General features: G+C 34.1%; 11 protein-coding genes and 1 non-coding gene across 15 annotated transcripts in view; 8 read left to right on the plus strand and 4 right to left on the minus strand.

The window, feature by feature from the left end:
* The first annotated feature begins 4326 nt into the window (after positions 1-4326).
* Positions 4327-14478, plus strand: LOC113510478 (apolipoprotein D-like). The gene is made up of 6 exons (XM_026893933.3): positions 4327-4517; positions 9931-10085; positions 10541-10608; positions 11543-11694; positions 12434-12611; positions 13192-14478. Exons 1-6 carry the CDS (start codon positions 4401-4403, stop codon positions 13326-13328), a joined length of 807 nt encoding a protein of 268 aa, XP_026749734.1. The 5' UTR covers positions 4327-4400; the 3' UTR covers positions 13329-14478.
* A 1031-nt stretch (positions 14479-15509) lies between these two features.
* On the minus strand, positions 15510-30774 carry LOC113520458 (asparagine--tRNA ligase, cytoplasmic). The gene is made up of 10 exons (XM_052895991.1): positions 30607-30774; positions 30184-30534; positions 25553-25773; positions 24354-24472; positions 23511-23684; positions 21376-21504; positions 19817-19961; positions 18772-18876; positions 17972-18182; positions 15510-16868 (listed from the first exon to the last, which is right to left on the minus strand). The coding sequence occupies exons 1-10, from the start codon at positions 30632-30634 to the stop codon at positions 16684-16686; spliced, it is 1668 nt and encodes a 555-aa protein (XP_052751951.1). The 5' UTR covers positions 30635-30774; the 3' UTR covers positions 15510-16683.
* Positions 30775-34160: 3386 nt separating this feature from the next.
* On the plus strand, positions 34161-64459 carry LOC113513894 (fatty acid synthase-like). 2 transcript variants are annotated; one of them, XM_052895933.1, is made up of 40 exons: positions 34161-34283; positions 35170-35326; positions 36128-36320; positions 38122-38242; positions 38556-38759; positions 39017-39133; positions 39650-39828; positions 40098-40240; positions 41092-41295; positions 41650-41836; positions 42240-42402; positions 43347-43516; positions 44211-44362; positions 44468-44651; positions 45080-45228; positions 45798-45982; positions 46616-46735; positions 47601-47710; positions 48946-49136; positions 50086-50267; positions 50978-51232; positions 51506-51623; positions 52093-52344; positions 52670-53101; positions 53360-53509; positions 53992-54110; positions 54335-54485; positions 54943-55114; positions 55550-55662; positions 56505-56669; positions 57315-57484; positions 57854-58003; positions 58856-59056; positions 59875-59980; positions 60273-60423; positions 60915-61065; positions 61841-61985; positions 62949-63125; positions 63396-63498; positions 63744-64459. In XM_052895933.1, the coding sequence occupies exons 2-40, from the start codon at positions 35177-35179 to the stop codon at positions 64313-64315; spliced, it is 6957 nt and encodes a 2318-aa protein (XP_052751893.1). In that variant the 5' UTR covers positions 34161-34283; positions 35170-35176; the 3' UTR covers positions 64316-64459. The 2 variants fall into 2 exon arrangements, with proteins under 2 accessions (XP_052751893.1, XP_052751894.1); XM_052895934.1 differs by lacking the exon at positions 34161-34283 and adding an exon at positions 34396-34469.
* A 389-nt stretch (positions 64460-64848) lies between these two features.
* Positions 64849-69918, minus strand: LOC113519297 (uncharacterized). The gene is made up of 3 exons (XM_026904358.3): positions 69810-69918; positions 65856-65930; positions 64849-65399 (listed from the first exon to the last, which is right to left on the minus strand). Exons 1-3 carry the CDS (start codon positions 69843-69845, stop codon positions 64878-64880), a joined length of 633 nt encoding a protein of 210 aa, XP_026760159.2. The 5' UTR covers positions 69846-69918; the 3' UTR covers positions 64849-64877.
* Positions 69919-76147: 6229 nt separating this feature from the next.
* Positions 76148-78459, minus strand: LOC116412848 (RNA-binding protein 12). The gene is made up of 2 exons (XM_031908419.2): positions 78307-78459; positions 76148-77090 (listed from the first exon to the last, which is right to left on the minus strand). The coding sequence occupies exons 1-2, from the start codon at positions 78364-78366 to the stop codon at positions 76500-76502; spliced, it is 651 nt and encodes a 216-aa protein (XP_031764279.2). The 5' UTR covers positions 78367-78459; the 3' UTR covers positions 76148-76499.
* A 4287-nt stretch (positions 78460-82746) lies between these two features.
* On the plus strand, positions 82747-86228 carry LOC128200936 (uncharacterized). The gene is made up of 4 exons (XM_052895985.1): positions 82747-82927; positions 83703-83752; positions 83855-83889; positions 84982-86228. The coding sequence occupies exons 1-4, from the start codon at positions 82835-82837 to the stop codon at positions 85980-85982; spliced, it is 1179 nt and encodes a 392-aa protein (XP_052751945.1). The 5' UTR covers positions 82747-82834; the 3' UTR covers positions 85983-86228.
* A 3157-nt stretch (positions 86229-89385) lies between these two features.
* LOC113521088 (uncharacterized) lies at positions 89386-99472 on the plus strand. Its single transcript, XM_052896124.1, has 10 exons — positions 89386-89524; positions 90105-90244; positions 91163-91298; positions 92054-92247; positions 93228-93358; positions 94519-94692; positions 95163-95353; positions 96642-96856; positions 97395-97604; positions 98294-99472. Exons 1-10 carry the CDS (start codon positions 89443-89445, stop codon positions 98648-98650), a joined length of 1830 nt encoding a protein of 609 aa, XP_052752084.1. The 5' UTR covers positions 89386-89442; the 3' UTR covers positions 98651-99472.
* Positions 99473-99630: 158 nt separating this feature from the next.
* LOC113513609 (uncharacterized) lies at positions 99631-104031 on the plus strand. The gene is made up of 3 exons (XM_026897602.3): positions 99631-99814; positions 100945-101005; positions 103010-104031. Exons 1-3 carry the CDS (start codon positions 99728-99730, stop codon positions 103960-103962), a joined length of 1101 nt encoding a protein of 366 aa, XP_026753403.2. The 5' UTR covers positions 99631-99727; the 3' UTR covers positions 103963-104031.
* A 950-nt stretch (positions 104032-104981) lies between these two features.
* On the plus strand, positions 104982-107029 carry LOC113513608 (uncharacterized). Its single transcript, XM_026897601.3, has 2 exons — positions 104982-105030; positions 105796-107029. The coding sequence occupies exons 1-2, from the start codon at positions 104992-104994 to the stop codon at positions 106993-106995; spliced, it is 1239 nt and encodes a 412-aa protein (XP_026753402.2). The 5' UTR covers positions 104982-104991; the 3' UTR covers positions 106996-107029.
* Positions 107030-109255: 2226 nt separating this feature from the next.
* Positions 109256-110624, plus strand: LOC128200920 (jerky protein homolog-like). The gene is made up of 4 exons (XM_052895883.1): positions 109256-109361; positions 109670-109968; positions 110022-110224; positions 110372-110624. The coding sequence occupies exons 1-4, from the start codon at positions 109256-109258 to the stop codon at positions 110622-110624; spliced, it is 861 nt and encodes a 286-aa protein (XP_052751843.1).
* Positions 110625-111513: 889 nt separating this feature from the next.
* LOC113521017 (T-box transcription factor TBX1-like) overlaps positions 111514-131645 on the minus strand; it is a 47461-nt gene continuing 27329 nt past the window's right edge. The window contains exons 1-9 of one of the 3 annotated variants that reach the window (XM_052896079.1): positions 129047-129184; positions 128680-128801; positions 127787-127900; positions 126345-126598; positions 125146-125302; positions 123499-123654; positions 120210-120277; positions 113681-113824; positions 111514-113351 (exon numbers count right to left, since the gene is read on the minus strand). In XM_052896079.1, the coding sequence (XP_052752039.1) occupies positions 113294-113351; positions 113681-113824; positions 120210-120277; positions 123499-123654; positions 125146-125302; positions 126345-126598; positions 127787-127900; positions 128680-128712 (984 nt within the window). In that variant the 5' untranslated portion in view covers positions 128713-128801; positions 129047-129184 and the 3' untranslated portion in view covers positions 111514-113293. Of the gene's footprint in view, positions 113352-113680; positions 113825-120209; positions 120278-123498; positions 123655-125145; positions 125303-126344; positions 126599-127786; positions 127901-128679; positions 128802-129046; positions 129185-131645 lie in introns of those variants that run through there. The other 2 variants (XM_052896078.1, XM_052896077.1) reach the window with 2 other exon arrangements.
* Positions 122166-122329, plus strand: LOC113519193 (U1 spliceosomal RNA). The gene has a single exon (XR_003402309.2). It is a non-coding gene; the product is annotated as a U1 spliceosomal RNA (small nuclear RNA).

Below are 131645 nucleotides of genomic sequence, written 5' to 3' on the forward strand. Positions count from 1 at the left end.
GATTGCCCGACTGGTTCTCCGATGAGCCTTCAAAAGTACGAATGTAAAATCTTTATACAGTGTGTCAATATTATTTGCATTTTATTCTGTTATGAATAATGATTACTCATACGACCTATATGAGTATCTTACTTTTACTAATACTCTACTAATTAGTAATTATTTTACTAAACCAGGTACTATCTATCTTGCGGTAGTCCATTTTATTTGTTATTTAATTAAAGTTATTTGTTTAATTCCGCATCAATTAGTATACGAGTGAGTGCCAACACTCGAAGATTGACCAACACTATTACTACCAGAATTCCAAAGTCTTCCATACCATATCATATCAGCCGATTATCGTCTACTGCTGACCATAGGCCTCCCTTATGAGGGGGGAGGGGAATTGCCAGTAGTTGCCACGCTTGGTAGGCGGGTTGGCAACTGTAAATAGGCCTTATAGATGTTTTGAGAGGCTTTTTACGTTGTTGCCCATTCTCAGGAATGTTTTCCTCGAATTTATTAAGTCAGGAATAGCCCTTAGTCACCTGTTATGTCCATTACGACACCACGGGACACCACGAGAAAGGAAGGGATGGCCCTTTCTATGCTGGGACCACATGGCGTTAGATATAATCACGGTGTACCGTATCGTACCGTGATATTATTTGTTTATTCTAGAAATCGGTGCGAATACCAGAGGGAGACTTTGTACAAAAGTCGATTGCTCTGTCCATTCGTGTTTCTACCGTGAAGCAGTTGTGTTTGCATGGATGTGTTTCGGTTTAAAGGGTGGGATATGGCATGAATTTACAGGGTACAGAGGAATAACATCTGAGTCCTCAGGAATGAGTTCTCTGAACATTTTTCTACTTCATTATATATATATATTATACTTTTATTATATATATATATATATATATATATATATATATATATATATTTTTTTTTTTTTTGATTTTGACGATTTTGAGATTGAAGAAGATTATTAGAATGTTTCTTTTATTATTTTTCCCGCACACAATTTTTATTTCTTTTATTTATTAGGTAGGTAATTAACAGAAATTGAACACACTGTATGAACAGTAGACGCGTTCAGAGTTCATCGAGTAAGATAAACTCGGAAACATAGTGTATTTTGTTCACTTACTCATAATGTTTTACTTACATTAGATTCGTTTTAAATTACATGATTCACCACTAATTGTTTTTATAATAAATAATTGGTCATATACTATATTAGATTGATAGATAATTTATTTACATTACTTACTTACAGCACACAAATTACAACATAGATACACAAAAAAAAATTTAAAGTTTCTTTAATTTTCTTAGTCTATAAAAGACATAAATTTTGTTTCATTATCATATCAGCCTTGTCCACTCCTGAAAATAAGGCTCCCCTTTGAGGGTTTTGCCAGTAGTTGCCACGCTTAGCAGGCAAATTGGTAACTGTTAAAATTGGTAACAGTTAGGCTTTAGAGATATTTTAAAAGGGATGCTCTTGCCCGTCTCTCGCCCTCGCCCTACTAGAGTAATAAAATCTGTTTGTTATTTTTCTAAAATAAATTAAATATCATATTCAATAGTAACTGTATCTCGCGGCTCAACCCGCGTGAACCTGGACATAAGGTATCAAATTTTAGTCAAATCTGTTCAGTAGTGTTTACGTAAAAGAGCAACAAACATCCATTAATCCACCGTTACAAGCTTTCGCATTTATAATATAAATAGAATAGCAAGAGTTTGAAATAAAGTATCAAGCATGACTGTAGACAAAAGTGGATTGACTAACGACATTTTTATAATTTGGGTAAATCTTTTCGCTAATTTTGTTACATAAAGTTTCTCATTACTTCAAGAAGCCAATATATACTTGCATATTCGATCGGTATCCATATTTTTTCTATATGGTGATAATGGAATGGTAACCCCACCCGCACTATTAGTATACACTGGCGGGGCACCAGTGAGGGATGATAGGTGAGGATGAAAAGACAGGTTAGTTAGCCCATCGTGATGAATTCAATAAGAATTGTTTACGATGTTTCCAGGGGGAACCACGTGGAGGTCTACCTAATAGGGCATATTTCTACCAATGGAACTGGTAGTCCGCATTACAGTCCCTCCCCCCCCCCCCTCCCTCGGTATCCATAATACCCATACCTAATGTATTGTACATTACTTGTTTCTGTATTTGTTAGAAACACGATTCGCAGCATTTTTATATGAAGTGTCTGGGATGCGTGTGCACGACGCACACATTTAGTTTCTTTTTTAATTTTATTAAAAAGATGTTTTGTTTGTAATTTGAAGTCTGTGTCAGTTTAGTGTTTGTTTCGTTCGCTTTTTTACGCCGTTGCTTTGTATATTTTTTATATTATTTTTATATTATATTATCTTTCTAAAAACACCGTGTTTATTTATTTTATACAACTTAGAATGGCAAACAAGCTGACGGCCCACCTGATGGAAAGTGGTAACCGTCGCCTATAGACATGAGCAGTACCGTGGACATAACAGAGTATACTGTTTCGCCCATGATACCCCCCATGCGTTGCCATACCGTGTTTTCATACCAGTATACAGTTCTTTCGTCCACAATGCGGTAGAAATAAAATACCTAAACACTGATTGAAAGTATCTTCCTCTTTTGTTAGAAAAATGTATGAAATATGAGTGATGTCAGCGGGTCACGGGAATCGCCCATAGATCGGAAATACATGATTACAACATTGATTATCCACAATAGCCCTTTATGGTGTACAGACAAAAAATATTTCTATAGGTATGGTTAGTTATGCCGCCGTCAGTTTTATCTGTGACATTTGGGATTACTTTCGTTGTTTATTTTTAAATTAAGTACAGAGGACAGAAATGTATTTAAATATTTACTCAAAAAAAGAAAAATCGGAGAAATTATTATTTTAATTGATTACTTAAAAGATGATAGTTGACAAATAATTTTTATATAAAAATTATTGTAAGTTTTGTTTTAAATATTTGCACGCTTGATTTAAGTAGATTTTGTAAGGTACTTTTAATTATAAGATGTAATGTATGCTCTATATATATATATATATATATATATATATATATATATATATATATATATATATATATATATATATATATATATATATATATATATATATATATATATATATATACTACTTAGAATGGCAAACAAGCTGACGACCCACCTGATGGAAAGTGGTAACCGTCGCCTATAGACATGAGCAGTACCATGGACATAACAGAGTATACTGTTTCGCCCATGATACCCCCCATTGCCATGCCCATTCCCAGTAAATTTACGCCATATCCCATCCTTCAAACCGAAACACAGCCATGCAAACACAACTGCTTCACGGTTGAAACATGAATGGGACAGAGGTACCCAAGCAATCGACTTTTCTACAAAGTCTCCCTCTGGTATATTATATAGCAGGACATGGAGATACAATTTAACTGATGTAATACCTTAATTTGACATGATCCACATGATCCACAATAAAGACATTTGTATTTGTAATGTTTTATGCTCAAAATCATAGCAAATATTATTATAAACAAGTATTATATAAGTAGGTATATGTAACTATTTTATATTTATATCTATCAATCAATATTCCTTTTGGTAGTCAATGGTTAAGTATTCACAGACATTGTACAATCTGCACCTATGTTCCATAGTGAACTATGTCTGAAATAGTGGTGATAAGTTTGACCAAAAATCAAAATATAGTTCTGTCTTATGGTACGTATAAAATGTTATTTATTCAATTAAGTACTAGTTCTTTTCCGTTATTACTTTCCAGTGATATATTTTTATTAATTTGTATAAAAAATAGTATAGTTTATTGGATGATAATGGAATGGTAACTCCGCGTTATCGGTAGGAATACGCTGGCGGGCCACCAGAAAGAGAGGATAGATGAGGGTGAAAGTAGGTTAAAGTTGTCCCATTATAACGAATTCCATAAGAATTAACCAAGATAGTTTCCAAGGGGAAACGCGTGGAGGTCGGCCTGATAGGGTATATTGCTAGCAATAGAGCTATTAGATCTCCATTACTAACAATCCCTTTCCTCCCAATAAAAAGAATTTATTTCCTTTCCTATTTCAAATACGTTTTACTTATAATGTATATAAATGTCAACATATTATATTGGGATATATGTTTTGTCATTTCTTCGTAGAATCGCTAATAAATAAAATATAAAAAGTCAAATTTCTATAATGAATAAAACAGTTTTTCGTAAACATTTCTAAGAAAACACACATTCGCGGTTTTGATACACCCTAGCAGCGGTTTATATGAATGGTTGGTAATGGTCGCCGAGAAGTGAATTGAACTGACCAGTCTGCAAGTTGACGTCGGAGAGGAAACACGTCTCGTTCTAATTTTAAAAATGTTTACTTTATCTGTGTTTGTTTTGCTGGCGATATGTGGGAGAGCTCTCTCGCATACATACCATTTAGGAGCATGTCCTGTCGTCGAGCCTATGCCAGGATTTGAAATGAATAAGGTACATTTTTTTTTAATTTGTTTACGTATTTTAAAATTACAATGAATGCGTATCAGTATTAACTTAAATGACCTATAGATAATCTTTCTGGACGGTTTTCACGCTTACAATATAAACAATAATTTATTGTTTTGATGAGCAGGAAATGTTGATAACTAAATTACTGTTAATGAGTAGGAAATTTTAAAAGTAAACTACACTTTGTTATCGATTAAATTTAACTGTATAATAATGTCTGTTTAAACTTTGTATTTTTAAATAGTAGAGCCTTAAAATTTTAAGTCAACTTTGAAGTAACTTCACTCGTTTGGAACTGTCCTATCTCACAGACAGATAGGACACAGAAAAACTGTTTAAACATCATAATATTTAATGTTAAAAAAGCATATTTAAACGTTTAGGATATGTTCGAAAGTAAACACACAGACAAAGGTATTAAAACTATAAGTAACACACTATTTTGTTCTAACCGCATTGAAATCGACTGTTGCATATAAGAGCTGCAATGTCACAGATAAAATAGGACTGAAACCATTTTTATTCACTAAAACTTTATAATTTTTGTTTTTTAAAGTTTTCAAATTACTTCAAAAAGAAAGAGGGCCTCGATTCGATTGTATTTTTTTTATATTTGTTTCCTCATAACTCAGTCAGTTGTAAACTGATTTGGAACATTATTTTATATCTGAAAGATATGCTTATTGGTTGGTCTAAAGAGATTTTATCAAAGTTGAATTAATAATTTAGTTTTTAAATCAAAATAATTAGTTTTGACACATTTTTTTTTTGGGAAACATAACCTTTAATTATATTATTCTACCCTCTAAATCGGAATCCAAGTTCATTTATCGTATATTGGTAGGTACCCTGTCATTTTAATATGGATAAAGTAGGCGAGTTACCATTCGATCCCATACCATAAAAACAGTATAAGCTCTGCTTATTTTGGACTAGACGGTGTTGTTACATCCAGGATGGGTTTTTTTAATAGATGCTAATGGTAACCCCGTCCGCGCTAACGGTATACGCTGGAGTGTCACCAAGCAAGGATGCTAGGTGAGAATGAAAAGGCAGCCCATCGTGATGAATACACGTGGAATTCAACATGATGGTTTCCAGGGGGACTACGTAGAGATTGACCTGATAGTATACATTGCTAGCAAAGAGACTGGTAGTCCGCATTACTAATAATCCCTTCCCCTCTTGCGGGGTGGATTAGAGTTATTTATTTTAGTCTATAGTTTAGTTTATAACTCATCTGGAATTAAGCACGATGGTTTCTAGGTGAACTGCGAGGCAGTAGCGTAACTATACTATTTGGGGCCTGTAGCAAATTCTTTTGATGAGACCCTATCAGTAAAAAAAAAATACTATTCAAGTAAAATAAAATACTCAAGTACAATGTAAAAAAAAGTATATATGTATATTTCTGAGCTCGCGTCCTCTTGAGCCGGGGCCCTTTTAGGTCGAGGGCCCGTGGCGTTTTGCCAGCCCTGCCACCCTATTGTTACGCCACTGCTGCGAGGTCTACGTGACAGAGTACACTGCTTGCATTGGGGCTGTTAGTCCCAATGGGCTAACTGGCCTGCCTTTTCATCCTCACCAATCATCTCTCACTGGTGCCTCGCTAGTGTTTACCAATAGCGCAGGCGGGGTAACCATTCCATTATCATCCATCAAAAAAATAAAAGTTCCCATTACTAATAATCACTTTTTTCCTTGTAAACATGTAAAATTTTATCTTGATTAGACATTATGCTCGATTTAAAGTTATGCTTTCTTTTAATCTTTTTCTGCAAACAAAAGTTTTAATAATCATTCGTAGATTTTGAAATAAAATAAATTAAGTATATAAAGATAATTATCTATATGAAGTCATAGGTCATATCCAGTCTTATCATATGTTTATCATTTAATAAGACTATAAATAACGATTATGTACGAAGAATTGTTTCTGCGAAGTAAATATGTATTACATATAAGGGGGCAGGGTATAGTATAGATAGAGCTAGGTACATAGTCAACCTTCAAGAAAAGAGCATATTCCTTTTTAAAAGGTTGGCAGCGCTCTTGCAATTCCTTCAGAATTGCGGGTATTTACTATTAACAAGCGGCAATAGTCACATACCACCAAATACGCACACTCGTTGCCCCTTTGTACAATATAAAAAAAAAAAGTTTATAAAAAAAATGAAACCAAATATCACGTATAGGCATTTCATCACATTTAAAATGGATGAAGTTATGAAAATTGTTATATTAAATAAGATGGTAGTTGTTTGCTGTTTTGCGCGGATGTGTATACAAATATTCATTGTTAGATTTATTTTAAATTATTTCGAAGATACATTTTCAGTGCGTTTTTATCTACCATTATTCTTTTATTCTATTCTAATAAAAGCTTTTTGCCCGCTATTTCATACTTGTGGATTTAAAAAGTAGGGAAATCAATTAAATTTACTATTTCTAGATGGCGTTAGTAACAGGTTATGGAATATGGAAGTCGACTAGTTAACACTAGGCTCACATCACAGGCGAAACACATGTCGCAAAACGTGCGTGAACTGAATAGTGGTCGGAGATTAATAACTAATATGGAAGGTCGTAGAACTTCTGGTAATAATAAAAGTAGTCAATCTTCGAGTGTTGGTATATATACATAAAGTAGCGGAACTAAACAAAATAATTCTAATCGACTAACCAGTAAAATAACAAAAAAACTAGTCCTTTCCTCGACAGGTCGATATTACCGCTGCTCTCCCTGGAAATTATCGTAGTTAATTACTACTGAATTCACCACGATGGTCTTAGGGGGGAAAGGGATTATTAGTAATGGAGACTGAGAATCCCATTGCTAGCAATATACCCAACCAGGTCTACCTCCTCGCGGTTCCCCCTGGAAACTATCATGGTTAATTCCTGATGAATTCATCATGATGGGCTAACTGGCCTGTTTTCATTCTCATCGATCACCCTTCACTGGTGCTCCGCCAGCGTATCCCGTTAGCGCAGGCGGGGTTACCATATCATTTTCACTCATCAAAAAAAAACCTGACTTCATTCTCATTATTTCAATCTCCACTGGCATTGTATATTGTGAACATTGGCGGGTGCACCAGTTCATTATCATCTATTAAAACAAAAAGTATTATATTATATTATCTGTAGGAATGTAAAATTTAAATTTAAGAAAGTCAAAGATATTTAACTCTTTCGAAGTTACGAGTACTGAATGTATATACCAACAGATCGCATTATACTGTAATTAAAAACTCTATTGTTTTTTTTAATGGGTGAAAGTAAAATGGTATCCTCGCCTGTGCTATCGATATACGCTGGCGGGGCACCAGTGATAGGTGACAGGTGAGGATAAAGGCAAGTCAGTTAACCCATCGTGAATAATTCAACAAGAATTAACCACGATGGTTTCCAGGAGGAACCACGTGGAGGTCGATCTGATAGGGTATATTGCTAACAATGAGGCGGTTAGAATCCGTTACTAACAATCCCTTTTCCCCCAAGACCTCTATTCGTCCACCGTTAGGTGATCTTATATCTAGTTTGAACAAACAAAGGATTCATAAAGGCGCTAATGAGAGGAAATTGACCCCGGTCAGACATGACAATGACGCATCACACGACACCACATCGACACTCACAGAACCGGTTTTAATATGATCACTTTCTAAATACAAAGAACAGAAAGGAGGTGATAAAATTTCTTAGCCATTAGATAACAAAACGACTGTCTTAATGACTCTGTTATCAGTTCAACGGACACATCTAGACGCATAACGTCCCGGATTGTCATGTAATCGTTCGGGACATGATAAGACTATCACTGGAATGCTATAAGTACTGGTGCATTTTAACTCGAGGCTTTTCAAAGAATACATGTTTTTAAACAACACTAATCACCTGCCTCTCAAGCTGGGATACTTTATGTTATGAGGAACCAGATAACGGGATTTCTTTTTAATACGATAATGGAATAGTAACTCCGCCTGCGCTATCGGTATACACTGACGGGACACTAGTGAAAATGAAAAGGCAGGTCAGTTGTCCCATCGCGCCGAATTCAACAATAAATTAGTCAGGATGGTGGAACCGTGGTTATGCTTATATATATATATATATATGCTTATATATATATATATATATATATATATATATATATATATATATATATATATATATATATATATATATATATATATATATAATATATATATATCCCTTCTCCCCGATTTGAGGACCCAACCCAGCGCACTAAACCTAACCCAAATAGGGAGGGGGGGGGGGGGAAGGATTTGTTATTAATGCGGAATACTAGTCCCATTGTTAGTAATATACTCTGTCAGGTCACTTTCCACGTGGATCTCATCGTGCTGAATTCCAGGTGTAATCGTCACGTTGGATTAACTGACCTGCCTTTTCATTCTCACCTATCATCCCTCACTAGTGCCCCATCAGTGTATTCCGTTAGCGCAGGCGGGTTACTATAACATTATCATCCGCTATAGACGCGTCATTCGTAAAACTTAAAATCTATTAGAATTATTGTAGTGATTGTTACTTTTTTTTTTAAATAGAAAATTAGTACAATAGAAAAAGACAAAACACTTCAGTAGATGAAGTAGGTTTATAAAAATATTGACGTTTTAAACCGACTTAAAAAGGAGGTTCTCAGTTTAGTTGTATTTTTTTATGTTTGTTACACTTCAGAACTCCGCCAGTTATAAACCGATTTGTAAAATTCTATTTCATCTGTAACGATATACTTTGGTTTCTAAAGAAATTTTATCGAAATCAATTCAGTAGGTAATTTAGATTTTAAGTTAAAATTAAGTAGTTTAAAAATTAAATACAAAGATCTTTATTGTAAACCTAAGAGTTTGCTATTATTGTAATAAGTTTTTTTTTGTGGGACACAATCTTATTAAGAATATAAAATACATCGATTAATAGAAAGTAGATACATAAATTCTTCATTATAGTTGCTTATTCACAGTGTCTGAAATAGTTAACAATAATGTCATTATTATTCGAATTATATCTGGTGTCTTTTTGTTCAAATAAATGGTTCGGATCAATCTTGTGTGTGTGAGAGTACAGCAACAAGTGTTTGTGTACTCTCACACACATATATATATTATATATAAGAAATAAATTCATAAGTTCGCATTAAAATATCCTCTATTATTATATTATCTTTTTTGTTAGTCGATCATTCACGGGCAGGGCACCAGTGAAGGGTGATAGGTGAGAATGAAAACATGTCAGTTAGCCCATCGTGATAAATTAAACAGTTATTATCCACGATGCTTTCCAGGAGGTTGACCTGATAGGATACATTGCTAGCAATTGGGCTGTTAAACAGCATTCCTAATAATCCTTTCCCCTCCTTTTTCAGATGTTAGGAGTATGGTACGTCATCCAGAAAACATCGACAGCGTCCAATTGTATCACATACAACTTCACGAAGACCGACGAGCCGGGGAAATATGAACTAGAGCAAATATCGCAGCATTTTATTCTGGGCCTCACGCCTTTGAAACATGACTACAGGTAAGTGTAAATTAAGAAGAAAAAAAAAGAAGATGTACTAAAAGACTATATTTTTTTTTTATACTATGGTGGCAAACAAGTTTACATCCCGTCTGATAGTCTATGGACGCCTGTAATACCAGGGATGTCGCAAGCCCTTTGCCGATCTTTAAGACACCTTAAAACCCTCTTCGAAAATTATATCGTTATATATCTTTAAAGCTTCTAATAATATAGATTTTACCTATGCCAGCCTTTAATATGTTTTTTAAATTACCCATATTATATTGTAAGGGGAAAACTGAATAGCAAACAAACTATTCCAAGTTTTTATGATAAAACCTGTTATGTGAAATTCAAACATGAGCATGTAGTGTTCATTCTCATAAAACAATGTAAGATAAGACCAACTAAACAATATAAATGTATAAATTGCATTACATACATTCGACATTTCTATTTAATTTTGTTTGTAGGTACACGGGAATATTGACAGTTCCGGACCCTTCGATTCCCGGCAGAATGAAAGTGCGGTTCCCTCTTAGTGAGTATTTTTTATTTTTGTTGAAAAAGCAATCCACACATTTTTTAATAATGACAACTTTCTTAGTCTATGTTTGATGTGTATAGAGTGATGTTCTCTGGTCAGTGTCTGGTAATTGTAAGAAAATAATAATAATAATTCTTTATTTGGAACAAAAACATTAGTTACAATATTATTGAAAAACGATGATATCCGCAGAAGCATAAAACTGTGTCGCGAATATCAACAATCAAAAAAAGAAATATGTCGCCTCCAATACATTTTATAACTTAAAAATATTAATAAATATATAAATAGGAATACGAGTCGTGTGTTTAAATACAACAATAATTACTCTGCTAAATTACTTCAACATAATAATAAAAAAAAAAAAAAACAGATAATGAACTATATTTTTCTAGCGATTATTAAACTTATTTCTTGGAGTTTTATCCTCCTTTGAGATTGTACATAGACATAGTACCTAGGTATCACGTACTATGGGAATTATAGAAAATTGTCCACGCGACTATCTTACGCAGTTATATTAAGATTTGAAGTGTCATCATCATCATCATATCAGCCGTCATCTATCCATTGCTGAACATAGACCTTTCTCTCATACTCGTAGATTGCTGATGATTCCTTACAATACATTTGAGGAGTGTGTTATTAAAATTATTTGATACATTGACTCGAGCTAATAATAATTTAATTTGCTATGATTTTGGGTATAAAACATTATTATATTATAAAGACGTATACTTGTTTGATACCTTCGTGGTATAAAAAAATAAATAAAAAAAAGATGAGAAACGCGCGAATTCCCAATTCAAATATTATCAACAGTTACCACTTTCAACTTGCTTTCAATTGTTTTTTTAAATAAAAAGGATATGAAATAAGTTTAAAAGTCGTCATTAAAAAACTCACAAATTTTTTGTGAAACCATCAGGTGTGGCTGGCTCAGCGAGTTATACAGTGATGGCTACCGATTACACAACATACGCGGCCATATTCACGTGTCAGAAGCTTGCGTTTGCGCATAGACGGTCTGCCACCATACTGTCCAGGTCTAAGGAACTTGACAGGATGTATGTTGATAAAGTAAGTAGAAGGTATATTTATCTAACTTTACATTGCGGAAAAGGGGAAAGGATTATTAGTAATACGGACTGTCAGTCCCATTGCTAGCAATATACTCTGTCAGGTCGACCTTCACATGGTCCTCCCTGGAAACTATTGAGCTGAAGCCTAGGTGTATTCATCTGGATGGGCTAACTGACCTGCCTTTTCATTCTCACTTATCATCCCTCACTGGTGTCCCGCCAGCGTATACCGTTTGACGGGGTTACCAATACATTATTATCCATTAAAATATAATATTCTATAACGATAAGAAATTGTGTTCAACAAAAAAGTGACTTCAATTGTGTATTTTGATATTTTGTTAAAAGTTATTTTAATTTTAAAATTAAATAATTTTTAATATTCAAAAAATTAAAAATAACCAAAAATATTCAAAAAATTACATAATAAAAAAATATTAAAATCGGTTCAATAACCGAGTTTAATATTTTTTTATGGGACCTATTTATAAGTAAATCTTTTTAGTTAAAAAATAATTGATAACTGACTAAGAGGTAACAAACATAAAAGTAAATATAACCGTATTGATAACTTACTTTTTGAAGTCGTTGAAAATAAATAATTGTTTACAATTACTCCATCATCAGAGATTCATAGGGATCCTGAATCAGGGATTCATGACATAAATTCATGTATCATGACCATTCCTAAATACCTATTATTACCTATTTTTTTAAACATACTATTTCTTTGGCAGATGCGTTCAAAGTTGTCTTCCTTCGGGGTGGACCCATATGATCTGTCCATCATTTCCCAGAGCGAATGTCCAAAACACGTCAACGGAACAACTGAGGGTGTAAATATTAACATAGATCCAGAGACGTTCTCGTCACACAACATTGGGGAGGCGGTGAGGAAAACCGGTGGAGCCATTGGTAAATATTTTGTTTTTCTTTCCCAAGCCACTTCGAACACATTTAAGATCCTCGTTCCACCTAACGGAAGGGTCTCTTTCCCACATTATTACATGATAGATTTCAATATTGATAAAATTAGAAAATCTTTAAATTAAAGATAATTATTAAAATTTGTTATTTGCAAAAGATATTCAGAGATATAAAAAAATGAAGTCCAATTGAAGATCTTAATTAAATTCTGTTGTTAAAACGCGTTAAATACGTGTGTTTGCATTTGCGAAAATTTTTACACCAAGGAAACATTGCTATAATGTTTATTTTAGGCGTTTTGGTACATTACCGTTCGTCTAGATGAATACACCGTATTTAAGACAATATTGATAAAAAATGTTAATGTACTAAAATTATAACTAAGCAGAGTTGGTACTTTAGGTGCTGAAAGACATATCTATACACATTCCGGTTCGAATCGAACCCTCTACCACTGGAAGTAAGTGTGTTAAACTGCTACGTCATGAAAGTTGTCAAATTGTACCATACTACACACTCCAAGATAATGTTTAATTTATATTTGTATATGTAATTTAAAAAATTACAGCTGACGGCGTAGAATACGTGGTAGAAGCTGGCAAAAAGGTATACCACAAGGTAGCTAATAGCAAAGAAGACCTTACAGAAGCGCCCTCTGGTGAAATAAGCCGGAATTTAGAAACGGACGCAGAATGGCTGCCTTAAATTAATAGATATACATTAATGTAAAAACTCATAGACAATCTACCTATCTAGGTATATTTAATAATAATCATACAGCTTTTTAAATATATTCTTCATGGCAGTACTAACGACTTGCCAATAGATATTAAAAAAAAAAAAAATATAGACCTAAGAACAAGGAATTTCAATTCCGAAATTTTTGTTATAGACTGAATCTAAATTAATAGAGATAATGAACAGCTTTCAATTCCTGTTTCAGTAATGACAAAGTCTGTAATTCCTGTCAAGTTTCAAAAATAATCAAATTATTTTCAATTTTATTGTTAAAGTAAATAAAGTACATATTATATTTTATAAGAATAATAAGTACTGGATTGATTTTTTTGACAAAAATACAAGTAGTTCAAAGATTATTTTTTACAATAACATTTTCAATATTTCTGAAAAAAAGTTTTTGAAATCGAATCGAAATATTAATTATAGAACCTAAGCATAGAACATTATGCAAATAAATCTAAATATCTATTTTGCTACTACTTACTTCTATATTTCAATATTTTGCCCTTAAAATTTCCACTCTTTTTACTGTCAAATATAATAGAAATCCTCGGAACGGTGAGGTCGCTCCGTGAGGCCTGTGAAGAACCCAGGAAGCTTCTGCGCTTCTGGGTGGAGCTAGGTTGGCTGTACTATCCACGACTCACACGCACAACGGCCCAAATGAGAGGCTAAGCGCGGAAAACAGAGTCTTTCTCACATTCACATACTGTCAAATATCAAAATTAGGTCAATGAAAATCTTATTGCAAAATTAACAATATAATTTGCTATTATATTTTCAACAATAACTCAGAAATATAGAAATTTTTGAAAAATTCAGACGTTGCTATGCTTTGGTGCAAACCCTCGTAATAAAGCTTGTCAATGAACAGGTCTATTAGAAAGTTCCCTTTTTTTACTACAATACCTTAGCTTACTATATAGTTTAATTGCCATTAAAGATTAAATTAAGCCAAATATTAATACTCAGGAAACTCAAATGTTTTTTTTTTTCATTATATCAAAAGGCTCTCAAGTATTTTCAAAGTTACTCTTAGATTAGAAAATTATAATAAGCAATGCAAGACAATATTGTAAATAAGTTAATAGAAATAAATATATTCTACCAGTTACTGTTGTTTTTCTTTCAACCGACTTCAAAGAAGGAGGTTCTCAATTCGATTATATTTTTTGTTTGTTACCTCCTAACTCCGTCAATTGTAAATCGATTTGGAAGATTCTTTTTACAACTGAAAGTTTACAGATTGATCCTACAGAAATTTTATCAAAATCTGTTTAGTAGTTTAGTTTTTAAATCAAAATAATATTAGGTATCATATGTTGTTATTAAATCACTGTTTTTTATTACCTATTCATTCTTCATTTGGTATTTATTTATACCTGTATACAAATTTTTTTTATATCCATCCAGCCCCTTAGATCAGATTTTAATCACCACAGCTACATATATAATAAATACAGCTAATTATATAATAAATATGAAGTTTGTAAGGATAGATAAACGTCTGTTACTTTTCCACGCAAAAACTAATGGACGATTTAAATGAAATTTGATACTTGGGTAGGTGCTAAGTTAGCACATTGTTAGAAATATGTCGACGCGGTTCTCCCTGGTAACCATCGTGGTTAAGTCTTGTGGAATTCGTCATGACGGGCTCACTACATTCTCACCTATATGTAATCTCTCACTGGTACCATACCAGCGTATACCGATAGTGCAGGTTTCATTCTCGTCCATTAACAAATTGTAGATAGTGTATATTATGCATTCGTTTTTATGCGGACATAACCGCGAGATACAGCTATTTTTACATATTTCTGAATGAAAATTTAAAAAAGGACATTTTGGCTAGTGCCAATTTCTGCGTATCTTTCGGTCGCGTAATTTCGGTGATCGAAAATAGTAATCACATAATAAGATTTAAACTTCGGAATTTCAATATAAAAAACTGAGACCTTTAAAAGCAAAATGTTTATGTACAAATTGTTCATATCATCGTATCATTCACAAATATTATAAATTGTTTTTGAAGTTTGTAATAAAGATAAAGTGTAAAGCTATTGCAAAATCGATGGAAAAAAAAGTCAAAAAGAAATTAAGATACTGATAACTTGACCAAACCACGAATAAAAATACAACCAATTGATTTTTGTCTCGTTTATTTCAAACCAGCAAGCTTTAAAATAATTTAATAAAAATAATTTTTGTACAACAAAAATACAGTTAGCGTACACTTTTTGTCACAAAATAATTTGTATTATGTTAAACTATTTAAGATGCCCTCATTGGATTTGGAGATTTAGCATTATATTATACATTATTATACATAAAATATTTGTAACAGAATAATGGAGTAAATCTGGCGACATAATTGATGGTGAGATACTGACCTTTCTAATAATCTAATGGAACCCTAAAACAGGCGTAATTTTTGCAAAAATTTGCAAATCAAATTTCAAATCTGCATTTTCGAGATTCCTCGAATATAATTATTTTACAATTGCACAAGCAACAGATTGTTACAAGGTGAAATGTGGAATTCTTTTAAATGGTAGAAGAGTTATGACTTTAATAGTATTTATTGTTTGTGCCGTGTACATGTAATGATGCTTCCACTGTAAATGTTGGAGTTTACACACACATTTATATATCGATGCGAAAAAAATAAAATTTCTATGTGATATTTTACTTCAGCTTCCTTAATCATTCTATGATAGTTGAGTAAATGATTCAGTTTCAAAGTGTCAAACACAAAAGGTAATTTTGGTGCCGTGACCAGGATTGTAGTGTATAAAAAGCGATGCGTCTGTCGCCGAATTTACATAACGATTCTGATTTATACATTAAATAATTATTGATACAATATAAAATATGCATTTGTATAAATCGTATCTTGTAGTCGGAATCGATCTTTACAATATGTGAAAACTTGGTCTTTTCACCCCTGTGAATTCGCCTTCAGTTTAAATACCGTACATTTGGAGCACCAGGAATGGTATTTATTGAAAGCCATTCATACAAGCAACTAAAATTTTACTACATTACTAAAATCAATTTATAAAAAAAAAAACAGGATTAGTTCCAGCAAATTATTTTGTATAACACATTTCAGTTTTAAATTCGTTTAATGCTGATACTAGAAGTAACGCAAGACTCAATAGCATATTTCATTTTGCTACAAAAAATACCTTAGTCCGAATTTATTAAATATTTTAAAATAACAGTTTTTCTTCGCAACGAATATAATAATGACCCCTGTATACTGTTTGTGTGTGGCCAGCATACAGGTAGACTCGTGGAGTTGTGGGAAGAGTACTCAAGGTGTGCAGCGATCAAGGAACCGGGGGTAGAGACAGACGTCACGGATGTGCGGCCGCGCCAGTAACCAGCACAGGAAGCGTTCGAGGCCGAGGCCGTACCCGCCGTGTGGTACGGAGCCGAACTTTCGCTGATCCGTGTACCAGTAGTACGGGGAGGAGTCGATGCCCTCGCGTTTGTAGCCTGCCGAAATTATATAAATGTAAATATATTGTGACTTTAAAGTTATAGAAAATACAAAAATAAAAACTAAAAACAAATAAAAATACTCTACGTCTGGCTTCTTTTTTGTTTATTTGGTATTTCAGAAAATCCATTTTTATTAATCCATTTTCGAATTCATTCAACCGTTTACGCATGAATGAATAAGAAAAAAACCAAACGCCTTTATTTATTGTAAGAATTGTCACTAAACAAAAATAGAAAAGATTCACCTAAATCCGAGCATTATTAGTCCATATAACATACTTAATAGACGGACAAACTTCTAATTTTCATACAAAATACCAAACAATGTGAGCATTGTTATGCAAAATGTAAATGAAGTAATGCAAACTCCAAGGCACCTGCTGACATTTGGTCAACGAGGTGCCTAAGTATTTGCATTATTTAGTATTTAACAAAATTAATTACACATTCACATAATTTATTTGATTTCTGATGACCTTTGTAGTAATGCACTATTAATTCATATGGGCCTTGGACACATCGAAACTTATTAATATTATAACTGCAAAAGTTTGTAAGGAAAGATGGATGGCTGTTTCTTTTTTATGCAATTTAGAATGGCAAACAAGCTGACGGCCCACCTGATAATCGTCGCCTATAAACATGAACAGTACCATGGACATAACAGAGTATACTGTTTCGCCCATGATACCCCTATGCGTTACCATTCCTGTGAACTAAGGTGTTATTACTACTCCCATCCCTCCATCCCTCCATCACTCTGTAAACCACCATAATTAATTCCAGGCGAATTAGCTATGGATTAGTCACGATTAATTTTTATTTCTTGAAAAAAAAAATGACGAAGCTACGGATAATTTTATTTAAGTAATTTATTTACATGCTTTTGTACTTTAAAAAAGCTAGTCTAATTACATTATAAATGTGAAAGTTTGTACATAAGATAATGTTCGTTACTTCATCACTCTTAAATGGCCAAATGGAATTGGTTAATTCAAACCATGTGGTAAACGGGTAACTCATATTCTTATTTATTGATGTACATGTACATAAGCAAAATAATGGGTTAAAGCTAGTAAAAAATAAAGCGAACTCACCCTCCATAAGTTCCTCGTAGTCCCATATCCTCATGGAGCCGCCGACGATCTCTCCTACGCCCGGCATCAGTACATCCACAGATTCTGTGAGGCGACGGTCGTCCGCACACCGCGACATGTAGAAAGATTTGATCTCCAATGGAAATTTGCATAGTAGGATCGGTTCACCTATAGCGTCAGTCATTTTGCGCTCCGGCATCTCTGGTATGTCCTGAAATATTGGTGTTGGTACGTTTACAATTAAATATTACATCATAGACTAGTGGGGAAAGAGATTGTTAGTAATTAAGTCTAACTGTCTCATTTTGCTAGCAATATACGAGTACCCGGACCCTATCATGTCGACCTCCACGCGGTTTCTCCTAGAAATTCAAATTCGAAATTTATTGTGACTTGAAAATAAAAGTGTGAATTTTGTAACTATTCAAATTACTATTTATTATTAGTTCACGGCCAGGGTAGTTTAGTTTTTGTTAACTATGTTTCGAGTGGGGGGAAAGGGATTGTTAGTAATGGAGACTAAGAATCCCATTGCTAGCAATATACCCAACCAGGTCGACCTCCTCGCGGTTCCCCCTGAAAACTATCATGATTAATTCCAGATGAATTCATCACGATGGGCTAACTGGCCTGTTTTCATCCTCATTTATCACCATTCACTGGTGCCTCGTCAGCGTATCCCGTTAGCGCAGGCGAGGTTACCATTCCATTTTCATTCAACAAAAAAAAAAAAATCTATGTTTCGAGTCGGAGGAAACAGCATAGCTATGGCCACCTGCCGTATATATAATAATGTTCACCTCTCCGAATTCGTAGAACGAGCCGTCTTCTTTAGTGATGTTGTTGGCCCGCAAGTACTCTATCGCCTCGCTGTACGCCATGCGTCTGAATGGCCTCTTCGGCCTCTGAAATACCATCACAAATCAATAATCGAGTAATCTAATAATAAAACTGCATGTCTCTTACATGCATTTGAGCAGAGTCGTGTTGTTATTAAAGTTTTTATTTAATATTACGAAGGTGGGCAAACAAACATTATAGTCCGTCTGATGGTAAACGTGTATATATATAAATTGGCACGCCATTTAGAAGCGGTTTATTTCATTGGTTTTTCTACTTCTGAAATCCGCGCGTACGAAGCAGCAGGCAAAGAGCTAGTAGTAAATAATCAGACAATTCATTTGACAATAAAATTAATATCAAACTATTAAACCTATTTTGATAAAATTTCCAGGAGACCAATCTGCAAGTATATTGTTTCAGGTAAAAAAAAAGAATTCTCTTGAAGAATTGATTTACAACTGACGGAGTTATGTAACTAACAAACATTAAAAAGAAATACAATCGAATTGAGGACCTCCCTTTTTTGAAGTCAGTTAAAAACAGAATGACTATCAAATGTTACACGACACTTTTGGCAATTCTTGTCTTTGCATTTGTCAATTTTTTGTCTCTAAAAAATTTTTGTGGAGTGGAATTTAAATATTAAATTAGTAAGCATTATAGAAAACATGTACATTTAACTCAAACTCGTAGCTTTTTTTACGTTATTTCACATAGGAATACAAATTAGGAAAAAAAGAAAACATTTATTAATCATTTTATATAGCATGTACTTATGTGAATACCTAATGGGACTTCCGCTTAACATGTGATTACAGCCTCTTAAATGAATAGTTTTTAAGACTCTAGATTTATAATTTATACTATCAAGTATACACTTTCAGTGAGCAATATAAGAGGACTTACGCAATAAACCCTGACAAGCAAAATACACTATACTTTTCTATTCATTCTACGAAATAAAAAAAAATACTAAAAAATCTTTCCATATTTAAAACTGACCTTGAAATCGGGGTTCAGTTCGTGCACAAGGTGTGCGGCGTCTGATTCTAACACTCGGTCTACCACGTCCACCACCAAGTCCTCTAGACGGTCGAGTAACTCGTCGAACGTGATGAATGGGCATTCAGCTTCAACGTGGCTGTATCTGTAATGTTAAATTATACATGATTTCATTAGACACTGGGACAGATTGGGGGCGCCATTACTCTTAAATTTAAAAATTTCTCTAAATTACTGTTTTATAGGTAATTACATTATATTCTAAAATTACAATTAATTTGATTTATATAGTCGTTATAATGAAAATTTCATATATTTTAAATTAATACCATTTAAAGGCTACATAAACATAACCATCTAATTAACAAAGCCAACTTTAACCAATATTTATTTATTTATTAATACATAGGTAACAATGGATGGTAAGTAAAACAATATAAGTCCTCTATGATCAACCCCATCTATCGAGGTATACAAATTTACAATTATATAAGAAAAAAAAATATATAAAAAGAAAAATCAGCAATGTCACATTTATAGTAAAAAAAATATAATTATGGAAATTGAATAGTATGTTCTGTTTACTAGGTATTCATAGAGTTTAGTTTTATATTTTTTTTTATGTCATCTATGTCTGTGAGGGATTTAGGTAATTTATTATATATTCTAGGTGCCATCCCTAAGACACTTTTAATGAATAATGTCGTTCTATGTTGTTTTGAAATGATTTTGTGGTGCTTTCTATTATTTTTTAATTTATTATATTTATTTAAATTATTTTTAAAAAATAAAGCCTGCTCAAATGGAATGAGCTCCCTGCCGAGGTTTTCCCAAGAGACTACATAGCATGGGGTTCTTCAAAAGGGGGGTAAAGAGGTTTCTTCAGGGTCGGCAACGCGCGCGTAATACGTCTGGTATTGTAGGCGTTCATAGGCTACGCTTCCCATCAGGTGGGCCGTATGCTTGTTTGCTACCTCAGTGGTATAAAAAAAAATTATATAATGCACGTAATAACAATTATATAACTCAGTATTTTAAAATTCATATATAATTTCAGAATAATTTTGCATCCTATTAATGTTATAAATACGAAAATTTGAAAAGAGATGGATGTTTGTACTTATATTGGATAGGTTCTATCCGAATTTAGCACATACGATTACTTTATGTACTTATTAATTATACGGGCAAAATCACGGGAAACAGCTAGTTTTGTAATATTAATAAGGATATTTTTTTTTATATACAACTTAGAATGGCAAACAAGCTGACGGCCCACCTGATGGAAAGTGGTAACCGTCGCCTATAGACATGAGCAGTACCATGGACATAACAGAGTATACTGTTTCGCCCATGATACCCACCATGCGTTGCCATTCCTGAGGACTCAGGTGTTATTCCTCTGTACCCAATAAATTCACGCCATATCCCACCCTTCAAATCGAAACACAGCCATGCAAACACAACTGCTTCACGGTTTAAACACGAATGGGATAAAGGTACCCAAGCAATCGACTTTTGTACAAAGTCTCCCTGTGGTAAATACATAAAGTACATACTCGGCCAGATGTCGCCTGGTGCGCGATTGCTCGGCGCGGTAGGACTGCGCGATGCAGTACACGTCGCCCAGCGTCGGCAGGCACGTCTCCAGGTACAGCTGCGAGCTCTGCGTCAGGTATGCTGGCTCGCTGCGACACAAATTAATCTTTTTTTTTTACAATACTTATAATTACAAACAAACTGATGGCCCGTCTAATGAAAAATAGAAGTTATTATATATACAAACAATAAGTTACTTGACTAAGTTTTGAAAATCGTCTCAGACTATTTAGTGGTGTTTACAAATCTCTCTAAAAGCGGTTATTTTTAATTCACATAATTTCTTCAAAAAATAGTAAATAAAAAAAAATACAATTTAAATAGGCCGCCATACCATAACGCAACCTTTGAGCAATATGGCGTTAATGACGTCATATGGAAGTAAACAATCATCGAGTGTCACACACAAGTTTGATAAGTTTATTTTTGTTAAGTTTTACTGTTTACCAAGGAAGAAAATATACAAATGGTGTGTTATGCAGGCGTGCACATATACTACTATAATAATACGCAAAAAGTGGTTGCAAATTGCTTATTGAAAAATCTTAACTATAGTGAATGATTAAAGTGTTTTCTTTTGTAAAGATGATTTAATACATAAATATATTTCTATTTATGTAAATTTACAAATATTCCATTTTAAAGTTAATAATTCGATTTTATAAAGATCTTAATTATCAATTTAGAAGTCAATGTTGTCATTCAAATGCCCTGTATGATTTTACAGTCGAATATAAAATTAGTAATTACCAATTATTTGAATAATGAAATAATTCGGATTCGCGCACAGCTAGCAAGAACGTATAGTAATATCAATAACAGACATGTTATTTATTTCCATCTTACGTCATCATAGCATAGCATCAGCAGATATAACCTACTAAAGAACATTTTGTCATAAGCTCTTAATCTATTTATTGTCCAGATATTGTCATTGTTAATAATTATTAAGTATTATAATAGTACATGTTGTGTTTACCTGTAAAAGACTTATTTATTAATTATTCTATATTATTTTTATCTATTTTTTTATTATTCGACTATAAAATCATTTAGGGCATTTGAATGTAAGCACAGTGGCATCAGACAGAAACATCAATGAAACTAACGTACTCATGTAGACATCTTTTATGTAGCGTTCCTTTGGTTAAAAAGTCTTATGCAAAATGTAACTTGCCTAGATAAAGATTTTGCGGTTACTGGCTCTTTACTTGTTTCTCCAAAAAATATATTGAATTATTTGTAATCAAATCCACAAATAGAAGTCAAAAACTTCAAAAAAAAAATTAGAAATACCGCCATGGGGGCTTAAGATGTTTCAAAGAAATTGTTATTGCATGGCTATTAAAAATATACAATAAATTATCAGATAATATTAAAACACACAGTTTAAAACAAAACTATTTGACTATCTAATTAATAATTGTTTCTATTCTGTAAAAGACTTTTTAAATAATTGTAATTTATGAATTAAGCTTAACATTGTAAAAAATTAAACATGACTTATATATAATAAATGTAATTTTTTTTTATACAACTTAGAATGGCAAACAAGCTGACGGCCCACCTGATGGAAAGTGGTAACCGTCGCCTATAGACATGAGTAGTACCATGGACATAACACAGTATACTGTTTCGCCCATGATACCCCCCATGCGTTGCCATTCCTGAGGACTCAGGTGTTATTCCTCCGTACCCAGAAAATTCACGTCATATCCCACCCTTCAAACCGAAACACAGCCATGCAAACACAACTGCTTCACGGTAGAAACACAAATGGGACAGAGGTACCCAAGCAATCGACTTTTGTACAAAGTCTCCCTCTGGTAATTTAAAGTAATCAATTTTATTAATATTATATATTAATATTATGACTGTATTATTTTAGTAATTGTAGAAAAATATTTAAACATTTATGTAACGGTAAATATTGCTGAACAATTGTAATTAATTTTAAGATCTGCTACTGGCAAATATCAATATGCAGTAAATAAAAATTCATTCGTTCATTCAATCTAATTTATGTCTCGCCTTGTCATTGTATAGACAACTCTAACGTGAACACACTTCAAACACACAAAGTTGCGATCCATACCCGAAGAAGCTGAACTTGAAGAGGGTGCTGCCGCCCTCGCACTGGGTCTGCACGAGCGTGGGCGGCGTGACCTCGGTGTAGCGGCGGGAGGCGAAGTGCTCGCGGAAGGCCCGCGTCACGGCCGCGCGAGCCCGCAGCACTTTCGACGTATTCTCGCCACGGATCATTATGTGCCTACAACATATTTTTTCTTTAATCACTAAATTATTACATGAAACAGATGTTCTAAGTGTACGCAAGGCATGCAAATTTCTATAAACAATTAAAATAAAAAAAAAAAAAAAAATAAAATGAAAACTGTATCCAGTTTGGTATAGTAATTTTTGAGTGATTCGTATATTTATTTATTATTCACTTGAAACATGAAATACATGGTGTTAAAAAGAGCATAAGTACATGTTGATATTGAAATAAACATACAAACAGATAGAAAAAAATTCTAAAAAAAAAATTGTTTGACATCTATTGGTTTTCTTAAGACATGAGGGATATCAATTTTCATTGAATATGTCCCATGTCATCATCACATTTTTTAATTACAGTTTCTATTATATTAGTGAGATATATAAGATATTGGGATATCCCAATATCTTTTTCTTACTTAAAAGACTTACACAAAAAATATATATAGACACAGATATTTTTATGAAATTCCTTATGTATGTACATATTATATAAATCTTGAATAAACATTATTTTATAAAATGTTTTATTACAATACTAAATTTTATGCAAATACGTCTAGTTGTTTATGCAAAACACAGAGATTAAATGACACTTAATTTTTCATAAATCAAAAATATTGGCATGACGTTATAGCTCACGTTATAAAATAAAAAATACCTGTTGTCCAACTGTACATCGGGCAAAGCTTCCTCGTTCAGTATGGCATCAGCGCCACCTGGCGGCGCGAGACCGACCAACTCCCAATAGTCTGCAGTCAACTCATGACCACCTGGTGCCTGTATACACACATCAACAAGAAGATGTAGGATAGATAATATTAAATATACAGGCATAATGCACAAATATTAGACTGGTAAACTTGCTGCTACCTTCATTTATTGAGATTTATTAAAAAAAAAAACAATTACACAAAAATAACTAAATTTTATGTACTCAAATTCAAATAATGCAAATTATTGGAGCCAATACTGAAATGCCATTTTTATAACCTATCTTTAAAATTTCTATTTCTAATCGCAACGAAATCTTAATTCTAAGGATCAATATGAACTAGATTTCTAATCGATTTATTTATTTATATATTAAGAATTAGGTTTAGAAAAATGGCGTCTTAGAATCGGCTTCATTTACAATAGAGTTTATATAGTTTAATATCTATGGTAAACGTAAAAGAATTAGATTCCACTGACACCTTTCCCTTTTATTATTATTTAATTTCAATATATTATAGCTTTAAGTAAATCTGTTGTATGGAAACTTAAATATATCCTTTCTTTTTTTAATTTTATGTGCTATTTATATAATAATCTGTTTAGCACTACTACTGCCCACTCACTACTTCCTATGCCACTGTGTTAGATTGACTAGAAGAAATCTCTTTTAGAGATAAGTTTGCCTTTGTTAACATTGTTATTAACTTATTGTTGTTACTGTATGTTTTAGTGCAATAAAGAATATATATATACAGCAAAAAAATAATTAATTTCATGAAAAGATTGTCTACTGGTCTCCATTAGTAATACATCATCATCATTAAATTAGCCCTTAACTGCCCACTGCTGAACATAGTCCTCCATAATGGGGGATTTGCCAGTAGTTGCCACGCTTGGCGGGCGGGTTGGCAACCGCAGTTAGGCTTTTGGTGATGTTTTAAGAGGGGTATTGCTACCCCTTTCTCAACCATTAAGTTCCCTCAGTTACCTTTTACAACACCCGAAGGAAAGCCCATTCTTTTTTAATTTACTGTTATTATTATCATTTATTTTTGTAAATTTAAAAATTATAATGTAAATATTGACTTATCATTTTATGACAAAAAATGTTAGATTGGTTTATAAAGAAATATGAATACTCACCGTCTTCCCTTCAGGCACAGCCTCCAATTTCCCATATAAGATAACCGACGATTCCGTAGACAGCACTAGTGCGTTGTAAGTCTGGCATAGTAACCCGTGGAGTACGCACTGCAGGTAACCAGTACCATCGCGCAGCGTCAAGAAAGCGAGCGCTTTGCCTTGCCTTCTGAGACGATGTACCCAGCCACGGACGCAAATACGCTGACCTCGGTAGTCGCCAGCTGAAAATATTATATTTTTCTTTTATAAATAAAAAAAAAGGCCCTATCTGATGGAAAGGGGTAACTGCAATCGATAAGAAAGGCACTATGGATATCTCAGAATGTACTATAACATTTACAGTACCTTTTTTTTATACAACTTAGAATGGCAAACAAGCTGACGGCCCACCTGATGGAAAGTGGTAACCGTCGCCTATAGACATGAGCAGTACCATGGACATAACAGAGTGTACTGTTTCGCCCATGATACCCTTCATGCGTTGCCATTCCTGAGGACTCAGGTGTTATTCCTCTGTACCCAGTAAATTCACGCCATATCCCATCCTTCAAACCGAAACACAGTCATGCAAACACAACTGCTTCAAGGTAGAAACACGAAGGGGATAGAGGTACCCAAGCAATCGACTTTTGTACAGTCTCCCTCTGGTATAAACGAAATAATAAATTCCACAATAAAAACAGGCCTCAATTGTCTCAATTCTGTCTGTCTCAAATGACAAAAACAGTAATTTTGATTTAAAACTAAACTGCTGAATCGATTTTAATAAAATTTCTATGGACTAACGTGTAAGTATATCTTTTCGGATAAAAAAAAAGATTTCCTAAATCGGTTCACAACAAATACAGTGGACGCTCTATATAAGCAACCTCTCTATAAGCAATATTCTTTATATTTTATTTATTCTACTCAGCTTAGTTATTAAATGAAATAAGTAATAGTACATTACTGCAGCGGCCAGCAACTGAGGCATTGATGGACGAACGTGCAAATGTGGGCCGAGGCACACATACGTGAGTCCATCAATGACTAGTTGTGGCCAAGGCTTGTATAGTACTTTTCTAAAGTATTTTTATACTTCTTTTCCCCTATAAGCAATTTTCCGCAATATGAATTTTTTTTATTAAAATTGGTTCAAATGAGTTGCTTACATAGTGTTCACTGTATAAAAAAATTAAAAACCTCCTTTTTGAAGTTGGATGAAAAATATAGTAAATTTTCAAATTTTTAGATGCCTGGATGGATATTTCTTACTCTTTCATGTAAAAACTACTAAAGTTTGTAACTAAACTACAAAAGTGTAAGTTTACACGTAGGATATTTTATGTACAGATCCACGCCGACGAAGCCGTGAAATTTAGCTAGTATAGAATGCATTAGATTAAATCTTCAACTAGTTACCCCAAAATTTTTAAAGTATGTAAGTACAATAAAAATTTATAAAAGTAATTTTCTCTTTACTATAATCCTAGCTTTTTGCCTGCTACTTCAAATACGTAAATCAAACATCACTTCTATATATGGAATATTAAACTAAAACACACTGCTATTTATATTAGATCTTTAGGAAAACAACTGTAAAAACTGCATCCGTTTTTATGCAGTAGTTTTTTTGTGATACCAGAAAAAAAAACATAAACAAAATTCATAAAAAAAAATATTGTTTTAGCTTCTACTGTTCTTAACCCTTAAATACCTGAAGTTTCAAATTTGATACCGGGGTTATAAATCGCATTGGGCGCCTACAATCGATTTTATTGTAATATTTGGCTGTTTACATGTTAACAAATTTTTTTTTCAATATAAATATATGGTTTTTTTTTTTTTACTATTTTTCCCCATTAGTAAACACAGTAAAGGGTACACTTATATATTTTTTAATTTGATTTAAAAAATCAGGCTTTTAAGGGTTAAGGTCTTCCATATATTTTTTTCCTAAATATCTCCTATGTAAAAACACTCTCTATTTAAAATTTAATTACATTAGTTATATTACATTCCTTATGTCAGTCTAGAGGGAGATATATGTACAGCAGTGGACAGATAATGACTGAAATGATTAATTATGAATGAGTTAATTATGAATAATTTCCTTCCTAATAGACCAATGTCCAGACATTGGATGTTAATGGATTGTTAAAACGTAATGGCGGTGAATAATAATGTAACGTTCTCATTACGTATTTTCCAAGTAGAAGGCACTTATTGAAAACAAAAGCAACTTTAATATGGTTTCTCCATTATTTCCTTTTATTTACTCAGATGTTATTGGTCAAATATTTAATATACAATTACGTATATGTTATGTATACACAAAGGTATCACACAGTTGTAATAAAAATTATAATTTATTTTTCCTCTATTCAATAATGCACTGCCTACTCATTTCTCGGTTTGACCAATGGTTCACTGGTAGAGAACACCATTCGCTATTAAATCCGTTACATGTACATAGAATTTTACTGTGCATTAGATTGATATTGATCGCCTATAAATATGGAAACTACCAAATACATTGTGACACTCATGATAAACTTTTTACTATTTATTTATTTAGTAAATTTTTCAGGGCATGTGTACAAGACAGACATAATGCTAAAAGCATTCTTTCTCAGCCATCTTTAGGACAGTGTTAAAATACTTAAATGTGGTAGTAATTGATGTACATACTTATATATATTAAAATTGCCATTCTCAAAGACTAAGGTGTTATTATAATAATAATTTTTATTTCGGACTTTTTTGGTCCATTAAATATTTATTAGTAACAATATTCTTAAAACTAATGTTAGTAAATTTACATACACAATACACACACACACACACACACACACACATATAATATTTTTTTTTACAACACAGGGGGGGCAAACGAGCATGCGGCTCACCTGATGGTAAGTGACTACCGCAATAATATGCAGATAATCACTGCTGCACAATTCCATTGGAAATTGCGCAGCAGCGACTAACGTACACACAGTCCAGCCTGCTTACTATCATACTTGCTTTTATAAAACCAATTTAATAAATCTTGATATTGATATGTTACTGAGGTATCTATATCTAATTCAAATATTTAACAATAACACTGCTGATGCATTTAAAGAAAATAATATACAATACAATAGACAAGAATGTTCATATTTACAATCTTATCTTCTAAAGTTCTAAGTAAATATTTGATGCAATAATTTCATAATTTATTTCAATATCAAATATATCATTGATATTAAATATAACACTTTATGTTTATGTAGATAGTGGTAGTCAGTATTTTATAGAAATAAAATTATCTATAATATCAACTTTACTATAATCATATCACACATATATTGCTGCACACAACCATTTTATATATTTTGTTTTATAGTAATAGGTGGCCAAGTCCTTAGTAGCAAAACTATTATTCATATATATATATATATATATATATATATATATATATATATATATATATATATATATATATATATATATATATATATATATATATATATATATATATATATATATATATATATATATATATATATATATATATATATATATATACATATATATATATACATATATATATACATATATATATATATATATATACATATATATATATATATATATATATATATATATATATAGAGTATAACATGTTGGGGGGAAAGGGATTGTTAGTAATGGAGACTTAGAATCCCATTGCTAGCAATATACCCAACCAGTTCGACCTCCACGCGGTTCTCCCTAGAAACTATCATGGTTAATTCCTGATGAATTCATCATGATGGGCTAACTGGCCTGTTTTCATTGTCATCTATCACCCTTCACTGGTGCTCTGCCAGTGTATCCCATTAGCACAGGCGGGGTTACTATACCATTTTCACCCATAAAAAAAACCTATACACTTTCCAAATTAATAATTTTAACATGAAAAAGTAATAAATACTCTTCCATACACTCACAAAACTCAATTTCAATTTAAATATTGTCTGCCTGTCCACTGCTAAACATAAGTCATAAGTGTGAGGTTTTGTCATATAGTTGGCATACAAGCATGCTAACTATATGACAAAGGGACCAGAGGGAGACTTTGTACAAAACTCGAAGTACTTGGGTATGTCTGTCCCATTTGTGTTACAACTGTGAAGCAGTTGTGATTGTATGGCTGTGTTACGGTTTGAAGGGTGGGATATGGCGTGAATTTACTGGGTACAGAGGAATAACACCTTAGTCCTCAGGAATGGCAATGGTATCATGGGCATAACAGTATACTCTGTTATATCCATGGTACTGCTCATGTCTATAGGTGACGGTTATCACTTTCCATCAGGTAGACCATCAGCTTGTTTGCCATTCTAATTTGTATAAAAAAAAATGCTTTGGCAGGTGGATTAGCAACTGCAGTAAGGCTTTGGATATGTTTTATGGTGTTTCACATCACATGGAAATGAAGGTGAAAGATGAAGAATGTTGCTGGGACTACACAGCATATGGCTTAAACCTATGTTATAACACAATTTCCATGCAGTAATAAGATGATGCAATATATAAGCATATTGGTAACTTTTTTCATTATTTAAATATGGATTGTCCGTAACAAAAGTACAGAGAAATAAATGAGCTAAGGAACAACTTACCCTCTGCTATTTTCACAGTCTTTGCTTTAGGTAGATTTGGATCTACTTGGATCACTATTTTCTTAGCTTCCTCAAGGTTCTGCAGTCTTTTTTCATTGCTCTCCTCCTCTGCTTTGGCTTTATCAGCCGCTTTGTGGGTTTCCCTCACCCATATTTTCTGTATCTTTTTCAGCTGCGATTTTGCCGCGGGTTCATATACTTTGCCTTCTTCTTTGGCGTCTACAAAGATTTTAGGGAATGGCTCCTTGCCTGCGTGACGCATAGCCTGAAGGATAGTCTTGAACGGTTTCTCTGATGTTCCATTGCCAGTACTGTCGTTTCCGTTCTTCTCGGACGTGTAAATCTCATCCTCTGTAAAAAAAACAGATTAATTGCATACGTGTAAACAGGGTTATAATGTAAAAATTAAATAGTTTAACTTACGTATTGTCAATTTTTCAATATCTGCCATCGTAAAGGCAAAGTGCTTTCAGTTTATGACAATTTTAAAGAAATTTATAAGATTTTTCTCTTTTTATCTGCATTTACCGCAATATGAACAATATGCACATGTACACTTGGAATATGATGACAGACGGTGCGAAGATTTGGCGAGATGACAGATCTGAACTGACTCACCTCATGACATTGACAATTTAATTAACCTATGTAGAGCTAAGTAGAGCCCATGAAGTTATTTCATGGTACAGCCTAAGAACAAGAATACACCTTGTATGGTTGATAAAATTTCGAAATCTTTGAGCTGATTAGCCCAAACAGATACAAACATTCTTGTTCTTAGGGGCTGATATCACTTCAGTGTTGCAAGTAGCAAAATATTTCTGCAGAAAATTTGATAATTCAATATATAATATCATCATATCATTATCAGCTTTTAACTATCCACTGCTGAACATAAGCCTCCCCTTTGGGGGGTTTTGTCAGTAGTTGCCACGCTTAGCTGGCGGATTTTGCATTGTATTTAAATATGGGGCAGCATATCAACTTCAATACGATTTACAGCATTCATGCAAATCGGCAAGAATGTACAGATTTACATTATACAGGGTGGAAGGGACAGGTTGGTCAAAACAAAAATAGCTGATTCAGATGAATGGTCTGAGTCAGATGGTAGATTTTTCCCACAGAAATGCACTACTACCATATACATTAAGCATTCGTATATAGACGTCGCGGAATGCATTTGAAATTTACGATTCACACAAAGCGCGATACCTGCAACCTATAATATGCGCTCAATGGCGTTTCTTCGTAGGTAATTTTCATACGCTTGTGGCGTTGACCGCTGATTCCGTGCGTTGCGGTAGGATTTCCATACGTATATTATATTGCTATTTTTGGTATTTCATAGTATTTCACTATAAAGTAGTATTATTTATTTATATTATGACATATTATTATAGATTACATGACTGTAAATAAAAAATCAGGAAAATATTTGAATTTTTTGGAAAAAATTTCCACTGGTTTGTTTCAAATATAAGTCTGAATTCCCTGTTTCAGTTTTTGCCAACCTGTCCCTTACATCCTGTATAACACTTCCATACAAATATAATTATATTTGTCGTCACGTCGGTCCCGGCATAGACTATACTACCCCATCCTTTCCCGTGGGTGTAGTAAGAGACAATTAACTATTGCCAATCCACCTGCCAAGCGTGGCAACTACTGGCAAAACCCCCTAAAGGGGAGGCTTATGTTGAGCAGTGGACAGTTAAAAGCTGATATGATGATGATGATTATTATTATTATATTATGTAATAGTACACTTGTTTACGAGTTTTGTGTTACCTATAAATAATTTTTCTTTTTCTTTATGTCGTTTCTTTTTTTTTCAATATTTTCCTAGAATCTCGGAATTGAATACACTCCAATAAATTTGGATAAGATATTATAACAGTAATTATGAACGTGTTCTTATTCCGATGGGTTGTTTAAAAAAGTAAATGACTAATTAAAAGTCAATTAATTATGTCCTTAGTATTATAAACAATTGATAGACTAATAGCGCAATATTAAGTAATAATGACAATAAATGGTAGGTACGTAAGTTTTTAATTTTTTAGCAGTACAAGATATTACACACATACAGTCATTATATTAATTTTTTTTTGTTGGTTGAAAATGGATTGGTAACCCCGCCTGTGCTAACGGGATACGCTGGCGGAGTACCAGTGAAGGGTGATCGATGAGAATGAAAACAGGCCAGTTAGCCTATCCTGATGAATTCATCATGAAGAATTAACCATGACAGTTTCCAGGGGGAACCGCGTGGAGGTTGACCTGATTAGGTATATTGTTAGCAATGGTATTTTTAGTCTCCATTACTAACAATCCCTTTCCGCCACAGACATATGTAGTTAATATATTAAATTATTTCAATATAAAACTTAGGTTTCCACATAAACAGTAATCGTAATAATATATATATATATATATATATATATATATATATATATATATATATATATGTAATGCTTGTAATATATATGTATGTATATTTTATTATTTATTTATTTGACAAAAAACACAAGATACAATGGGCCCCACACTAGACGAACCTGTATCGTATAATCTTTGTCGGGCGTATCGGCACCCGACAAAGATTAACAAATCACAATGTGTTAATATAAAAAGGAATATAAAATTGAAATAGTGAAAAAATTAATAGTGAATTAGTTTATGTAATTGTATGCCCGATGTGTGGGTGGGCCGTGTATATTTCTTATTATATAAGACTTTTTTTTATGCAACTTAGAATGGCAAACAAGCTGACGGCCCACCTGATGTAAAGTGGTAACCGTCGCCTATAGACATGAGCAGTACCATGGACATAACAGAGTATAATCTATGCTATTCTATTCTGTTCTGTTCTATTCTATATATTTTTTTTTAATTAATAATAAAACTTAATACGCATAATACGTAGACAGACGAAGAAATGGAAATTATTAAAAATCTTTTTTTAACAATCTTTCAGTTCCTTTGTTTGCCTATGTTATTAATATTACAATTTGTTTATGTAATTTTGGCAGGAAAGATAATGCAATTAAAAAAAAAATAGAAGTAACGCTAGTGAATAGTGCAATTAAGTGAAGTGAACAAATCCTAGATTCCTTTTTTGTGTTATTTTTTTTTAATGAAATTTAAATGTAATCGTAACTCCGCCTGCGTTATTGGTATATGCTGGTGGGATACCAGTAAGAAAAAATTTGGTGTGGATGAAAGCATGTCATCATGACAAATTCATCAAGAATTAACTATGACGATTCTAGGGGGAACCGTGTGGAGGTCGATATGACGATGTGATATATTGTTAGTAATGGGCCGCTAGTCCCCATTACTGACTATCTTTATCCCGTTCTATTGTTGTTAGTTGTAATGAGACCGTAGGTGATAACCAGGTATCTACTTATCCTTACACCATAGTTTTTATAGGGTAGGCAGAGAGAGAGTTAAGTGTCAATGCTCTCTATCTTTACGTATTCATTAATTTATATCAGTCGTTAACTGTCCACGGGTGAATATAGGCCTCCCCCATAAGAGGGGTTTTCGCCAGTAATTGCCATGGTTGGCTGTCAGGTTGGCAAACACAGTTAGTTTTATGGTGATGTTTAAAAAAAGACGTTGCTGCCTACCCCCGTTGCACCCCTAGACAATTAAATTCCCTTAGTCGCCTCTTATGACACCCACGAGAAAAAAAAAATGGCTCATTCTATGCCGGGATTACGCGGTAATCTTTAAATATATTGCTTTCTACTTTTCTCTTCTACATTCAAACCGGTTCCAGGAGTTACAGGAAACTCTTGACTGCTCCCTCAAATAACAAACATAATACGTCATGACCTTGTTCAGAGTCGATATTTTTTTATATTAAATACGTAATTTATGCTAGTGTATTCCTACATTACCTATTTGAAATTTAAAAATGGCTTGAAATTGACATTGTATTTATGTACATACGTATATAGCTTGAGGGATATTCCGTGGAACCGCTATTTCTGTGGTAGTGGCGGACCGGACTGTTGTTCTTCGAATATTACATTTTTTTTTTAAACAATTCTTATATAATATCTTTACTCTATTTTCTTACTTCGAAGGTAAATATACTACTTTAGTTGATCGACTTTTGTTTATTCTATGTTTTGTTTATAATTATTAAAAGAAAAAACTAAATTTATTTGTGTATTACATAAGTTTTCTACGGACCGAAGATCAATCTTCGAATATCAATTTTTTTATACGATTCCTAAATAATATAAATATTCTATTCTCTTATTTCGAAGGTAAATATAATACTTCAATTTATCGGCTTTTGTTTATTCTATCTTTTGTTTAAAATTAATTTAAAAAATTACTAAATTTATTTGCAGTTTGCATAAGTTTTCTATTCTGAAAAGCTGATAATAAGTACTTACGTATAAGTAAATATTTATATAGGTATTGGTAAATATCTGGGTTTCTACTAATTTATTTTCTTCAATATGTGTTAAATGTAATTGAAGTAAAGAAATATATTTGTGGCGTAAATTTTACCTGTTAAATGCTTCTGTTGATTACTCATCAAGGAGAATTATCCTGCAGAAAAACAGCTATTTTAATAGTGACTAAACGAATATGGAACCAATACTGCAGTACCTTATCGATTTAAAAAAAAAATATTAAAATTGTGATAACATATAAAATTACGAATTCATAACCCGAGTTCTGTCTTCGAAATATGAACTTTAGCGAGAGTCTTACAGTAGTATCTACTTTATGGTATTTTTTATGTTAATTCATTGCCACAAATTATTCTCAATATTTTAATATTTTACTTTACATAGTTCTTTCTGGAAACCATCGTAGTTAATACTTGTGGCATTCGTCACGATGGGTTAAATGAGTTGCCTCGCCAACGTAAACCGATAGCGTTAACAGGGTTACTATTTCATCATTATCCATTAAAAAAGAAAAACAGCAGCATCTATTAATTTTTTTTTTCAGAACGAAGATGGTGCCTACACCTCAGGAACCCTCGCTGATTCAATCGGAGAAAGTGGCTCCGTTATCAGATGGCGATCGAATCGTTATTTCTGGCATGTCCGGAGCTTATCCCTCCGCGCATAACATCAAGGAGTTCTCCGATATACTCTACAATAAGGTATGAGTATCATTTGTTTTATACAGCTTAGAATGGCAAACAAGCTGATGGAAAGTGGTAACCGTCGCCTATAGACATGAGCAGTACCATGGACATAACAGTGTATACTCCCTCTGGTAAAATGTGAATATTTTTTTCGCAACTGGAAACGAGCCCACACCTTATCGGATGGAAAGAGGAATTTACTAGAAGAAGACTTTGCTTGGACGCTTCTGTCCTTGCAGGGCTGCGCTTGCGTGGCTGTAACTATTTTCATTTGAAAGGCGAAATGTAGCAATGAAATTATAGAGTACGGAGATGTAAGACCATTGTCTACGGAAATGGCAACTCATGAAGGGAGTTTACAATGGGCAGCATAGTTCTACTATTCTATTCTGTCATTCATATCTGTGCAATGGCTTTTTTTATGAGAGAAAATGGAATAGTAACCCTGCCTGCGCTAACGGGATACGCTGGCGGAGCACCAGTGAAGGGTGATAGATGAGAATGAAAACAGGCCAGTTAGCCCATCATGATGAATTCATCAGGAATTAACCATGATAGTTTTCAGGGGGAACCGCGAGGAGGTCGACCTGGTTGGGTATATTGCTAGCAATGGGATTCTCAGTCTTCATCAGTAACAATCCCTTTCCCCTCTTTGTGCGATGATTACCACTTAATAAGTGGACTATCAGCTTGTTTGCCATTCTAAGTTGCATAACAAAATATATTCATAGATATTGTAGCATTGTGACGTCCATAAGACCGGTAGTATAGTAATTCACATTTTTTTTAAATAATATTTTAAATTCTTCCCATCAGATAAATCCGATATCCAATAAAAATATGCGATGGGCATACAATCACCCAGAAGTCGCTCATCATACCGGCAAGATTCCTCATCTGGAACGTTTCGATGCCCAGTTCTTCAAAGTACATTTTCGGCTTGCGTGCAACATGGATGTGATGAGTAGAAACATGCTGGAACAAGCGTATCAGGCCATTTTTGATGCTGGTAAGTTAATAGCAATTGTATGGAGCTCGTAACGTGGGTTAGCAACGAGGGAGCCAGTGTTTATGATTTTTTTTTTAATTTCTGTCGGTACATGCTGGTGGGACATCAGTTGGATGATGGGGGAAGATAAAAGTAGGTCAAGTTAGACTATCATGACAAATTTCATCAAGAATTAAGCACGATGGTTTCCAGGGAACCACGTAGAGGCCGACCTGATAGGGTATACTGATAACAGTGAAAAATTCGGCTCCGTTACTGAAATGCTAACAATCCCTTTCCTCCCAGTGTTTATAGTAATACTTTTATACTATTGATTTAGCTGGTAAGCTACTAATGTGGGAGAAAAGGCGAGAATGATGTCAAATTTGTTAGCTCATCATGACCAATTCACCAGGATTTAACCACGACGATCTCTAGGAGTGTAGCGTAAAGTCGATTTGTTTTATAATATAACCTACTCGTATATTAATTTACCATTTATTTTCGATTAGTCCCATATACATTCCTTAAATACCATATCCAAATCGGTTTAGTAATTTAGTTCTAAATCAAAGTAATTGATTTAGCCACGACGAAAGTGGATTTTTCGTGGAACTCAATCGTATAATGATAGACGATCGCAAGACGAATGAAGCAATTGTGTCGGTTTGAAGGATGGGATATAGCAGAGAAATTGCAGGGTACAGAGGAATAACACATGAGTCCTCAGAAATGCCAACGCATGGGGGGTATCATGGGCGAAACAGTATACTCTGTTATGTCCATGGTACTGGTCATGTCTGTAGGTCGCCTACCACTTTCCATCAGGTGGACCGTCAACTTGTTTGCTACTCTAAGTTGCTTAAAAAAGACGTGTAGAATTACTTATTAAATTACTAATAAATATGTACTAATTAATGTACAAAGGTTATCGTAATTTCTGATTGTTTATGCATGTATACTAATCTGCACATAATTACGTAAAACACTACCCATTTTTAATTCGTTTTTAATTACCATTGTCCTTATGATAATGAATTTTTTTACAATATAAGTAAACCCCACTGGGCATCCTGTTTAATATTTTATAAATGCAAAAGTTTATAACAATGGATGGATGTTTGTTACATTTCATGCAAAAACTACTGGAAGGATTTGAATGAAATTTCATACACAAAGTAGGTTATATTCTAACTTAGTACAGAGGAAGCTTAATTTACTAATTCACGCGAGTGAAACCGCGGTATACAACTAGTCCTATTAATTCTATAAATATAAAAGTTTGTGAGGATGAATGGATGGATTTTTCTTACTCTTTCACGGAGAAAATTTGAATGGATTTGAGTTAACCTTTGTAGACTGGTACGGCATACCTAACTTAGCACGCAGGACACTTTATCTACCTACTGATTTACGCGAGCTAAACTGCGAGATACAGCTAGTCTTTAATAAAATATACTACTCGTACTTTACAAGCTCTTTTAAATCGTTATTTTTAACGTTTCTACTGCAGGATTTAAAATGTTGTACCCTATTAAAAAGTTACGGTATGATCCCGGTAAAGAATAGACTACCCCTTCCTTTCCCGTGGGTGTCGTAAGAGGCGACTAAGAGAGAGCGAAGGATGGACAGCATCGTCCCTCTTAAAAACATGTCTAAAGTCTAACTGCGGTTCACAATCCGCCTGCCAGCGTGACAACTACTGGAAAAAACCCCTAAGAGGGATGCTTATGTTTATGTAGCTGCGGACAGTTGAATGAATGAATTAATTTGAAATTGTATAAATAAACAACAATTTGCAGCGATTAGATATTTTTTATAGGTGTGAGCCCCAAACATCTCTCTGGAAGAAAGGTTGCAGTGTACGTTGGCTCCTGTTTTTCGGAAACTGAAAAATCTTCCTTTTACGTTGCCAAAGCAAGATCTGGATTTGGTATCGCTGGGTATGAACGTATTTTAAATTTATTTTTACTGAATTTAATATCGTCCTTATTCTCTATACTCGAGCCAAGAATCAATACTTTTTTTAATGTGGGTAAATGCGTCATGCAAACCCACACGCTCCGGGGGAAGCATATAGGTACTGCCGGATTCCTACTGGCTAAAACTACCACGGTCTCCCTCGTCGGGCCATGTACTGGAGGTCCCTGGCTCATGCCGGTCATAGCCCTTTATCAATGCTTTCTAACCAACGTAGCTTGGTATTTTTCGGCTTTTATATATTTTTTTATAACAGATTGTTGCGTTTTCATTCAGATGCAACAAGAGTATGTTTGCAAACCGCATCTCGTACTGGCTTAACGCCAAGGGCCCTTCGTTAGCAGTGGACGACGCTTGCTGCAGCTCTACGGCAGCTTTAGAACAAGCATTCCTCGCTATGACTAGAGGAGATTGCGAGGCGGCTATTGTGGGAGGTGCTCATTTGTGTCTTCATCCTCAGTCTTCCATCCATTACGGAAGGTAATAAATTATATTAATCGTTAATAATATAAGTAAAAAATACAATCCGGCTCGAAGGACTATTTTGTCATTTCATGTACAACAGGTTGTAATAATAAAACTTAGTAATAATGGGGACACACTTTTCTCTGTTTAGTTAAATTTTTTATTCGCATTGCATTTAGATAGTATTTCGAGTGAATTAGGTAGCAATTTTGGAAAATATTATGTATGGGCAATAAGTTATATTAATAAAAAATTTTCATGGTCTTTTTCAGAATAATGACTTTATCAATGGACGGCAAAACAAGATCTTTTGATAAACACGCGTGTGGCTGTTCAAAATCAGAGGCCGTTAATGTTTTATTCCTTCAAAGAGCAAAGGATGCGTTGAGGTAATATTTTTTTTATATATATAATTTAGAATGGCAAACAAGGTGAGGGCTCACCTGATGGAAAGTGGTAACGTCGCCTATAGACATGAACAGTATCATGAACATAACAGCGTATACTTTTTCGCCGAGAATACACCCTATGCGTTGCCATTACTGAAGACTAAGGTGTACCTTATAATTTCACTGTCATATATCCCTCAAACTGAAACTCAAGAATTTATCTACAAAGCCTCCTCCCTCAGTCTGGTAAAGTACGTTCTTAAGATTAAAGATTGAACAGAGGAATAACGCTTGAGTCCTCAGGAATGGGACTCAGAACGGGGTATCCCCCGCATGCGTTGCCATGATAATGGGCGAAACAGTATACTCTGTTATATCTATGGTACTGCTCATGCCTATAAGCGACGGTTACCACTTTCCATCAGGTGGGCCGACAGCTTGTTTGCCATTCTAAGTTGCATAAAAAAATGTGGTCATTATAGTTCACTTGTAACACCAATATCCTGTATATTTCAGGGTTTATGGAGAACTATTATATGTTAAAAATGAATACCTCGGTTTACTCGAGGGTGTATCGGGCCCGAAGTATGGTTTCTTCCGTGATACAACTCTCGCCTCTAACTTTATGAAGACTGTCTGTAAGGAAGCAAATATACGGCCCACTGATATCGAATATGTGGAAGCTCATGGATCAGGTATGAATTTGATTTTTAAATAGTTATAAGTACCTAATAGGAATATTGATAATACTTATTCAGTAAATAAGTTTGTTTTTCAAAAACTTGTTGTTGTCTTTGCTTCGAACCGCAGAGTCTTCGGAATTTTGAGGATACTGTGCTTCTGCTAAAGATATTCTCATTTTGGATTCTATTTTTTAAAGCCTAACTCTCTCAACAGTATCTGAAGCTACTTGAAGTTACTATTGATATACCAATAAATAAATGTATAACCATTAATTTTGTAGCTGTCCTGGAAGCCGATAAGGCTGAGCTGGATGCTATAGACGAGGCTTACTGCAAGGGCAGGAAGGACCCGTTGTTAGTTGGCAGTGTTATGTCCAACATAGGATACTGTGAGGCTGCTACCGGGATATCAGCAATCACAAAGGTGAGTATTATATTATTTTTATACAGAATAATGTCGCATGGTCCCTGACATAGAATGGGATATCCCTTTCTTTCCAGTGGGTATCGTAAGAGGCGACTAAGAGAACTTAATTGTCGAGAGATGGGCAGCAGAGTCCCTCTTAAAACGTCAATAAAGTCTAAAATCTAACGTGATTGCCAAACTGCTAAGCGTGGTAATTGCTGGCAAAACTCCGAATAAGAAGGAGGCCTATATTTAGCAGTGGACAGTTAACTCACTAGCTCACTTGATGGAATATGGTATTTTCTTGAAGGCTTCAATATTATATCGGTTCCGCAAAACTGTTGTTGGGAGTTGATTGCATGTTGGCTGCATAGCGTGGTTTTCCGAAGAAGTCTGGGAAATTTAAAATGTTGCCAATGACAGTGAATATTTTTGCTAAGGAACTTGTATCGAAGAACGATCAGAAATTATATATAATTTGCATTGCTCCCATACTAACACATGGACATTTTTCTGTTAATTTCCAATTGTAGAATAGTCCCATTTAACATAATTCGAAAATCTAAAAATACTGTATGACACAAAACAACTAGCACATCAAAAGTAATCAAAGTTTTCTGAACTGGTAAATTCTCATCTATCATTTACAGCTAAGGAATCCTTCTAGCGTTTACGCCATATAATTTTATTTTATACAACTAAGATAACCTGATGGAAAGTGGTAACCGTCGCCTATAGATATGAGCAGTACTATGAACATAACAGAGTGTAGTTTAGTGTTTAGTATAGTGACAAAAATGGAGTTATATTTCCATTTTCATTAGTTAAAAAATCTACTTTAATATTTTATTATTTATTTGTATTTATAGGTTTTATTAGGATACCATACAGGAAAGTTGGCAGCCAATCTCCACTACGAGACCCCGCGGGATGATGTAGACGCGATCAGGGAAGGACGCATACGTATCGTGTCTGAACATCAACCTTTTAACAGAGGCTACGTCGCCGTCAACGGCATCTCAGTCACTGGAGTGAATGCGCATCTCATACTTCATGGACGATACAAGCCCAAGGTAACTAAATGACAATTATTTGAAAAATGATAAAATTAAAGGGATTGAACGATGTATTTAAATTACTTTAATGCCTTTTTTGTTATGCCTTTTAGGCGACTTGGACTGTGTGACTTGATTTTTTTACACTGTACGGGATATAAAACAGCCTTTACCTGTCTATATCCCATATTTATCAAATTTCACAGTAATTGGTTAAGGCATTAAGAGGTAACAAATAAACAAACTCATTTTCACATTTATTAGTAAAATTTTATGAGTGTACAAACATGAGCAGACCAGTCGCCACAAATAGTCGAGTATGATGGATGAGCCGCCCATCTTGTAAAATTATATGAAATATTAATATTTAAGGATTTGAACCGGTACAAGTCTAACATACCGCACTTGGTGACGATATCAGCGCGCCAGGATACCGGCGTGCGTCTCATCATGGATGAGTTGAAGTCGCGGCCCGTCGACCCTGAGCAACTGGCTCTCTTGCACAACATACATCGGACCAAGATCTCGGGACATTTGGGAAGAGGATACATCATTCTTGGTAACATTTCACAGAACCATTATACAAATACATTTGAAGGAGCCATTAGTGGATATCAGTCAAAATAAGAGAATAAGAGAATGATATTAACCTTTGAAACAATTTGACTATTTTATGAAAAGTGCCATTTAAAAGAATCCTATTTATATTACTCCTTAATTACTTTCATTTTAAGGACTTATGCTCCCGTACCCAGTAATGTTATTGTCATATCCAATCCTTCAGACCGAAATATAGCTATGTAAGTATAGACATTTGGTGGTAGAAATACAATGGTACCTATGCAGATGGTGTTTGGGCTTTTATTTTTTCTTTATTTTAATAGTTACTCTCAACTATAACCCAAACCTCAGTAGAGGACCGATAATGGCTAATATGATGGTGACGATATTGATTATTATAGACACAAATGAAGAGAACAAGACAGTCACACGGGTGGAAAAGGCGGAGTACTTCGACGATGCGAACCGACCACTCTGGTTCGTGTACAGCGGGATGGGCTCCCAGTGGGCCGGCATGGGCACGCAACTCATGCGCATACCGATATTCGCAGCGGCCATAGAACGGTGAGTTGGTACTATTCTAATAATTATGACAACCAAGTGCCAAAGGCATCGTTCTGTACTCTTACTGCATAAAACATAATTTAGATCGGGAAGATATGTAAATAAAACGCCATGTTGGAATTTTATCATCTCATTTTTTTTATTTGTCATTATAATTTTAATAAGCAATGCAAAAAGGTTTTATGTCGTGAACACTTACGTCTCTCGTTTCATCCACTTTGTTTATACAAATTGCATCTGCATCATGAGTTAAGGGATTTATCCCTTAAACGGCACAAGACCCATGTGATCAATACAGTCTAGGCTTCATCCAGTTCCTGATTTTGTCTAATTAGCCCAAACCAATGCAGCACGAAATTTTCTTATTTTACGCTGCTGCTTTTTCAAACCAACTTAGTGTACTGTATTGCGAATTACACACAAATGCGATTTACAGTGTTTGCTTGCAATTGATAGGATTTACTCTCTTGTTGATTTAATATTAATTTTGTCACGACAGAAGCAACTGGATTTTAAATTATGGTAAAAAATTATCATCTTACACTAACGTAATCAAATCTTGCTCTTACTGGTGACTTTGTCCGCGTGACTGGAATGTTTTTTGACTGGGATAAAATGTCTTTCTCCATTTATACTAAATTTCATAGTTATTGGTTAAGCCGTTAAATTGAATGCGGTTTTTGTTCCTGAATTCCTGTTGTGTTCCTGAAGGTCTAACTTAAAATCTGGTGTTTGTTTTATCTTGATACGATATCTAGAACTTGTCTATTTTATTTAAAATTTCTACTTCTGAAATGCACATATACGATATGCGCAAAAAAAGTAACATAAAGATAAAATTAGACACATTTCTGTCTACTGGTTATCTATTTAGGCTTTGTTTAGTTTAAGATTAGATTTTTTTATATGTATAATATAAATTAATTTAATGTCTTCCTTTACAGTTGCCACCGAGCGTTAAAACCGAAGGGTGTGAATATCGTGGATATAATTACGTCCACCGACAAGAGCACTTTCGACAATATCCTCAACTCGTTCGTGGGGATTGCCGCCATACAGATCGGTCTCACTGATATCCTACGGGAGCTCGGTTTTGTTCCTGACAATATTATTGGTAATTGTTTATTACTCTTACAAAGAGATCACACCGAGGTGGGGCAACGTAGGAATTTGTAAATTTTCAATAACAATTGAACAATTGAAAGTTCTCTGGTAGCGAAGTTTGCTTCAATAGAGTTCAATTGAAATGTAAATTAACAAATAATTAGTCCGACCATAAGGCAGTTTGCTGACGTCCATAGTACAATTAAACAATCGGTTAATTAATTGAATGTTTCGATTTGTAACTAATTTTATTTAATTTGGGGGAGAGGGAAGGATTGTTAATAATGGTGATACTAGTTGCCATAGTAGACGTAACAACATAATCTATCAGATCAACATGGAGTCAACATCCTTGGAAACCATCGTGATTAATACGTATTTCACTATGATGCGCTATTTGATCTAATTTCGTCCTCATCATTCCATCCTCCACTGGTGCCTCGCCGTTATATGTATTCCTGTTAACATAAGCCGATACATCACTTTATCTTTATCCATTAAAAAATCATTTAGAGAGCATTTCTGCAATAATTTCAATCAAACTTGATTATTATTTTCATTACGTTTTATTGAAACAAACTATGAAATGTTTATAATAATGGTGGGTCCTATACAGAAATATATAGCCACTTGCGGAGTAGATAAAAAGTTCTTGTAGCAAAATGAAAAAAAAATAAAATGTTACAATATATATATCTCCATAGGTCACAGTGTAGGAGAGTTGGGATGCGCGTACGCTGACGGTTGCTTCACTGCCGAGGAAATGATTTTGTCGGCATACAGCCGTGGTCTTGTCTCTGTACAGACTCCATTTATCCGAGGTTCCATGGCGGCTGTTGGCATTGGCTATGAACAGGTAAGTCGCTTCTAATAATAATCTTAATGTTACATTAATTAAAAGAGAAAAAGAAAGAGAGAGAGAGAGAGTAAAGGAAAGATGCTAATTACTTTTTTCTTTTAGGTCAAAGACATTTGTCCCCCAGAAATTCAAGTCGCGTGCCATAACGGCCCTGACTCGTGCACAATCTCAGGCCCCGCTGAGATCATGAAACAGTTCGTCGACCAGTTGACGGCGAAAAGCATCTTCGCCAAGGAGGTCCCGTGCTCTAACATCGCGTACCATTCGCGATACATCGCTGAAGCTGGTAAGTTTAGTCTAAAATATACAGATTTTTTACGATTATGAACGGAATTAGATGATGAACTGTTAACATAGGCTGAACATAGGCTTCCCCATTGGGGGTCAATCGCAGTTAGGCTTTTGGTGATGTTTAAAAAGGGATATTACTACCCATTTCTCGACCATTAGATTCTCTTAGTCACCTCTTATGACACCCTCGGGAAAGGAAGAGGTGGCCCATTCTATGCCCATTCTACACAGCAATTTCAAAAAGCGAAAAAGAAATTAACATGAGACTTTTATTGACTCCTTGATACTTACTGACATTTTCCCGGATCCTTTCATTTTGCTATTTCACCCCCAGACCACAGATTGTTTGATTATTTAATTTAGATTTTGCCGTTGTGTACACAGCTTCACAAGTTATGAATTCACATTTTTGTTCATTATCAGGACCCGGACTACTGAAGTATTTATCTGAAGTCATCACGTCGCCGAAACCCCGCAGCGAGCGTTGGGTGTCCACATCAGTGCCGCAGGACAAGTGGGGTGAACCTGCCGCGAAATATTCTTCAGCTGAATACCACACTAACAATTTGTTGGTACGTAATTATCTGCCTATATGTGCATGAACTAAATAACGGTTGGAGATTGATAACTAATATGGAAGATTTTCCATATTGATTATTTGGCAACCGCAGATAGACTTTTAGAGATGTTTTAAGAGGGTCGCTGCTGCCTATTCCTCTACCATTAGGTTCCCTTAGTCGCCTCTTACGACACCCACAGGAAAGGAAGGGATGGTCTATTTTATGCCAGGATCACACGGCAATTAGAAATGCGTTAGATATTAGATTGTTTCAAAAGTATCTAGTAACTAATTCTTGACATCAGCGTAAAATTGCTGTCATACTTATCATGTCATTTCTAACTACTGTTCAGAGCTACATTATTACAATGCATCAAGTCTACCTACCGACCTACCTATTCTATATCGGGACCACACGGCCATAGTGTTTATAATACTAACAATACTGATAACTGATAACTAAATTGTGTACCTACATATTTGTTTCTATAAAGTATATTATTACTATTATTTAAGCGTTCATAATAATGAAGAAAAGAAACATTTATCTATAGACTTATTTGAAATACATATATGTTTCAGAATCCAGTACTGTTTGAAGAGACAGCTCGCCTGATACCGTCGAACGCTGTGCTAGTGGAGGTCGCTCCACATGGACTGCTGCAGGCGATCCTCAAGCGTTCTCTGTCACCGTCGTGTATCAATATACCGCTCACCAAACGCGGACATGCTGATAACGCTCTCTTCTTACTTGAGGCGATTGGCAAGTTAGTATTTTTCGTATCAGTGTTGCCATATTGGATATTTGTTTTTTATTACAATTTTAGGTAAACATTTTTCTGTTTGTGAAATTTTGGAGAAATTTAATTCTTGGAACAATTTGAGTAATTTTTTAGGACAGTTTTGGTATTTGTAAAGTGTATAAATGTATAAAAATACAATAAAACATATGAAAGAAGATGGCAAAACAGGGAATGGGTTAATAGAAAGTGAGGGTAAGATGAACTAATAGTAGCAAGGGAAGGATAGTTTTTTTTCGTCATTCTCTTTGTAATACATGGTAAAACGAAGTGAAAAAATATATAAGTTTGTAATTGGATAAAAAAACTTGGAAATCATATCAGTTTGTAGGAAAAATATTTGATGTTGGGGTAAGAATAAAAAATCGCATCTAAAAAACTTGCATCGTAGGCTTAGTAAAATGTACTCACATAGTAAGAAACTAACAATGTAACCACAAAAAAACGAGACAAAAAAAAAATTACACTAGTGTACGTATAACGTAAATATGTGCACGTGACAATTTTTGAATTGACAAACTCCAAAAGAGATCTGGAATAAAGATAGAGTGAGAGGAGTTTAATAGACTCTATGTAATTACCAAATATTTGATATTCCAGACTCTTCATGGCAGGTTACTGTCCCAACGTGTCAGTTTTATATCCGAAGATTGAATTCCCCGTCTCCACTGAAACTCCATATCTGTCACATTTAGTGGAATGGGCTCACAATGAGACGTGGTAAGTATCATATTTCGAAATACTTGATCCTTTTGCTTTATTTATTATAAACGTGAAAAGATTGTCTATATTACTTCAGCCGTTAACTGTCCGACGCTATATATATAAGCCTTCGCCATAAGTTTCGCCAGTAGTTGCCATGCTTGGCAGGTGGTTTGGCAACTGGGATTAGGCTTTTAGAGATGTTTTAAGAGGGACACTGCAGCCTATGCCTCTACCATTTAGTTCCCTTAGTCGCTTATTACGATACTGCAATGAAATGGTGGCCTATTCTATGCCGGGACCATACGGCGAGCAATCTCTCTATATTTGTAACTAGCGGCACGTCCCGGCTTTACATGGGTAGACATTTTTACAACATTTTAAAAAGTGGTTATTGTGACATAACGATAATAGTTGGGCATATAGTATCGCGAAGTTTTTTATAGTTATTGATATTTTCTTCAATATTGTAGAACATACTTTTGTTCTATCACAAATAGTTTCCGCAGCGCACGGGACGAAAGATATTTTATAGCTTGTTTTACACCTCGACTTACGTTACTAAAGTTTTAGTAAGGATCCCTAATCATATCTAGCAATAAATATAGCTTATGTTATTCAGGGTGAATGTAGCTTTCTAATGGTGAAAGAATTTTTGAAATCGGCAAAATAGTTTTTGAGGATATTAATTACAAAACATACACACAAAAATACAAATCTTTCCTCTTTATAATATTAGTGTAGATAAATCAATGGATTAAATTTTGCTATACCCAGAGTTTATTTATTTGCTCTTTATAAGAATATTGTAACAATTATATATTATATATAAATGCATTAAAATAAATAAATAAAAATTAATTAGAGTTTTATGTTTACATAGGAGAATACCATACTTCATAACGGCAGACAAGAACGTTGCGGCCGCGTGCACCTTCTCCTACAGCACCCACGACGACGACAACAACTATCTTCAGGGAAATGTCGTCAGAGGTAACTGTTATAAGCTTATGCCTTTTCTCTTTGGGATAAGTAGAGACCGTAGTTTACTACATGCTCTTATATATTTGATATTAGCGATCCAGCATGGCTTAGCCATGGTTGATTTTTTAAAATAATATGTAGCTTATAGCGTTGATTTCAGACAGGCAGCCTGTCGTAAAACTATAAGCCAAATTCCTTAGTAATATGGATAAAACCAGATTACGCCGACCCCCAAATAATAATTGGGATAAGGGTAGGAAGATGATGATATAGCTTATGTTACTCACTGATAATGTAGCTTCTTATATGTGAAAGAATTTTTATAATTGATTGAGTAGTATATATATTCCATTAGTTGCTACTTGGGACAGATAAAAAAAACATTAGGTCGTCTCGGTGTCGTATGGAGATCAAGGATATGGCCTGGGATAGAGTTGGCTGGAAGAAGATGCAGGAATTAGTTGCACCGACAAGAGGAAACTCTTAAATGAAAAAAAAAATATATAATATATATATATATATATATATATATATATATATATATATATATATATATATATATATATATATATATATATATATATATATAATTTTAAAATTTATTCATTACAAATAAAACATGATCAAATCTTTCCTCTACATTCAACCTTAGTATCTATTCTTTAAGAATATCTACCTCTATTCCATTCATATTTTTTTTTGCAAGCAACGAGCAGTAAAGCAACAATAAAGCAGTGAGACTGGGTTTTTACGTACGTATGTTAGATTATTTTATAGGGAAGAACTGGTCCTATTTAAAAGTCGCATATATATTCACATATATTTGCAATATTTCGTTCGAATCCTGCGATGGGCACCAAACTATTCTGTCGTAGACACAAATGCAATCATCATTTCAGTCATTAATTGTCCAATGCTGAACATAGGCTCCCCGTTGGGGGGTTTTGCTAGTAGTCCCCACGTTTGGCAAGCAAGTTAGTAACCACAGTTTGGCTTTGGTAATGATTTAAGAGAGACGCTGTTGCCCAACCTTCAACTATTAAAACCTTTTAGTCATCTCAAACGACAACCACGGGAAAGGAAGAGGTGGCCCATTCTGTGCCGGAAGCATACTGCTAAAAATGAAATTCACAGAAGAAATATAAAACAAGTAAAACTTAAAATAACACATATAAGTGAATAAACTTCTATTCAAATAAACCAGGCCTTGTATTACAACCAATAGTTTCTTTAAAAATTTGCAGACAAAACATTGTTCCCATTCTCTGCGGCCCTCATAGCTGTGTGGGACACTCTCGCCATGTCCACTGGTGTGCCTAAAAAGGAGTTATCTGTACAATTCTCCAATCTAAACTTCTACGTGCAGCCAGTACTACACGACCGTAGAAATCTGAAGCTGTCTGTGGCAATGCATAGAGGCACTGGACATTTTGAGGTACATCTGTGGTATAGAAACTTTTAGCTGTATAAGTTTTTATTTTTTTTATACTTTTAGAGAATATAATTTTAATTTTTTTATACAAAGAAGCATACGGCCCACCTGATGGTAAGCGGTTGCCGTAGCCTATGAACGCCTGCAATACCAGAGGTATTTCGCGCGCGTTGCCGACCTTGAAGAAACCTCTTTACCCCCCTTTTGAAGAACCCCATGCTGTAGTCTCTTAGGAAAACCTCGGCAGGAAGCTCATTCCATAACCTGAGTGTTCGTGGGAGAAAACATCCCTGAAACCGCGTTGTACGCCACCATTTAGGCTGTAAGGCATGAGGGTGAACTCCCTGTCGATAGCGAGCCGTACGATGATAGATAAATATGAACATGTAAGTAAAATTATAGGTATAAAGATTTTTAATACATGATAATGGAATGGTAACCCTACCTACGCTATCTGTATACGCTGGCGAGATGCCACCGAGTAATAATAGGTGAGGAAGAAAGTAAATCAGTTTATTTATTGTTTTGGAATCGACGGGAACTGACTACGATGGTTTCCAGGGGCACCTGAATTTCGATTTAAATAACCAGTGATATGGACTTCCGCAAGATATCAGCCGTAAAGCAGTTGTGTTTACATGGTTGTGTTTCGGTTTGAAGGGTGAGATATGGCAGTGAATTTACGGGGTACAGAGGAATAACATCCGAGTCCTCAGGAATGGTAACGCATGGGGGGTATCATGGGCGAAACAGTATACTCTATTATGTCCATGGTACTGCTCATGTTTATAGACGACAGTTACCACTTTCCATCAGGTGGATGGTCAGCTTGTTTTTGATTCTAAGTTGTATAAAAAAATCACCTAGTTTAGTAAAGTAATTAAAATTATCAAGAATGCTCTTTTATACGTAATTGACAATATAATTTAAGAACTTCTATTATTATATATAGGTTTTGGATGATGAATCAAGAGTCGCCACAGGCGATGTAGCTGCACTTCAAACACCTGGTAATAAAAAGAATTTGCCAGAAATTGAATCAACGCCGGCTAAAGAAGCCGAAAAGTCAAAGGAAGTTTATCTGAAATCGGAGGACATCTACCAAATACTATATGAAAGGGACTATTTCTATAGGTCTGTATATTATTTTTACATGATTGCTCAAATAATTAAATTGTGTTTCACAAAAAACCCGGCTTCTATTTTGGCAAAACCAGTTATTTTGGTTTAAAAACTATACCATTGAAGCGATTTTGATAAAATTTTAATGCAATCTTTCTTTCATGTAAAAAAAAATATCTAAATCGGCTTAGTACAGACGCAGTTATGAGATAACAAACATAATAAAAATTTACAATCGAAATGAGAACCTCCTTTTTTAATTTGTTTGAAAAAGAGCATAATTTAGAGTCCATGTACATGAGATTTTTTGTTTCGCCATAACTTCTGATTGCATAAACATATTTGGACGTGTGGGATGTCGCTAGAATATTTATCTACATCATCCCCAGTAATATTGTTTTTTTAAATATTAATATATTATAAAACAGTCGTGTTTTTTTAAATATTATCCGGCTTCATAATAATTTTTTTTAGTATCTTTATGCTGAGTATTATCTTCAAAATTTCTCACTGATTTCAAACTAATTTTGTTACTACTGAATTAGATTTTATTTTGTGACGAAAATTCTATTGTTGATATTATTCAAGAAAGGATTTTAAAAAAAATTATATACTTTATATTTAATTAAAGCATTCAATACCACAAAAGGTAACATTTAACAAATTTTTAGGAACAAAATTTAAAACGAAAAAGTATCTAATGTACATTCTGTGCCTTTCAGAGATCAATTCCGTAGTATCCACAATGTTAACGAGACATTCACGGAAGGTCATATAATTTGGAATAATAATTGGGTGACATTTATAGAAGGATTGATACAAATGAGCACACTGAAGCACCCCTACGAAACCGTATCGCAACCTAAACAGATCCAAACACTGGTGATCAATGTTGATGAACACGCAGACAAAATGATTAAAGTAGATGATAAAAATGTGATGAAAGCAACTTTATCGGATCTATACGATTACGTAAGGTAAGGTGATATAAGTTACAACAAGAAAGAAGTTACAAAAAGTTCATTAGATTGACATCATATTTTTTTTATTTATTTCTTATTATGATAGTTTATTTGAAACAATCTCCTAACCTTTTTATGGAGTTGGGTATTAAAAATTTTTCTGCAATAGATATTAAAACTTTAAATTAACTTTATACTAATTATACAAATTGAAATACGTAAGAATTTTTGCGAACTAAGTATACTTTAATTAAATGAAAGTAACTATATGTCATTTTTTATTTTTAGTTGTGGTGGCGTTAAAATAAAGTCCCTCAGGTTCCACAATCTACCACCAGTTGTTCCAGATGATATAGCATTGAAATCTCTTCAGTTTGTGCCTAGATTCCAAACTGGAAATGTAGATGTAAGTATCTAAATGTAGTACTTGTTATTTAAACTAATGTTAACTTACTAATATAATAAAATTGTAATTAGATGGTGTCTGTACATGGGAGATATTTAAGAAAAAAAAATATTAGATATCGCGAATAGACGCCATAGATTCAATGAGCCAATAGAACAAAAATAAATTATAAAAGACGATGCATTGCAATGAATCAGAAATAATTAAATTGGAAGTATTACTGGATTACTACTTTAATGAGACTGCTTAGAATGTGTTTCTTAATCTGCTAATTTTGAGAAAGACACACATCTATTCTATTAAAACTTTGTCTTTTTTAAATATACTGTTATTTGTTAATAAATTCTTACATTATGAAGTTACAAGATTGTACTCGTATATGGTGTAAGAAATTCTTAGAGATAATAATTTTGTAGAATACAGTACAAACTACTAATTAAATAATAATTTATATATTAAATGTTCGCAGTTAATTTCTTCACTACAAGTTAACGTGCAAATAGTAGCAGAGAATGTGAATAAGAATACCATAAATGTAGTACAGATAAAATATGATAAAGAAGTACATGCTATCTATGATAAAATAAAAGAAATTCTTAGTGATGTGCCCGGTGTAACTATACAATTTAAACAAATAGAGCTTAAGCAGCTTTCAGAGGAACGTGAACTCTTGAACAATGTGGATCTTGTCGTAGTAAAAAACATATCAACAGATGAAAACGTAAGTAAATATTAAGTATTATGATAGATACACATCTTAAATAAAAATTAAACACTATTGAAGATAGTTGAGCTAATTTAGATTATAAATGTTCATAATAGTCTGATTAAAACTATCTATCAAGACGGTTTGTTTTCTGATAAAGAATGATTCTTTAACTACTTAAGCCTTAATCAAAGTTACACAATAGCAAATCTTGCTTGTGTCGATTACTATATTATAAAAATCTCTAAAATGATTGGTTTTATAAGATTTAATCATTATACATGTAACTTCAGAATGTTTATATTTTTATTGTCTATTTAATAACACGTTTCTGTTTTAGGTATGCCAATTGCTATATCAAATTCTACAACGCGACGTCTTTATTTTAAATTTAGAAGACCACTACAATACCTGTAAAGTGCGCCCATCAGCACTTTACAACGTCGTATCTGCACATAATTCAAAAGTTATGCGATTAGAATTAGCAAGATGGAGGCCAACAGATACGAAATCTCAAGTCACAGCGTTATCAGTTCGTACGCCTTCAGATATACCAATGCTAACTTCCACCAGATCATCGATTCCTCCAAATCACAAACTGTTAGTAATAACGACGTACCCTCTAATTCCTGGACTTAAAGATTTAATTTTATCATGGAGAAAGGATGTTGATCGCAATCAAGTATATTTAGTGACGATGAACAAGGAACAAGAAAGTCAGTGCTTAGACCAAATGCCTGAATTGGATCTGGCAATTAATATTTTTAATAGTGTAAGTGATTTTTGAAAATTCTATATCTTTATTATTTTTTGAGTGCTTATTGTGTTTATTTTCAGAAAATGCATCTAGATTTTTAATTTGTTGGATATAATAACCAAAGACTAGGTCCTTGGCTAGCCACACTGAGAATTTCTAATAGCTAGTTTTCTGCTGTGTGATATAGCTTACGAAGATCGTCGTAATTTCATTGAATCATAATGAAACACAATCCCAAAATTTTCTTCTAACACTTTTAACAATATTATACAGGGTGCGTGGGGTGGCGAGTACTATGTACCATGCATTGAAGAGCCTCGAGCAAATAGTGAAGTGAAGTTGGAGATCTCTCGTTTTGGAGATTTGAACTCGCTGCACTGGGTTGAGACGTCGGTACCTAAAAATACAGGAGTACCAGTAACGGTACGTAGTTGTTTATTTACTAAACGATATGACAGCTCTTATCAGCTTAAAAGAAGAGCTATTAGCCCTTTTGACATTGTAATAAAATTTACAGCACATTTCATGAAAAATTGTAACACATACACGAATTAATGAAACATTTATTGTAATAATCCACATTACAAATAACTAATGTGTATAGTAACCATGTTATCTGATTAGTATGGTTCTTTGAGAAGACGCAAAACCGAAAAGCTTTTTAGGTTTTGCGAGTAATTTCACTATTCCGACATTATATTGAGAGGTTCCGATTTCTAGCATTTCTTGGACATTGACGTCAAACAGCTTTGGTATTCTATATATATTTCTTGTCCTGTTAATGTTCCTATCATTATCTTTTTATTTTTACTATCCAACTACACTTTAATCTATATACTGGGTTGTATTGTCAATAGTTTCTATCAATAAATGAATTTTTAAATATAATTTAATATTCCGTACAGGTTCATTATGCTGGCATAAACAATTATGATCTGAGAAAAGCAACAGCAATTACTGATAAGGATGATGGCAAAACAAACACGAATTCATTCGGGATGGAGTTCAGCGGTGTTACTGATACGTATGTCTATTTAATTTAAATTGTGTTTATTGACAACTTTATCTGCATGATCAACATTATATTGATTTCCCAAGATAAAAAGATCTATGCCCTTCTCTATTCCAGATACAATATATATAGCAAATTCTATGACGGGTAGTTGAACTATACCGATATAAAAATCAGGCTAAAAATACACAGTAAAGAATTTAAATTTCTTTAACAAACTGTTATTAAAATTTTAGTGGTGAACGGGTAATGGGCTTATCACCCACTGGAGCTGTGATGACCAAAGTGCGTGCAGTGCCAGAATTATTGTGGCCAGTACCGGCTCACTGGACTCTCGAAGAAGCTGCTACCGTTCCTTTGGCTTATGCCATCGCCTTCTACTGTTTGGTGAGTAACTTTATATAACTTTAAAACATTATAACAAAATAACTTCTTGTTTTGAAAGAAATTATGAAATGTTCAAGTATTGAGTTTATGGATACAAGTAGAATTAATAAGTAATTAACAAACGATCTTGAAATACATATATATGCAAAATTAATTAATCGCATGTAATGTATGACGATGTAGTATTGCTAAGTTAACCACCATTTTATCTGATGATGATAGTGTACTCCATGATGATAATACCTGCCGCCAGTGGAGAACGAAATGATGAGGATAAACTCAAGTCCGTTGACTCATCATGTCGAGTACACCCTGTGTACGTGGTCTCCATGGAATTTCTTGTGATTAGTTCCTGAACTAATCACAATAAATTCCAGGGAGACCGGCGTCGATGTATATTGTATAAGAAATCTCAACGAGGACACTGCTAACTTGAAATGTTTCAATTGTCGTACAGGGTATCAAATGCAAGTTATTACCAGGAAAGTCCATCTTGGTGCACGGTGGTACTGGAGCCGTGGGTCAAGCGATTATATCGATCGCGTTAAACTTCGGCTGCGAAGTGTTCGCCACTGTTGGCGATGTCCGGAAGAAGCGCTACTTACGGAAACTGTTCCCTCAAATACCAGGTTTGTATGAGTATGCAGGAGATAAAAATTTTGATTTGCAGAAATGACAGACGTGTGGTATTGACGTCCTTGGTAGTGTGAGGTTTAACATTCTACCTCACCAACTGATGGTTGCGTATTTGATTCCCGCGCAAAATAAACATTTGGATTCATAAGTAAGAATACAAATGTCACTGTTTAAAATTTTCTTTTTTCATAATATATACGTATTAACAAATGGATTCAAGTATAGATATATGTAAGTTATCGAATATCACCTATTGTACAAGTTCTGCTTAATTTGAACAAGATGGTACTGTGTAAAATTGTTTGGGCAATTCATACTTAATTATTTATAATCCATATTTTACTATTCACAGTCAAATTGTACTACAAAAAACAACAAATAATTTAACTTCTAAATAGATATATAAAATTCGCATATAATTGTTACAGAACGCCACATCGGAAACTCCCGGGATCACACGTTTGGTGATATGATATTGACAACAACGAAAGATAGGGGTTGCGACATCGTTATTAGTTGTGTCAAAGATAAATTAAGAAATGTAAGATTTTATTAATATTAAATCATCATCATCAATACCATCATAAATTATTCTATATATATATATATATATATATATATATATATATATATATATATATATATATATATATATATATATATATATATATATATATATATATATATATATATATATATATATATATATATATATATATATATATATATATCAATCCTTACCGAGTTAATTTTTTCTTATTGTATCCTTTAAACATTGTGATAACTTAGTGAAAATAACACAAATTTACAGTATTCATCAAAATCGATTCATCATTAAGATTTGGGTTTTTTGCTTTTAATTTTGTTCTCGACCTAGCTATATCATATATCACTGTAACTGTTTTAGTTCCACCTCTTTCCCTATATCTATCCACTTTCTATAATCATTACTGTTTCAGTTATGTCGTCTTCATCTTTTTTGTGTCCATAAGCTAAACCACCATTCCTTCATCTTATCACTTAATGCTAATTTCTTTGTATTCATTCCTTTCAACATCTCGTTACTTTACATTCTCAAATACTCTAAATGAATTCTTATACTCTGATTTGCGCCAGCAACTATCTAAAGACCCTTTTTACACAACTTCTCAATAAAGGAGTGTAAAGTGTCAATGTATAAACGTGAATTTGTGGTGGAAGGTGGAATAAATCCACCATAACTTTAAATGCTTGAACAGATTTGCATGTATATAATATCGTTTGAATCCATACATATTTGCTACAAATTTATTGGAAGTAGTTTATAAATTTCTGAGGACAGTTGTGTATTTTAATATGTGGTCCAAAATCTACTTGATTAATTATTTCAATACTTTTATCCAGACTTCCCTCAACTGTTGCGCACCCTGCGGCATCACCATTGACTTATCCCTCATTCCAAATGAAGAGAAGTTCAGATTTGGCATGTCCAATTTGATAGACTGTAGACATTACATGCCTGTTGATTTCTCTTCTATATTCTACTACAACAAGCAGGACGAAATTAAGGTAATGTTTTAATTTTTCTACTTAAAATGGGTATTTTTTTATTTTAAGATGAATTTATGCTTGATCTTATCTCATAGTAAGTGGTGATAAAGATCTAAGATAATTTGGGCTATACTAGAAAATAGTAAATTCTTTTTGTTTGGAAAACAAACCGATAAAGGTGATAGTTTGTAGAATTACATTGTCTTGCAAATTTTTTAAATAATTGAAGTCTTGATAAATCATCCACGTGATGACACTTATTGTTTATTTTTCTCTTTAGAATGTCGTAAAAAGCTACTTAGCGAATAATGTATATTATATTAGCGCAAGAAAAAGGAAACGACAAATAAAATTTAAGATTAAAACCATCCCAATAATTGTAGATTAATATCCTTCTCATGTGATGAGGCTTGTAGATCTGTACTCTAAGTATCGCTCATCGCGAAATTCGAAGTTAAATCCACAATGACAGTAGTGTTACATAAGTTAGGTTGTTATGGGACTCCTAATAAATTATTACGATGTAGCCTATAAAAAATTTATTAGACTAGTCAAGCTCGTGCTCACATCACGACCGCTCCTTATTAAGGGTCCCGATGATTCCAAATATAATCGAGCATTCTCGACTAAAGTCAATCCGTCAATGATGATTTGATATTCCAGAGCATCCAATATATGATAAGCGAAGGTATAGAGCGTGGATACGTGCGCCCATTGTCCCGCATCACGTACGGAGCGCAGGAGGCCGCGCGAGCCTTCCGCCTGCTGGGCGCTAGTCGACACCGCGGACGCGTGCTGTTGCGGCTTTGCGACTCATTCCAAGCGCAGCCCAGGTATTTATCGTTGTTATGCTTATGTCTATATCAAAATAAAATAGTCTTATGATTTCCTAGTACACAATCATATGAACTAAGCATATTTTTATGCGATCTGAATGACAAACAAGCTGATGGCCTACCATATTCATCAAAACATTCAGGGCATGTTAACAAGTGTGTTGGATCATTGGTTGTTTCTTACTCTGTGCGTATAACCTCTTTCACACAATCCATCGACTTTTTTGAGTCCTTCTCTTAAGTTGCTTCAAACGAATCATTCTTTGTGAGACTTAATCCTCAATCCTTCTCATAACTTGTTCATACCAATTAGCATCCGTTTTCTCGTTAGTCATTTATATTATGAATTCTTTCCATTTCATGCAGGATAAAGTGTTCCCCGGAATATTCTCATCTAGTACTCTGCGACGATGACTTCTTTGGGCTACAGTGGGCCGAAAGACTGGTGAGCCGCGGGGCGACGAAACTACGTTTGCACTTCTCATCTGTTTCATCATACGTATTTTATAGAGTTCAGTAAGTAACATTTTGTCATGACCAGATACGTTTGTCTAAAAGAGGCAAATTCGTCAAAGAACTCAAGAGATCATTTATGAAAATAGTGAATTTTCAAAGACGATCAGTTTTTCTGCCTATCCCGTAATAAAATTTGGATCAAGATCCATATTATTATATCGTCATAGTCGTAGAATACTGACGGATCTATATATGTAATATTTGTCAGATCCGTCTGTATTCTACGACTATGACGATTTGGTTATAGTAAACTCGTAATTATTTTACATTGATTACTTTTGATGTGTTCGTAATATTTGAATGATTTTATATAAATCAAATCCTATATAAAATTTACTAAATCTGCATTCTTAATATTGTTGCAAACATAAAAGTGAGTTTGTTTATTATAATCAACAATTTCGAATTTAGCATTTGGGAATGATATAGACCATATCCCAGTCATGTAGAGGAAATCCCAGACGAAATTGAGTATTATATAAATCTGATATCTGATATGGGATCTAATACCTGATGCAATATTGGAATTAAAATATAATTTCATGAAAAGGCTATGGGTAAAGCTATTGTCAACCAACTTTTAAAAAGAAGAAGGAAATCGGTTCGATTATATTTTTTATGTTCGTTACCTTTTAATTCCATTATTTATATACCGATTTGGAAAATTCTTTTTTTTTATTTGAAATACTTTAAGATATTTTATTGAACATACTTTAAGATTCGTCCTATAGAAATGTTTTCAAAATCAATTTAATAGTTTAGTTTATGAATCAAAATAACTAATTTTGCTGCGATTGAAATTGGTGTTTTTTTTTTCGTAGAATAAAATTTTAAATTATTTAATGTCTCAAGGTCATGGCAAGCGAAAGGCATAGAAGTTCAAGTTTCCACTGAAGATGTGAGCTCTTCGACCGGTGTCCAGTCTTTACTGGAAAACAGCAACAAGATGGCGCGCGTAGAAGGCATATATGTGATGGCCACAACCGACAAAACGGACCAGAACAAATTGTCATATTTGGACACGGTTTCGAGGAAATTGTGCCCATCACTGAAGTATGTATCTTTCTATTTGTGTTTTTAAAGCTTCTCTCTAATTAGTGAAGAAAATCTGCCTTATCAATTTGCAATGCTCATCTACTCCTAGATTTTGCGGAATCAAAATTTTTTCTGTGACCAACTCATCTCTTGCCACCAAATTATATCTGTCATGTCTAAGTACATGACCAAGATACGAAGTTTTTTGCTATATAGGAGGGAATAAACCGGAAAGAGAATCTCAAAGTTTAATAACTCGACAGAGGTATAAATCTGAAATGAATATGAATTGGGGAGTGTTCTGAGGAATTGTTCGGATTAATATCTGCTGCTGTTAATTTTCACCACCATTCAACCTGGCATAAATTAAAGTTCCATCCCTACTAACTAGATTAGTGATGGTCTTCCACCGTGCATTTTCCAAGGCACTTTCTTCTACGCACAATTACTCTCTGGAATCAATTTCCAGCAGCAGTATTTCCGAAACGATACGACATCGTAAACTTTAAAAAAGGAATATATTCCTTTTTAAAAGACCGGCAGCGTATCTACAGTGCTTTTGGTGTTACGAGTGCTCTTGGGCGACAGTAGTCACATACCATAAGGTGAGCCATCGTTTGCTCCTTGTATTATAAAAAAATCTACTAATCTTTTGGTGTGCGCAGTACTGCGTACTGCGTGTAGGAGGTCATTGAAATCAGCACGTGATATGTAGTTACTTTTTACCCTCGTTAGTGAACATATTCCGGTCACGCAGATGAAGTCGCAGGCAAAGATTAGTGCTTAGTACAAAACAATGGATTATAGATATGTGATAATGCTACTGTTGACGACAGGTACTTCTGTGTGGTGAACACCAACGGTAGCGGACAGGAGACATGCTTGGTTCGCGCCGCCAACAATCTGCCTGCCACCAAACTAACTATACCACCTATCGCCAAAGTGAGTAATACACAAATTGATATAAACGTACATTTTAAAATGCGAAAGAGAGAGAGAGAGATAGGGAAGAGAGACGAAAGAGATATTTACGAGTAAGTGACAAATGAAAAAAGTTGAACGATAAGACGTAACCGACGGAGAGTTTATACAAATGTCATCTGCTTGGGTACCTCTATCCTATTTTCTTTTCTGGATAATAATGGAATGGTAACCCTGCCCGCGCTAACTTACTTAGTTTATATTCTGAAAGTTCGATTGGATATGTAACATTATTTTTTCATTTCATATACAGAAAGATGTCCCCAGCACTCCAGATACGATATCCTGGCGTAGCGGTGTAGATGTAACGGAGCGTGCATTGCGGACTGCACTCCCAGTTTTGAAGGCGTATGCCCGACCAGTACCGCCACCTTCACTACTGCAGCAGATTGTAGCTATCGCTGGTATGTTTACTTTATTTATATGGTGAATATAAATAAAAAAAAATATTTCAATCATGACAAAATATGAAACCAACACGGAAGCCTAACTAATGATAGTAAGTAAATATACGTAGGTACAAACTTTTGATAGACAAACTTTGGCATATGTTACAGTTTTATTAATAGTATTTGTATGATATTTGTATGATCTCATCATTATCATCATCATATCAGCCGTTAATCATTCACTGCTGAATATGGGCCTCCCCCATAAACTGTCTCGAGCCATCTGCATTTGTATGATGTGGATCATACAAATTACTATCAATAAAGCTGTGTCCAATTGTGTATTTTATAATAAACAAAGTAAATTAAAAATAATTATAAATCCTGAGTTTACTGCCGGTTCTTTTCGATAGAATACTAAAATTTAGAGAGAGAATTGTTTATCGATTAATGGTCTAAATAAGAAAAGGTGATTTCTAGTCTAATTTAATAAATTTTATTTTCAGATATTAATTTGCCACCCAATGTCGAGCCCACAACAACACTTCAGGACCTGAAGGTTCAAGATGAGAAGCTGACAGCAATTTCCTGCTACTTGAGTGACACGTATAACATTTCATACGACGAAGAGCGTATACCATCTTTAACAATACAGAAGTAATTGATGATTTATTATATACGTAACAAATGTATTTTAGAACAATAAAAATATGCGTATGCCTACAATATCTAATAGAGTAGTCAGAGGCAGTCAACGTTTAAGTTGTGGTAAACGTAATATTCGATATGCCCACATTTCGTCGAGTATAAAAATATCCAACATGGCAGAAAGCAAGCTAATTGCCATCAATTTGGTTTATTGTCGGTGTTTTCAATCACCAGAGAGTTGGTCAGAATTTTAAATTGACGCTAAATGTGACTGTCTGATTCGAATTCATGACCTTTGCGATATTTGACAAGGAATAAAGAAAGCTATAATATATCTTAAGCTAAAATGCTCTCGAGAACGATCTTTGAAACGTTATTATACTTTTAATAAATTAGAGAAAGGAGTGGGAGGGGAATAATCTATTATAGTAGTGTTAAAAAAATCCTTATATAAACGATAAAAAATGTCCAACAAAGTTTTGATTTATTTATCTATTTTTTTTTTGATGGGTGAAAATGGTATGGTAACCCCGCCTGCGCTAACGGAATACGCTGGCGGAGCACCAGTGAAGGGTGATAGATGAGAATGAAAACAGGCCAGTTAGCCCATCATGATGAATTCATCAGCAATTAACCATGATAGTTTCCAAGGGGAACCGCGAGGAGGTCGACCTGGTTGGGTATATTGCTAGCAGTGGGATTCTCAGTCTCTATTACTAACAATCCCTTTCCCCCCTATTTATTTATTTATGTAACCATCTAAAAACTATATTATACTTACCAGGATCGCAGAGCTACAAGAAGTTCTGTTTCCATCAGAATTAAAGAAGGTCAAGGGTCTGCATACGTTTTTCTCATACGTAGACTCGGATGAGCTTCTCGCTACCACCGAAATGGTGTCTATACCAACCCTCGCTAGCAGTACTATGGTGAGTTTCACATAGTCTTAAGTCTTTTTTGTCAGCAATATTTTATGCAAGTTTGAATGGCAGATAAACTGACGCACGCTAGTAATTGACATCTATAGATATGAACAGCGTCATGGATAAAACACAATACATTTTTTATGCTACAATTGGCAGACAAGTTAACAGTCTATTTTACTGAAAATGGTAACTGTCATCTATATATATGAACCACACCATAGGCATTACAGTTTTTTTTATACGACTTAGAATGGTAAATAAGCTGACGGCCCACCTGATGGAAAGTGGTAAGCGTCGCCTATAGACATGAGCAGTAGTATACACAACAGACTATACTGTTTCCGCCGATGATACCCCCCATGCGTTGCCATTCCTGAGGACTCAGGTGTTATTCCTCTGTACCCAGTAAATTCACGCCATATCCCATCCTTCAAACCGAAACACAGTCATGCAAACACAACTGCTTCACGGTAGAAACACGAATGGGACAGAGGTACCTAAGCGATCGACTTTTGTACAAAGTCTCCCTCTGGTGATGTGATGTGATGTGATGCCCATTATACCCCTCATGTGTTGCCATCATTCTTAAAGACTGTAATTTTTTTGCCATATCCCACCCACACTTTCCCGTTGGTGTCATAGAAGGCTACTAAGAAAATGTTTAAGGGATAGGCAGCAGCGTTCCTCTTTAAATATCACCAAAACCTAACTGCAGTTGTCGACCCGCCTGCCAAGCGTGGTAACTACTGGCAAAATACTTCTATAGGGAAAGGCCTATATTCACCAGTGGATGGTTAACGGTATAATGTGATGATGATGGTGATGAAGTAGCGGGCAAAATAATATTACTATAAGAACTAGTAAGAATGAGTGGAGCAAACGTCAAATGTCTCTGACAATGTTTTAGTCGGATTATACTTACCAGGACATAATAAATATCAGTATATTTTTTATCTATCTTTGTAGCGAGAAGATGAATTGGACACAACGCAAACCTACATGTGCTGCGTGCCAGGACTTGAAGGTCATCGCTATAAGCTGCACAAACTGTGCGATCGACTCAAGCTGCCGGCGTTAGTGCTCCAACAGGGATTGGATTGTATCGGCGAGACCGTTCCTGAAATGGCCGAAAGATATGCCAAGGTAGATATGAAATATTTAACGGACGATAGATTATTTATGTTATTTTAAATGGCGAATAAGCTAATAGCTACTTTCTTTCTATACCACAAAGATGGCAAACAACAAAGATGGTGATGATCACCTTTTTTGTTAAGTGGTAAGGTAATTGTCAATAAAAATTAAAAATAAATTAAACTTAGAAATATTTTTAGGGAATGATAGTCCATGACTTTCCTTATTATGTAGTTCTATTGCCTAATTTTATTTTCATGTCAACAATTCATGTTCCAGGTGTTACTAAAGAAAGCGGGCTTGAAAGACACCTTTTACTTAATGGGCTACGAAAGTGGAGTAATAATAGCTTTGGAGATAGCAAAGATTATTGAAAAACAAGGTAAGGAGAAATGGTAATTCGTCCATCTTATCTAACCATGTCTTTTAAATTTATTAAATATATTAACAATCACACAAATTATACTAGTAATGGTTCAAATAATTCAAATACATGCTATGGTACTAAATCTAGAATTTCTTTTGCAGCCTTTTAAAAACGTTAAAAATGTAAATAATAATCTTTAATCTAGATTCAAAACAATTTAATACTTTTATTTTAACTTTGAAATAAATCTTTCACGGCAGGTTTGACTGGCATGGTATTTTGCGTGGGCGCAAGTCCTGAGGATTTCCTGGAAATGCTCGAAGACGAGTTGAGCGAATATAAAACGGAGGAGGAACTACAAGATGCCATCACTCAGCACATGTTCACCCTCATGGGCGGCACTACCACCGCTGGAGTCCAAATGGACCTTCATCAGTACTCAACTTGGCGAGAGAAGAATGATGCTTGTGTTAGAACGTTATTGGGCCATGTACCTCATTCGGCACAGTACGCCCGTGCTAACATCGAAGAAGCATATACACGTATATCACTGTTAAGGCAATATAAACCCAAACCGTACGCATTGCAGTCGCAAATTGTGCTGCTGCAAGCATCTGCAAATCACTCTCTACGAAATACAATACAACAGTACTCCCAGAAGCCGGTCATAGTGTATAACCTTGATACACCCCTCGCGCATGTTTCTATAGATCTGCGATGCTCTAACCTTATCAATAGGCACCTGCCTGTGGAACTGCTCGAAGCTTTCAATAGAAAGAACATCTGTGAGACTTACATAACCAACGCTGACACGTTCATGATGGAAGGTTAAATGTTATAATGGGTGTTGGGGTGGACTGATTAGAACCAAGTTTTGTTATTGTTTTAAATTATGACTGAATATTATCTGGTAAATAATAGCTCATTGGTGTCTTGACATATTGTGGGGAAAATAAATATATTTCTATAGTATAAATTGTTTTATTTCAAAATATTCCTTAGTTGAGAATGAGATAACATCCTTATTTTAAATTAAAATCATAAAGCCACTTTCCAATGTTAAACATAGACTTCTTCCTATTAAGAGGCGGATTGGCAACAGCAGTTAGGGTTTGGAGATGGATTTAATGACAATAACACAAAGGACATTTAATTCCCATCCTCAAGATTTTTGGAAGAGGTGTATTGACACGTGGTAAAATTGTATTATTTAAAAAATAGATTTTTTTAATATGAAACAGAAATTTCAAAGGCCATGGAATTTTCTAATAAGTAAGACAAAAATATAAAGTTGTTTAATTTTAATTAAAAAAACATACAAAAACTAATTCTAAACATAAAAAAAAACTAAATATCACTAAATAAAGAGGTACTAATATCACAAAATATAAAAATTATTCAGCAAACGTCTTAGACAATTTATCCACGACTATTCTAGTTCTTTCTGAAATATATTGGTCGATCTCTCCGAGTACTTTAACTACGTGTAACATCTTTTGCACTCCCTTCCTGAATTTCTCCAATCTCTCCGCACTTGATTCTTCTTCGTAATCTTTTGGTCTAGTAAACAACATAGCTGACCCCACTTTGGGTGGCGACAATGGACCGTCGAGAGTTGTTCTCAAATTTGGCACTTTGAATTTTGGAATTCCCAGTTTTGGAACTTTGAATTTTGGTAATGGAATATCTGGAATAAAACCTTTGGGCGGAGGAAGAGATATAGGTACATGGGTATTTTCAAAGCTGTCCTGGTCTGACTCTGAATCTTCTAATACGATTTTCCCATCCCGGATTGCATCAGGAATGGCTCCGTGTATTAAGTCACAAAATGAGTCCACATCTAAACTGTCTCGCCTACTGTCTAAGTAGCCTTTGGTGTAAGATTTAGATTTTAAATTCAAACCAAGCAGTGATCCCTGTAATAGTAAAACAATATAAGATTACATTTATTTTCACTCTTTTCATGATAAAATAAATAGTTATATAATAGATTATATAGATAGAGCATCACGTCTCTAAAACGGGTCATCTTTTTGTCAGCTAATTATCGAATTAGCTGACTCGTTTTTTTATCAGTGTTCTGTATACTTACGCATACAATGTATCTTGATATATTATTTAATAAAAAAAAAAAGTGTTTACGCATTAAAAAGATGCGGAAGTTATAAGTGAATTATAATATATAAAATTGTAGTAAAGTTTTAAAACGTGTATGCCTGTTTAATAGTGGACAGGTAACGGCCGAAATGATGATGATTATGAAAGTTTTGAAATAAATTTAATAATGAAATTAGTGGTAATAATAATAGTTAGGATGCTATCCATTAAATAGAAAGAAAGACTTGTGATAATAGGATCCGAAAATAACTAACCTTTTCTTTGGAGCCACAATCAATAGTTAAACGAACTGGTGGTGGTGGTGGCGCCGTTACAGCATTTAGGTCCATCTGAAATAATTTACAGTGATTTTACAATCTGGCAGATTGCATTTAAATAAAATATAAGGTAACACTGGTACTGCTGATGTCTATAGCGACGGTTACCACTTTCTATCAGGTGGGCCGTCAGCTTGTTTACCATTTTAAGTTGTATAAAAAAAAAACACAGTACAATTTAAAAGCAATGCAATTTAGAATTGCAAATAAGATAATAGCCGATTTTGTACACAATAGTTATCATTGCCTGTAGTCTCATGGACATTACAGAATGAATAGACTGTTTACTTATTTATTTGCCAGAGGGAAACTTTGCACGAAAGTCGTTTACTTGGGTACCTCTGTCCCATTCGTGTTTCTACAGTGAAACAGTTGTGTTTACACGATTGTGTTTCGTTTTGAAGGGTGGGATATGGCAGTGAATTTACGGGGTACAGACGAATAACACCTGAGTCCTTAGGAATGGCAACACATGGAGGGTATCATGGGCGAAACAGTATACTCTGTTATGTCTATGGTAATGGTCATGTCTATAGGCGACTGTTACCACTTTCCATCAGGTGGGCCGTCAGCTTGATTACCATTCTAAGTTGCGTGAAAAAAAAAACCAACCAGTGTAGAAGTTATCCTAGAGTCCACACTTTGTCATGGAGTCTAGTCTCTTCTCAAGTAAGCTTTTTCAAAATAGATGTAACTGTGTAAAAATATTTAATATTAGTTTTTATATACAAATCTCTCTCTCTCTCTCTCTCTCACTGTGTGTGTGTGATGTGTGTGTGCGTGTGCGTGTGCGTGCGCGTGCATGTGTGCGTATCCGTGCGTGTGTGAGTATATGTGTGTGTGTGCGTGTCATTATCACCATTCCTTAACACTAAGGTCAATCACATACAGTAGTAATCCTTCCATACATTTGTAAATGAATACACTCTTATCAGGGTTTCGTTGTAAGGGTTTCCAAGAAATTTGGTTCGTTATTAATCAAGTGAGTAAGAGTTTTAATTTAGGTCAAACCGTCATTGTCTTTTTAGGGTTCCTTAATACAAAAAAAATATGTCGGTTGGTGAAGAGAGATGTCTTTTTTCGGCCGACTTCAAAAATAAAGATATTCCCAATTAGGTTGTATATTTTTTAAATTAATTAGCTGATAACTCCGTCAGTTCTAAACCGATTTGGAAAATTATTTTTTTATCTACTACGACATATTTACAGTTTAGTCACAGAGAAATTGTATTAAAAGGTTCAGTCCTTTAGTTTTTAAATGAAAATAACTAGTTTTGTCACAATTGAAGTCAGTTTTTGTTGTGGGAGTCAATTTTTATTGTGTATCCTTATACCTATATCTGTTATAACGCTAATGTATCAGGGGTGTTCTTCTCTAGAAATCTGGCCGATTCTAGAATAAGGGCATACGGGTATGCGACCCCGGCCTCCCGAGCCGCTGCAGTGTCCCAGTCCTTTCCGCAACTGCAGTATCCCCCTCCCCCTTTCCTTTCCCACATAAGTCCCTTATTTCTCTCATTTATAAATTTCCTTTACGCATTTCCAACGTTCCCTTCCTTTCTTTCTTAATCCTTTCCTCTATACCGTAGGCGATGGAAACCACTAACAAATGCATTCCCAAAGAGGAGGCCAAATCTTTTTCTATTATGGATAAAACCATATTACACCGACCTCAAATAATAATTGGGATTTTTTTTATACAACTTAGAATGGCAAACAAGCTGACGGCCTATAGGCATGAGCTGTACCATGGACATAACAGAGTATATTGTTTCGTCCATGATACCCCCCATGCGTTGCCATTCCTGAGGACTCAGGTGTTATTCCTCTGTACCCTGTAAATTCACGCCATATCCCACCCTTCAAACCGAAACACAGCCATGCCAACAGAACTGCTTTACGGTTGAAACACGAATGGGACAGAGGTACTCAAGCAAACGACTTTTGTACAAAGTCTCCCTCTGGGATAAGGGTAGGAAGATAATGATGATCTGTTATAACGCTAGATGTATGTTTAGAGAATAACATATAATTAAGTACTTGATTAATTAAGTAATTAGGTATTTGAAATTAAAATCTTCCCATTAGGATATTGTTTTCCATATTCATTATTATTATTCATTCATGAAAAGTATTTTTTAGGATTCCGTATTTCAAAAGGAAAAATGGATCACTCGCGTGTCTGTCTATCTGTCCGTCTATCATAGTCAATTTACTCGGGAACCACTGAACCTGAAGTTTTTAACTTTAGGCCCCCATTTACCTTGGTGGTATTTGGTGAAATGTGGAGAGACCAAATATCACCAATCCCGTTAAGAGAAATTTTGACAAAATGATGTTTTGCTTTTATTTTCCAGTGAAATGAGAGATTCGTGGGACTGAATTGAATTAAAATAAGTTCCGTAAAATATGTAGATACGTGCGTTGGGTCTATCTACTTGTTTGACTGTTAATAGGTTATGTAAGTTTTCATTTTTGTACTGATTTACCACTTCGATTTATTTCAACTGAAGTATGTTTTCTAAAAAATCGATATAATATTTTTGATTTATAGAGATATACGGAACACTATTTTGCGAGTCTAACTTTCTCTTAACCGATTTTATTTCATGTGACTTAAGACTTTTTTTGTAGAAGGAGAACAGATTGTTAGTAACTGCGATTAGTAACCCTAATGCTAGCAATACAGGGTGTAAGTAGGTCGACCTCCTCGCGATTCTCCCTGGAAACCGTCGTGCACAGTTCTAAGTGAATCCATCATGATGGGCTAACTGACCTGTCTTTTCATTTTCACCTATCATCCCTCAATAGTGCCCCGCTTGCGTATATCGTTAGCGCAGGCGGGGTTACCATTCAATTACCATTCATTTATAAAACACCTTGTTTATTATTTTATTATTGCTTAATACTTTTTTAAATAAATGTTTATCTATATTTGTTGTTTTTTTATATAATTTCCTTATATACACATAAGGTTACAACTAAGTAACAAATAAAATACTTTAAATATACTATCGGGATTTAATGTGTAATATATAGGTATAATGTAATATTTAGGTAAATGTAAGCATGTACTATTTACCTACAAAAAAATTACAACACGTTAAGTCCCAATAGTGTATTCAAAATATGTGTAAACGACGCGAAAATATAAAATTAACTAATAAATAAAATAGAAATTACACTATACAATGATATTACTTCAATCTTCATGAAATTAAATAATAAATAAAAGAATAGCAAATTATGACGCCTGTAGTTGTTCATGTCTATAGGCGACAGTTACTACGTCCCATCAGGTGGGCCGTCAGCTTGTTTGCAATTTTAACTTATATTTAAAAAAATTAAAGCGTATCTATAATCATAGAGATTTAGTTTATACCTATATCATCACTCCTTAGTTGCTGGACAGATTTGGATAAACTTTTGCATAGGAATACATATTTAGAGTCATTATTTGTGCATAACTTAAATATTTATTCAACAGTATATTTGTAAAGCCCATATTCTGGTCCCGGCATAGAATGGGCCACCCCTTCTTTTCCCGTGGGTGTCGTAAGAGGCAACTAAGGGAACTTAATGGTCGAGAGATGAGCAGCAGTCTCTTTTAAAACATCACAAGTGCCTAACTGCGACTGCCAATTCGTCTACCAAGCGTGACAACTATTGGCAAAAGCCAATATGGGGAGGCCTATGTTTAACAGCGAAGAGTTTATTGTTGAATTTTTTCATACCGCTCAAAATTGCACACTATGTATCTGATACTCTCTTCGTCCACTTTCATGCACATGTATTCCTCCTCTAGATGCTACATCACACATAGATAACACAAACACGTCCAATTACAACATCAAGATATTTCGCAATCGATTCATAATATTCGATACCAACCACCACCAACACCGCCACAGCCACGTATCGGTACATATCCGATTATTCACAACAATCGATGCATTTTATCGCGTCCGCCGCGATCCACGATCGATCACGTAATAATTGTTATTAGGATGAAACGGTTGTGTCAGCAATTTGACTGGCAATTAGTGATGCGCTCATTCGATAATAACTAGTCAGCTAATTGAATAACTATTTAGTAGCTATTAAAAATATTTTTCATAACTTAGAAAAATCTGTTTAAGTGAAATTAATTACTAATTTATTAATAAATTACATTTTAAACTTACTATATATTATAAACACAAAATTTTCTGTGAATGTATGGATGAATGTTTGTTAATTTTACTTTTACTAAATGGGTAGCTAAGTTATATGCTAACTTAACAGAAAAAGAACTGCGAGAAACAGCTAGTTAATAAATAAAAATTATTTATATATTCTATTTTCCTGTATTAATAATAATAACAATATTAAACTTAATAATTATTAGAATATATATTTAAAGTCATATAAGAATGTAATATATTATTTTATCATATTTCAACATTGTACGTGTATGTATTGTATTCATGAGGAAATCTTGTCTACTTGCATAAAATATATATGCATATTCCTATTACTGATGAAAATATATTTAAACTAGTGCACAATGGTACCATGGACGAAACAGTATACTTTGTTATGTCCATGGTACTGTTCACGTCTATAGGCGACGGTTACCATTTTCCATCAGGTAGACCGTCCGCTTGTTTGCCATTCTAAGTCGTGTAAAAGAAAACAACTTGAAATGTATATTTTTGAGAATTGAATTGTTATAAATTGACCTAGTTATTTATCCTATAATAAAGTTTAAAATTTTGCTTCTATATTTCCATGGGAATATCAATTAACAGGCGATTTGGTCCGGTTTTTCACAGGTAGAAAGAATTTTCTAAAATAATATATATATTTTACTCGATAATAATATAGCTTTTTATAGGCGAATTTAAGTTTATCCGTTATAAACAAACAAACAAATATTTCCTCTTTATGATATTGGTATAGATACTAGTATAGTATTATATTATCTGTGGTATAGATAAGAGATTTTTTATACAATATAATTGTCTCTGCGTACATTATGTAGTGGTCATTGACTATGTCCCGAGTTACCATTTCTTTTGATTATGAAACAATAAACTTATTGTTCCGATTATTGTTATTGTTTTAAAATTAGTTCAAATCGGACAGGTCAAAAGCATGATTCATCAGCACGGTTTCTATATTTATTTGTCATTATTCCTTTACCTGTTATATATTATAATTTCCAAATTTCTTTTATAAAATCATCTCATTCAACGATATTAGAAAAATAACACTGTTCTGTAAGTATTTAATTAATAATGTACATCCATGCATATTTGTTTTTTTTTTTCTAATTAGACAAATATTTTATCATAGTCGTAACTAGTCACTCGATCACATCACTAGTGTCAGTGCGTCTCTACATTTAAACATTGCTATGATTATTCAATAATCAATTATACACCATCTTATCTGTACAACGTGTGTATGTTGCAAGTCTTTCCGTAAAAGGGTGTTTTGGATCATGCAGTGGCTAGTCAACTGTTGCTATGCGAGCGGCCTAGTGTTTTATTTATTTGTGAAGTATTATTACGAGAATGAAGTTAAAATCGCTACTGGTAACCTTGCTTCTGTTTGCGGCTGTCATAAATGCAACTCAGGTTAGACTTTTTTTAATAAGAAAAAAAAAAATGGCAATTAAGTGAATTTTGAAAAATTATTTCACTAGAGGGAGACTTTGTACAAAAGTCGATTGCTTGGGTACCTCTGTCCCAATCGTGTTTCAACCGTGAAGCAGTTGTGTTTGCATGGCTGTGTTTCGGTTTGATGGGTGGGATATGGCGTGAATTTATTGAGTACAGAGGAATAACACCTGAGTCCTCAGGAATGGCAACGCATGGGGGGTATCATGGGCGAAACAGTATACTCTGTTATATCCATGGTACTGCTCATGTCTATAGGCGACGGTTACCACTTTTCATCAGGTGGACCGTCAGCTTGTTTGCCATTCTAAATAATATAAAAAAAAAAAACAATAAATTTATCGCTAAAATTACAATTTTAATTTGATAGTTTAGTGAAATTATTATATTATGGATGATTTACAATTAAATTTAAAGTATTTATGACGCAGTTCTGTTGAATATTTAATTTATACTAATAAGTATAATTATAACAGAATCGACATACAATAATTATACATAATTGCTATTAACGACATATATACATAATTACTATTGCAATCTTTTGGAGGAAACATTATGTAATTACGTATTACAATAATATTCTCATAAAATTGTATATTTTCGAAATTCTGAGATAAATTCATCACTTAATCACTTCAATTAGTATATAAATCTAAGATCAATAGTAATAATCAATTGCAATTGATCATTTTAAAATTCCGTTACGTACCTCTTTAATAACATAGTTTTATACTTATCTCTCTGTTTTTCTCTCTTTCCCTTTCTTTTCTAACAAATTCATTACTTGAGCAAAATAACGCAATAACTAACACGTGCATAAAAGAAACGTATTTATTGTAGATCGTTTTATGAATCACTATCAGTTTTATTTAATGCAAATTTAAATATATAAAAAAAGTGTCTTTACTGTATTGCACTTTATATGCAGTCATATTTATAGGAAAAAAGAAATATCTTTTAAGACGATCCGCAATTTTTAATCTGGGACTGGGACATGGACTGGGATAAGGAATGGGATAGAGGTACCCAAGCAATCGACTTTTATACAAAGTCTCTGGTGTATAGTCTCCCCTTAATAGTGAAAACTAAGTATTACCAAGATGAGTATCAATAAAATTATAAATATATAATGGCTAAAGGGCACGCTTCTAAACCAAAACCCAATAAAAAACACCATCATGTCTATTATGTGATTACCACTTAATATCAGGTGGACCGTCAACTCTCCTGCCATTCTAAGTCTTGTAAAAAAATGATTTAGTTAGATGCTTACGCCTAAACAATTTTCTTTCAGGGCAGCATCTTGTTGAAGCACTCATTGCTGCGCCCGCGCACCCCGGAGCCGTGTTTCACGTGTCGCGCGCAAGACCGGCCGTTCGCCTACCCGCTAATCAAGTTTTTCCGCAAAATCAAGGACATATTTGTTCGAGGGCTCAACGTAATCACGGCTGACACCAAAGATTTTAAAACGAACTAATTAAGTGAATTTAGACCATAGATCTACAAGAATATAGATGACGCATGCTTAGTTGATATGCAAATAACCGTGTCGTTATACCTACCTGCTCACCAAGTTTTTCCCCAAAATCAAGGACATGTTTGTATAAGGGCTCAACGTAATCACGGCTGACACCAAAGATTTTAAATCGGACTAATTGAGTGAATTTACAATATAGACCTACAAGGATATAGATGACGCACACTCAATCGATATGAAATTAAGAGTGTCATTACACAACTATTTGCCTCGACGGAAAATATTTCAGAATATACGTCATGCTTAATGATGTTAAAAACAGGTTGAGAGACCCGCTTTCTGATAACACTGCTTCCGTGAAATTTAAATCGTTAACTTTGCCATTAATATCATATTAGCTGTTAATTAACCATAGACTCCCTCATAGACTGCCACAGAGAGTAGTCCTGAGCCACCTGCGTCCACTAACTCTCTGCAATGCATTTAAGGTCATTGCTCCACATAGTGGGGGATCATCCTACGCTGTGTTTAGGCTTGCCACTTGAGATCCTTTTTTCCTCGTCTTTCGTTGGCAATTTTTTTTACAACACAGGGGCAAACGAGCATGCGGCTCACCTGATGGTAAGTGACTACCGTCGTCCATGATCACCCACAACACCAGCGGCATTGCAGGTGTGCTGCCGGCCTTTTAAAAAGGAATATACTCTTTTCTTGAAGATTATGTTGTCGTATCGATTCGGAAATACTGCTGCTGGTAGTTGATTCCAGTTGGCATTATGTAAAACTAAAACTAAGAATTTACCCATGCTAAACAATAAAAATGGTTTTAATTTTAAATAGGTAGTAAATAAGTCATAGAACATTGTATTAAACGAGAAGGTTTCGTAAGTTTTATGTTTTATTATAATACAATATAAAGTTCCTTACTATTTTATTTATATTATTTACTAGTGTTAATGTTATTGATCTCTGTAGATAGTTATTTATCGGAATACTTATTAAATGATTTTATTCACATATTTTATTATTTTTAATTGTTACCTTTTTTTTTATACAACTTAGAATGGCAAACAAGCTGACGGCCCACCTGATGGAAAGTGGTAACCGTCGCCTATAGATATGAGCAGTACCATGGACATAACAGAGTATACTGTTTCGCCCATGATACCCCCATGCGTTGCCATTCCTGAGGACTCAGGTGTTATTCCTCTGTGCCCTGTAAATTCATGCCATATCCCACCCTTCAAACCGAAACACAGTAATGCAAACACAACTGCTTCACGGTAGAAACACGAATGGGACAGAGGTACCCAAGCAATCGATTTTTGTACAAAGTCTCTCTCTGGTAACTGTCTTAGATTTTATTTTTTAACCGATTTTACAAAAGAAGGACTAATTCGGTTATATTTTTTTATGTTTGTTACCTCATAACTCTGTCATTTATAAGTCGGTTTGGAAATTTATTGTTTTATTAGAAAGGATAAAATTTTAACTAAATAAATATTTTATCAAAATCGCTTTAGTATTTTAATTCTAAAAACAATATAAATAATTTTTGCGTTCAAAATCAGTGTTTTTGTGGAACAAAATGTATTTGTTGAGAATAAAATGGAATAATGATCCCGCTTGCGCAATAGAGCAAACAGGATAAATAAATAGGTGTTTTTTATTAAAATGGTAACCTAGTCTGCGCCTGTAAGAATGAAAGGTCAGGTGTTTTTTAATGAGTGAAAATAGAATGGTAACTCCGCCCGCGCTATCGGTATACCGACAAGGCACCAATGGAAGATGATAAGTGAAAATGAATGCGGGTTAATTGGACCACCATGATGAATTCGACAAGAATTGACTATAATGGTTTCCAGGGGAACTGCATGGAGATCGACCTGATATGGTGTATTGGGGCTGGGCTATTAGACCTCATTACTTACAATCCCTTTCCCCTTTAAAAGGCAGGTTAGCTCATCGTGATGAATACATCTGGAATTCAGTACAATAGCATACTTATAAATTATGAGTACCAGTGACGTATGATAGTTCAGGATGACCTTAATTTACAGTATTTTTTTTAATGGATGATAATTAAATGGTATCCCCGCCAGCGCTAACGGTATACGCCGGCAGGGCACCAGTAAGGGATGATAGGTGAAGATGAAGCAGGTCAGTTAACCCATGGTGATTAATTCAACAATAAATTAGTCACGATAGTTTCCAGGTGGAATCGGGTGGAGGTCGACCCAATTGGATTTATTGCTAGCAATGGGGATGCTAATCCCCATTACTAACAAACCCTACTCCCCTCAAGTTACAGTATTATGACGAACCAGGAGGAAACGCTTAAAAGTCGATATGACAGGATAATTTGCGAGCAATTCCAGATAGCGTCCCATGTCAAACAATCTCTTAGCTTTAGGCTCTCGATCGAGGTAATTTAAGAAACAAACATTTCAAAACTGGCTCAAGTCTGGATGTACTGAGTTGTGCTGCTTGTTTTTCCTTTCTTAATATAACATATCCTAACTTGAAGATGAGGCGACTGTGTCATTGTTTGGTACTTTTAAATGGTCACGTATAGTGCGGTTTCAAAGAAGTTTTCTTTCGCCAACGCTCAGGCTGTGGAATGAGCTCCCTAGCGAAATTTTTCCTAAGGGGGTTCTTCAAAGAGAATACATTAAGGTTTCCTCAGGGTCGGCATCGTACACCTATTACAAGCGTCTATAGGCTAAAGCGAACGTTTACCATCAGGCGGGCTGTATACTTGTTTGCCACCTACGGTTTATAAAAAAAAACTGATTATCAACGCACAGCCAAAACTACTAAGTTTAATAAAGTAAATTTGAATTTGGTACATTATTTTATATTTATTTATTTTATTATTTATTTTATAACATAAGCATTCGCTTAGAGAGGAAATCTTCTCTTGTCTCTGTCTTGTCATAAATATGACAACTTCAACTTAAAGAGGAAACACGACACCATAAGTGCAAAGCCGCGGGCAATGCCTAGTTTATTAGAAAAGTGTACTTAAGCATTTTACACTGTACGGCAATATAAAAGAAACAAAATAACAAATTTAATTTCGTTTATTTACATCTACATATATTCAAAAATTAAATAGTTTATCGTAAGTACTTCTTAATTAGTTTAATGAATTAGTTGCACCGACAAGAGGAAACTCTTAAATGAAAATGAAATGAAGTACTTCTTACTTACTACTTATGTGTATTAATTAGTGGAAAAATTACAACTTAATTGATTCACATTTTTAATAAAAATATTTTATTTCATCTAATATGTTTGTTTTTATACTCAATTCCAATATTTAATATCATTCAACAAGAATGAATACGACATTACATTAGCTAGCTATAAGTTTGTAAGTAAAAATACTTTGTTTTTTATACAGTCTCTGATATTTTTGTTCTCTTTCCCTAGATTCTAAATAATACATTTTAATATTCTCCTAAATTCAGCACCAGTTATTGTACCTCTGTTTTTTAATTCAGTCAATTTGTCCACAATATTTTTACTTATTTTATCATCTTTTCTTTCAAGACTGGGGCACGGAACTGTAACAGTATTTATTTCAGAACCTAAAGCCTTCTGCAAACGTGTTTTGCCTAAAATGGGGAATTTAAGGGGCTTTAAAAGTTTCTTTAACTTTATAGAAGGAATGAGTGGGGGTATTCTGGGCAATACAGGAGGTACCAGTGGTAACGGGGGTAATATTGGAGGTAATATAGGTAATAGAGGTAGAAGAGGTAATTTTGGAATGACTGGAGGTACTATAATAGGAGGAATGATTGGAACTTGAAGCTTGGACGACGATAATAGTGAAGGTTTTGGAAACTTAAATGGAGGTTTCGATGGTAATTTTGGTAAAGGTAATGAAGGTAATGGATTTGATTTGCTATTAATGTTAATAAAAATAGGGGAGTGCCGATTGTATTTCTTGATCGATATTGGATTCGTGAGAGGCTTCAGATCACCAGCGATTAAGCCCAAGTTGACTGCATGTGACATTTGAACCTGGAAAAAGAAAAAAAAAATCTTTATTATAAATCGTAAAATGGCAATCAAGCTAATAGTCCATTGGATATAATGTAGTATGTACATATAAATAGTAACGTAAAAATTAAGAAAATTTACTTATGACCTTTATTTTTACCTTAACCTTTAATTACTGTAGTTTATTAATATATGGCTAGATTTGGGAATGCCATAAGTTGATCGGTACCTTTTCCGAATTACATAAAAGCAAAACAGTTGAACAATTTTTTTATACCACAAAAGTGGCAAACAAGCATACAGCCTGTCTGATGGTAAACGTTTACTGTAGCCTATGGACGCCTGCAACACTAGAAGTTCACGTCAGTTCACGTGCGCTTTATCGACCCTGAAGAAACCTTAATATACCCTTTTTGAAAACAAAAACTTATAGAAAATTCCTTTGAAACCGCACTGTACGTGACCATTTAAAAATGCCGTAATATTTTTCTTTATGACATTTATAATAGCAATCTAGCTAAGAGTGGTAAATGTCGTCTATGTATATGATCCGTGTGCTTCCGACATAGAATAGGCCATCCCTTTCATTCCAGTGAATGTAAGAGGCGACTAAGGGAGGGCGAGGGATGCGTAGCAGCGTCCCTCTCAAAACATCTCTAAAGCCTAACTGCGTTTGCCAATCCACCTACCAAGCGCGGCAACTACTGGCAAAACGCCCCTAGGGGGAAGCTTATGTTCAGCAGTGGACAGTTAAGAGCTGATATGATGCTGTATATGACCAGCACCGTAAACAATTGTACATCATACACAGCTTGCTGCGTTGCTATTTCTGAGGACTATGGTGTTATAGCTTTGTACTCTATAATTAAACTGCTGTACCTATATCTGAGAATTTGTCATAGTTGAGGTATTTCCTAAAGACTACACAGTATGGGATTCTTCAAAAGGGTATATTCAAGTTTCTTCAGAGTTGGCAATGTGCACTTGACACCCCTAGTATAGCAGGTGTCTGTATAAGCTACAGTGACTGTTTACCATCAGTCGGACTGTATGATTGTTTGCCACCCTTGTAGTATAAATAAAGTTGCATCACTATATCTACTCATTCATACTCTTTGTCTATACACCAAGATGATTAACGCCAAACTAAAACTTGGCATGAAAAAGGTCGTAGACAACTTTTATCTTAATTATACAAAAAAACTAATGTAGTTTGTATAAAAAAACTTATACTTACTGTCAAAAAAATTAGAACCGTTTTCGATATTTGTAAAAACAAACTATTACACACGACCATAATGTTTTGTTATTCAATTGTTTTAAACCCGTTTTTCTATATCCATTCTTTTTTATACCAAAGGTGTTATTGTACAGATAATGATCTTGTTATCGTCTCCTGGAAGAGATTAAACACGTTATATAATAAAATAAATTGAAACAAAAAGGATATTTTACACGTCATGGGTTTTTCGCGCGTGACTTTATTTGTTTTTGTTATTTTTTCTACTTTTTCTCAATGGCAGTCCGTCGCCTTTGTTACGACTATTTCTACTAGAGTTATGTATAAGAGGCTGGTACTGGAGAGGAAAATTATGTTTAATTATTACTGTTATCAACAAAACTCACACCGTCTCTCTTAAAGAGAGAAGATGACAAACTAACTCCCGGCAGAAGCACATTCAGTCGGGGTTTAGGGAGAGAAACCGGCGTACTATGCGGGCAGTATTTAAGTGTACCTCTTTTCTGCATCTTTCTCGGGAGTGAGCCGCCTTGAGATGTTTTATCTTTTTATCAGTTTCAGCTTACACGAGGTGATGCAATTATTATTATTATTATTATCTTCTTTACTTTTCATGCCTCGTTTCCAAAAAATTTTTCACTCGAAAATTATAATTTTCTACCTCACAGTCATTTGATTCAATTTATAAGGGAGCCATTTTTCTCTCTTTTCTTTTATTAATACTTTTGGTAAAAAGATGGGCAAAGGAAACAAAGTCTATACAGCCCAGACTGATTTGAAAGTTTCTTTATTCAGATCTAAATATGGTTGAATTACTTTTGTATGTTTGTAACCTCATTTCTCAACAACTCTGATATTTAACCAATTTAGGACTTTTTTGCCTTAAAGGATTTACTTTTAGGTTGATTCCATAGAAACTTTATTAAAATTCATTCAGTAATTTAATTTTTTAATTAAAATAACTAGTTTTACCACAGTTGTTGCCGGTGTTTGTTCTTTGTTCCTTCTCTATAAGTTTTATTAAAAATTTCAAATCGATTCCGTATATCTCAAGTATTCATTTACCAAAGAAAATCACTTAGTTTTTACATTATTTTCATCCTCGTCACCATATCAGCTATTATCCGTCCACTGCTGAACATACGCCTCCCCCATAGAATGCAATAAGCAACAATCTTGAGCCACCTGCACTATACTGACTCCTTGCAGTGCATATGAAGTCATCACTCCATCTAGTAGTAGTAGTGGTGGATTATCCTACATTACATTTACTCGTACAGGATCGCCACTCAAGAACATCTCTTCCCCATCGATGATTAATTTTTCGAGCTATGTGACCAGCCCATTGCCATTTCAGTTTGCTTTTACTTATACACTTATATAGAATTATATATCAGTATGTAAATAAGTTTGTTTCTCATGTATTTCTTGTAATTGTTTATATCTATACTAAGTTTACTATTGTAATCTTTTGGAGGAAACAGTAAAAAGTCTATCTATATATCGAAGTACAACTAATTGCAGAAAACAATTTTGATCCAATAATTTCACGATATATTCAAATGAAAAAGTAGATTACGCTCCGAAAAAAATCAGCATAGTTACTTTTTTTTAGTGATAAATTAGATATTTATCCCTCTATTTATGTATCTACATGTTTATCGCAGAAATTTATTCATTCATTTGTTTGAGATACTATTAACAATACTACTCATATACCAATAATTTAAATAATTTATATAAATCTAGAAGGCGGAAAAACATAGCTAAAATGAATAAGTAAATATCACTATTATATAGAGTAAGATGCAACTAAGGGAGGGTGAGGAATGGGCAGCAGCCTCTCTCTTAAAATATCTCCAAAGCTTAACTGCGGTTGCTAATCCGCATATATATTATATAAAAATTTATTTATTTGCTAGAAATGTGGTTATAATAATGGTCTTAAATATAATAGATCTACACATTTCGCCTTATCTAAAGGCATGCAAATTTAGTATTATAATTTAGTGGCTTACGTATATTAATAGCCTAGTAGGATCAATCCATAAATATTGGCAGCCGCACACATACTAACGGTAGCAGACTAAATAAATACAAATACAAACTAAACAAAAACAAATACATAACAAGTCAATAATACAACAAATGTCATACAATACAAATGAATTACACATTTACATACATTCATTTAATTTTTTAAAAAGTCATTTATTGAATAAAAATTGCATTCCAGTAACCATTTTTTTAACCGTAATTTAAAGTGACTTACTGGAAGTTCTCTTATTGACTTTGGTATTTTATTATATATTTTAATAGTCATTATATCACAGTTTTGTTGATACAGTGTGGTTCTGCAGATGGGCAGTTTCAACATTGTGGGATCTCTTGATGTGACTTTATTCATATTCGAAAGTTTTGTAAAAAATTGTGGGTTTTGTTTAAGCCAAGCGTGGCGAATACTGGTACCCCCCCCCCCTCCGCAAGAGGAAGGCTTATATTCAGCAGTGGACAGTTAAAGTCTGATATGATGATGATATTATTCAGCGTTATCCAGTAGTTCTAAACTAAGCAGCGTTTGTACGGTGAGTACTAGACATCTGATAGAAAAAATTAAATACTTTTTTTTTAGAAAAAAGGTATGTATCTTGAAAACGCTCAGACTAAAATAAACTGTCAGACTCATGAACACAAATGTTTGTATTGTACGGGAATTGAACTTACAACCATTTTTTTTTTTTTTTTGGTGGAAATAGTAATCCCGCCTGCGCTAATGGTATACGCTGGACTTACAACCATTGGAAGGTGAGCTGGCATATTAAACCTCTAGGCTACGAAGATCATCTATTAAAAAATACATCAAAGTCGTCTCCGTCACGTTCACGTGTAATGTAAATGAATAAATTGCGATAACTGCACAATTCATTGTTCGTATTGTTCCGTTGGTTTATATAATTTGGTTATTATATAAATATTAAAGGTAGTATTTATTATCCGTATTAATGTTATCAGAGAGATGGTCTGTATCTCCGTGAAATAAAGTGAATTTACAGGGTACAGAGGAATAATACCTAAGTCTTCAGGAATGGCAACGCATGGGGGGTATCATAGGCGAAACAGTATATTCTGCTATATCCACGGTACTGCTCATGTCTATAGGCGACGGTTACCATTTTCCATCAGGCGGACCGTCAGCTTGTTTGCCATTCTAAGTTGCATAAAAAAATCCTGAAAGAGGAATACCACAAAATTTTCCAAGATTTCGTGGTATTCCTCTAAGACGAAATTCACACAATATTTCTTTATTGTATTTAAAAATATTAGATGCGTGGTCCCGACATAGAATGGACCAACACTTCCTTTCCCGTGGGTATTGTAAGCGGCGACTAAGAGTACTTAATGATTGAGAGATGGGCAGCTACGTTCCTCTTAAAACATCACCGAAGCCTAACTGCCAACCCGCCTGCCAAGCGTGGCAACTACTAGCAAAACCCCCTAGGAGGCTATATTCAGCTATGGATAGTTAACGGCTGATATGATGAAGATGATGATTTCAAAATATTATAAGTCTTCCTAATGAAAATATTTACAATTGTTTTATGAAATAAGAAACCTAATGGAAAATGCTAACAGTCGTCTATAGATATATATATAATATCATAGATATCACAATATGACGGTAATGGTGTCCCTCATACATTCCTCCATTCCTTTGAATAAGACGTTATTCCTCTATACTTTCTAATTTCACTACACATTAAAAATTATCCTTTTTCACGTCAGAATAAACAATGTATGTATTGTATGTATTAAAATTTAAATACGAGTAAATAAATAGAAAATGTATATATTTATTGAACCCTTTATTGCACCAGAAACATAAAAATATGCAATGATATAAAAACAATTTAAGTGAAATACAGTAGCATAAAATACAGATTAAAATATGTACATAAAGGTACAAAAGGCAGTCTTATCGTTACAGACAATCTCTTACAGACATATATATATATATATATATATATATATATATATATATATATATATATATATATATATATATATATATATATATATATATATATATATATATATATATATATATATATATATATATATATATATATATATAAATTAAATAAATAAAGATATACAGTATATGGTATGAGCGGTTTTGGAGATTAGTCTAAACGAACGTGACAAAGTATTTTTTTACACAAAAATTATTTGTGTATAAGTTTTTTTATATATAATGAAATTTAAAATTAAATTATTTAATATAAATTTAAATAAATACAATTATTTTTCCTTCCAACTATATCAACACGTCCGATCTTATCATAGAGAAATATAAAAACATTACGAAAAGATTTCAATATAAAATGAAATCGATTGCACCATTAGATAAAAAACATATACGAAAATCACGTATTCTATATTGAATATGGATATTAACTCTTTAAATACGAAACAGATAGTTATTTTAAAGCAATAGCCCCGTGATTGTGCCTGGCGACAAGGGGAAATGGGGACCCAAAAGTTACTTTGGTCCTCATTTGGAATCTTGTTGCTTACATCAAGTTTCGTCACCGCTTGCGATGAGAAAGGACTGTGCTTGGTATGAACATTTTTCTTAAGTATTTTTAAATTTTTTTGTTTAAGTTGCCAATATTTGTTGTTTGTTTCGGTGAAATATTTTAAGCATTATAATTTAAAACAATTTCTTCTAATAGATTTTGTTAAAATTTTGGGCATAACTTTAATTTTGGTGATAATATGTAATACTCAATATTGTAACCTTAGATTATATAGATAAAATGTCTTCATAGAAATGCTTCGAGAACAACGGGTCAACTTTTTCATACAATTTTGCGTGATAAATAGTTATGAGTGATTTCTTTATAACTTCTATATTTATTTTGTTTTATAATTTCTGCATCTTTTTAATGCGTATGCACACATTTTATTTATTAAAAAATACGTGAAGATACATTTTATGCGTATGTATATAGGAACACAAGTATACAAGTATTTTTTTTGATGGGTGAAAATGGTATGGTAACCCCGCCTGCGCTAACGGGATACGCTGGCGGAACACCAGTGAAGGGTGATAGATGAGAATGAAAACAGGCCAGTTAGCCCATCATGATGAATTCATCAGGAATTAACCATGATAGTTTCTAGGGAGAACCGCGAGGAGGTCGACCTGGTTGTGTATATTGCTAGCAATGTGATTCTCAGTCTCCATTACTAACAATCCCTTTCCCCCCCAGTATACAAGTATTAGACTAATAACTATATATTTAGTAGGTATAATGCACTCACTTAATGAATATAAAAAGTAGTATATTTCATAGTTTCCAAAGTTTACAACATTTTCTTTTTTTTTCCAGCTGGAAGCCCTGAAGGAAATAAAAGAATGCAAAAAATCAGTACTGAGTTCGTACGTATAACTTAAATATACTACAATTGCTCCTATAATATATGAAAATGACACGCTATCCCATGTTATTTATGGTAATGCATATCGTATTTAAAATTACAGGTTACTGAAGCCGCTGCTTGCACCAAAATGTCTAGGTTGGTAACACGTCATTCTTAAATTTATAATTTTTTAACGACCCACTCCAGCTTGGCGTGTTTTTTTTTCTTAAAATAAACGCTATATTTTATATACTTATTATTTATATAATAAAACAGTTAAACAGTTACTAGCTAATAATGTAGCTTTTTATAGGTAAATTTTAAAACTGGGTGAAATAATTTTTTTAATCTATATATAACAAACAAAAAATATTTCGCCTTTATAGCAGCGTTATAGTTAAAGACAGTTTAGATTAAACTAACTAAATATCCAAAACGCTAAAGTTATAACTTAAAATTTAAATCCAAAGTTCTTTTAAATTTATACTAGATTCCTTATTATTTCTTACATTTTAAAATTATCACTTTATATTCGTAATGAACTTATCCTAAAATTAATCAGTATTCTCGAAACTGTGAGCTTTTTCCGAGAAGCCATGAATAGTTTCTTTTATTTCACGCACTTTACATGAATTCTTATCGAAAATTATCAATTTATCAAAATGACAATTTTACGACAAATATTAACTATTTTATTATTAATCGGCAAATAAATTAGTATTCTAGATTCTAACTACTATTTTTTTTTCTATCTCTATTATAAATGTTTACCACTCAGTCATGTCCAAATAGCTGAACGGGTTTATATAAATTTTGACACATAGATTATGTTATTATTCTAGAATAATGCATAGGATACTTTTTACAAGCGAGTAAAGCCACAGTCAAACATAGTTAAAATATAAATGAAATCTATTAAATATCTGAAATAGCCAGTTAGTTAGCCCTGGAATTAAAAACTTAAAATTGATATTCTTTCTTAGTACAATTAAAAGTGGCAATCAAGTTATTAACCCATCTAATGGGAAGTAACCAACCTTCAGAAGTGATACGATATCATGGCCATTAATAAACTAATTAATATTATACAGTGACGCCCATGGTATCACACTTGAGACTAGATAATTTCTTACCCGCTAAATGGAAACAACAATAAGAATAAGGCTAGTAGGAGTAAAAATGAAATTGAAATTATATAAAAACTTTTTTATCACTATTTTTATTATTTTCATTATTTTTTGTTCACAGGTAAAGAAAAAGAGCTCTTGCTGCCATGTGAGAAACTCTTACCGCCTTTACCACCTCTGCCGCCGCCAGCTCCTCCTACAATTGTACTGATGCCTGCAGGCGCTCCCCCTCTGCCTCCACCGCCGGCATTACCACCAGTAATGTACGCAGCACCACCACCAGCCCCTTACCTCTTACCACCACCACCAGCCCCTTGCCTCTTACCACCTCCACCCTCACCGTTGGTCCTCCCTGCGCCACCCCCGATACTTCTCCCTGCTCCGCCACCACCTACATGTCTACCCGCTCTGCCTCCTCCACTATTACCCCCTGCACCGGCTCCAGCTCCGGCCCCTATGGTCCTACCGGCACCCGCTTTTTGTCTCCCACCACCAGCACCAGCACCTATAGTCCTGCCTGCTCCTCCGCCACCACCTCTCATATTACCAGCACCCGCGCCTGCCCCTGTCTTCCTTCCCCCACCACCGCCACCCTTGGTGATGCCAGCGCCAGCTCCAGTATATCTACCCGCGCCACCACCTCCTGCACCAATAGTATTACCAGCACCTCCTCCAGCGCCTATCGTATTACCAGTTCCTCCACCGGCCCCTGTATGTTTACCTCCTCCACCTGCCCCTGTATGTCTGCCTCCTCCTCCCGTACCTTTACCTCCCCCCGTATATCTTCCTCCCCCACCTCCCGCACCTGTATACCTTCCTGCTCCCCCTCCACCACCGGCGCCATCTCCTATTGTAATATCTCTTGTACCTCCCGCACCTCCAGCACACCATTTACCTCCACCTTGTTCATGTGCACCCCCGCCCCCTCCCCCATGCCCTTATGCCCACCCGCCGCCACCACCACCAGCTGGTATTCCTATGACAGCGTATATGGTGCCGCCACCAGTACCATGCAGTCTAGAGCCGAAGCCTCTACTGGAGCCGAAACTTCTAGAACTACCTAAGCCATCGTGCGGATGTGCCGCCGCGCCCCCACCAGCATATCCCTATTATTACAAATAAATCACTTTTATTAATAAAACAATTATGTTAATTATAATTATAATGTTATTTATTATTTTAGTATGTACAGAAATCTTTTGTAGATAATTACGAATTTATTGTATTTTATAAAAATATACATTAAATTTTTCAAATTGTGTTTATATTTTAATAAAAACAATTTCAGTACAAATAATACCATGGATACGATTTTTAAGGAACTATCACTTAAATTTAACACAAATAAAACCAAAATACTCAAATCTTCTAAAGCTTTTTTTTTTTTATAGAACTTAGAATGGCAAACAAGCTGACGGCCCACCTGATGGAAAGTGGTAACCGTCGCCTATAGACATGTCTAAAGTCAAGTAAAGATAAATAACATATCTATTAGAAATATTAAGAACTTTTAGTACTTAGGAAAAATAATCACAGAGGACGCTAGGTGCACATTGGATATTAAATACAGAATAGCAATAGTAAAACAAGGTCCCCAGTAATAAAAAAAAAAACATATATTTATATCAAAATAATAAAAAACTAAAATTTTATTTTTTAATTTATATTTGGAGTCTAATAGCTGTGAAACATGGACAATGACGCAAAAGGAAAGAAAGATGCTTTAGACATTCGAAATGTGGACATGGAAGAGAATTGAAAGAATAAGCTGGAGAGAAAAAGTAACGAACGAGGAAGTCTTGAAAAGAGTGAATGAAAAAAGAACAAATAACAAAAACAATAAAGACGAAGAGACAAAATGCTGGACCACCTTATACGACATGGCGATTTTTAAAAGGCATAACTAGAAGAAAAATTTAGGATAAAAGAAGAAGGGATATAGTGAGAAATAACTACATGGGACAGATAAAGGAAACATTAGATGTCATGTTGTACAGGGAAGCCAAAGATATGACTTGGAATAAAGCTGGCTGGAAGAGAATGGATGAATTAATTGCCCCGGCAAGAGGAAACTCTTAAATAGAAAAAAAACAATAGATACATGTAGATCTTCACATCTTGATTCTACCTTTAATCTTATTGCTAAGCTAGACCATAATAATAGAGATCATAGAATTATTTATTCTTATATCTGAACTTAATATTTTTCTACAAAATTTACTGGGTACAGAGGAATAACACCTGAGTCCTCAGGAATGGCAACGCATGGGGGGTATCATAGGCGAAACAGTATACTCTGTTATGTCCACGGTACTGCTCATGTCTATAGGCGACGGTTACCACTTTCCATCAGGTGGAGCGTCAGGTTGTTTGCCATTCTAAGTAGTATAAAAAAACAAAGTTTTACGTAGTATGGTACTGCCAAGATAACTGATTGATATAATAATTAGTACATAAGTATTATCATTGCAAAGATTTTTTTTTTGTATTTTTTAAATTACTTTATTATATTATGATACATACATGCGATTTTTTTAAATGTATAAATAATAAATCTCATGTATTACAGCTATCGTTATTACAGTTTTATTGCAAAATTCTAAATTCTTTTAAAAGAATGATAAGTCTTTATAAACAATTGTGTTTACACAAATTGTTATTTAAACATTTAAATGTCATATAACTATGTATGTATACTTGTTTTCATGTGTACGTATTGTATTTGTATTTATTACGCCTAACAATTTTTGAGTTCTCCATTGAGGACCCCTGCCTGGCATGAAACATTGTAATACATACTATGTATTACCATAAACTGTTTCATGCCAGGCAGGGGTCCTGGTGACTTGTGATACGGGTTCTTCGGATACCCAGTTCAAGCACCAGTTCTCTACAACTTTGATGTATCTAGGGTATTGTTTTAAGTGTTTCTTTGTACTCAAAAAAGTTGTGAAATAAATATATAAATATTACTATTATTTACATTATTATTGACAATGTTGCTGTGGTTTTCAATAGTATTTGTTTGTTTATATTTGTTTAATTTTGTTTAATTTAATATTGTCTAATTTTGTGTTTCGTTTACTTGTATTTTATTTTGTGCAAATTCTAGTGGCTACCAAATTACTATTTAAGTATATAATTATGTATTATTTTAGCTGTTTGTTTGACTTAAATAAATAAATAAACAATACTGTATGTATATAACTGTATTAAAGTTGCCGTTTGGTTCTGTCATAGAATAGGCCAACTCCCTTGCCCGTGGGTATTGTAAGACGCGACTAAGGGAACTTAATGGTCGAAGGATAGGCAGTAGCGTTTCTCTCAAAAAATAACCAAAAGTTTACTATTGGCAAAAACCTTTTATAGGAAAGGCCTATGTTCAGCAGTGGACAGTTAACGGCTGATATGGTATTAAAATTTAATATTTATGTCTATGAATAAACTATGTGACAATTTTCTCGAGTTGAATCCACCCAAATGATTACACACTAATTTGTAACCATAGTTCGAAACTAAATAATAGTCTGTAACCCGTACATATGTGTACGGTTAGAATATTCACCATTAAAAATGTGATTTTTTATTATTTTAATTTATTATCAAGCAGTTGTTCTAGAAAGACGGTTTACGTTTGAAGGTTAGGGTACAGAGATGTAACACTACGTGAAAAACAACACACACTGTTTATTTATTTATTTAACACTTTATTACACCAATATTACATTAATTATTGAAGGATTTTCAATACTTATTGAAAGTATTAAAAAAAAATATTATACAAGAGATGGTCATATTGCTATGTCTTCCAGACAACCTTTGATTAGAAGGAATTAAAAAATGACAAATTTTTCACTTCTTTCGTAAATGTTTAATTATAGATATAAATAAGCGATTATCATTTTCCATTAGATCCAAACAATACGGTTTCTTTACCAAATAACAATTTGTATTTTCAAGAAAGCTATAGCCGATGTCAATCAAAATAATATAGAAGTTATGACAGTATAAAGAAACTCACATAAACTCACACATAAATCCTGCAAACAAACAAACAAACATGCTTATAAACACACATACACACACACATACATACACACACACTTATGCACACTCACACACACTCACGTACTCGCACGCGCACACGCACACGCCCACACAAACTATGCACCTACGTGTACCCAAACTCACATGAAACATTATATAATTACATAGATTAACCCTGTTCGCCGCACCATAACTGTAAAATTACTTGCTTTGACTTCCAGGAGACAGGCTTTGCCTATGTGGCCTATGTAGGGTCATATCTATATTGTACCATAGGCTAATTTTGTTAAAGGAAATAAATATATTCTTATTCTTATTTCATAATTTTTTTGGATATCGGTGTCTAAAAATTTACTATAGGAAATAATTTGTCTGCTATCTCTACTTTTTGACAAATTATAAATTCTGTTACAATGATTGCTTCCTATTGGCCAAACTGGTCAAACTAATTGATGACCAGGAATAGTAAAATGTCTAGCAGTAAAACACAGTTTGGGGAATCATTCAGTAGACAATACTGTTGACGATTATCAAAATGCTCGCAGCAGTTATAGCAGACTTCTTTAAGTATAAACTATTAAGAAGCATCATTGTGTTAGCGTGCTGGTCACAAATAGGTATTTTTTATTACATGTTTATTTATTTATTCATCATCATCATCATCATATCAGCCTTCAACTGTCTACTATTAAACACAGACCTCCATGAAGGAGGATTTTGTCAGTAATTGCCACACTTGGCAAGCTTGGGGTAAAAACCGCAGTTAGACTTTGGTGATGTCTTAAGAGGGACACTGCTGGTCATCCCTCGCCCTTCCTTAGTCACCTCTTAGGACACACACGGGAAAGGAAGGGATGGCCTATTCTATGCTGACACGGCGAGTACGAATATTATTGCAAAACGATTACATCAATTAATTAGAAGAAGCTAATTTATTGATGTAATCTTTTTCCAATTGAAATATATATTTTTTTATCAAACTTAAAATGGCCAACAAGCTGACGGTATTTCATTGTTTCTGCCTATCCTGATGGGGGACAGGCATAACAAATATGTGTATATATAAATTTATCAATTATTTTTTATTATTTATATAATTTACATGAAGTTCATCAAGGAATCTTTTCTATGATTCTGATTCTCTGATTCTGATCCTATGATTATTTCCTTTCCTTTCTTTTCTCCTTATGTCTACAGATCGTGTGAAATTTCTCCGTCAGTTGTCTAAACAAGGCTTAAGTGCGACGATCTCCTGCAACCCAGATATACTTGAAAGTATTCATCTACTTCAGGGCGTATTGTATTTTACAGAAGAAAATAATTTACTATTAGACAGAGTTAGTATACTTACTTATTGTGAATAGAAATTTGAGAGTCTAATTATGAAAAAGTTCTATGTTGTTGTCCGAAAATACGAGTAGTTTAACAACTATAATATCTTTATTAATCTTTCTAATTTTACCATTGTTTCTTATACACATATCTGTAATAGATGAAAATGGAATTGTAACCTTGCCTGCACTTTACGCTGGCAAGACACTAGTGGAAGATGGTGAGAGAAAGAAAGCAGAGCAAGCGAACTGTATCGTGACGAATTCAACTGCAACTAATTAACCACGATAGTTTCCAGGGTTGTTAATTCCTATTACTAACAATTCCGTTTCCCACAACCTTTTCCCACATCATCTTCATTATAACTTCTGGGAAGAAGAACGTAAATATCGGGTACTAGCAATCTCATGCTAGCATGTCCACCTTATCAGGTCAACCTCCACACGGTTTTTGGTTGGTTGGTGTTTTTTTTTTTCCTAAATACCATCATGGTTTAATACCAACTCTTTGCGAATTTATCACGAAGGACCAATGAAACAGATTTCATCCTCAGATGTCATCTCTGGATTTCCTTATCATATATTACAACATTAGGCCAATCCGACCAGTCCCTCCGTTTAGACCATAGTCGGGATTCCTCGAATTTAATACGTAGGTGAAGCCAAGAAATAATTACAATTTTGCTATATGAGTATTCTCGTCTAGTATCTGACAGTATTTTGGTATTATACAGTCCAGCTGTTCAGTTAAAGCTAACCATAATTAAATTTGATCGACGCTTTATTGCTGAGGGGCTTTCAGGGCCCCTTAAATAAGTATTCTTAATAAACGTTTAAAAACTTATTAACATGTAAACTATTAGTTTTAGCTGCATTCACCCTTTATTGAGCATCATTTAATTAAAACAATCGAATAAATTGTAGGTTAAACCGGAACACTTTTCCCATAACTATAAATGGATGGTGGTCGGTGATGAAATGCCAAATACACTGCACCATGTACGCTATGACGTTGATGTTGTACTGCTTAAAACACAGCCAATGACTCCAAAATATACTGGTAAGTATTTATTAAATTTATAATGTATTTACTAAATTATTCGCCTATAGAAACTGTCATTATCAGCATCCTGAGATATTCATCATTGGACAAATAATGGCTAACTGATATCTATCCACTGCTGAACATAGGCTTCCCCCATAGACTGCCATAAGGAACGGTCATGAGCCACCTGCATCCACTAGCTCCCTGCTGTGCATTTGAGGTCATTACTCCATCTAGTTGGTCGTCCTACACTGCATTTATTGATTTGTTCACTGCAGATTGTGATCAACACAATTTTTTTTTTATACAACTTAGAATGGCAAACAAGCTGACGGCCCACCTGATGGAAAGTGGTAACCATCGCCTATAGACATGAGTACCATGGACATAACAGAGTATACTGTTTCGTCCATGATAACCCCCCCCCCCATGCGTTGCCATTCCTGAGGACTCAGGTGTTATTCCTCTGTACCCAGTAAATTCACGCCATATCCCACCATTCAAACCGAAACACAGCCATGCAAACGCAACTGCTTCACGGTTGAAACACGAATGGGACAGAGGTACCCAAGCAATCGACTTTTGTACAAAGTCTCCCTCTGGTGAAATAAACAAATTGTTTGCATGTAACAAACAACAAACAAATAAACTATTAAAACTTGAAATTTTACATATATGTTTTTAGAAACAGGTTCATTATCTATATGAGTAAAAATTTACAAAAAAAAAAACCGAATTCCTTCTAGTGTCAAACAAATTATCATTTTCAGAAGACGATACTGACTACCCGACGTTTAACGAAACGTTATACATAGAAGACATTATGGTTCACCCCCGCGATGGAGCGTCTGAACACGCATGGGCGTACTGGACGAAATATTCAGGTCTGAAAGTGACCCATGACCGGGAAAGGACACTACGACGTCGAAATTTTAGAAACTATCCCGTTAGAATTGCGGCCCCTGTAAGTGGACATCTTTTCTTTCGTAATGCGTGCACAAATTCTACCATGAAGCAGTTGTGTTTGCATAGCTGTGTTTCGTTTTAAAGGGTGGAATATAGTTGTGAATTTACAGGATATAGAGGAATAATACCTGAGGAATAACAACGCATGGGAGGTATCTTGAGCGAAACAATATACATTGTTATATCCATGGTACTGTTCATGTTTATGGGTGACAGTTACCATTTTCCATCAGGTGGGCTGTCAGCTTGTTTGTCATTCTAAGTCGCATAAAAAAAGACAATTTCACAGAAATTAATGTTAAGATATTTAATTATCTAAAATATTTTCAAAAATATTCATATACAGATATGGTTCCATTAGTTTCATTATATTATATGCACTTTTGTAATATATTATCATATTAACCGTTATCTGTTTACTGTACACTGCGTTTACCCGTACGGGGTCGCCACTCAAGAAGATTTCCCCCATCGGTTGTCAGTTTTTCGAGCTATTTGATCAGCCCATTATCACTACAGCTTACTTATCCTTCGGGCTATGTCGGTCACTTTGGTTCTTTTGCAGATATCCTCACTTCGGATTCCGTCACCTAAAGAAAATCCGAGCATTCTTTTACCACTAAGACGGCAAACAAGCATACGGCCAATCTGATAGTAAACTATTAACGCCTGCAACATTGGGGGTATCACGTGCGCGCTACTGATCCTAAAGAAACCCTAATAAACCCTTTATGAAAAAGCCCACACTTTAATCCCTAGAGGAGCCTCGGCAATAAGCTCATCCTAAGCCTAAGCGTTTGGGGAAGAACACTCCTTTGAAACCGCACTGTACATTGAACATAACTCTCTATAACTCTATAGCCGTCTAGGACTATGTTTCGATTCCAAAAGTCATCACTGGCAACACGCACTGTAGAATATGCGCCTTTGATAATAAAATAGATTTAATTAATTCACTTTAATACAATTTTATTGCAGATTTCTAACTATTCTCCAAAGACATATAAAGGCAGCTTTATAGACTACATGGCGGATACTACGATGCACGATGCCGGAATCCGCTGTGGATATACCGCTTCTGAACTTATAATTGAAGCCCTAAACGCTACGTAATAACTGTTTTTCATGGGGAAATTCATCATAAAGACTCTCGTATCCTGGGCCAAAATCCTCCACTTGTCATGGTATCGAGGTCACATGTGGTCCCGTTTGTGATCGACCGTGGTCCTGGCATGTTACTTTTTTACATGGAGAAATGCATCATACAGATCCATCAGGGGAAGCGTATGGGTACAACCGGACTCCTACTAGCTAAAACTACCACGGTGTCTCTCCTTGCGCTATGTGCTGGGTGACACTGGCTCCCGTCCCGAACGCTACAGCAACATTCAGCGGATATTGCTCATATAACCCAACTTGGCAATATCCGCTAAATCAACCGTTATTAATATTTTAAATCTAAGTGACTTTGTCTGTTACCTTTTGGCGCTTTGACTTCCATCGTTACGAAATTCATCATACATATACTGTTTAGAGTTCCGTGTAGTCGCAGCATAGAATAGACCAGCCCTTCCTTTCCCGTGGGTGTCGTAAGAAGCGACTACGGAGGGTGAGGGATGGGCAGCAGTGTTCTTCTCAAAACATCTTCAAAGCCTAACTGTGGTAGTGTTAGTTGTTGCCAATCCGCATGCCAAGCATGGAAACTACTGGTAAAACCCCCTCCAGGGGGAGGCTTATATTCAGTAGTGGACAGTTAAGGGCTGATATGATGATGATACTGTTTGGGAAGGAGGGCATGGGTTACCTTTTGTTGCAGTCAATCTTTACAAATTCCGGTCACGCAGACAAAGTGGCACCTAAAAACTATTATTCGATAAGTTTTTCCAGACATTTTATATTTATTTATTTACTAGCTTTTACCCACGACTTCGTCTGCGTGAACGAGATATGTTCTCCAACTGCAAACAAATAATAAGTAACCTAGTCCTTTTCTATCATTTATAGTACGTATGTATCAAAATTCATAGTGATTGGTTAAGGTATTAAATGATAACAAACAAACTCAGTTTTACATTTATAATATTAGTAAGGTTTAGTCTCATATTAATTTTGTGTCAACTGAAGATGCTAGAGCTAGAACTAGATTTTGCTCCGTGAAAAAAAAGTATTCATCACGGAGCAAAATCTACTAAATCGTAATATTGTGATTGAAAAATTCAGAGAGAGTGGGAGGATATTTTTATCACTTCGTTCTTCATAAACATTTCAGTAAAGTGGTACAAGTAACAACCACGTGGCTTCAAAAAACCAACGTAAGTGAAGCCCACACTAGTATGTTCATGTTACTGTTAACGGCACAAACAGAGTTGGCCGCAGGTGCTCTGCGGCCTACATATGAAAGAATCTCTATTCTGGACTACATAACGCCGATATGGTTATTCAGGTATATGTAACTATTTTTTTATATAACATAATTAACAGTTATTATTATTAAACCGCTTAAAAATGCTTTCAACACTGAAGCACTATAACTGGTTTGCTTGGAGAGAGAAAGGGATTGTTAGTAATGGGGTCTAACTGACCCATTGCAAGCAATACTCTGTCAGGTCGCGTCTTCACGCAGTTGCCCCTGGAAACCATCGTGGTTAAGTTTAATAGAATTTGTCACAATGGGCTAACTGACCTACTTTCATCGTCATTTATCATCTGTCACTGGTACCTCGCCAGCGTATACCGAAAGTACAGGTGGGGTTACCATTCCATTATCACCCATTAAAAAAAATAACGAATTGCTTGCTATCTTACCTGATAGTTAGCCATAACCTGGAGCAAAAATTTCCTATTACCGATAAATAATATTAACCTTTGAAGTCATCAATTAAAGAGTTTAACACATTTTTTTTTTCAATCTAGCGTTGGATTTACGTACTTAGCAGAGCGAGACAGCAGTAGCAATATGTACATACAACCATTCGACAGCTCGGTGTGGTGGTCATGTCTAGTCATTGGATTCACCCTAGCATTGGCGCAAAGAATTACTGCCAGTAACAGTGAAGAAAAAGCAGAGGCATTCATGTCGGTATTGGCCACATGGTTGCAACAAGGTATTGTCTCCCTCACTGGTGCCCTGCCAGCGTATACCGTTAGCGCAGACGAGGTTACCATTCCATGATCATTCATTAAAAATATAAACAAGATATTTCAGTTTTGCGGAAAATGTTGATTTTAATTGCCTGATGGGGTCATAGTTTAACACACTGTTTCATCTTTTTTATTGGTGAAAATGGAAAGGTTTCCCCGTATCGGTATATTCCGGCAGGATGCACCGTCCAAAGTGGTAACCGTCTCCTATAGACACGAACAGTACAATGGACATAACCGAGTATACTGTTTCACATTATGGTATCTCCCTCATGCGTCGTCATTCCTAAGGTTTAATGTAGCCTTTAATATAGTTAGTAGTTAACCTTTAATATAGCCCGTAAATTCACTGCATATCCCACTCTTCCAACCGAAACACAGTCACGCAAACACAACTGCTTCCAAGGGAAAGGGCGTGGATGTCGACCTGTTAGGCTGATTTATTGAAGCATTTTTAGGAGGAGATCTCATTTATATATGTAGGTAATTAAAGAAAATATATAAATAGAAAATGAAAGAAAAAAAATAGAGGATAAATATATTTAAGAGGCGAGAATTAAATGTAAAAGTTAATTTATCTAATAACTTTCGATATACTTTTAACGACCATCTAATTTTCAATATAGTACATTTAAAAAATGTTAACAGAGATTTAAAAGAATAACTGCTGAGTTTCTCGCAGGCTCTTCAACAGTTAACAACTTTCCGAACCCTGCTTTTATCAAAAAATTACGAATTAGAAGTGTTTGTAAACAAGTCTGCTTGAAAAAAAAAGCCGGTCAAATGCGACTCGGACTCGCGCAACAAGGCATCCGTACAAAATCATCAATTTTTTATGAAATAACTACAAATTTACGGTTTTCAGATTTTTTTTTTTCTTTTACTTGTGTTACATGACATTGCTTCTTACCAAATTTCATGGTTCTAGGTCAACGGGAAGTACCTTATAAGTTTTGATTCCCTTTACGAATGTCAAAATACACGATATAAATGGAAGATAAATGGCCGTATCTTTTGATTGCATCGATTTAGAAGCTTGATTTTTTCACTGCTTTAAGAAATTGTAAATCTGAGTATTAATTTCTCTAAGAGATTATTCTCAACTTGATATCTCCACATGTTCCTAAGAAAAAAGGTCTCGACAGACGGACGGAAGGACAACGAAGTGATCCCATAGGGGTTCCGTTTTTTCCTTCGGAGGTACAGAATCCTAAAAATAATATAAATTTAAATTTGACATATCATTTTCAGATGCAAACGCAGTGCCCACTGGCATAGCGGGGCGGTGGACATTCAGTGTAATGTCCATTTGTTCTATGCTGGTGCACGCTTACTATACTTCGGCCATAGTGTCCGCTCTCATGAGCTCCGGCCGGGGAGGTCCCAATACATTGAAGGAACTCGGAGACTCCAATTACGAAATAAAGTCAGAATATCAAGATTTTATGAATAGTCATTTTTTCAATGTATGTGAGAATAATTATAAATAGCTTTTTTTATGTCTTTTTTAATTTAGTGTGTACTTTTAGGATTACAACAAACTCAGTAAATTTTACAGAACATTTTTTAATAATATTTTAGAATCATTCAGTTCTAATCGACTGTGCCCTTACCTTTTCAACCGATTTTAAAAAAAGAAGGCTATCAATTCATTTGAATTTTTTTTTATATTTGTTCTAAATCGATTTGGAAAAGCCTTTATCACATAAAAGGATATACTTACCGATTGATCCTATAGATATTTTATCAAAATCGGTTTAGTAATTTAGTTTTTGTACCAAGATTACTGGTTTTGACACAATTGAAGTTGGTTTATTTGTTTATTTACAATTAATAATAAAAATATTATTTTAATATATAAACAAAATTTTCATAGGAATTGTGTTAGAGTTGTTATATATTTAATTATCGACAGACCATACCATAATACTTTAACTAAACTATCAAATTAAAATAGCAATTTTGCAACTAAATATATTTAATAAGTCTATCGCCGATTTGTAGGTGACAACAAAATGGTACGATATGGAATATCTAAAGAAAAAGAAGTCTATAAAACCATCGAACGTGTACCTGGACATTGAGCACGGAGTGGAGAAGATAAAGCGAGGAACACTAGCGTATCACGCCGAGTACCATCAGCTCTATTCTCATTACAAAACATTCAGCGACGTAGAATTATGCAAGATAAAGAAAATTGACACCATTCCAGAGGTATATCTTAAATAATATAAAACAAAGTCGCCCTCCGCATTTGTCTGCTTTTCTTCTCACTTCTGAACTACATAGCGAATTGTGATACGAGCTTCATTGTCATGTGGATATTTTCACGAAAGAAAAAGAGTAGTATAAATAAATAATATATACCTATGTAAAGTCGGGGCAAGTTATTATTACCTTAAAAATTCATAGTAACAAAATAAAACGGAAGTTATGTCTAATTTTTATAGTTTGATATCAAACTATTAAATCGATTTGAGGGTAACTTCAGTGGCATATTCACATCACATCATCTTATCGGTCGTTTACTGTCCACTGCTGAAAACGAGCCCCCATAAGGGGGTTTTGCCAATAGTTGCCATGCTTGGCAAGCGGGTTAGCAATCCTAGTTGGGCTTTGGCGATATTTTAAAAGGAACGCTGTTGCCCATCCCTCGACCATTAAGTTTCTTAGTCCACTCTTACGACTCCCACGGGAAAGAAAGGGGCGGCCCGTTTTATATCGGGACCTATTATATCCTCAATCACAATTAAAAGCTTCAAAGTTGACAAAATTAATTTTTATTCAGATAAGTTGAACCAACAACTTGTGATATTTTTAAATGGTTGCATAGATTTATATTCTAGTTTGGTCAATATAAGGCAGTTCCGACTCTTTACGTAGCAATTACTTACTCTGTGCAGAAAATGTCCTGGGTCACTGCACCACATCGAGGCCAGTTCACCGACGTGATGCGCTCAACCGGCATGTGGATCCACGAAATAGGACTAGCGAGACGGCTTATCCTCCGAACCTCAGTGCAACCTCCCCGGTGTCGGGCGGCCATGTTGGCTGAACGAGTAACTTTCACAGATATAGTGCCGTTATTAGGTGTCAGCATTTCGGCGGGATTCTTGTCTATGATCTTGTTAGTTTTGGAGATTTTTTGTGCTAAATGGAAAAGGAGTAATAAAAAAAATAAAGGTTTGCGGTCTCATTCTTCTAGCCCCGTTCCTGAAGACAATATGGAAGAATTTCCCTCAATAACATACACTAATTAAAGTTACACTTAGACGCACTTAACACTTAGATTATACAATAATATTAGATCAATACAGCGAGTAACAACTAAATTGTGCGTTTCTTTAGACATGCTTCAATAATAGTTACATAGCTTTCTTGAAATGTTGACTTGACGTAGTTTTTCTATATTATAAAATTGTATTAATCTTAGAGCTGGAAATTTTATCATAAAAAATGTTTATTTTATTTATTTGTACTTATTATATTGTCTTTAATATAGTATTTTCCTTTATATTATATAACTTTAGATTTTCGTATAATATAAAAAAAAATTGCATCAATCAAAATTGATTGACCATTTTTGAAATGTTTTCTGATACTACATTCTTTCTATGTCACCTATGAATGTCTATGTATATGTATAAGTATTTGTGTGTCTGTTTTTAAGAGATATACATACAATAACAAATACACATGTAGGAGCATATACCTATAGACAAAATTCATGGAATTTTAGAATACTTTATGTACAAATACCTACTTGTAATTTAGGGGGGGGGAAGGGATTGTTAGCAATGGATTCGACATTACTAGCCCTATCAGGTCGACTTCCACGTGGTTCCCCCTGGACGCCATCATGAACAATTCTTGTTGAATTCGTCACGATGGGCTAACTGACCTGCTTCATTCTCATCTATCATCCCTCACTAGTACCCCGCCGGTGTATACCAATAGCGCGGGTGGGGTTACCATTCCATTATCACCCATTAAAAAAAACTCGTAGTTTAGGAATTCCTTCATTTATACTTGTATTACAATTTATTAATGTATGTTCTAACAATAAATATTGTGTAATATCATTTTTGTATTATTTTATTAATTTTTTTTTTAATTTACATCTAAATCGTTATCAGCACGCATAATTTACAGGCTTTATCACGTGCAGTGTTATCACTGCATCTTGTTATCTTAAAATATATTAATCTCGCAGTACTATCGAGATCACGTCCCGTATTAATCATTATTTATATACCAATGACAAATTCATAGTCTTACAATGATATATTAGACATAGAAGACTCCTGTTGAAATTGCTAGAGAATAATATAAGAAAAATGCTCAAGCTCGTAATCCGGCTCAGCGCGCTGAGCGTAGGACTGAGCGTTGCAACATCCACATGCCACCAGCTACAACAGTCACAGGTAAAATTAAATTTTTATTACATCGAATAATATCTGAATAAGTAGAAAGTGTCTCTGTCTACAGTTAGATGTGCATAAGATAGAATGAGACAGCAACATCCGACATTGTAATTCCTCATTTGTGTGTCAACGAAAACGTACCTATCGACTGATTCGTTTGTCGCTTGTTTAAGTGAGTATAACTTGTAGAATATCAACAAATTGTAAGTGTATTCAGTTTCAATAGAAATTAGTTAAAAGGTGTTCAAGTTTTGTTTAAATAATCACAGGAACAGGCCACTGTTATTATCAGATGAGAAGTACCCGCAGAAAACTCAAGAGTTACTCTTTTCAAATTATTATGTACAAGATAATTTTACATAGGTACTGTGACTATAAATATCATTAAGTTCTATTTATATTTATTATTAAATGAAAAATAAATACGCAAACATGAAAAGACCAGCCTCCACAAGCAGCATCCGTTCACGAGTATGACGGATAAGCCAGCCATCCTTGTGCTCAACTATATTTTATGGAAGTCCGTGACCCGGCCCCTGTTGCGTTTATAGAGATAAATATATAATATATAAATAATATAAATATATAATAATATATATATAAATATATAAGTTGTAAACGGCAACGCACTTTATGATGTAATCTTACCAAACATCAAAATGTGTTCTTATAAATGTAAACTTTTAGAATGTGATTTAATGACAAATATTCCAAATGTTTTTACAACTTTTCAATTATACAAATTAGCAGATAAAGAAATACGTATTACAATAAATAATTTCACAGTATTTTCAACCGATTTCAAAAAGAAGGAAGTTCGGAAATTGGTTTTATATTTTTATGTTTGTTACTTCATAACTTAGTCGATTATAAACCGATTTGGATATTTTTTATCTAAAAGGGTATACTTACATAGAAATTTTATCAAAATCGATTTAGTAATTCACTTTTTAAATCAAATTAACTCATTTTGATACAATTCAACTCGTTTTTTTTAATCACAATTTACAAATTAATTCAAGTGAATCCTCTGTTTTTAATTTTAATACTATTGTTAAGAAATTTCCGTCTCTGTTATAAATATTGTTAATTATGTAATAAGTATGAACATTTTTAATTTTATTTCGCAGATGGCATCATTGAACGAACGAATGAACCAAATGATAAACGCTTTGTACTCATATTCATCACGTAAGTGTTCGATTATAAATTACATTGATTATTTTTAACTTCGCATGCAGCATGTCAGCATTGCAATTGTTTTAGCTGAGCGTATTCAAACTAAATCATTTAATTGTTTTACTAAATCAAATTAGTATGAATGTTAACATAAATTCCCATAAGAATAAATATGGTTGACTCAAAATATGCTGATTCAAATATTTATTTACACTTTATTGCATCATTTATAAAATAATAAATACAGTAAATTTATTGAGAAGTGATACAAAAAGCGGCCTTATCACTAAGCAATATGTTACATAGGTTTTTAAAGTTTCTTTTTTATGTATAATAATTCCAAACTATTATTTCTGTGTAAATGCTACGTGATTTTTTACTCTTTTAAGTCTAAAGTTGTCAAGTTTCAAGTTACTATTATACTACAATTAGTATACATGAGAGGGAGACTTTGTACAAAAGTCGATTGCTTGGGTACCTCTGTCACACTCGTGTTTCAACCGTAAAGCAGTTGTGTTTGCATGGCTGTGTTTCGGTTTGTCGGGTGGGATTGACCTGAATTTACTGGATACAGAGGAATAACACCTGAGTCCTCAGGAATGGCAACGCAAGGGGGGTATCATGGGCGAAACAATATACTCTGTTATGTCCATGGTACTGCTCATGTCTATAGGCGACGGTTACCACTTTCCATCAAGTGAGCTGTCAGCTCGTTTGCCATTCTAAGTTGTATAAAAAAAAATTGTATATACATGGGTACTTCCAAAGAAAACTTCAATGAAATGACAAGATAATTATGTAGTAGGTAAATATGTGTGTGTTAGTATTTAATGTTATTGGTTAATTAATATTGGTATATAATATCGTAACGAGATTATACAGGCAAATGCGATTTACGTAAAACATGTCACGTACAAGTATTGATAAAGAAAAAGGTCACAGAATTACGTCAGAAGATACCAATATACCTACAATAAGTGTTGGTGTAAGAAATCATCGAGTTAATTAGGAAATAATATCCCAAATTTTTTAACCTATTTAAAAAAGATAGAATTTCTCAGATCGATTGTATTTTTTCTTTATGTTTGTTTCCTCATTACTCCGTCAGTTATATTGGTCCTTATAGAAAGGGGGGAAAGGGATTGTCAGTAATGGAGACTGAGAATCCCATTGCTAGCAATATACCCAACCAGGTCGAGCTCTTCGCGGTTCTCCCTGGAAACTGTCATCGTTAGTTCCTAATGAATTCATCATAATGGGCTAACTGGCCTGTTTTTATTCTCATCTATCACCCTTCACTGGTGCTCCGCAAGCGTATACCGTTAGCGCAGGCGGGATTACCATACCATTTTCACCCATAAAAAAAAAGGTCCTTATAGAAATTTTATCAAAATCGGTTTAGTAGTTTAGTTAAATCAAAAGAAATAGTTTTGTCACAATTGACATTGTTTTTTTTTGTGGAACACAATCTTTAATATTGGTCGTTTTCGACGCTTGTTTTTATCCAGAAGTCTTTTCCAGGGGGCGTACGATAATAATTTACGTCACAGCGTCTCACCTCGCTGTGACTATGTAACATAGATAGATAGATAGATACCCTTTATTGTTTCTTCCAAAAGATTACAATAGTATACATATTATAAATATAAATAATTACAAGAAATAATCACAATGAGAAAACAATGGGCGACCTTATCGCTAAGAGCGATCTATTCCAGGCAACCTTTGGAGAGGAGTAATTATAAACAATTTGGTGGGAGGCACGATGAAAAATTCTGTTAGTTCTAAATATGGAGATGTGATACATATAATAATATAAATATTATCCCTACTCATTATTATATACAATTATACATATATACCTATAGTCTTCGTTTAAAAATTAACATAAATTTTAAAAATAACCCACGCTTTTTTTGTCATATTAAAATTAATACAAATTCGAGATTGATTTTACATAATAACACTATTGATCTTTTTATTAATAAAAGGTTATAATCTTTCTTTTATTTTCAGCGCTCCTGAATAAATCTCAGTCCAGTTCCAACTCATCGCCAACTTCGTCAACGTCCAACGAATACCCAAGTAACTCCGCGGTTTCCTACGAAACAGCATATAGTTATCCGCCATCTAGTTATTCGACTGCATCGAGTTCTTCACCTCAAGTCATATACGTATCTTCAGCACCTGCCTCATCACCAACACAAGTAGCTATCGCGCCACCAACTCCTGGAAATCCTACTGTGACAATATCATCCACAACTGTCCCCACGTCATACGATACATACTACTCGCGCTCTTATGAAAGCCCTCCATCTGAATACTCGCAGCCAAGTACGCTGCCACCTCCCGCTTACTCGCAATCCTATAGCTACGAACATTACTCTTACTCACCACCATCTTATCCACCTCCCCCTCCACAAACCTATCCTCCTCCTTCCTCACTATCTTATCCGCCGTCTCCCCAATCATCTTACCCACCTCCTCCCCAATCATCTTACCCACCTCCTCCCCAATCATCTTATCCGCCTCCTCCCCAATCATCTTACCCACCTCCTCCCCAACCATCTTATCCACCTCCTCCCCAACCATCTTATCCACCTTCCTCCCCGTCCCCACCAACTCAATACTCTAGCACCAACCAACAATACTCTCCAGCGCCAGCAGCTCCATCCCAATACGCTCCTTACTCTCCACCCCCACCACCCTCTCCACTTCCGATCCCAAGACCTTGTGAATCTAGCTACCCTTATCCTGATTATCCACAGTCCCCTGTCCCACCATATCCACACACACATCAGTATCCCCCTCCTCATGTAACACCATGTCCTACGACGCCTGTGCCATACAATCCACCCCCTTATCCCCCAAAACCCTCATCACCTTATCCCACACCGAATACGATGGTACCAACGTACCCCTCAGTGCCTTATTCACATGATATTGTACCTCCACCGTATTATGCTTAAAATTATTTAAATTAATTACAAAATATTTATTTATTTTAAAATATTGTAAAAATAAACTTAAATTCAACATATGGATGTTTTATTCTCAAAATAATTAAGCATGGTATCTATGTAATCAATAAGTAAATTATTTCAATTAAAAATAAAGTTTAGAAGGGCAAAAGACCTGGCGGAAAGTGGTAAGCATCTTTTTTTATACCAATGGGATGGCAAACAAGCATATGGCCTACCTGATGGTAAGCGGTTACCGTAGCCTATGAACACCTGCAATAGTAGGGGTATTACGCGCGCAGAGTCGGCGTCCTGAAAAAACCTTTTTACCCCCCTTTTGAAGAACCCCATGCTGTAGTCTCTTGGGAAAGCCTCGGCAGGGTCACAAGATACAGCATTGCTCCTATATTATTCCTTATGCTCTACGTTTATTTTTTAATGACTAAGGCGTTAATTTTAAGTTTTATTATTTAACAAATTGTAATAATCTCGTATGATTCCGTCATAGAATAGACCACCCCATCTTTTGTCATGGATACGACACCCATGAGAAAGGCAACTAAGGAAGGGCAAGGGATGGGCAGCAGCGTCCCTCTTAAAACATCCCCAAAGCCTAACTGCAGTTACCAATCCGCATACCAATCGTGGCAACTACTGGCAAAACCCCTCAAGGGGAGGCTTATCTTCAATAGTGAAAAAAAACAAAAGTTGATATGATGATAATGACGAAAAGAATAATAATAATCGGTCCAGAATTAAGGAAAATATTGAATATTCTCCTTTTTGAAGTCGGTAAACAATAAGTCAAAGAATGAAAATATTTGAAACATTACTAAGTATACGCTTTTACCTAATACTAATTATCAATATAGCTAATTGAAAAATAAAACAAATACAAAGAGTATATTGGTAATTTTGTAATTGCTTCATCAAACTTTGTAATGCTCGTGACAATAATATTTTGTTACAAAATTATATGATAACGAGGTATATAAAAGATTTGAAGTAATGTCATAAAGGCCATATTATCTTGGCACCATGGCGCCTTTCTACGTATTTTTGGTGTTTTTAATTCAGGTAAATATATATAAATTATTATAATCCAAGCAACTTATAGGGATTAGTGTATAATTATTTAATCACTAGTTCATCATTCAATGCATCCATTATACAATGTTACATAGAGAAGTAATTATGCGAATTTGATTTTATTTATTTAAATTAACCATACTTAATAATTCAATAAATATATATGTATATGTTTTATGTAACTTAGAATGGCAAACAAGCTCAGGACCCATGTGATGGAAAATAGTAACCATCGATAATAGACATGAACAGTACCATGGACATAACAAGGTATACCCTGTCGCCTATGATACACCTCATGCCTTGGCATTCCTAAGGACTAAAGTGTTATGCTGCCTCTATACGCTGTAATTTCACTGCTGGCTATAAGGAATATGTCCTTCAAACCGAAACCCAGCCAATATGATTGGATAAATGGATAAACTTTTTTTTTTCATTTGATATTTTTTCATTTGAGGCTTTTTAAATAGGATATCTGATATTAAAAATTCAAAATCATTACTGTCTGTAATCATTCATATAAACAGATCTCGACTTTTAACTTGTAACTTTTAATAAAAAAATCTTATAATTACCCACAACTGAATTAATAGATGACTATCTTATTGAGTAATACATTTGACCAAAACAATAATTTCTGACAAATTCATCTGGTTATCTTGATAACAATAGGATAAGTATATTATTTTATTGCAAATAAATTAGAAATTTACATATCCCCATATAAAATAATTATTCCTTTCCTTTTTATAGGGTTCCCTTACACTAGCTAACAAAGAAGATGCTTCTGAACACGAAGAAACTACCCGTGACATCTTAAAAGAGACCCCAGATATAGATGCAGTTTCAGAAATCAAAGACATTAACAAAGAATGGTTAGATATATTTTTGTTACCTGAAGATAACAATCTATTCCCGACACCATCTGCAGCTATGATGTCACAATTAACAAAATCAGACAAACCAGCAGAAGAGCAAATAGAAGACATCAAAGAACTAGCTACTCAAATATCTTTAGCAATACAAAGTGAAATGGCAAATCTTCTTCGTTACGCTTTAAAAGACTGTGACAGTGAACTTGAAGAAAACAGTCTAAGAAAGAAAAGATCAGCAGAGTCCCCTATGGATAGCTCTCAACTAGTTATGAGATTATTAAGGCATATTAAATCAAACAATGAATACCAAAATATCGCTATAGATAAGATGATGACTGCTCAGGAAATAGCAGACAAATACGGTATAGAGTTCAACCCAGATCCGGAAATACTAAGTGATTTGGCTACTGCTGCAAATGATCAAGCGAAAGAAATGACATCTATCCTTAATGATGTTTTAAAAATTAAAAACATCACGCAAAGTACCGTTGAATTTAAGCCTGTAGAGCAAGAAAGTGTAAAAAATTCTACCAATGAAGATGCCTACTACGTGTACTCTGTACAAGTCCCTGAACACGAAATTATTGCTCAACTCAATGCAGTGCCGCATCATGAGTATCATCCTGAAATAATTCAATACGTGCCACAAGATATGAATCATTATCAATACGATCTTCGTGCTAAACAAAACCACTACTATTACCCCGAATCCCAGATCGTCCCCCCTCCAGTCCATCAACATTATAACCCAGTAAGCCCAATGCCAAATTTCTACGAACCAAATACCCTCTACCCCTCCCAAGAATTCTATCCAAAATACTGTCCTACAGAACCCGTTACTACAACAACTACGATCGTCTTACCAATCGAAGAGCTTATTGAACCTGAACCACAGCTAGTTGGGGAAGAATACGAAGAAACCGTTACTTCTAAGGTGTACGTTGACCACGGAGATGAACCCGGCGAGAGCACAGTCAACCATGTAATGACCTACACAATTTCAGAGAAATCCCATTTTAAAACTCCCAAAGTGGAGAAACTTCCCCAACAAATGCAGTATTATTTCTTTTTAATGTAATTATTATAAATAATGCATGTTATTATATTATAAATATGTGTATTTAATTAAATCTACTACAAAAAGTATTGTCCTTGCCAAAAATATTAAACATATTTGAACGAGTATTAAAAACGTGGCTTTATGTCATATTACACGAAAAGTAAACGTGTTACTACTGAGAAATATTAATGTTACGAAAATTATTTATTGATAACAGTTCGCGTTATACTTTTCTGACAATATATATCTGCATTAATAAATGTTAAATTAAAATAAAATATGACTGTATATATTTTACTTTTAATAGATAATAAAAGGTAAGTAAATTCTTCAAAATGGAAACATGAATAAAAGAAATAACCCTCTGCCTATATGATACTGCTGCCTGCTTTGTCTAAAAAATCATAATATACATTTTATCATACTGCATTAAAATATCTATTGAATACCAAATATTTTAAATGTACAAAATATGAAATAAAGTTTTTACTCTACTCACATCCTTTACCATTCAAGAACCTTTTTTTTTTTTAATATTGGAATAAAAAACAAACTGTCCTAATAGAAACCAGTATCGCCAATAGATATGACAGCAACATGGGTTTAATAAAATATTTTGTAAAGCTCACCGTGCTTTTGTATTCGTCGTGCATCATACTATTTTAGAGGATAAGAAGACTTAGGTAGCCACAGCCCTCTCTGTTTTAACTTGTTGACTCGATAAAAAAATATTTTTACTGACTGAAAATATAAGGAACTCCCCGTAAAATCTTAGTATTTATGCTACACGACATCTTCTCCAATTGTGTATCGAATTTGATAATTATTTTTGCAAACAATAGTTTACTCCAGTATTGGTCTCACAACAGTTTTGTTCCTATTGATATCAGTTTTTGAAGAATAAAATCTCACTGGACAAATATATCTGTCATATCAATTAACAAAATAAAAGACATTTTGTACTTAAGGCAAATTTAATAGATTTCAATAAATATACAAACATATTTACTAAATCATGTTTCTTTTTTGAGAACCTTTGGTTAGACTTTGGCAATAGGTTTAATATGACTGGTTTGCATACATCTACCTTCACATTTATAATGAAGACGAATACAACTGATTTATATTAATTTATATGGTAACATTACATTGAATATTGCAGTGTAACTGTTACAAAATCGTAAATTACAATTTTATATTATTTATCACATAAAAAGGCACTCGTTTCGATTAAATGATTATACAATAATTATGAAATAATTTCACAGACTTACACATAGATAAAGAACAGAATATATTATACCTCTATCTATGGGCTTACCTACAATTCAATGTGCAGCAGACAAACTTTCTTAACAATCTCTCATCTATACAACAAGGCATCAAGATTCGTTTCTTTTGGTAGAACGTTTAAAGGTAATGAAATAAGCATAATATTATTCTAACACAACAAAAATATCACTTACAGATTATAATATATGAATAGAAACAGATTCCAAACTAAACATAAGTATTAAGTTAAAATAAATTTATTGTGTGGTAAATTATTTATTTTCATTATATTACATTCGACTATTTATCATTATAAATATAGATTTTTAAACATTTCTGTTTTTTATGCAACTTAGAATGACAAACAAGATAAGCAGGCTCACCTGATGAAAAGTGATAACAATCGCCTATAGACATGAACAGTACCATGGGCATAATAAACTGTGTCGTCCATAATAATTTTCATACGTTGCCATTCCTAAGAATTAAAATCTTATACCTCTGTATAATTTGTATCTTTTAGTAATATTTCAATATGTACTTTTAATTTTCTTCAAATTTAAATTATAAAACCTTTAAATTGTATGTTTATTTAGCCTCTCAACTGTGTCGCATCCGCTGAGCGAACATATAAATAATAACGTCATATATACTGTTTTGTCTAAACTAGCTTGGTGATAAGCTTAAATTATTGTAAACAAACCACCTCTTGTCCCTAATACCAAGAATGTACGTAAAATACAGTGGACCCCCGATAATCCGGCCCCTGTCTAATCCGGCGCCCCCTGTAATCCGACATGACAGAATTATGTTTGACAATCTTTGCTAATATAGATCACGCAAGTTTGAACAGGTCACAACTCGTACGCGCCACCGCTATTGTGCTCGACGCATATGCATTGTTTTACTTAGTTTGAATTTGACTACTAGTGATAGCGATACGGCCTAGCGTACGTTCATTGTTTACTATTTATTCATTGTGTATTAGTATATGTAGTACCTAGTAATGTCGTCACAAACCCAGAAGCGAAAGCACAAAACGTTGACAATTAAAGAAAAATGTGATATTTTAGATCGCTTAAATCGCAATGAAACTTTCAGTAGTTTAGCAAGTGAATACGGCGTAAATTATCTACAATTTATGACATTAAAAAAAACCACGAGAAGATTAAGAAGTTCGTGTCAACTACTGACTGCGGGCCAGGCAAGAGACAGACACTCAAGAAAGCTGAACATTAGTGGAAGAAGCTTTGTACATGTGGTTTCTTCAGGAAAGAAACAGGCATGCACCAATTTCGGGACCCATGTTGGCGATGAAAGCTAAGTTTTTTTTTAACAAAAAAAGATGATTTTATGGCCAGCAAAGGATGGCTAGAACGTTTTAAAAGTCGTCATGGCATACGTTTAATGACTATTACAGGAGAGAAACTTTCTAACGATGCCACCTGCAAGCCCTTTAAATTAAGATTTTTGCAAAAGGTGAACGATTTTAATCTTGACCCGTCACAGGTGTATAATGCAGACGAATCAGGGCTTTTTTGGCGTGTGATGCCTAACAAAACTTTCGTTTCTTGTAACGAAAAAGACGTACCTGGACGAAAAGTGAGTAAAGAGCGTGTAACCATACTACCATGTGCTAATGTGCATACACACGCGCTTAAGATGGTGGTCATTGGGAAATCTAATAAACCAAGGGCATTCAAAAACATTGATTTACCTGTACACTATTACGGACAAAAAAGTGCATGGATGACAAAAACCTTTTCAAAAAGTGGTTTGATGAATGCTTCGTACCTGAAGTTAGAAAATGGTTAAAAGATCATAATTTTCCTCAAAAAGCGTTGTTGCTTCTTGATAACGCTCCCGGTCATCCGTCTGAAGAAGAACTGACAACTGAGGATAAATGCATCACTGCGATGTTTCTTCCGCCAAATTGCACTGCACTGATTCAACCAATGGACCAGAACATCATTCAGTTTGTTAAGCAAGACTATAAAAAAACCTACTTTTGAGAGCCGTATCAAAAGACCAACCATAGAAAAAACTTTAAAAGAATTTAATATAGTCGTAAGTGCGTTACCGTCATCAACTATTAAATCGTCTTGGAAAAAGTTATGGCCAGATATAATCACCACTTAGCAACGATCCACAAAAGTGTAACTTCGGAAGTTATAGAACAAGTCTCTACTGAAACACAGATAAGTCCGGAAGATTTGGAAGTCTGGTACCGTGGAATGGATAAAGAAGAAAATGTTTTTCTTGAAATGTCTGACAAAGATATTATAAAAGAGGTTTCTAATAATACAACAAACGATCAGGAAGATAACGACGACGTGATTGCAACATCCACAAGTCACAGATCAAGACGCAGTTAACGCTTTTGAGCTATATACATCCTACAACGAACTTTTACTTTTGAGAAGACTGAGGGACAAAGCTCTGATCTCGCGTTATAACAACCTTAAACAAAAAAAAATTGATGAATATGTATTTCAAAGCTTCATAATTTGATATAGTATTCACTACATGATTTTGATTAATAATTCTTGATTATTTTGGTAGATATGTATGTGCATTTATGCTTAATTTTATAATAAAACGTAAGCTCTCAATTGTTATTTAATTTACTAAATTCGACTTACATAAATTAAGTCTGATTTGTACTTCAAAGTACATACATATGTACGTATAATATAGTATAGACTCTCGTCATTAGATATGTAATTTGTCGGATTGTACTCTTTCGTAAAAAAATCCGGACTATAGGGGTCTTAGGCAGTGGTCTATAATCCGACAAATTCGATAGTCCGACACTGCCCTGCATAATGTTTGCCGGATTACCGGGGGTCCACTGTAATGAAATAGGAGGCCCACTTAAGTGTCAATGGAAGAGGGACTTTTTTTGGTCTATGATTATAAACAAGTGCTGTATAAAAAAATGTATTGGAACATAAGCCATTTTATTTTTATTTTATCAAGTATATAATATTGTACAAAAAATATATAATTTTACATCCAGCAAGGTCTTAGTTTTTTAATAATTGACAAATAAAAGGTAATAAGGTGACCCCATTTTATTTCTCATAGAACAGTTGCAATGCAATTCAAGTCGAGTGTAGTGTAAGAAATTACATAAGGAATATAGTTGGAATATAAATCTAATCTGAATTTTGTATAATTCTAATTATGGTAGATTTTGGAAAAATCAGGATTTTTAAACCTATACGCTAAAAATACCTAGTCTGTGTAAAGTCCGCTCACGGGACGCCACAGATGTGGATTTTCCACCATTTTGCATGACACAGTTGAAAGGTTAGTTTTTTTTTAATTAATTTATTTAGTTTATTTAAACACAGTACAGTTTAACTTAATTTAAGTACTTACAAGTATTTATACTTTAAACTTCATAAAATAATAAAATCTTCTGATTTTAAAATCATGCAAAGTACAGATCATTTACAACAATAAACAAATACTGGATTTCTACAAATTTTATAAAGAGTTTTAGTTAATACATATTTTCACATATAATTATATACTTACAATTAGATATAATAATAATATGGCACAATGTAATTTTCACTTCAATATTATAAAACAATAAAATACAAATTGGCTTATTACAAGTTTCGCCTATATTTCAACTTCTATTCTCTATCAGATAAAGTCAACTATCTTTCATCAGACAGGCTTTTACACAAAGATATTCCATTTAATTTTTTTATATGGCATACATTAATAAAATACCAGTATACCTAATCGAGAACCTGTATAAATATTAGCTATTAGCTATTTGTGACTTCGTACGCATGGATTTTGGAAGTTTTACCCGGTTAGGAAATAATAAAAAAAAATAATTATATCTCGATTTATGTATTTTAGAGAAAGTTGTTCAGTTTCATGTTTAGCCTTATAAATACAGTATTACACTGTCAGTATCAAACTGAAATAAACTACTAACTCTTATAAAACTAAACAACTTTTTTTTTATTATTCATTCTAAACCGTTCATGTGACAAATTATTGATTATTACTATGAAACTGAACAACTCATTCCAATCATTCATATTAAACTGATCACTTGACTGTGAAATTTATACAGTTACATTTATACTCCTTGAATAAAATTATTCAGTTTCATTAATTTGAGTTGGATTTTGACTTGTTATATTTATGATATTTACATAAAAAAACTATATAAAACGGAATTAAATATGTATACAAATAAATAAGTGGATAAATCTATAAAATACAAGAAGTATATGTAATAGTTCCTAAGATAATTATTTTAAGTACGATTTTGAAGTGCAAAAAAGAAACTTTTAGAAAAGAGAATCCAGTGCCTTGGCTTTTAAAATAACCAAACTCAGCAAGCAATAAAAGCAGAAAGAGTCTAGACGAATATTTGAGAAATAATCATAATATTAAATCATTTAAGAATTTATTTTTTAAAACATTATTGATTTCATTTGAAAAGTTAAATATTTAGGTGGCAATAATACTGCCTTTCTTTAACAGAATAGCATATTTCATTAATAACTACATTTCTATTCTCTCAAAACTTTCTTTTGAACTTAGTCAGAGTTCAAAAATATATTGTTTGACGAAAATTTGAAAACATCTCTCACTGATTCCTTTATTTTTGTTCCTATGAAAATAATAAAATAGACAGAAATAAATATTTTTGAAACATAGTATCATTTTTAACGATGTCTACTTACATGCACAACGGAAATTTTATGAATTGTCTTTTTCGACAATTCTTTCCACTTCATCTGGAAAACTTCTTAGTACGTAAGGCGCTTTGCGTCACAGCATCTCGCCTAGCGCTGCGGACTGCAGCTCGCAGAGACCGCGAAGATGTCGGTGTCGTATTGAAACGACAAACAGTAAGTTTATAATATTTCCGTTGTGCATGTATGTAGAAATGAATATTTCCCTAATACCTACATTAGTACATTCATCCAGATGTATTCTCAATCTCTGGAGCACTCCCGCCGGCTGTCTTTAGTCACTACACACTAATCATACGTCCGGGCGTTAGCTATCTGTGTGCGTAATACGCGCTGTATGCACTGTTGTGTCCCGTATGTGGTTGGTATCTGGAATTTAGAATTTTTTAAATTAACCACTATATTTTTGGAAGTTCGTGTAATTGAATTAATCGACTTCAAAATTGGAAGAGGTTCTATATTTGTCTGTATTTTTATGTATGTTCATCGATTTCTTCATAAATTAAATATTAATATAAATTAAATTTATTTTTGTAAATAAACTACTATTGAACTAATTTTATCAAAATCGACTCAGTAGTTTAGTTTTTACGTCAGAACTACTGGTTTTACCATAATTGAAGTCGAATATAATCTTATTATATTTTTATAACTTGTAACGGTGGTATAAAATAAAATGTAATAAAATAAGTCCTGACCGCACTGGGTGCGCGTGCGCGGCGTAGAGCGGGCCGCAGGCGCTGGGCTCGGCGCCGTACGGCTGCGCGAGCGCGCCCGCCTCCGCCGCCGCCTCGCGCCCGCCGCGCCGCGCCGCGCCGCGCGCCGCCGCCTGCTCCGGCGGGCTACGCGTGCCCGCACAATACACCGGGGGGAAACGGATTGTTAGTAATGGACACTGAGAATCCCATTGCTAGCAATATACCCAACCAGGTCGACCTCCTCGCTGTTCCCCCTGGATACTATCATGGTTAATTCCTGATGAATTCATCATGATAGGCTAACTGGCCCGTTTTCATTCTCATCTATCACCCTTCACTGGTGCTCCGCCAGCGTATCCCGTTAGCGCAGACGGGGTGACCATACCATTTTCACCCAACAAACAAAAAAAACACAATACACCAATTATAACTAGCTACTCTTTAATAGGGGGAAATAGACGCGGTCTGGAGGGAAAGATATTATTAGTAATGGGGATGAGCAATCCTTTTACTAGCAATATCCTACTGTTACTACTACCCGATCAGGTAGACCTCCTCGCGGTTCCCCCTGGAAACCATCTTGGTTAATTCTAAAGGAATTCGTCACGATGGGCTAACTGACCTGCTTTCATCCTCACCTATTGTGAATTTACTAGGTACAGAGGAATAACACCTGAGTCCTCAGGAATGGCAACGCATGGGGGGTATCATGGGCGAAACAGTATACTCTGTTATGTCCATGGTACTGCTCATGTCTATAGGCGACGGTTACCACTCTCCATCAGGTGGGCCGTCAGCTTGTTTGCCATTCTAAGTTGTATAAAACAAAAAAAAAACCTATCATCCCTTACTGATGATCCGCCAGCGTATACCGTTAACACAGGCGGGGCTATCATTCCAATATTATCCATTAAAAAAAAACTGTAACATACTCGGCCGACATAGTTAAGAGTTTTGTGTTGGAATCTCATTAGATCTAATTATCAGAAGATAGTGTTTTTCAAACTTTTCCTTAATTTAAGATTTTTATATATAATATATAAGTTATACATTTTAAGATATTTTTAAACCCTATACCCCTCCACTTCTGAACAAAAACCACCATTAATACCCACCATCAATAACCACCCATAAAAAGATCACGAATGAATGGATGAATGAAATGCTAATGTGTGCATATCATCAAAAAAAAAAATAAAAAAAATTCTTCATAATTGTTTCTACCTACTGCACTTATGTTATAGTAATTAATTTTTTATCACTATCACTACATAGTCTATCTGTCCCTATATACTCTTAGATCTTTAAAACTATGCAATGGATTTTGTTGCGGTTTCTTTTAATTGTTAAGAGTGATTTCAGAGGAAGGTTTATATGTATATAACATCCATAATATAGTACAAAAAAAATGATAATTTTAGAGGTTTCTAATGTGATGTCGTAAATAAACACATTTTTTAACATTTCACCCGTGCGAAGCCGGGGTGAGTCGCTAGTTATTATTATATTTAATATTGCTGCTTACAATACGATACGAACATAGTATACAAATTAGTACAGGGTTATATAAAACAAAATGTAACATGTGTTTTCGATTTTAATGTTTCTTTTTCGCGTATCATAATGATAGGAGCGCCCGCTGCCCGCCCTGTAGGCGGAGTCGTATTACGGTCTTCGCGTTAATACTTTATTTTGACAACCAACGACAAATGACACCCATACGTCACGCGTAACATTATTAATCGCCTGTACCGGGAAGTAGGAGCGAGAAAGAAAAATATGATAAACGTTTTTTGTCCCACTCAGGTCGTAAATGTTTGCACACATGGGGAATCGTTTAACTTGTCCCGATAATATAATTAATGACTCCGTTGTTTAGTTTAATACGCCGGCAAAACCATTTACGTATTCCTATTTATACTATCTTATACTTACCTTAATGTTTTTAAAGCATTCCATAATAATTTGTTTATAAATCAAACAAACATACAAGTGTACTCGTAGCGATGTATCTACGAACTAAGTTGAATATAAAGAAGGAACAGGGCATAGTAGTTGTTGTTTGAAGTTTGAAAGAATCAAACTGTAACTCGATTGATTTATCACAGTAAATTTAAATGTTATATAAAGTTCAGAATTTTAGAGATATGAGTATTAATAATGAGTATTACATTACATTATTGTAGATTTACTACACCAATCAATAGAAATCAATAACATATTTTTTTGAAATTTGTCTATTTATCTGTCTGTGTATTTGTATGTATGAAGGATAAGTAAACTGAAGCGGCAATGGACTGGACAACTTAGTGTAAGACAACTCCCCCCCCCCCCCATCAACCTTAAATGGAGTGACGACCTCGAATGCATTACAGGAAGTAAGTGGACGCAAGTAATTCAGGACCATTCTTTATAATATTCTATGGAGAAGTCCTATCTTTAGCAGTAGCCGAAAAATGGCTGATATGATAATGATTATGTTTGTTTCGGCATCACGCAAAAACTACTACACCAAATTAGATGCAGTTTTAACTGTTGTATTCTAGAAAGTCTAACTTAAAAACATATATACGATTTATCTTAATACACCATCTATAAGTGATCTGTTTTATTGGTTTTCCTATTAAAATAATTATATACATATATACTTATATATATTATAAGTATATCGTATTTTTTAATGGATGATAATGGAATGGTAGCCCCACCCGTGCTATCAGTATACACCGGCGGGGCACCAGTGAAGGATGATAGATGAGGATGAAGTAGGTCAGTTAGCCCATCGTGACGAATTCAACAAGAATTGTTCACGATGGTTTCCGGGGGGAACCATGTGGAGGTCGACCTAATAAGGCATATTACTAGCAATGGGGCTGTCAAACTCCATTGCTAACAATCCCATTCCCCCCAGTACATCGTATTATATAGGGATGAAACAAGTCGAGTCAAAATTAAACCAGCACATTGCCGAGGTCATGTCTACAATATATCTCATCTAGACAGGTCAGACTAATTAATTAGTCCGCAAAAAAAGCACTAACCGTTCTAGCGATAGGTATTGGAAAATGTACTCTTAAACGATTGGCTACTCTCGCGGAACGTAAATTAAACAGTTTGTATATAAAACAGAATGCAGTTTGCGGCAACGTACGCTGTGGAATAACAGCGGTCGAGATTTACAGCCGTGGGACGGCCAATGCAGTGGCCGCAACGGCAGTAAACTGTAATATAAACACTCGGTGCGCAAGCGCAAAGCGCTTGATTGTTTATTGTAAATGTACAGTTCTGGTGAAATTCATTTTTCTCACTTATATATATTATATTTAATTAACAGTAGCAATTAGTTATTTTTAAATAACTTTAAGAACGAAGGATAATCACGATTTGCCTGTATCATCGTGTGTGTTCATGTGTGCCGATTATAAATTAATGGCTGTTTATAATTAAAAAGGATAAAGAATCACATTTATAATTAGCATTTTTTAAAGCAGAATAATGCAGAACATCATTATTTTTTAAAGTCTATAATACAGTTTTTTAATGGCAATAATTTTTAACCCATTGTCGAAGAAAGGAGTTTTTCGAATGTATATTTTTATATAGATACCTATTATCTTATTTTGAAAGAAATTACTTGACGGATTTTATAAATGATTAAATTCTTCTTGAATGTAAGAGGTCTTTATAAAATTTTGATGATAGCTTTCTTAATACTATATTAATAGTATCTACCTATATCTAAAAGAAACTATGGCAACTAAAATTTATTTTAGGATAGTCGAGATTTTTATGATTTTGTCCTTTGTCTAATTCTGCACTGATAAATTGCGGAATAAAAAAAGTAAATTATTCAATATTCGAAATTCAAAACTTAAAAACATTAAAGCGTACTCGATGCATTTAAAAAATAAAGAATTGTTTTTTTTTATTTTACTATATAGTTTCTCCAACTTTTATTTCTTTAACTGTACCATTTACATAATGTGCAGTCTTTATGTAAACTATTAGTAAAGCAGCAATAGGTGAGTGAGTAGGTAAAAGATAAATCTTATGCCCCATACCGGCGCGCGATTGGATGGAAAACAGACGCGATTAGAATTATTCACTTCCAATAACTAAAGTATTATTAGGTATTACAATAAGGTACAAAATAATATAACAATAGGGTACAAAATAATAACGAATTTAAGTAATATAAACGAGGAAAAAAACATTAAATGTTCTCTGAAAAAAAGATTTTTTATTTTTCTTTTTGAAAAATTTGAAACCTATAAAACAATCGATGAATCGTCGCAAAAAATGCAGCGTTTATTGAAAATCTAACAGATGTTTTTTACACAAATTTCAATTTGGAATTTTCGCCGAAACCACACCGGATTTTTCAAGAAAGAGCTTTTTTTTTTACAACACAGGGGGCAAACGAGCATGCGGCTCACCTGATGGTAAGTGACTACCGCCGCCCATGATCACCAGGTTTCCTTGGAATCGGCAACCACGCGTAATGTCCCTGGTATTGCAGGTGTTCATAGACTATTTAATATGGTAACTATTTACCATCAGGTGGGCCGTATGCTTGTTAGCCACCTCAGTGGTTATAAAAAATTATATTTGTTATGACGGTGATTAATAATAAACCATATAAATTTTATTTAACAAATACACTACTAGTGCATTTGTACAAATAAAAATTAAATGCAAGGTATATATTTAATTTTGATTATTATCAGAATCGCTAAATCTAAAAAATATTACGTTTAAAAAGGAAATCTTTTAAAAGAAATCAATCATCGACACATCAAAGAAGCTATTAAAATTTATTACAGCTTATTATACAAACATTTTGGTTTAATTTAGCGGAAACTACACGTTCCAGAGATAATAAATTCAATACGTTCTTTTTTTACAACAGCGGGAAACGAGGCGTGTCCGCCATAACTGTCGCGTAACTCTTTACTCTATGGCCAAGTCGTAAAAGTAAATTGTCACCGGCTGTTGAAATGTATGCTCCATGGTTAACTTTGTAAATAAAACATTCATTTCCCTCTGGTTGATTCACGACCAGTATTGTGACATGGGGTGCTTAACGGAATGTGGTTTCGTTTACTGAAACATCAAATGTCATATATTTCAAGAGAATATCTCCGCTAAATTGTTGTATTTACCTACTTATTTTTATAACTCTTTATATTTTCTCAATAATTTCTCAATAACTTAGTTTTTGTATAATCTCATAATAAAAACAATACACTAACAATAATATATATTTTCCGAATGTATTCCTCGAATACAGATTGCTCAATAGCTTAGTTTTTGTATTATCCCATAACAAGTACAAAATACTAAGAATAATAGAGTTTTGCAAGTGTATGCCTCGAATACAGATTGTTCAATAACTTAGTTTCCGTACTTTGGAGGAATGGGATTTGTCAGCAGAAAAATCTGTAAGGCTAACACCTCCATGACCTGTTGTGCTCGTTCTTTTTTAAAATTCGCTGGTGATTTCTATCAATAGCAGTAATTTTATGATATTCTTAGCACCAATATTCTTTATCTCCTCAGGATATAAGATGTACTTTCCAAAGGATATAAAGCAAGTTTCATGTCTATGTGAGTGGGCTGCAAACATAAATTATGTATTGTGGCATTTCTTTCTCATTATGACAGTACATGTAAATGTTTGTTTGCCATACGCCTAATACTTAATTTTAATAACATCCTTATTAATAATATCTCCCAATGTACAAACTTACTAATAATATACATAAATGTGTAATTATTTGTGTTTGTTGCCTTATAGCACCTTAACGGTTAAACTAATTATTAATTAGACAGAATTGATCCTTTTTAACGATAAGGCCACCCATTGTTTTCTCATTGTGATTATTTCTCGTAATTATTTGTATCTATAATAAGTTTACTATTGTATTCTTTTGAAAGAAATAACAAAGAGTATCTATCTATCTATCTATCGAATTATCTATGGAATGTATTACAATAATTTATACTATCTGTGGTAATTGTCAAAATTAATATGTTGGCAACACTCTTTATGGATGTTGGCTGTATTGTTCCTTCTTTCCTCTGCCTTTTGTCGTATAAATAATACGTGTAATGTTGGGCTGCTTTTATAAAAATATATTTTGTCTTTTCTCACTGAATCTGCGTATTTTATTTATATATGCATTACTAATCACTATGAAATTTTGTATACAAATACTATATGGGATGGAAAAGGACATAGGTTACTATTTAGGTTATATCACAGTCACGCGAACGAAGTCGCGCGTAATAGCTAGTTATTAATATATTTAAAATGGTCAGCGTCTTAAAAGATTAATTTCCTTATTCATAGAAACGTGAAATATCTCACAAACCTATTTTAACTATTTTGTCTCTTAACTGTTTTGTCTCTTTCTTTTGCGCTAAATTCCTAATTGGTGGAAAGTGACAAAATACTGTTTTAGTTGTTATGAATAAGGACATAAATTTATTAGTATTAAGATTTTATTCTAGAGAGCAAAATACTTACCAATCATCGGGATCGCAGTCTCTGAACCCTTTTGCGAATGGATTGCTTGCTATTTTTAATTGTGTTATCTGTAATAATATAAAAATGTATTTTAGTAAATTATTCATTTATTTTTATTAGAGTTCGTTTTGTGAAGTTCTCAAAACAAACCATGGCCCTAGACAAAGATGAGATAATTATATCGCAGTTATAGAATCCATAGAAAATATTCCTCAAGTAAAAAAGTAGCCCGTTCTTCAATCTTTCGTTTTTCCCCTATATTTAGGTTATTTATAGACCAATTTGTACAATCTAGTTATTTTTTCATTTAACGGTTAGATTTCAAATCTATTGTCTTCGACAATTTATCAAGTCTGTGAGGGTTATATATAAAATACTTATCTTACGAATATGTTTATGTAAATCGTATTACTGCCTATTTTTATTTTTAAATAACAATTAAATTCACTTGAAAAGGTTTGCTGGAAGAAATCTCTTATTAGAAATAAGCTCGCCTTTTTACATTATGTTTAAAATTAATTGTTATTAACATTATGTTTGTATACAATAAAGAATAAAGAAAATAATCCTTACCACCATATTTATAAAGTTTGAAACTCATTAATTAGTAAAATTACGCTTTGGGGAGTATTTAGATTCTTTTATTTGTTCTTCTAATATAGTTAATTATTTGTTATAGTTATGTTTTATGTAATAATGTATATACAGTAGAATCTCAATTATCCAAACATCGATTGTCGGAATATTCGATTGCCCGGACTTATTCTTCACGGCTCTAATTACCGATTTAGATGTGTTATTATGTATTAACCCTTAAAAGCTTGATTTTTTAAATCAAATTAAAAAATATATAAGTGTATCCTTTATTGTGTTTAATAATGGGGAAAAATAGTAAAAAAATCAAAACGGTATTTTTATATATTTATTTTGAAAAAAACATTTGGTATCTTTTTTGATACTTTAGGCATAACGGTAATTAAAATATTTACATTTATTTAACAATGAAACAAATCAATCCCCGGTATCAAATTTGAAACTTCAGGCATTTAAGGGTTAATTGTGTAAAAAAGTAAATAAATAAAATAAATAAAGCTCTTCACATAATAAAAAAATTAAAACTCAATTATGTATTGTTTGATTTGAAATCGATTATCTGGATTTTCGATTTTATGGAATACCCCTGTAGGCCGACCATGAAATGATTTCCGAAATTTCGGGGACGAACGAAACAGAAATTTGATGTTAAAATTACATAATACATGCCGTTTAAAATGATTAAAAATGTTAAAATATCGTTCCTCTGGACTATTAGGATAGGATTTATGATGAACGAAATGTTAAGCTTCATTTACTGGCTCGATTTTAGTACGAACAAAAACACGAAATTGAGCCCGAAAATTCGGAATTTCATTTCATGGTAGACCACCTGGTTTTATTCGATTCAAATAATCGAGATTCTTCTATTATTCTTCTATTTTTTATACGTGTATATATTTATTTATTTTATATATTATGTATATGCTTATATTAGTCTAATTATATGTTTATAATATATGAATATATTAAGAATCATTATATATTTCCTAAATTTATGAATGCATCACCTACTTATTTATTTATTTATATCTCGGTTTGCCCAATGTTCGACTAGTAGAAAACACCGTCCGGTGTTAAATCTGCCAAATGTACACAGAATTTCACTGTTTATTGAAGTTTAAATTCCACCACCATTTCATATACCATAAATATGAAATGGTTGCAAAATTGCTCTTAGCTACAAGCGATTATGAGCTATTAAGTGTTGGAAAATGTCGTAAATCATGATACATCATAATGACCCCCTGTCTTGTTACATTAGTCATATTATTTGTACTAGATGTCGCTGTAGTCGTTTTACATTACGCTATAAAAATGTTTTCGCTCAGAATGACCTTCTCGGCTTCAGTAAATTAAATCATACTTACCTGGCTCAGAGGCAACCATGATCACTAAGGTGGTTCCTCCAGGGCGAGGCCCTGCCATTGCACTACGGATGGGCTGACCCTTGCGATTAACCCAAATGCGGTTAACTCGGGAGTACAATTTTTGGTAGTGGGGGACTGCGTTCGCGCCGTTCCCTTCATTAAATTACAAATACTAATTCCATTTATTATACCCCATAAGTATACAAGGGGGCCATTATGAGTCGTGAAGAATTTAAAGTACAGAAATACTAATCATCCAAGGCAAGATCAAGGATAAAAAAATGCCTAGAGCAGCCGCCACTCCTAACTAAAAAACTTGCAGTAGTTTTTGTATTACCTCGCTTTTAAAAGCGGCAACTTTTAAAACTAAGATTGCCTTTATGTTGTCCAACTTCCAATAGGAGTAGAACCCTAAGAAGAAACAGTGGCAGTGTTAATAGTAGCCACCGTTAAGTAATTGTGAGTAGTTTAATGAATATTATCTTTTAAATACACTATCGGGATTTAACGCGATGTGAAATTTTTGCATGTAAATAGTACCTACATATCTGCTTGTTATTGTTTCTGTATTGCCGACTTTATTTTAATTATATTAAATATTATCTCTATAAAATTTTGACATTTTCCGTTATTCCTTTTTCAAATATCCATAATAGGTGAAAATGGAATCGCAACCTCGCCTGCCCAATCGAGCTCAGGGCACCAGTGAGAGGTCTCGGACGACTTCAAGCGGGTTCCCCGCGGCTACGGCGATAGGTGGACGAGGAACACCGGGGGGTTTTAGCCGGTAAGAGTCCGGCAGTACCCACATATCTCCTCCGAGCTATGTAGGTCTGCGTGAAGCATTTCCCCTCGACAAAAAAAAGGGCACCAGTGAGAGATGGTGAGAATGAAAGCAGGCCAGTTGGCCCATCGTCACGCATTCCACATAAATTAATCAAAATATTTTCGAAAGGAAACCGCGCGGGTGTCGTCCTGACAGGGTCTTTTGCTAGCAGTGGGGTTTTTCCATTACTAACAGTCCCTTTTGCCCCGTAGTCCCCCAGTAATCCCGTGGGGTTACCAGTGCCAACTCACCCTATTAGGGGGTAAAAGAATTATTAGTAATAAGGTCTAACAGCTCCATTGCTAGCATTACACTCTCATGACAGGCTGACCTCCACGCAGTTCCCCCTGGAAACCAATGTAAATAATCCTTGTCGAATTCATCGCGATGAGCTCTGCTTTCATCCTCAGCAATCCTCCCTCACTAGTGTCTTACCAGCGCATACCGATAGCGCAAACGGTGTCACCATTCTATTTTCACTCATAAAAAAAAAACTCACCCTATGATTCTGGTAAGCAGTGACAGCCGTGAAGCCTGTCTCCGGGAACACGAAAGTCCTGTAAGGGACGGTGCCGGGCGCGGTGCTCTGCCCCTCAGCCGGCAGGTACACCACGTGTAACCGCGGCTGGTAGCGGTGCATCGAGTTTAGTATTATCTGTTTAGCAATAAACTTCAATCAGTTTACATTCTACTACCGACTCGACCCTGCTTTGTTCGTGTAGATAGGTAAAAGGTCTCTAGTTTTTGACAATCAAATACAGCCCAAATTACTTGTAGATACTTGTAGATATTGTAGGTATTGCAGGCGTTCATAGGCTACGGTAACCGCTTACCATCAGGTGGGCCGTATGCTTGTTTACCACGTCAGTGGTATATAAAAAAAAGATAATGTAGCTGTCTATAGATGAAGGAATTTCTGAAACCGGTTAAGTATTTTTTTTAGTTTATCTATTGTAATATATTACGATCATGTACTGGCCGATAATAATATTATAAGTACTGGCCGGTAACGAGCTATTCCATTTATTCTTTCAATTAATAATTCAGTGTTCAACCAACTTGATTGCGTATCTATAAAAATCAAATTTTCCTATAAAAGTCAAATTTTCCTCTTTAAAATGTAGTTTAAATTAGTTTTTACTTGCGACTTCGTCCACGTAATCAGAATTATATTGTAGGACAGGAAAAAAAACCGATGATTGGTTAAGACGAGTAACAAACAAACTCCTTTTCAACCAACTTTAAAAAAGGAGGGATTTTCAATTCAGTTGTATTTTTTATGTTTGTATTTTTTATGTTTCACATCCCATTAATATATCGATTGGGAAAATTCTTTTCTATCTGAAAGGATATACTTCCCCTATGATTGGTCCCATAGAATTTCATCAAAACTAATTCAGTAGTTCAGTTTTTAAATCAAAATCGTTTCATTATGCCACTATTGAAGTAGTTACCTTTTTTATAGAACAATATCATAAATTGTCACATTTGTGAAGTTTGGACTAGTCACCTACCCAGACTTTGCACGGATATCGCCCATATCAGTCGAATATCTATAGTCATTTCGATCGGATACTTCATTTCGATATTGTATATTGAATAACCGATATTAAATGCATTATTTACTATGTGATTTTTTTTTTATACAACTTAGAATGGCAAACAAGCTGACGGCCCACCTGATGGTAAGTGATAACCGTGATATATATATATATATATATATATATATATATATATATATATATATATATATATATATATATATATATATATATATATATATATATATATATATATATATATATTATAATTACAATATATAGATATTGATTTATATTACCCATCCCTAATAGGGAGACGCTAGGGGGGAAAGGGATTGTTAGTAATGCGGATTATCAGTCCCATTGCTAACAATACGAGTATACCCTTACAGGTTGACTTTCCCGTGCCCCCCCCCCCCCCTGGAAACTATCGTGCTGAATTCTAAGTGTATTTATCACGATGGGCTAACTGGCCTGTCTTTTCATCCTCACCTATCATCCCTCACTGGTGCCCCGCCAGCGTATACCGTTAGCGCAGGCAGGGTTACCATTGCATTATCATTCATAAAAAAAAATAGGGAGATTTCTAATCAAATAAGACTCACATGTCCATTGTCATCAAGTTGATTGTTGGTCAACTTGAGTTTGTCGAAGGAGACCAGCTGGCGCATCCAGTGCGAGCCCGGAGCGGGCGAGTCGGGGTGCACGTGTATCCTGGGAGGCGATACCGGGTCCGCTTTACCCGCCACCACCCAGCTTGAACTAAAGCATAGAACAAACAATATTGTGTTAATGTGTGAACAATAACAAAAAACTATTATATATGAAAATATATAGGTGCGGGGGGAAGGGATTGTTAGTACTGGGGAGGTTAGTCCCCATCGCTATCAATATACCTTATCAGGTCGACCTCCACATGGTCCCCCCTAGAAACTATAGTGCTGAATTCCAGGTGATTTTATTACGATGGGCTAACTGACCTGCCCTTTTATCCTTACTTATCACACCTCACTGGTGCCCCGGCAGCGTATACCGTTAGCGCATGCGGAGTTGCCATTCCATTATCATCCATTGAAAAAAAAACTATATAGGCGCTCTTACCATTCGTACAGTTTGTCATTATTTTCCGAAACCATTACTGATGAATGAAACAAGCATTTAAAATAAGCGAACAACACACACAAATGCATATTTTTATAATATTATAGAACTTTTTCGAAAAAGCAACAACTAAATTTCTAACCAATTCTTTCCAACTAAAATTATGTTCTAAAATGGCGGTAGAATCATAAAAATACTTTTAAAAAACGCTTAAATTTAAGTTTATTTCAATAAAAAAAAAAACTTTATTGTAATAATATGAAATTAAAACCTGATTATACTGATGTATACCAAAGTAACGTAACATCCTTATGGAAAAGAATATGTACCTAACATTTAATAGATGTAATGGTATGGTAACCCCCCCCCCTGCACTATTGATGTACATTGACGAGGCACCAGTGAGGGATGATAAACGAGAATGAAGCAGGTCAGTTGGCCAATCCTGAAGAATTCAACAATATTAGATTAACCACGATAGTTTTCATGGAAAACCCCGTGGAAGTCGACCTGATAAAATATTTTGCTAGCAATAAGGTTGCTAATCCCCATTACTAACAATCTCTCCTCCTTTAAGTCGACATGTTATACGCTCAAAAAATAATTGAAGTGTTTAACGTAGCAACAGCAGACAAGCATGCTATTACATTGTCAAATAATTTAAAAGAGATAAAGTATATACTTATTTTATGCATATACTCACCTGTGAAACGCGTATCGGTATCTCTTATCATCAAGCGGTACAAAATCGACGAGCAACAAATAGTCGGCGTTCGGCAACAGGCCGGCGAGCCTGGCTTGTAATGCGGGGAACATGCGCCGGCCGGCCTTCGTCACTATCATCTCAGTGCCGAGCTCGTGGAAGCTCCGCCAGAGGGCAGCCAACTCCAGCGATGCAGTGCACCTCGCCACCGCTGGGTGAAGGGTCACGTTTTGCGACGAAACCTGCGGCGAGAACTGTACTTGGAGTTTGGTACGTCTGTCTAGAACGCGATGAATGTAATCGCTTGAAAATAGTAGAAAAATTGGACTAAACACACATTTTCTAGAAAACATCAGTTCTAAAATCACAACTACTGTACCCATTTAAAATAATAATATTAATACTGTAACTTAACAAACTACAAGTATGTTTTTACAAAATAAATCTTAGTTTTATTAAAATTTGTCCATTATTTGGGTTGTATTGTAATACGACAGTTTGATACTTTTTTTTGATGAGTAAAAATGGTATGGTAACCCCGCCTACGCTAACGGGATACGCTGGCGGAACACCAGTGAAGGGTGATAGATGAGAATGAAAACAGGCCAGTTAGCCCATCATGATGAATTCATCAGGAATTAACCATGATAGTTTCCAGAGGGAACCGCGAGGTGGTCGACCTGGTTGGGTATATTGCTAGCAATGGGATTCTCAGTCTCCATTACTAACAATCCTTTTCCCTCCGACAGTTTGATACTGTGCTTGTATAACTGTTTCGATTAGTAGAGATTTCATTTAAATGAAAATTTAACTCTTTCACTGTTTACGATGTTATGAACAATATAAAATCTGGTAAATAGTATTGTATTTCTCTTTTAGAAGAATTCAAATTTGTGTTTATAGAAATAATGCATCCAATTGCCTTTTATGATTATCATAGATTAAGGAGATTACCTGATGGCTAGTAATGATCTGATAATATTAAGCTGAATAGACTGCGTTCCTTTTTCAAGAATTCAGAAATTATTTAATACAGATTAATTAATACGTAGTCTTTTTTTTTTGGAGAAAGAAAGTGGCCAGTTTCTAAGCAAGTGTAGTAAGTAAAAACCTTAAATTACATAGATGGAGTGTCTTCATACAAATGCTTCAAGAAAAGCAGGTCAACTTATTCATACAATTTTAAGTGATGAATAATTATGAGTGATCCCTTTATAACTTCTATATTTACTTTGTTTTATAATTACTGTGTCATTTTAATACGTAAACACTCATTTTTTTTATTAAATTATACGTCAAGATACATTTTATGCGTAAATATATAGAATATTGCAAAAAAAAACAAGATAGCTAATTTAACAATTAGCTTACAAAAAGATGACCCATTTTTGAGGCTCGATGCTTTATATATATAATCTAAGGTAAAAACATATGAAAGTAACCTGGACCCTTGGCGGTGGCTGCGGCGGAGGGGCTGACTGGGCCCCGTGGTCCCGGCACGTACTCTCACTGAGGGCCTGCAGCGGGGAGTATGTACTGCGTGCGCATAATGAATTCTGCTTGACAAAAGAAAAAACATAAAAAAATGCTCACGCCTTTAACCTCAGACTGAGTTTGTCGACTGTTGCCGTTGTGGTGAACATTACACTCAGAACCATGGCAATCCAGACTTGGCCATATACATTTGAATTCAACCAAGACAAGAAACGGACATACCACCATCTATCGAATTACAGAAGTGAAAGAAGAAAATTACAACAAAAGTGGTGCCATAGATTGTCGTTACCACTTTCCTCTAGTTGGACTAAGTGAAGCTACGGTTATACTACCCAAAATACAAATACTAAATTGAAAAATTAACCCTCCGTCAAGTCGCTGATAAATGTGCCCACTGATAGCACTCTTTCTGAGATGTAATTAGAATCGCATTCATAATTTAGCAGAGAGACACAGGTTCGAATCCCGTCGGATCCAGTTTTCAGAAGGAAATCTTTCAACCTAGTATACTGAACAGACTTAAAAAAGAAGGAGGGTTTTAATTCTGTTGTATTGTTTATGTTTGTTACCTCATATCTCCGTCAGTTGTAAACCGATTTCAACAATTCTTATGTCTGAAAGGATATACTTACAGAATAGTTCCATAAAAGTTTTATCAAAATCGGTTCAGTATTTTAGTTTTTAAATCAATATAACTGGTGTTGCCACAATTGAAATCTTTTGTTTTTTTGCGAAACGCAATCTTAATTGAAATCTTAAATGGACTTGGCTGGACACGCTGCCGCGTGTAACGTATAAGATGTCCAAATGCATTTAAGAAATATTCCCCAATACTTACATCCCTGATAGGGTGGTGTAGCGACTGTAACATCGGCTGTTCATGATCACGACCGATGCGTTCCGCCAACGAAGGCGATAGTGTAAAACCACCGCGCGGACACTGGCTAGTGGGCACGATGCCTGCCACAAAAAAAAAAGCTAACATTAATTCTCTTTAATTATGATTGGGCAACGATAAATAACTTCGATATTAACTCTTTTGTTTATCCGTCTCCTTTTTTGGGAGTTCGTATATTAAGAAACTTGTAATCCTTTTTATGGAGCAAACACCAATATAATATTATTAGTGTGTAATTTTAGATTAGCAAATCATAGATTAATAAACATATTAGATACATCACTAAACTATAATAAAATTAAACAACCTCGATTATCATTTTAGCAATATTCATATCACACTACTTTGGTCACGTCTGACGTCCTTCAAAACACATAACACGTGATGTATTTTATTACTGTAAAAATCACATAATGTCCCATAAACCGTACGTCCACCCAGTGGCGGACATCTCACTCAACTAATTGAAATAATGGCGGGAAACTCAAAATACGTCTAAAATGGCCGCTATAATTTCATCGGCAGATGTCAAGACGGCATTATAAATAAGACGGGTGATGAAAACTATACTTACGTAGGAAAGACAATGATCTTCATTTTATTTTGGTATTCCAGTGATTTTATTTTAAGATCAAGCCGCTACTTAGTTTTAATGATAGTTGAAATAACCACAGATTAAAAATTTTGTGGGATACTGTGAAAAAATATAGAGCACAACTTGACGTTTTGTTACGTCTATTTGCAATATTATAATTTCTGTTGTTTATGGTAATTAATGGGCTAGCGTGTTACATCCCTAGTGTTGCAGTTATAAGCATATCTAATTATTTACTATCAGATGGGCCATATGCTCATATTCCCGTTTTTGTTATATTTTTTTTAATGAGTGACAATGGAATGGTAACCCCGTTTGCGCTATCAGTATACGCAGGTGGGGCACCAGTGAGGGATAATAGGTGACGATGAAAGCAGGTCAGTTAACCCATCGTGGCCAATTCCACTAGAATCAACCACGATGGTTTCCAGGGGGTTACTGTTTGTTTTAAACAATAGTCATGAATAACTATACCAGCAAGCAATAATAAAAACTTAAAATAAAAAAAATTTAATGTTTAAGTGTTAATAATTATTATTTCATCGTATCGTTTCAAACTCAAGTCATTTTTATTCATATAAACTCGTTTACAAAATCTTTTAAATGGTCATTTGTTTAAATCTACGGCAAGGTTTGAAAAGTATCTATTGAGAAGAGTCCGCAAGAAACTCAACAGTTACTCTTTTAAATCAAATGTCCAAACATTTTGTCTCTTCTATTTTCTATAGATTTCAAAACCTAGCCTTATATCTACTTCTATCCTTCCAGTTGATTCAGTCCCTCTTTCTACAGTGACATATTTTAAAAATTTTAATTTTTACACTCTGAAAACGGAACTATAATTAATTAGATTAAAATGTCCATCATTAGAACCAAACATTTACTATAATAATATATCACTGTGAGAAATTCTTAATATCCCATCAAATATGAGTAGCGTAACAGTTGGATTTCGTCCGAACCAACGTGTTATGTCGCCGCGGTCGCATGTATAGGAAACAATAAATTTTTTTCGCGTTCCGTTGAGTAAGGCATAATTGTCAGCTTATGAGTTATTTGTGTGGTAACTTGGGAGCTAATGTGTCACACACGTCGCTAAATCAACATGAGATACGGCGTTATTTTCGAGTGGACCGATTAAATCGCAGTCAAAACTCGATTTAATACACATATAAAAATTCATTATAGAATATTATGTTTCTTAAAAAAAAAAAAAGAACGATCACATAATAGAAATTGTTGTAAAGAGTAAATTCAAATGGAATAATAATTACTAAGAAATTGATATGAATCTAACGTAACATTTAAAAAAGCTTCGTCAAATTTAGAAGCACATTTTTAAGTTGTTTAAAAATGATAAACTACGTTCCAATTAATAACTGTCTCTCGTTTCAAAAGTAACCATATAAATAAATTATTGAACTTATTACAAAGCACTAACTAATACCATACTTAGTAATGCTTATACTACAGAATTGATAATATTCTAATATGATTTTTCTAAATACATACAGATTGCACATAGAAAATAACTAAATATAGACCAATACAAATAGACATAATTATGAATACAATTTTTTTATACCACGCAAACAAACATACAGTCCGCCTGATGGTAAACGTTCACTGTAATTTATTATTAACAACTGCAACATTAAGGGTGACACGTACATATTGCTGACCTTGTAGAACCATTAATATACATACTTTTCATCATAATCTCACATATCGTCATAGTCGTAGAATACTGACGGATCTGACAAAGATTACATATAAAGATCCGTCAGTATTCTACGACTATGACGATATGAACCTGCAATTACTAGTAAGTCTGACGCAATCTGTTAAACTGCTACGCCACTAATATCGTCAAATAATTCGTTTAATTTTTTTTTATTACTATTCAAAAATGCTTATAATTAAGTTCAATTAAATAAAAACTATTTTTATTTTATTATTTATTTATTTGTGCTTTTGTATATACGTTTCTATCATGAACAGTTGTTTGCATGGCTGTGTTTCGGTTTGAAGGGTGGGATATGGCAGTGAATTTACAGGATACAGAGAAATAATACCTGAGTCCTCAGGAATGGCAACACATGCGGGGTATCTTGGGTGAAACAGTATACTCTGTTATGTCCATGGTACTGCTCATGTCTATAGGCGATGGTTACCAATTTCCATCAGGTGGGCCGTCAGCTTGTTTACCATTACACAGGCTAACTTATCTATATAAAGGGATTTATAAAGGTATATAGGATTTATATATATAAAGGGATTTTTTTCCAATCAACGTTGAAAACACGAAAGG

Source organism: Galleria mellonella, unplaced genomic scaffold, assembly GCF_026898425.1.
Source record: "Galleria mellonella isolate WM207_F2 unplaced genomic scaffold, CSIRO_AGI_GalMel_v1 utg312, whole genome shotgun sequence".
NCBI classification, from domain to species: Eukaryota; Metazoa; Arthropoda; class Insecta; order Lepidoptera; family Pyralidae; genus Galleria; species Galleria mellonella.

Coding starts and splice junctions, on each gene's coding strand:
- LOC113510478 (XM_026893933.3), top strand. CDS start 4,401: ATGTTTACTTTATCTGTGTTTGTTTTGCTGGCGATATGTGGGAGAGCT. Junction 4,518..9,930: donor CAGGATTTGAAATGAATAAG/GTACATTTTTTT, acceptor CTCCTTTTTCAG/ATGTTAGGAGTATGGTACGT. Junction 12,612..13,191: donor GAAAACCGGTGGAGCCATTG/GTAAATATTTTG, acceptor AAAAAATTACAG/CTGACGGCGTAGAATACGTG.
- LOC113520458 (XM_052895991.1), bottom strand. CDS start 30,634: ATGGCAGATATTGAAAAATTGACAATAC. Junction 25,774..30,183: donor GACTGTGAAAATAGCAGAGG/GTAAGTTGTTCC, acceptor TAATATTTTCAG/CTGGCGACTACCGAGGTCAG. Junction 23,685..24,353: donor GATGTACAGTTGGACAACAG/GTATTTTTTATT, acceptor AATATGTTGTAG/GCACATAATGATCCGTGGCG.
- LOC113513894 (XM_052895933.1), top strand. CDS start 35,177: ATGGTGCCTACACCTCAGGAACCCTCGCTGATTCAATCGGAGAAAGTG. Junction 54,486..54,942: donor CCATCGCCTTCTACTGTTTG/GTGAGTAACTTT, acceptor ATTGTCGTACAG/GGTATCAAATGCAAGTTATT. Junction 63,499..63,743: donor AAAGATTATTGAAAAACAAG/GTAAGGAGAAAT, acceptor CTTTCACGGCAG/GTTTGACTGGCATGGTATTT.
- LOC113519297 (XM_026904358.3), bottom strand. CDS start 69,845: ATGTACCGATACGTGGCTGTGGCGGTGTTGGTGGTG. Junction 65,931..69,809: donor CTGTGGCGGTGTTGGTGGTG/GTTGGTATCGAA, acceptor AAATTATTTCAG/ATGGACCTAAATGCTGTAAC. Junction 65,400..65,855: donor ATTGTGGCTCCAAAGAAAAG/GTTAGTTATTTT, acceptor TTACTATTACAG/GGATCACTGCTTGGTTTGAA.
- LOC116412848 (XM_031908419.2), bottom strand. CDS start 78,366: ATGGTCGTGTGTAATAGTTTGTTTTTACAAATATCGAAAACGGTTCTA. Junction 77,091..78,306: donor CGGTTCTAATTTTTTTGACA/GTAAGTATAAGT, acceptor TTCTTTTTCCAG/GTTCAAATGTCACATGCAGT.
- LOC128200936 (XM_052895985.1), top strand. CDS start 82,835: ATGGGGACCCAAAAGTTACTTTGGTCCTCATTTGGAATCTTGTTGCTT. Junction 82,928..83,702: donor ATGAGAAAGGACTGTGCTTG/GTATGAACATTT, acceptor TTTTTTTTCCAG/CTGGAAGCCCTGAAGGAAAT. Junction 83,890..84,981: donor GCTTGCACCAAAATGTCTAG/GTTGGTAACACG, acceptor TTTTGTTCACAG/GTAAAGAAAAAGAGCTCTTG.
- LOC113521088 (XM_052896124.1), top strand. CDS start 89,443: ATGCTCGCAGCAGTTATAGCAGACTTCTTTAAGTATAAACTATTAAGA. Junction 89,525..90,104: donor AGCGTGCTGGTCACAAATAG/GTATTTTTTATT, acceptor TTATGTCTACAG/ATCGTGTGAAATTTCTCCGT. Junction 92,248..93,227: donor CCGTTAGAATTGCGGCCCCT/GTAAGTGGACAT, acceptor ATTTTATTGCAG/ATTTCTAACTATTCTCCAAA.
- LOC113513609 (XM_026897602.3), top strand. CDS start 99,728: ATGCTCAAGCTCGTAATCCGGCTCAGCGCGCTGAGCGTAGGACTGAGC. Junction 99,815..100,944: donor ACCAGCTACAACAGTCACAG/GTAAAATTAAAT, acceptor TTTATTTCGCAG/ATGGCATCATTGAACGAACG. Junction 101,006..103,009: donor TTTGTACTCATATTCATCAC/GTAAGTGTTCGA, acceptor TTTTATTTTCAG/CGCTCCTGAATAAATCTCAG.
- LOC113513608 (XM_026897601.3), top strand. CDS start 104,992: ATGGCGCCTTTCTACGTATTTTTGGTGTTTTTAATTCAG. Junction 105,031..105,795: donor TTTTGGTGTTTTTAATTCAG/GTAAATATATAT, acceptor TCCTTTTTATAG/GGTTCCCTTACACTAGCTAA.
- LOC128200920 (XM_052895883.1), top strand. CDS start 109,256: ATGTCGTCACAAACCCAGAAGCGAAAGCACAAAACGTTGACAATTAAA. Junction 109,969..110,021: donor TCAAAAACATTGATTTACCT/GTACACTATTAC, acceptor CTTTTCAAAAAG/TGGTTTGATGAATGCTTCGT. Junction 110,225..110,371: donor ATGGACCAGAACATCATTCA/GTTTGTTAAGCA, acceptor AGTTATGGCCAG/ATATAATCACCACTTAGCAA.